This window comes from Monodelphis domestica, chromosome 1 (genome assembly GCF_027887165.1).
Source record: "Monodelphis domestica isolate mMonDom1 chromosome 1, mMonDom1.pri, whole genome shotgun sequence".
Taxonomy (NCBI): Eukaryota; Metazoa; Chordata; class Mammalia; order Didelphimorphia; family Didelphidae; genus Monodelphis; species Monodelphis domestica.
The window spans coordinates 350,337,717-350,479,706 of NC_077227.1; the positions used below are offsets into that span (position 1 = coordinate 350,337,717).

The window sequence follows — 141,990 nt, forward strand, 5'->3', positions numbered from 1 at the left end:
TAATGAATGCTGGAGGGGATGTGGCAAAGTAGAGACATTAATTCATTGCTGGTGGAGTTGTGAACTGATCCAGCCATTCTAGAGGGCAATTTGGAACTATGCACAAAGGGCGATAAAAGAATGTCTACCCTTTGATCCAGCCATAGCACTGCTGGGTCTGTACCCCAAAGAGATAATGGACAAAAAGACTTGTACAAAAATATTCATAGCTGCGCTCTTTGTGGTGGCCAAAAATTGGAAAACGAGGGGATGCCCATCAATTGGGGAATGGCTGAACAAATTGTGGTATATGTTGGTGATGGAATATTATTGTGCGCAAAGGAATAATAAAGTGGAGGAATTCCATGGAGACTAGAACGACCTCCAGGAAGTGATGCAGAGCGAGAGGAGCAGAACCAGGAGAACATTGTACACAGAGACAAACACACTGTAGTATAATCGAACATAATGGACTTCTCCATTAGTGGCGGTGCAATGTCCCTGAACAATCTGCAGGGATCTAGGAAAAAAAACACTATCCATAAGCAGAGGACAAACTGAGGGAGTAGAAACACTGAGGAAAAGCAACTGCCTGACTACAGCGGTTGAGGGGACATGACAGAGGAGAGACTCTAAACGAACACTCTAATGCAAATACTAACAACATGGCAATGGGTTCAAATCAAAAACACATGTGATACCCAGTGGAATCACGCGTTGGCTATGGGGGGGTGGGAGGGAGGAAAAGAAAATGATCTTTGTCTTTAATGAATAATGCATGGAAATGATCAAATAAAATACTATAAAATTAAAAAAAAAAGAAAGGAAAAGAAAAAAGAAAAGAAAGAAAGAAAGAAAGAAAGAAAGAAAGAAAGAAAGAAAGAAAGAAAGAAAGAAAGAAAGAAAGAAAGAAAGAAAGAAAGAAAGAAAGAAAGAAAGAAAGAAAGAAAGAAAGAAAGGAAGGAAGGAAGGAAGGAAGGAAGGAAGGAAGGAAGAAAGAAAGAAAGAAAGAAAGAAAGAAAGAAAGAAAGAAAGAAAGAAAGAAAGAAAGAAAGAAAGAAAGAAAGAAAGAAAGAAAGAAAGAAAGAAAAAGAGAGAGAGGGAGGGAGGGAGGAAGGGAGGGAAGGGAGGAAGGGAGGAAGGGAGGAAGAAGGGAAGGAAGGAAATCGGCCAACCAGAAGGTTTTTAAAAAATTATAATAATTGCTAGAATTTGTTTAAGGCAACTGGGTGGAGCAATGGATAGAGTGCCAAACCTGGAATCAGGAAGACTCATTTTTCTGATTTCAAATTCTGCCTTAGATAACTACTAATTATGTGACCCTGGGCAAGTCACTTAACCCTGTGTACCTAGGTTTTCTCATCTGTAAAATGATCTGGAGAAGGAAAAAGCAAACTATTCCTGTATCTTTGTCATGAAAATCCCAAATAGGGTCACAAAGTTGGACACAACTCAACAACAACAAAAAGTATTTGTATAGCACTTTAAGGTTTGCAAAGTATTTTCAATATATTTTCTCATTTAATCTTTACAAAAACCCTGTGAAATAGGTGCTATTATTATCATTCTCATTTTACTGATGAAAAAACTGAAGATGAAAAAACTTTAAGTGATTTGCCCAGGGTCATGCAGATAAATGAGGCAGGATTTGAACTTATGTCCTCTCTCCAAGGCTAGCAATTCAGCTACTGCAACACCTTAAAAAGTTTACAGAAACTTGAAATCATCTGATCCAATCTCCTCATTTTACAGTTGAGGAAACTGAGGTCCATTCAATGTAAGTGAATTCACAGTCACTAAAAATATGATCAAGTAGAAGCTAGATGACCATTTGTCAGGACTATAGAAGAAGGGGTTTTTGTTCAGATGAAGATTGGGCAGCTAGGTGGCACAGTGGATAGAACCAGTGGGTCTGGAGTCAGGAAGACCTAGGATAAATTCCAGTCTCACTTACCAGCTGTGTGACCCTGGAAAGATCACTTAACCCTGTTTGCTTCAGTTTCCTCATCTGCAAAATGAGTTGATGAAGGAAATAGCAAACTACTCCAGTTCTCTGCCATGAAAACCCTAGAAGGGATCTTATAGAATTGGCTTCAACTAAACAATATATTGAAATAGATGACCCCTGAGATCCTTTCTAATTCTGAGATCCTAGAAAGTGATTTGACCCAAATCATACTAATGAGTTGAAAAATGAACCAAGAAGTTTGGGGTTTTAGTTTAGTAATATTTTTTTCCATGAGTCAAACTAGAGCTGAAAGGCCAGATTTTTGTGATATCATGAATGGCCTTTGTGATAGTTTTCTCCTCTGAAAAATGAGAGAATTGGATTAGATGCCTTCTTAGGTCCTTTTCTAGTTCTAACCTTCTATCTTCTTCAACATCTTGAGTATTTTTATATTTATATATTTATTTATATTTTAATAATTATAATATAATCAATATATTATAAATATAAGTATTTGTATATTTATAGAGTACTTTAGGGTTTCTAATGCACATCACATAAATTATCTAATTTGATTCCCACAAGTTAGTTAGGTATAAAGTGCTATCCTCATTTTATATATAGATAGATCGAGATAGATATCAATTAACAATTATTTATTATAATTAATTAACAATCATTTATTATCAGTTAACTATAAAAGCTAATAGTTATCATGTCTATAGCACCTACTACTACCATGTTGCAGGCACTGAGCTAAAGTTTTACAATCATTATCTCATTTGATCTTCACAACCCTGGGAAGTAGGTGCTGACATCCCCATTTTACAGTAAGCATATGAGGCAGGATTTGAACTCAAGTATTCCTGCCTTCAAGACCATTGTTCTATCAATTATACCACCTAGCTGCCTCCAACCACTCTGCTAACAACAAGGGATTAAATTAAAGACAGAATCAGTTCCTGCCCTCAAGGAACTCATGATCTAATGGGGAGACTTGTGTTGCTGTTCAGTTATTTCAATCACATCTGACCCCTTGTGACCCAATTTGGGATTTTCTTGGCAGAGATATTGGAGTAATTTGCCATTACCTTCTCCAGTCCCTTTTAAAGAGGAAAGTGAGGCAAACAGGGCTAAGTGCCATAGCTAGTAAGTGTCTGAGGCTAGACTTGAACCCACAAAGATGAGTCTAACTTTAAGCCAGGTGCTCTATTCCTGGCACTATGTAGATGCCCACAGAGCAGGAAATTCCATGAAGATAAAATAGCAAATGCAAGACACATGCAGGAGAGATGGTATATAACCAGAAAGAAAGGCTCTCACAGGTGATGAGTGGAAAAGGGCTCCTGGTGAATGTGGGATTTGAGATGACTCCTTAAAGAAACCAAGTCAGAAGGGAGCAGGGAGAGCATCCTTGGCAGGGTGGGCAATTTGTGCAAAAGCCAAAAGGTGGGAGAGAGAGGACTGTGAGAGAAACATGAGACAGTCTAGTGTGGCTAGAACATAGAACAAGTGTAGAGGAATACAGGGTAAGGAGGCTGGCCAGGTTATGAAGAGTTTGAAATGCACACAAATGACACTGGTTCCCTGTGGCCTTCAAAATCAAATACTAAATGCTCTGTTTGGCATTCCAAGTTCTCTGTAACCTAATCCCCTCCTTCCTCCCCAGTCTTCTGACCCTTTACTTCCTGGCCCACCATGGACTCTGATCCAGTGACCCCCACCTCCTGACTGCTCTATAAAAAGTTCTCAATGTCTCTGCTCTGACTACTTTCTCTAGCTGTCCTCCATCCTTGGAATGAGCTTCTACCAATTTACTTCCCTGGCTTCTTTAATTTCCAACTAAAAATCCACCTTCTCCAGGATGCCTTTCTGAATCTCTCTGGATTCTGGTGTCTTCCTTTGATTAATAATTTCCTATTTAATTTATAGCTGCTTTTTTTGTGATGGCACAGAATTGAAAACTAAAGGGATGTCCCTTGATTGGGGAATGGCTGAACAAATTGTGGTATATGGTGGTGATAGAATACTATTGTGCTATAAGGAATGATGAACAAGATAATTTCATAAAGAACTGGAAACCTACATGAACTGATGCAGAGAGAAATAAGCAGAATCAGGAGAGCAGTATGCACAGTAACAGCAATACTGTGGAATGATCAAATGTGAGAGACTTAGGTACTCACAGCAATACAATGATCCAGCACAGTTCGGAAGGACTTATAACAAAGAATATCTACCTCCAGAGAAAAAATTATTGGAGAAGGAATGCAGAAGAAAGGATATGATTTATCACTTGTTTATTTAGGTACTGGGGTGTATGGGGTGCTCAGGGAGGGGTAGTATCTCTGGTATGGAGGGCTTGTCATGCCCTCCTAGGGCAGCTCTCCAACCTCTGACCCTCACTTGACACCCAGCTCTCACTTGTGGCTCCCAGTAGCTGCTAGCATGAGGCAGTGGCCACACCCCGGGCAACGGCTTCGACAGGCCGGCTAAACCTTGTGAGGGTAGCCATCGGGTTGTCACTGACCCCTGGTGAACCAGGGCCTTGCTCACGCAGCATGTGAAGACTGCTTTGGCTGAACAGACGGAAGAAACCAACAAGAAGGTTCAACGGCTGAGAGGGCGACGCAGCAAAGCACTGTGGAGTGCTTAGGGCGTGTTGGAGCACAAAAGACAACACAGCCATCCAATGCAGCTGAGGAAGTCTCCAGGTGTAACGACTTTTCGTGCCACTGGACCCAGGCTTCCAACGACTTTTCCACTTAAATTTCCTTCATGCACAAGTGTCTTTGTGCATACTCATCTATCATAGATGAAAATGCACAAAGACAATCATCATCCTCAGTTACCAAGAGACTACTACTAGATTTGGGGACTGTATGATTTGAGGTTTTGTTTTTAAAAGATTATTCTCTTACAAAAATTCATCAGGTATACAGCTAGTTTGTACATATTTGTTTCCATGTTTTCTCCTTCATTGGACTCTAAGCTCCTTGAGTATAGGAACTGATTTTTTTTGCTACCTTTTTAATTACCAGAATTTAATCTAGTGCCTGGTACATAGTAAGCTTCTTTTTTTCTTTTAAACTCTTATCTTCTGTCTTAGAATGGATACTAAGTATTGGTTCTAAAGCAAAGAGGTAAAGACTAGGTAATTGGGGTTAAATGATTTGTCCAGAATCACCCAGCTAAGATGTATCTGAGACTAGATTTGATCCCAGGACCTCTCATCTCCATGTCTGGTTCTTTATCTTTTGGGCCACTTAGCTACTACTGGTAAGAACTGGAGAAGAAATATAATGCCTAGCATAAGGTCAAAAGAAGCTTTTTAAATTTTTTTTAATTTTTTAAACATTATTTTATTTGGTCATTTTCATACATTATTCATTGGAAACAGAGATCATTTTCTTCCCCACACACACACACGCCACCCCTCACCCTTCCCTAGCCGACACACGATTCCACTGGGTATCACGTGTCCTTGCTCTGAACCCATTTCCTTGTTGTTGGTATTTGCATGAGAGTGCTTATTTAGCATCTCTCCTCAATCATATCCTCTCTACCCCTGTAGTCAAACAGTTGCTTTTCCTCGGTGTTTTTACTCCAACAGTTTGTCCTCTGCTTGAGGATAGTTGTTTTGTTTTGTTTTTTTCTCATAGATCCCTGCAGATTGTTCAGGGACATTGTACTGCCATTAATGAAGAAGTCTATTACATTCAATTGAACCACAGTGTATCAGTCTCTATGTACAATGTTCTCCTGGTTCTGCTCCTTTCACTCTGCATCACTTCCTGGAGGTCATTCCAGTCTCCATGGAATTCATCCACTTTATTATTCCTTTTAGCACAATAGTATTCCATCACCAACATATACCACAATTTGTTCAAACATTCCCCAATGGATGGACACCTCCTCCTTTTCCAGTTTTTTTTTTTTTTTTGCCATCACAAAGAGTGCATCTATGAATATTCTTGAACAAGTCTTTTTCCTTATTATCTCTTTGGGGTACAAACCCAGCAGTGCTATGGCTGGATCAAAGGGAAGACAGTCTTTTATCGCCCTTTGGGCATAGTTCCAGATTGCCCTCCAGAATGGTTGGATCAATTCACAACTCCACCAGCAATGAATTAGTGTTCCCACTTTGCCACATCCCCTCCAGCATTCATTTCTTTCCTTTGCTGTCATGTTAGCCAATCTGCTAGGTGTGAGGTGATACCTCAGAGTTGTTTTGATTTGCATCTCTCTGATTATAAGAGATTTAGAACATTTTTTCATGTGCTTATTAATAGTTTTGATTTATTTAACTGAAAACTGCCTATTCATGTCCCTTGCCCATTTATCAATTGGAGAATGGCTTGATTTTTTGTACAATTGGTTTAACTCTTTATAAATTTGAGTAATTAGACCTTTGTCAGAGGTTTTGGTTATGAAGATTGTTTCCCAATTTGTTGCCCCCCTTCTAGTTTTAGTTACATTGGATTTGATTGTACAGAAACTTTTTCATTTGATATAGTCAAAAATTATTTTACATTTTGTGACTCTTTCTAAGTCTTGCTTGGTTTTAAAATCTTTCCCTTCCCAAAGGTCTGACATGTACTATTCTGTGTTCACCTAATTTACTTATTGTTTCCTTCTTTATGTTCAGGTCATTCACCCATTCTGAGTTTATCTTGGTGTAGGATGTGAGGTGTTGATCCAAACCTAATCTCTCCCACACTGTCTTCCAATTTTCCCAGCAGTTTTTATCAAATAGTGGATTTTTGTCCCAAAAGCTGGGGTCTTTGGGTTTGTCATAGACTGTCTTGCTGAGGTCATTTACCCCAAATCTATTCCACTGATCCTCCTTTCTGTCTCTTAGCCAGGACCAAATTGTTTTGATGACCACTGCTTTGTAATATAGTTTGAGATCTGGGACTGCAAGGCCACCTTCTTTTGTATTTTTTTTTTCATTATTTCCCTGGATATCCTTGATCCTTTGTTCTTCCAAATGAACTTTGTTATGGTTTTCTCTAATTCAGTAAAAAAAGTTTTTTGGAAGTTCAATGGGTATGGCACTAAATAGATAGATAAGTTTGGGTAGGATGGTCATTTTTATTATGTTAGCTCGTCCCACCCATGAGCAATCAATGTTTTTCCAATTGTTTAGATCTAGTTTTAATTGTGTGGAGAGTGTTTTGTAGTTGTGTTCATATAGTTCCTGTGTTTGTCTCAGCAGATAGATTCCTAAGTATTTTATATGGTCTTGGGTGACTTTAAATGGAATTTCTCTTTCTAATTCTTGCTGCTGAACTGGGTTGGAGATATATAGAAATGCTGATGACTTATGCGGGCTTATTTTGTATCCTGCAACTTTGCTAAAGTTGTTGATTATTTCAACTAGCTTTTTGGTTGATTCTCTAGGATTCTTTAAGTGAATCATCATATCATCTGCAAAGAGTGACAGCTTGGTCTCCTCATTGCCAATTTTAATACCTTCAATTTCTTTTTCTTCTCTAATTGCTACTGCTAGTGTTTCTAGTATAATATTAAATAGTAAAAGTGATATTGGGCATCCTTGTTTTACTCCTGATCTCATTGGGAAGGCTTCAAGTTTATCCCCATTGCAGATGATGTTTGCTGATGGTTTTAGATATATACTGTTTATTATTTTTAGGAAAGGCCCTTCTATTCCTATACTTTCTAGTGTTTTCAATAGGAATGGGTGTTGTATTTTATCAAAGGCTTTTTTTGCATCTATTGAGATAATCATGTGATTTTTGTCGGTTTGCTTGTTAATATGGTCAATTCTGTGGATGGTTTTCCTAATATTGAACCATCCTTGCATTCCTGGTATGAACCCTACCTGATCATAGTGGATAACCCTTGGGATGACTTGCTGGAGTCTTTTTGCTAGTATCCTATTTAAGATTTTTGCTTCTATATTCATTAGGGACATTGGCCTATAGTTTTCTTTCTCTGTTTTTAATCTGCCTGGCTTTGGGATCAGTACCTTGTGTCGTAAAAAGAATTTGGTAGCACCCCTTCTTGGCTTATTCTGTCAAATAGTTTGTATAATGGGATTAGTTGTTCTTTGAATGTTTGATAGAATTCATTTGTGAATCCATCTGGACCTGGGGATTTTTTCTTGGGGAGTTCTTTGATGGCTTGTTCAATTTCTTTTTCTGATATGGGGTTGTTTAGGTAATTTATTTCTTCCTCTTGTATTCTAGGCAATTTATATTTTTGTAAGTATTCATCCATATCACCTAGATTGCCATATTTGTTGCCATATAATTGGGCATAGTAGTTTTTAATGATTGCCTTAATTTCCTATTCATTAGAGGTAAGGTCTCCCTTTTCATCTTGGATACTGTCAATTTGGTTTTTTTCTTTCCTTTTTTTAATTAGACTATTTTATTTGTTTTTTCAAAGTACCAGCTTCTAATCTAATTTATTAAATCAATAGTTCCTTGATTTTCAATTTTATTGATTTCTCCTTTGATTTTTAGGATCTCTAATTTAGTCTTCATCTGAGGATTTTTAATTTGTTCACTTTCTAGTTTTTTAATCTCCATGCCCAATTCATTGACCTCTACCCTTCTTAATTTGTTTATATATGAACTCAAGGATATAAATTTCCCCCTGAGTACTGCTTTGGCTGCATCCAATAGATTTTGAAAGGATGTCTCACCATTGTCGTTTTCTTCAATGAAGGTATTGATTGTTTCTAAGATTTGTTCTTTAGCCAATTTTGGAGAATCATATTGTTTAATTTCCAATTAATTTTTTATTTATCTCTCCATGTACCCTTACTAATTATTATTTTCATTGCATTGTGGTCTGAGAAGGTTGCATTTATTATTTCTGCCCTTTTGCACTTGTTTGCAATGTTTTTGTGCCCTAATACTTGGTCAATTTTGGTGAGTGTACCATGTGCTGCTGAAAAGAAGGTGTATTCCTTTTTGTCCCTATTTATTTCTCCACGTGTCTACTAACTCTAATTTTTCTAAGATTTCATTTGCTTCTCTCACCTCTTTCTTATTTATTTTTTTATTTGATTTATCTAGTTCAGATAGAGGAAAGTTCAGATCTCCCACTAGTATAGTTTTTCTGTCCATTTCATCCTTCAGCTCCTCTAGTTTCTCCTTTAGAAATTTGGATGCTATGCCATTTGGTGCATACATATTGATTTACAGATATTTCCTCATTGTCTATACTGCCTTTTATCAGGATGTAGTTACCTTCCCTATCTCTTTTAACTAGATTTATTTTTACTTTGGCTTTTTCAGATATCATGATTGCGACTCCTGCCTTCTTTTTATCAGTTGATGCCCATCCAAATCCAAATCCAAGAGGATCTGTGTGGGGTTTTTCCTTAATGGACTTCCCTGACCAGCAGGGTCCCACAAGGGAAGGGGCTCACCTTTGTGATGGGACCCGAGGAGAGGTAGGAACCGAGAACCAGGGTGGAAATGAAAGACAAGGACAAGTCAGTGTTTGAATAGGGCAGGCAATCCCTATGATACCCCCTTTGATAGGAGAGTATGAGTACAAAGAGGTGGATGAGGAGATTAAGATAGGAAATGCAGGCTGAGATGGTTACAGCCTCAGGGAAGGAGGTCAAGAGGAGAGAGAGACATAGTCATTGAGGAGCCCAGTGGAGCTCCATGGAAGGGAAAGGCCAAGAGGCAAGAGGAAGTTCATGGGTTTGCCTCTGAATTTAATCCTGTCCTGCTTGGGCGGTACTCCCAAGGACGTAGTAACCACATCACAAAGTACAGACAATTAAGATTGGGTGGCAAGGTAGAGGGAACACCTTTGGGCGTGTAGATTGCAAACCGGGCTTTCCTGGGGAATTGAGTCCGAGCATGTTAATGAGTTTGTCTTAGCCAAGGGCCGCATGGCCAGTTCAAGGTTACATTCACAAGCCTCATTGGTATAACCTTATGCTTGGAGACATAGTAGTCATACAGTCATTTATATTTCATAGATGTGAATATGCTTGGGATGCTACATATCCCCCATTTTTTTTAAAAGGTGATTGATATAGAAATGTGACTAAAATTAAAAATATAAAAATCATGTAGCATCATCAATTGATGCTTCAAGTGATTAAAAATAGATATTCATCATATATTGCCAAAGCCTTGGCTGTAAAAAGTAAGTGTGATTATCAACAATAATAAAATCTTCCTCTTTGCTCATAAAGATTATTGCAAGGATAAAATGTGTTCTTAATACTAAACAATCAAAATCAAGGATGAAAATTTTCATAAATTATAAAAATAATGACAAAAGTAATGAGAAAATAGTTTTCACTCTGATTGTCCTGAATTATTGAGGTAGCAGTCCCATAGAACATAGAACAGGTGCATTAGATTATCACCCACACACAGTTAGGATTATAAGAAGTTGCCAGAGCTTTTGTAGCAAGATAAAAGATGACTGTATCTGGATATGAATGGGGAATTTCCTTTTTCTCCCTTGTACTGATTATGCATTTTAGGGATACCCGCCTAGATGCCTGCCACATGGCAATATGGTTGGACTTTGATACCCGAGCCACCTGTGAATGAGGGTGTCAAGCACCATGTCCCAGGACCTCCAACCTCAGCAGCCCACATATATCCATCTCTTATGGAATATATGCCTGTATGTGTGGCTTTGGCTATCCGGCCCATTGAGGTGTCCTCTGCATTCCCTTTTTATGCAATCAGTGATGGTCTCCCAGGATAGTCACCTGCAACTTTAACAATTGCTGTCATGTTCTTGTAATCTGATGCTGTTGGGTACATATTAAGAGAAAAATTTGCACCTTCATTGCTCAGGATTAGAGTGTTAAAAGTACTTGAAATATTTTTCAAAATATAAGAGAAAAATGAAAACAACATAGTATAATCAAAATATTCAGAGAAAATAAAGTGAGAGCATCAAATCAAAATTGCTCAATAGGATTAAAATGATATAAAAATGGTATAAAAATGTTCTTAAAAATACTTTGTCTTATCCCCCTTTTTTTTGAATAGCATACCAAATATATTAGCATCTTTTACATTTTTCAAACAGTAGTGCAAACATTAATACAAATATCAATTTTGCCATAAATATAATATTTTGATTTGTTGAAGACATAACAAGAATGAAGCTAATGAAATGATTTTGTACCTTCTGGCTGCATATTTCTTATATGAGCCTTATTTAAATCTCTGCTATAAATGAATTAATCAATATAATAACCAAGAATAACATAACCGATGTTTGCCAAATTCATTCCACCAAACCAATGTTTGGACTGATAGAAGCTTGAGTTGCTTTCTATGTAAAAGCAATTTCTACAGTTACTTGATCATACAGAGTTTGATGTAACTTATTTTTCCTAGTTGTAAATGAATAATATTCAATGTGCTTTTTCTACAAGCTTATTAGTGCCAAAATTTTTCCTATTTTCAATACATACTCCAAAAAAGAGAAACTTAGTGTATACTTTGCCCTTGCTCCATGTCCATCTAGGAGGTTCAACAACTGCGCGTCCACAGAGATTGTCCAACCTAGGCTTTACTTTCATGTACCAGAACGTCTTCCAGTACTTGAAGTGGAAGTTAATATCCCCCGAATCCAGCGGCCGTCTGAATTCTGGGACTGGTGTTAGAGAGCAAGAAAGAGTTTCCATAGAGATGGGGTTTCAGGAGTAGTGATCAACAATGATGTTATCATTTAACCACAGCAATGGCAGTTGGCACATGTCTACATAGTTATTGTCAGGAATATAATCTACACATAGATGTAGATGATCAATTTTCAATAACATTGGTTCCTAATTAAAAATTTCTAAAGTGCATTTTGCCTGATATCTCATCCCTTTTTTTAAGAGTGATATCGGTACCATCTGTGCATTGAACATTCCTGTTCAACATCTCCTGCATTGAACATAATTTTTGTGGTCAGGGTTGCTATGTTTGTGCTATGAATGAAAAATTTCTATCTCCTTTCCTTTGGAGAGTCATACCAGTGTCTATTCCCTTGTTGATAGACCAATTTTTTACAATACAAGGAGTTTTACAATGCATACAAAATAAATTTCCTTTTGACATATATAACAGATATCCAAAATGAAAGATATACATTAGTGTTTGAACAATTATAGCTGTTTCGATTTTGATCCCATGATAAAGTCTTTGGAGTGTGGGATCCATCTGACGTCATAAATATATACGAGTGGGGTTTAGTCCATACAAGTTGACATGCTTGATATTGGTTTAGGTATAAAAGACCGATGGATGTCAGCATGACAATTGTCCTTCAGTAGAATAGTAAATGTCATTAAAAGTAGTGTAATGTCAGTGTTTGGTTTTTATAGTCACCAATAATGATTTCTTCCTGCTTGCTTGGTATGCAATCAGCTGGCATCATTGATGGTACTCGTCTGCTTCTCTTCCTGTTCCCGTGCCACATGGCATGACGTGCTTGGTGGGTGACCAGGTGTTTTCATTCTCTGTAAACATACAAACAAAACCTCAACCCAAAATTATCATCCTGTTGGGTCCCTGACAGTCTTAATCTCCTGGTAATATTCAGCCCAATCCATGTACAACATACAATGCAACGTTTATCATTACATGGGAATTGTGATTTAATAATATTAGCTTATATTCCTTCTAGGGTGTAGGAGAGATAGATGGTTAGTAATACCATTTCCACCCCGTTTTTCTTTTTAAAAGCTTCAATGCTTTTCCAAAAACTTATTGAATAAGATTGATTCTAATGAAGACCTAATTCATTCTTACAAATTTAAAATGAACCCTATAATATAAATATTATACATACATTTTGGATGATAGCAACAATTTGTGTTACAATTGGACAGTATTCACTATACTGTTTCAACATTTCAATAGTATGATTTTCATTTGATCAAATTTGGGTAACATGGAACAATTCCACTAAAATAATTGCAGGTTACATATTGTACAAATACCCTTTGAAGTTTTCAGGTACATGATGAACTTAGATCTTACAACAAATACCCATATACTGGCATAATAGAATGCTAGTGAGTAACAATGATATTTTTTTCTAGGTATTGTCTTTCATACAAGTACATTTGTGTGGATATTGCATTAGACCTGCCTATAGCGCAGTGATGGTTTTTCCCGCTCATTGGCTGCTTTTCCTGTTGTCTGGTATCAGTGCCATGTTGTGGATGGTGCCAGGCACATCTGCATTGACTTTCTGGGTAGACTTTCTTTCAGCTGGATCATTTCAGTTTTCTTCCATGGACTTCTGGTATCTGAGAAAATAAACAGAAATCTCAACCCCAAAAGAAAGCCTTATTGGGTCTTGTTAAACTAGAAAGTGGCTGAAAATATCTCCTTGTGTTTGGAGTTTGGGGCTTATCAATTCCTTTGAGCCCTTTTGAAATTGCTTGCATTTAGGCCATGGATTATCCCATTCAGCCCATGTATTGCTGTTACAAGCACTGTTACTCCACAATTGTTTTGGAATAGTTAGATATGCCCAATTATTTAAAAGATCTGTAATAACTTTTCATACTTTATCATTTTGAGATTAATCCTATACATCAGGAGAGTGATTATCTCCCATCACATGTTAGCTTTTAGATTTTTATACCACAGGGGCATGTAGTAATGCCTCCCTTAGTCCACAATGTTTAGTTCGGACACATGTTTGAAGTGCATGAGTGACATGATAACATTCACAAGATTTTGCACTGGTAGGTAATTTCACTTGTGTGCATAAAATATTGAGGAATACTGGACTTGGCACTCTGATGTGTCAGAGAGTGTAAGTGATCTGCGTCTGCTAAAAGCAGTGTCCTCAAGGCCATTTGCCTTTGATAATGATTTCACCTTGGCTTTGCAATAAGGCCTGCATAGATGTTTCATATTCACGTTTTGAACCAATACTCATAAAAGCATTATACCATAAATCACATTTGATTTTACCAGCTTGTGCTGTGATCTTAAGCAGTAGCCTATCTGCATGTAACTTTTGCTTTTGTATAAACTTATGCTGTGCATTTAACAATATCTGCTGTACCCTAAATAGATGCAGTAAATGTAAGCATAGCAATTGCCGTGATATTTTTATTTTTAAACTGTCAAATTTAAATTTATGACTGAAAGGATTTTGATAATATGAATGGAATTATCAATTTTACCTAAGAGTTTTACAAGATTCTGTTGCCAAAATGGACCACCTAGTGCAAGTAACATTTGAGCTTGTACACTAGTAATTGGTTTTAGACTGCAATAATGATTAGGATTGATATATGCAATTTGAATGAGTGGTAGTGTTGCCCATTCTAAACCACACATAGGTCACTGTTACTGGTTAATCAAATTAATTAATAACCTTAATAATTTATTACTGATTAACAATTTGAATCCTATCAGCATTGTTTTTACTCTGATGCCTTGCAATGCTGAGAATGTGTCTCATATTTAGAATTGATGCTATATTATTTTGATATTGAGTAATTCTAATTAATTTGCTTTTTGGATAAAGTAGCAGTAATGTGCTTTACATACAATTTTTTAACTTTATACAGGTTTTTAAATAATGGCTGCTAATTTTTATCCTTGTTGACCTTATGTCCTGTTTAAAAATTTTATGATTCCTACATCTTTAAAATGTGAATATATTTGAAAGTTTTCTAAAGCATATGCCAATTGATGCTAGTCAATTAAAAATTTTGCACTGATTTTTAATTTTGCTTTTGATAATATTCAATACTTGCCATAAAAACTTGTAACCTGAGGTGTAAATGCATTGCCTTCTATATGGCAGGATCAATTTATGAAACTTCTGAATTAAGTTTCCTTTCCAGATCCAAATAATTTTGGTAGTGAGTCACATGGTTGCAAGAGTCCATGAGGATTTACCTCTGAAAACCTTGATAAATTTGTGTTTATACCTTGGTTTTTGGCCTACAGTTATACAATAATTCATTTTAAAATATTATTACAGATAAAATATCTCCTGTAGCATATGACAAAAGTCAGAGAAAGATTTTTAACTTTAAAACTTTGCCTTATAAGAAATACAATTGGACCTTCTTATGTAATTTTGCCATGTCCAATCCAAATTAAGACAATTCAATTTTTAAATTTTGCTTCATAATAATACCATCTTTTAGCAAAGATCAGTTTGAAAGACATAACAGGTTTATACCTTTACATTTAAATCATAGTCCTCCTGCATTCTCTGGTGCTGCTTCAAAAGGCCTGTTCCTTTTAGAAATGCTAAACTGGTGGAGGGGTTTGCTGATAAGAAAGTCTTTTTGCTCCGTTTGTCCTCTTGAGAGCAAAATGTCTGTTTGCTTCCTAGTTAGGGCAAACACGTGCTCTGCTTTTTTTTTTTTTTTAAACTGGTCTTCCTTTAGGTGCTTAAGGAATAGTTTTCATGCTTTGATACGATCTTATGGTCCTTATGTGAGGGATTGTCTCCTCACAGCACTTTAACCTTATGCTAGTAGCCCAAAGTGATGAAAGGTTTGCTCTAAGTTTAAGCGTTGCTCATTAAGCTTTCACCATTTACCTGTGCCGGGTAACTTCTGGTAGATAACATTGTTATGGCACAGAGTTACGATTTTTGGCTTTTTTCTTGCCTCACTTTTGCAATAAGCAATATTTAAGTAAAGAAATTTCTTGCCATGAACTTATATTTAATTGATGAGAATGGTTTGGTTCTAGGACTTGTCTGTTCTGGTCTTATCTAGCCCCGTATGCTTTAGCTAGAAGCTTGATACTCTGCTTTGGATTTCTAGAAGAGTCAGGATTTCAATGGCCAGAGGCTGAATTAAACTTCCATCTGTACTATTGGAATCATTTCTAAGTTTTGTAGGAGAAACATTTCTACCTGCTTATTTCTATAAATTTAAATGGTCTTAATACTACATTAAGCATGGGTGGAGGCAGAGGTTGACATAGAATATTTCTGTCTGTTTCTGCAGCAACAGACGGGGAGAGATAGCAAGGATAGATCAGTCAGTTCAAGGAAGTGATTTAAGTATATTGTTAGTAGTATCTTTAGGGAAAGGAAGGGCAAAAGACTGAAAGATAAGTCAATCCTCCTTGTTTAATGTAGCACTTTAATCAGAATCCATGTGCTCTTAGCAAGTAATATTTTCCTTAATTTCCAATCATCTGGTGTAAAATTTGTTGCTAAAGAGTTTTGATCAGCTTTGTAATGCTGAGAGCTTCCCATATTTTTGCATGCTATGGCACAATCTAGAAATCCTGCTTCTCCTTTGCAGGGGGCTATCTGTAGCTTCCTTATTGCCCTTTTGGCTTGCAGAGTTCTGCGGGGGAGGGCCGGGCTGCACAAGACAAGAAGCCTTAAAGGATGAAGGTGGCTGGAGAAAGCTGAAAGCTTCCGAGGAAGGGACTTCCTCTTGCATTTGGAAAGATTCTTCTACCTTATGATCGGGATGCTGAAATGGCATTGCGTTTAACGCCCTTTGCCTCATTTCCCACGTTTTAAAAGGTAGAGGAGGGAGCAGTGAGCCAAACGCATTGAACGTTATGGCTTCTGCACTTTTTAGAATGGAATCCTCCATAGTGAAAAGATTAGGAGAAAGTGTTAGACTTGCCCATGGCGCTCTCTCGGCCATCTGCCCTAAGAGATAGGTTCGAGCAGAGGCTTCTTCCTCCATAGGTGGAGGGACCTTCCTCATTTTGAGAATTCGAGTTAGACTGAGGCTTGGCTTTCCAGCACCTGTGATGCCTAAGATCTGCACAGGTTGTGCCATCAAGGCCATCCTTGTAGTTTCCCAAGTGTTCCAACTAACTTGCGATACTTTCTGTCTTTCTTTCTGACACTGCCTCGTATTTTCTTTCACCAATGAGATCTCATAGCTGCACTTTGGGAACTCCCCTTGCCGGGAATTCAGGCTTTGCTTCAGTGCCCGCTTAAGCAATGCTTCAGAGATCTCAATACCTTTCTGTTCAATCAGAAACATTAACCGTCTAAGGTGACTAGTATATGATGAGGCTATTGACCCGTGGTTCTAAATAATTTTTTAAATGAGAAATTGAAATAAAAGACGTCTCTCACCTTCAGAGGCCACCTGCAAGGTCACGCCTTTGTGATTCCGTACCTCGATGATTGCTCCTCAAGTTGCAAGTGCTTGAATGCCTGTGACAAAGGAATTTCGCTCCCAAATCCGGGGTGCCAAGTGTGGGGTTTTTCCTTAATGGACTTCCCTGACCAGCAGGGTCCCACAAGGGAAGGGGCTCACCTTTGTGATGGGACCCGAGGAGAGGTAGGAACCGAGAACCAGGGTGGATATGAAAGACAAGGACAAGTCAGTGTTTGAATAGGGCAGGCAATCCCTATGATACTCCCTTTGATAGGAGAGTATGAGTACAAAGGAACACGAGGTGGATGAGGAGATTAAGATAGGAAATGCAGGCCGAGATGGTTACAGCCTCAGGGAAGGAGAAAGTCAAGAGGAGAGAGACATAGTCATTGAGGAGCCCAGTGGAGCTCCATGGAAGGGAAAGGCCAAGAGGCAAGAGGAAGTTCATGGGTTTGCCTCTGAATTTAATCCTGTCCTGCTTGCGGTACTCCCAAGGACGTAGTAACCACATCACAAAGTACAGACAATTAAGATTGGGTGGCAAGGTAGAGGGAACACCTTTGGGCGTGTAGATTGCAAACCGGGCTTTCCTGGGGAATTGAGTCCGAGCATGTTAATGAGTTTGTCTTAGCCAAGGGCCGCATGGCCAGTTCAAGGTTACATTCACAAGCCTCATTGGTATAACCTTATGCTTGGAGATACAGTAATCATACAGTCATTTATATTTCATAGATGTGAATATGCTTGGGATGCTACAATTTGGCTCCATCCTCTTACTTTCACCCTATGCGTATCTACCTTCCTCATGTGTGTTTCCTGCACACAGCATATGGTAGGGTTTGGGGTTCTAATCCACTCTGCTATTCGCTTGCGTTTTATGGGTGAGTTCATTCCATTCACGTTCAGAGTTATGATTATTAGCTCCGTATTTCCCAGCATTTTGATTTCTACTCCTGGTCCTGCCTTTTCTTCTTCCACTATTTCCTTCTACACCAGTGTTTGTTTATAATCAGTCCCCCTAGTTCCCATCCTTATTTTACTTCCCTTTCTACCCCCTCCCTTCTTATTCCCCCCCTTATTTTCCCCTGTAGTCTTTTTAAAATTCTCCCCCACCCTCTCCCTCCCTTGTACTGCTTCCCTCCCCACCAGACCGTTTTTTACCCTTCTACTCCCCTATAGGGTGCAAATCTATTCTCTGCCCCAATGGATTGGATTGTTCTTCCCTCTTTGGGTCAGTTTCAAAGCACATAAGAGTTGAGTATTTCCTATCTCCAACCTCTTTACCCTTCCAGTGTATCAATGTTCTCCCCCCTCCCACCATGAGCTACTTTGTGACATATCAATTTACCCCCATTTGTTTCTTTTCCTATTTCTTTTAGTATTAGACTCTTTTTTTTTAGTTCTGGTTGTATATATATATATATATATATACACATGTATGTGTATTTATGCATGCATATATCTATATACCTATTTATGTCTTGTCCTTTCATCCTATACAGTTTGTCACTGTTCCCTCTAAGTGTAATTCTTCTAGCTGCCCAGGTGATAGCAACAGTTTTTAAGAGTTACCAATACCTATTTTCTTATAGGGATACATATTTTAACTTATTGAGTCTCTTAAAAATTTTTTGTTGTTGTTTTGTTTTTCTTTTTCCCCTCTTTTTTAATTACCTTTTGATGATTCTCTTGAGTTCTGTGCTTGGACATCAAATTTTCTGTTCAGGTCTGGTCTTTTCTTTATGAATGCTTGGAATTCTTCTATTGTGTTGAATGACCATACTTTCCCCTGTAAGAATATAGTCAGTTTTGATGGGTATTTGATTTTTGGTTGTAGACCTAGTTCCCTTGCTTTCCAGAATATCATATTCCATGCCTTTCGGGCCTTCAATGTGTATACAGCCAGATCGTGAGTTATCCTCACTGTGTTTCCATGGTATCTGAATAGCTTCTTCTTGGCAGCTTGTAATATCTTTTCTTTGGTCTGATAGTTTTTGAGTTTGGCTATAACATTCCTGGGTGTTGTCAGTTGGGGATTAAATACAGGAGGTGATCTGTGGATTCTTTCAATCTCCACTTTCCCCTCTTTTTCTAGGATATCGAGACAGTTTTCCTGAATAATTTCCTGTAGTATTATGTCCAGGCTTTTTCTTTTGTCATGGTCTTCTGGTAGACCTATGATTCTTAAATTGTCTCTTCTCGAAGGATTTTCTAAATCATCTGTTTTTGTGAATGAGATGCTTCATATTGTCCTCAATTTTTTCATTCTTTTAATTTTGTTTTATAGTGTCCTGCTGCCTTGTGAGGTCACTTAATTCCAGTTGTTGTATTCTGGTTCTTAAAGACTAGATTTCATCCCTGAGTTTTTGGTCATCCCTCTCCTTCTGGTCTGATTTTCTTTGGAGGTCATCTTTCATCTTCTTTACCTCGTCTTTCATCTCCTTTTTCTCATCTTTCATCTTCTTCACCTCATCTTTCATCTCCTTTGCCTCATTTTCCAGCTGGTTGATTTTGGCTTTCAAGACACTATTTTCTTGTTTTAGTTCAAGTGCTTCTGTTTCCAGATGAGTTATCTTAATTTTTAAGTTCTTTCCCCAATTGTCTTCAGCCTCTCTTAATTATGTTTTGAGTTCTTCCATAGCCTGTATCCAATTCGCTGGGATTTCTGATTTATTGTTTGCTGATCTCCCCTGTTCCACTTGCTGAGTAGAAGCTGTCTATTGTAGTTTCTTTCTTCTTTTTCTGTTGTTTGCTCAAATTCACCCCTTCTTTACTCCCTGTATTTGTCTGTTCTCTTGCTCCTCTCTTTTTTGGGGGGGGGGGTTTGGGGGCTTCTGTCAGTCTCCCCTCTTGGAGCTTTAACAGGAGATCTCTTAGTATAGTCTCTGGTGGAGGTTTATTGGGGTTTGAGCTTCATTGTCCTCTGGAGGCTTTTGATTGGATTAAAGTCCAGCAGTCAATGAGGATGGGTGTGGAGCCTGGGCTTCCCTGAGTTCTGGAGACTTTTGATGGGATTAAGTTCATCTTAGTTGGGCTGGGTGTGCTCTGAGTCCAAAACTTCCTGGAAGGCTGGAGCAAATATAGAGGATCTCCACAGCTCTGACCAGGCTGCCAGGTCTATGCTCCCTCTCTAGCTCCTTCCCCGAAGTCTGTGTTGGACACTCTGAACTTATCACAGCCCTGGTTGCAATATACGCCCTCCAGACCAGCACCGTTGCCCGCCCAGAAGTTCCCGCTGCTGCTGGAGTCTGGGCCTCTCAGCACTCTGGGTGGGAGGGGGGATGGGTCCTGGGACCTTCCTTCTGTCTTCTCCTTAAACCCCAGTATTTTGGGGGGGTGTACCTTTTGAATTAAGTCCAGCAGAAGGGTTCCTTGGCTCTGTCTTATTGTTAAGTTTGTTTTTCAGTCCTCTAGGAACATTCAGTTTATGATCTGTTAGGAAGGGTATTCAGAGGTCTGAACTTCTGCTCCTTCTAGGCCGCCATCTTGACTCTGCCTCCAGAAGCTTTTTTTAAAGATGAGAAAACAGAGGCCCAGAGTAGCTAAATTATTTGCCCATGATCACACAGATACTAAATGCCTGAGATAGAATCTAACCACTTTTCCCTGATTCCAGGTTCCTTCCTCTATAAGAGGGATGCTAAACTTCTGTAGTTTGTGTACTAGCACCAGGGGTATGCTGAGAAACGTTTAACAACCAGTTTAGCAGGGGAGAAAATGCACCTAAGAATGCACTTTTAAGTTTTATCTGCATCATTAACATTTTATCCACCTCTTTCTTAAGCCCAGATAATCAATAAAACAATAAATCAAGCCCTGATCAGAAGCATTTGTAGACTTGTGAGGTATAAATGAAAATTGATCAATCTGCCCCTTAAATGGAGGTGGGACAGTGGTACTTAACACAGGTGTTAAGCATTGCTCATATTTTTTGGACTTTGACAATGTATTGATCGGCTGTGAGGTTTTGTTCTGGTTTTCTCTAAAAAATATTATTTATTATAGAATGGGGGGGGAGGGGGGCTAAGTGTTGAAGTGGATAGAGCTCCGAACTTTGAATTTTCTAAGTTCAAATCTGCCCTCAGACACTTCCTAGCTGTGGGACCCTGACCAAGTCATTGAACCCTTTTTCCTCATCTGTAAACCAATCTGGAGAAGGAAATAACCAACTACTCCAGTGTATTTGCCAAGAAAACCCCAAATGGCACCACAGAGAGTCAGACACTAGAAACAGCAGAACAATTCAGGGTGGTTCTCTTGAAGGAGGAAGGATAATTGGGATAACTACGATGATGAATGAAGAGATAGCAATAAAAAAAAATTCAGTCAATAAACATTTATTGAATACCTTCTAAGAGCCAATCAATAAACATTTAGTAAGCACCTTAAAGTACCAATCGCTGTGGCTAAGCACTGGGGATGCAGAAAAAAGCAAAAGAGAGCGCCCCAGCCTTCAAAGAGCTTACACTCTACTCATTCTACGATTCTAGATAGAGCGCCACGGCCACAAGACCCCTGCCTCTGCAGAGACGTACCCCATCTTCTATCTTGCCTGGTGGAGCGCTCCCAGCCGCCGCGTGAAGGGACTCGAGAAAAACTACATTTCCCAGAACAACCTGAGGCCAAAATGGGGCCTAAGACTCTCAGGAAGTCGGAAGTGGTGGAGCGAGGGCTAAGGGCGTAGGGGCGTGGACGGGGAGGAAAAGTTGTGCGCGCGAGCCTCCGGAGCCGGCCTGCGCAGATCTTTCTGTCCGCGTGCGTTCCTGGCCCCGACGGCAGCCGCTGCTGTTCAACCTCTGGAGACATGACTGAAGCCAAAAAGCGGAGGGAACTACTCCCTCTTATCCATCATCATCTGGTGCAAGCGGGCTACGTGAGGGCGGCGCGGGAGGTGAAGCTGCAGAGCGGCCAGGTGAGGGAGGGAGAGGAAAACGGAGAGAGGGAGGGAGTGCCCCCAGCGAGTCCTTTCCAGCCCCCGACCCCTGCGGTGCCCAATGGAGCTTCCAGGAGAGGCTGGTAATCATGAGGGAGCTGGAACGTGAGAGCTTTGTCCATCATGCTGACCTGAGGGTTTGTCCATCTATCGCTCTCTCTGTCTTACACATACACAGACACATACCTAGACACATTAACACACACCTCCCTAGCCATGTTGCACGCCTGTACACGCTTGAAGGACCTGAAGTCCTCTTTGCCGGGTTCTTTCTGCCCCAGAAAACTTAAGATTAGCGCTAGGCTCAGCCCTAGAACAAATGCTGATGCCTGGATGTCTTCAGATGCTTGCTAAGCAGAAGATGGCAGAGGGATAGCCTGTGAGGAGACAGTTGGATAGCCTAGGTGAAGAGGAAGAGGGAAATCTTGAAGGATTGGCTGGTAATTGCAGCTAAGCAAGGGATGGTAACCCTGCCCAATATATATGGGATAAGCTCCAATCTGAACTCTTTCATTTATAGCATCAGATAGTGGTGGCCTCACTCTGATATGCTGGGGGAAGGCAGGAAGGTTGTAACCTGGGGATATATGTGTGTAGGGTGTGGGGGTGGGGGAGAGATTGGACATGTGCTGCTAGATGGATAGCAGATCTCCATTGTCACTGAAGGTTGATGGAGGGAGAGGAAGGGGGGGGGGGAAGGCCACCTCAGGAGCTGGGAAAAGCTGGATCCTAGCCCCTGAAGAGAAAAGGAAGTATGTGTGTGTTGGGCCTGGGTAATGGACTAGATTTTTCATGTGGTTTTTGGCTAACACTAAGGATCCCCTTGTCCCAAAACCCCAAACCTGTCTGCTTTCTCCTACTCTATCCCTTGCCGCCCATAAATCAATACACTAGACTTTTCTATCAAAAAAAATTTTTTTTTGGCTCTTCCTACTTGACTATGTGGATCACTTCCAAGTTTGGACTAAGAGGCAGCATGACATGGACTGAGAACCAGAAGCACCTGGCTTCAAATCTCAACACTGCTACCATACTTAGTGTATGACTATGGGTAAATTACTAAACTTTTTTTAGATCTCAGTTTTATTGTTCAATCATTTCAAGACTCTTGTGACCAGATTTTGGGTTTTCTTGACAAAGATACTGGAGTGGTTTGCCATTTCCTTCTTCAGGTCATTTTACAGATAAGGAAACTGAAGCCAACAGGGTTAAGTGACTTGCCCAGTGTCTCACAACTACTGTCTGAGGCTGAATTTGAATTCTTGACTCCAGGCCTGACACACTGTTAACTTGTAAATAATACTGAACTACCAAAGTAGTCAGAAAAACCACTCTTTAATCAGGAGTAGGGATAGGTCCATATTTGACTGCCACATAGAGCCCTGTGCCAAAATACCACACCGGGCCCACACCCTGGGGACTCTGGGAACCGTATCCCACTAAATGCCAGCTCTGATGCCAACTCCGCCCTGGGAGAAAACACTGAGCTAAGTGCTGACACACTTGGGAGAACCAACCGCTCTAGATGGACAACTCCCCAAAAAGGGATAGAACTTGGGGGTCCTTAAACCCTCTGGATTTAGTACCATAGGTACTAAAACCATGCAGAGACAAACTACAATCAGGTTGCAGCCTCTTGGCAGCCAGCAGCTAAGGTATTGGGAGTGGTCAGCTGTAGCAAATCTAAGGCTAGGGTGGAACTCTAGGAGCTGGGCTCCTAAGAGAACTTTAACATAACAAGGGAAGCTTCTAACACAAGTAAAAGGCACTTAACATTTTACTATGTCCACAGAATCCCACCCAAGCTAGGGTTCCCAAACAGTTTTAGGTCTTTAGTTCAAACTAAAACAAGTATGCCTTGCACTAGCGTTTCTCAAAGGGCAGGGGTAAACTGAGGCATCCAGATTTCCTGTTTACTTGTGTGACTTCCTCTCGGAGGACTTCCTCTCGGGCCTTTTATGTAAAAGGAAGATTTAGACTAGAAAGCCCCAGTAAGTAACCAAGGTCTCATTTCCTTTGTACCTCCAAATTCCTTTTCAGCAGGTTAAGGCTGTAGAATCTTGTTCTTTTAGGATGTTTTAGCCAGAAAGGGCATTTATAGAGATTTTCTAATCTTATCCTAGAGGGGAAAACTAAACCCCAGAGAAAAAGAGCAGATTTAGAACTAGAACCCAGGTCTCCTTTACAAGGCACTTCATATGCACTATCTTACATGGTCTTCACAGCAGCCCTTGAGGTAGGTGTTACAGGTATTAGTTTTATTTCACACCTGCATTGAAGTTGTTACTTGCCCTGGTCACCCAAAATGTCAGATATGGGACTTCACTCAGTTCTTCCTGACTTTTAAGTCCATGAAGCTACCCACTACTCCATGCCATTTGGATTCCTTGTTAGTATTGAACTTCAACCTAAATTCATTCCTAGGGGAAATTTTTCCAGTTAGCCACATCTCACCCTTATTCCCCTCACCATCTCTGCCCATCCCTTTAGAGACTTTCCTCCTCATGCCACCAAGAAAGTAAATGCCTTGAGAGCAGGAACAGTTTCTTTTCTTTCTTTTCTGCCTTGGTATATCCTGGCCCTGGGACAATACCTGATACTTAACAGTTGCTTAATAAATGCTGGTTGTTTGTCCTTCTGGTTTCTAAGAGGACCAGTGACAACATCATCCTTTAAATAAATCCTTACTGAATGATTGAATTGTTCCTGCTTCTGAAACTGCTTACAACCATGCCCCTGTAACTTCCTTTGCTTCAAATCCCTACAGCTCTGTTTGAGTGGGATGTCCTAAGCTTTCTTCTTTTTTCCTTCTTTACCTATTGAGTTCTTACTCAGCTATCAGTGATCTTCCTAATCTCATTATCCCTCCCATTCTATAAACTTCCAGGGGTTCCCTGTAGACTCCAGGATCAAATATAAAATCCCATATTATTGTATTCTGGTTTCTAATCCATTATGCTATTTGCTTCTGCTTATGGGTATTTTTATGGGAGAGCCTCATTCCAATCACAGTTATGATTATTATGTATTTCCTGCTGTCTTATATTCTATATTTATCTTTTCTCTTAATATTCTGACCCTTCTCAAGTCTGTTTTGCTTCTGATCACTGCCTACATTAATCCACCTTTCCTTTTAAACCCCTCCCCCCACCCACACATACACCATATCTCTTATCTCCTTCCCCTCCTATTTCCCTATTAAGTGAGTTATATTTCTGTAATAAAAAATAAAAATTATAATGGCAAGCTACATAAATATAGATAGAAAAACTGTTCAATATAGGTTCAAAACTGTTCTGATACTTTTGATAGATGTAATCAAATGTATCCTCAATGATGAAGTGAAGCTCAAATGTGAACTTCCCTTCAGGGCCAGGCGCAAGGACACTAAAGAGACTCTTATAAAAATAAAATATTTGTTGAAATATATAAGGATAAAGAAGAGATCTAATTCTAAGGGATTCTAAATCCACCCAAATAAACTCCCTGGTTCTGCAAGGAACCACTTCTCCTGTGTTTCACAGGCTATACTATTCCTCCCTGTTCTGACTAACCCAAATTTATGCTATCTAAATAAAAACTACCTCTATTATCTTTATGATTCTTAACTTCGCCTTCAAATTATAAAATAGCAAAGGCTAGTTGGTTGAGTCTCAACAAGAATCAAGTTAGGACTCTGAGCCTTAACAGACTCAAGTCCCAACCAAAGACCAGGTTTTTCTTTGGTCTTCTCAGAGTTTAATCAATCTATATAAACCTCAATAGATGGACAATAGTGTTTCCCACATTGGGAAAGGAAAACACTAACCTCCTCTTTCCCTCAGACAGAGAGAGAGGCAAAGATGTTACCTCCTCCATCCCTGAGAGAGAGTCTCTGAAAGAGTGCCTTTGCCAACTGCCAGAGACTAACTCAATTGCCAGAGAGAGTAGTTGACACAGAAAAATGGTTATAACTATCAACATCTGAAATCAACATGCTCTCTCAGCTCTGCTTCAAACTCCAGTTCTTTCTCAAGCCAGCCACATTACTTCTTATTTCTAAACTAATGAAACAATACTTATTTTCTAATATCATCCTTACAATTTCCCCTTTTCAAGCATATGGAGAGATAAAAAAATCTCTCCCGCATGCTTGCTATTCTATGTAATTCTAAAGCTATAACTCACCTCATTATTATATTTCCTAAAAATAGTCTTAATCTTATGTTTATCTTATTCTTATTGCTATATTTTATCTATGTTAACCTGTACTATGGATATAAATGAAAGAGAAGAAAATTTCAATGAAAACATATTTGCAAAAATTCAAGTACATACAATTACAGAAATTCAAAATGCAAAATACAAAATGCAAACTTTTGAAAAATTTTTGAAACAATAAAATACAGTTGCAAACTAACTTATGTTTTACAAAAAACTAAAGTCTATCTAAAATAACAATGCACAATTCATGCAAACTTCATTTTATAAATCCTATTTGAATAATTGAAATGAAACTTTTTACTATGCTAAGACCTTATTCTGTTATTAATACATAAAACCAAAACTAACTACATTAAAACTCAAAATCAACTCATTATACAAATAAAATAAAATTTTTTAATAATTTAACTATATATACATCTATATGAATATACAGATCTGTACAATTTCTACGTCTACGTATGTGTTGTGTATAAACTATTTACATGTTGCAGGAGGAAAATAAAATTCACCCCTTAAGATAGTCTAAGAAAAACTAAAAGATTTTCTTTAGAAAGATATGTATGCCTTCTTGATTTTATCTCTTAGGAACACATAAAGTCTTTCTGTGAGCTAAGATTTTATTATTTTAATGTGTACAATTATTATTTTCCCAAGGTGATTTATCTGTATTTATTTATTTCTGTGGATACTCATCACCTGGTTATGATGTTGCAGTTTGTGAGAAATGTGTCCTATATGTGTATGTTATTTTGTAGTGAATACTTACTAAATTTTTAAAGTTACCTCCTCTGCTACTGTCTTCTGTCTTTGTGTTGTTACTATGTAGTGTTTGTTTGCAACTATAGTGAAAGTGTGTAGTGTTAGAATGGCACAAAAATCTTACAGTTCATGTCCATAATCAGTCTGTGTTCCTTTTCTCTATGTTGATTTGGTTTTTCAATGTCTTTATTACAGTTCAATTATCCTTTATGCTGTCATTTATGTTTCTTTTATGTTTTCTTCTCCATTGTCTTGATCTTGATTGCTATCTTCATTTCATTCTTCTTTTTCTTCTTCTACTGATATCTTTTTGACTGCAGCCGTGTTGTCTGATGCAATCTCTTCTGCTGCTGCTTTTTTCACATGTGAGCAATGCAGCCACATTTCTTTCTCTAATACACTTAATACTTAAAGTTTTTTTTTTATGTAAACTGAATTCCCAGGTTTTATTGTATGGAGTTCATAATCTAATAGACACCTGTCACACCCACAACTTCTATTGAACCCACTGCTTTGCACTCCTCGGGATTTCTGCAACACAGATTTGGCAGCACCTGTGTCTTAGAGACAATCATACACTTGTGTTCCTATTTTTAGGGTTACATTGGTTTCTGTGCTATTTTCTGGAGAATGGACAGGTATCACAGGAGCTAACACGCTAGGATCAGGAAAACTCAACACTTGTTACTGTTCCTCATTCTCTTACTTCTTCATTGATTCCTCCTGCACTAATTTCCCACATTTTTAAAATGTCTGTCATTTTCATTAGTTTTTATTCCATTGTTCATACTTCCTAGTCCATTTTCTCCATATATTATATTTTTAACTTCACAGGCCTTAGCACACATTCATAATGAAGTTGTACCTTTTTGCATATCAAGTTCTTGGGGATTCCCACCAGCTACTTAGGAATATTTTGGATGCATACCTGCTTTGATATATTCTTGCATGGTATTCAGGTCTGCAGCTTATTATGAATTATGGTAGCATCCAGTATCAAAATAATATGGATAGTTTGGTCTCCCATACTGGAATGCATTATTAAACCCATAATTTCTATGTCCATTTTGCCTGAATCCATTAAAGCAATTAAATCTATTGCCTCAGTTTCCCCTGAAGCTTTGTCCAAAGAATTGTCCCCTAAATCTGCACACTCTCATGAGATGACCAGGTCTCTTACAAAGAAAACATCTTAGGGTTTGTCTGCATTGTCTGGGGTTGTAGTTACTTCTGGGTTGTCTATAAGTCCTTAGTTCAGCTACAGTTTTTTCCTGCATTTTATTGGATTTCAGTTTTTGTTTAAGCTCTCTGATTTCTTTGGTTAAGTTATTAATTATATTGGTTTTCTCTTCTGATTGCCTATTTTTCTCATCTTGGAAAACATAGTTAGCAATTCTCCTAATTTCATCAAGACCCATTCCAAACCAATTTGGACAGTTACCTTGAAAATAATTTTGAACCACAGGGCATACATTTTTTACAAACTGCCTGCAAATGTGATTTACGTTTTCATCTGTTAAAGTTGCTAACCCAATCCATTTTTCTGCACAGTCAATAATTCTATGGAGGAAAGTGGAGGGAGTCTTTCCCACTTTCTGCTTTAGGCGCTCGAATTTAGACCAGATTCCTGGGTGTCTGGAATTTTGCCTCATAGTTTCAGTTATTGCTTCCCTGGCTGTAGTTAAATCTCTGTACCCCGAAAAAGAGTTATATTCCCAATCAGGATCCTGAGTTGGCCAGTCAGCAATTTGGGGGTTATTATTAATGTCCTGTATAATCTACTGTTTCTCCCTTTTTGTTAATAACTCATCCATAAGGATGTCAAAGTCCAAATAAGAAGGATTGTAAAGCTTAACTAAGCACTTGAACTGTTTTACAACTGCCATAGGTTCTTCTTCATATGATGGAATATTTTTCTTAAAACTGTCTATATCAACTTGTGTAAACTTTTTGTGGCACATGAGAGTCACTATACCATGTTCTAAGGACACTATAGGTACCTCCCTTTAAGGGAGCATATGAGCTGGTTTCCTTTCTAATGCTTCAGTTTCCATTTCTAATTTAGTTGGATTATCTGATTTAGTTGTACCTTCTAGTTTAGTTGCTTTGTGTTCTTTAGTTTCTGCCATTGTCCCATTAGCTTTAAGTAATTCCTCATATTGAGTTTGCATTCTATGTAGTTTAGTCATGTGAATGTTAAAAACTATAAATGCCAAAACTGTAAAGGTTTTGGGCAAACTATAAAGATAATTTTAGTATTTTGACTTAAAATCTAAAATAAGTGGTTGCCATGGGAAATTCCCAAATATGAAAATACCCAAGTCAGTTGGGATTTATGGAGATTTTAATTAATATAAATGAAGGAATTAAGGGAAGGAGAGACAGACAGACAGACAGACAGACAGGCCTGAGCCTAAGGGAGAGCAAGTCTGTCTTTATCACTCACTACAAGATCATCTCCAAGAAGGGTTCTTTCGCTCTGAACTGAAATCCTCTCCAAACTGAATTCAATTGCAAAGTCAATTCAAAAAAGTCCCTCACTTCAACTCTGAACCCCAACTACTAAATTACCTTTTTACCCCTTCCTTTTAAAGAAATTTTCTCTCATGTCACCTCCCCTAAATTTTCATGTCTATTAATCACAGTAGACGCTTTTCCCCAGGACTGCCCATTCTTAGTTCTCATCTTCTTTGGTTCTCATCTTCTCTGGTTAGATTAAATCCTCTGAGTACTTCACACCTCTTTTGTTAAGCTTGCCTTTTATAAGTTGCCTGACCTTTTAGGTACTAATTTAACCTTTATAGGTACTTAGCACCCTTTTGTATTAGATCTAAAAATAGACCTAGCTTAAGGTTTTGGCTTTACTATAAGTATGAGTTGGGGACTTTCATTGTTCAATCAGGAGTTTTCTCTTTATCTTCCTCTAAGGCACTGTCTTGAGTAGGGTGGAGTAATTTCAAAAGTTCCCAATACTTTCCTGATTAAGTATCTTCATTGTTAAAAATGGAGAATAGCGTAATCAAATCTTCTAAAGTAGAGTCTGAGTAGTTTTAAGATTCACAGTCTCTAGAGAGTTCACTTTTAACATTAGACCACTCTTTGCAGTAGCTTGCTTGATACTTGCTTTTAAATGTTTAAACACAACTGCCAAAGATTTGATCATCATGTAAAAGCACATGATAAACAATAGTAGCACAGGGACATAAGAGATTAGTTGTATGCATGTCAATGAGAATAATGGCATTAGAAAGTCATAGGCAAGTACATTTTCTATATATTCTGGTACAATAGTGAAAATGAGAGAAGTCATATCTAACAAAGAAAATCCCATGGTGATTTTATATGGCTAATTCACCAGGTTTTCTGAGAGTATAGATTCTTTATATCAAGTTGACTGGGAGATGGATTTTGTAGCCCCCTAGAGTTCAACTCACTGTTACCACAGCTCACAGTAAAACTGTCAGCTCCAGCTGCTTCCCCAGACCCCCTGCTGAGATAACAGTTCCAACTGCCCAAACTGATGATTGGACCCTTAAAATCAGACACTTAGTTCTTTGTCCTATTTAGCTCATCAAACTGTAAAAATAAATGATGATGATGAGCTACATAAAATAACATATTTAGATGGAAAAACTGTTCAATGTAGGTTCAAAACTGTTCTGATACTTTTGATAGATGTAATCAAATGTATCCTCAATGATGAAGTGAAGCTCAAATGTGAACTTCCCTTCAGGGCCAGGCGCAAGGACACTAAAGAGACTCTTATAAAAATAAATTATTTGTTGAAATATATAAGGATAAAGAAGAGATCTAATTCTAAGGGATTCTAAATCCACCCAAATAAACTCCCTGGTTCTGCAAGGAACCACTTCTCCTGTGTTTCACAGGCTATACTATTCCTCCCTGTTCTGACTAACCCAAATTTATGCTATCTAAATAAAAACTACCTCTATTATCTTTATGATTCTTAACTTCGCCTTCAAATTATAAAATAGCAAAGGCTAGTTGGTTGAGTCTCAACAAGAATCAAGTTAGGACTCTGAGCCTTAACAGACTCAAGTCCCAACCAAAGACCAGGTTTTTCTTTGGTCTTCTCAGAGTTTAATCAATCTATATAAACCTCAATAGATGGACAATAGTGTTTCCCACATTGGGAAAGGAAAACACTAACCTCCTTCAGGTCTTTCCCTCAGACAGAGAGAGAGGCAAAGATGTTACCTCCTCCATCCCTGAGAGAGAGTCTCTGAAAGAGTGCCTCTGCCAACTGCCAGAGACTAACTCAATTGCCAGAGAGAGTAGTTGACACAGAAAAATGGTTATAACTATCAACATCTGAAATCAACATGCTCTCTCAGCTCTGCTTCAAACTCCAGTTCCTTCTCAAGCCAGCCACATTACTTCTTATTTCTAAACTAATGAAACAATACTTATTTTCTAATATCATCCTTACAGTACCCAAGTGAGTATATAGAAATATTTTTCCCTCTGAGTCAATTCCCATGGGGGTGAGGTTCAAGCATTGCCTGCCAACCACCATTTGCCCCTTCACTGTAGAAATTCTTCCTTGCATGCCTCTTTTATGTGAGAAAATTTTCCCCATTCTACCTTTCCCTTTCCATTTCTCCCAATGCATTCATTTTTCTCACTTCTTAATTTTTTGAAGGGAGAAATCATCCCAGGGTAATCAACTCATACTCATGCCTTCTGTCTATGTAGACTTCTAACTGCTCTAATAATAACAAAGTTTTTAGGAATTACATGTTTCATCTTCCTGTATAATAAAATAAGCAGTTTAACTCCCTTATGATTACTCTTTCGTGTTTGCTTTTTTTTGTCTTTTTCCAGTCTTCTGCTTGAATGTCAAGTTTTCTTTTCAAGCTGGTCTTTTCGTCAGGAATATTTGAAAGTCTTTTGTTTCACTAAATACTCAATTTTTTCTCCTAAAGAATTATACTCAGTTTTGCTGGGTAGGTAATCTTGGTTGTTATCTTAGCTCCTTTGCCTTCCAGAATATTATACTCCAAATCTTATACTCCTTTAAGGTGGAAGCTGCTAAATCTTGTGTGATCCTGCCTGTGGTTCCACAGTGTTTGAATTGTTTCTTTCTGGCTACTTGTAATCTTTTATTGTTGGCCTGGGAGCTCTGAAATTTGGATATAATATTCCTAGGAGTTTTCACTTTGGGATCTCATTCCGGTAGTGATTGGTGGGTTCTTTCAGTTTCTATTTGACCCTCTGGATATAAAATAATCAGAGCAGTCTTCCTTTATAATTTCTTGAAATATGATGTCTAAGCTCTTTTTTTGATCATGGCTTTCAGGTAATCCAGTAATTCTTTAATTATCTCTCCTCGATCTGTTTTACAGGTCAGTTGTTTTCTCTGACAAGATATTTCACATTTTCTCTCTTTCTTCTTTCTTTCTTTCTTTCTTTCTTTCTTTCTTTCTTTCTTTCTTTCTTTCTTTCTTTCTTTCTTTCTTTCTTTCTTTCTTTCTTTCTTTCTTTCTTTCTTTCTTTCTTTCTTTCTTCCTTCCTTCCTTCCTTCCTTCCTTCCTTCCTTCCTTCCTTCCTTTCTTTCTTCCTTCCTTTTTCATTCTTTTGGCTTTGTTTTATTGTTTCTTGATGTCTCGTGGAACCATTAGTTTTCACTTGCTCAATTCTAATTTTGAAAGAATTAGTTTTTTTTTTTTAAATATATTTTATTTGATCATTTCCAAGCATTATTCGTTAAAGACATAGATCATTTTCTTTTCCTCCCCCCCACCCCCCATAGCCGACGCGTAAGTCCACTGGGCATTAGATGTTTTCTTGATTTGAACCCATTGCTTTGTTGATAGTATTTGCATTAGAGTGTTCATTTAGAGTCTATCCTCTGTCATGTCCCCTCAACCTCTGTATTCAGGCAGTTGCTTTTTCTCGGTGTTTCCACTCCCATAGTTTATCCTTTGCTTATGAATGGTGTTTTTTTCTCCTGGATCCCTGCAAGTTGTTCAGGGACATTACACCACTACTAATGGAGAAGTCCATTACGTTCGATTATACCACAGTGTATTAGTCTCTGTGTACAATGTTCTTCTGGTTCTGCTCCTCTCGCTCTGCATCACTTCCTGGAGGTTGTTCCAGTGTCCATGGAACTTCTCCACTTTATTATTCCTTTTAGCACAATAGTACTCCATCACCAACATATACCACAGTTTGTTCAGCCATTCCCCAATTGATGGGCATCCCCTCGTTTTCCAGTTTTGGGCCACCACAAAGAGCGCAGCTATGAATATTTTTGTACAAGTCTTTGTGTCCATTATCTCTTTGGGGTACAGACCCAGCAGTGCTATGGCTGGGTCAAAGGGTAGATATTCTTTTGTCGCCCTTAGGGCATAGTTCCAAATTGCCCTCCAGAATGGTTGGATCAGTTCACAACTCCACCAGCAATGAATTAATGTCCCTACTTTGCCACATCCCCTCCAGCATTCATTACTTTCCTTTGCTGTTATGTTAGCCAATCTGCTAGGTGTGAGGTGATACCTCAGAGTTGTTTTGATTTGCATCTCTCTGATTATAAGAGATTTAGAACACTTCTTCATGTGCTTGTTAATAGTTTTGATTTCTTTATCTGAGAACTGCCTATCCATTTCCCTTGCCCATTTATCAATTGGAGAATGGCTTGATTTTTTGTACAATTGTTTTAGCTCATTATAAATATGAGTAATTAAACCTTTGTCAGAGGTTTCTATGAAGATTTTTTCCCAATTTGTTGTTTCCCTTCTGATTTTAGTTATATTGGTTTTGTTTGTACAAAAGCTTTTTAGTTTGATGTAGTCAAAATTATTTATTTTACATTTTGTGATTCTTTCTATATCTTGCTTGGTTTTAAAGCCTTTCCCCTCCCAAAGGTCTGACATGTATACTATTCTGTGTTTACCCAATTTACTTATGGTTTCCTTCTTTATGTTTAAGTCACTCACCCATTTTGAATTTATCTTGGTGTAGGGTGTGAGGTGTTGATCTATTCCTAGTCTCTCCCACACTGTCTTCCAATTTTCCCAGCAGTTTTTATCGAATAGTGGATTTTTGTCCCAAAAGCTGGGATCTTTGGGTTTATCGTATACTGTCTTGCTGAGGTCGCTTTCCCCCAGTCTATTCCACTGATCTTCCTTTCTGTTTCTAAGCCAGTACCAAATTGTTTTGATGACTGCTGCTTTGTAATATAGTTTTAGGTCAGGGACTGCAAGGCCCCCATCATATGTGTTTTTTTTTCATTATTTCCCTGGATATCCTTGATCTTTTGTTCTTCCAAATGAACTTTGTTATGGTTTTTTCTAAATCAGTGAAGAAGTATTTTGGTAGTTCAATGGGTATGGCACTAAATAGATAAATAAGTTTGGGTAGGATGGTCATTTTTATTATATTGGCTCGTCCTATCCATGAGCAGTTAATGTTTTTCCATTTGTTCAAGTCTAGTTTTAGTTGTGTGGCGAGTGTTTTGTAGTTGTGTTCATATAGTTCCTGTGTTTGTCTTGGGAGGTAGATTCCTAGGTATTTTATTTTGTCTAAGGTGATTTTGAATGGGATTTCTCTTTCTAGTTCTTGCTGCTGAGCTGTGTTGGAGATATATAGAAAAGCTGATGATTTATGTGGGTTTATTTTGTATCCTGCAACTTTGCTAAAGTTGTTGATTATTTCAATTAGCTTTTTGGTTGAATCTCTAGGATTCTTTAAGTAGACCATCATGTCATCCGCAAAGAGTGATAACTTGGTCTCCTCCTTGCCTATTTTGATGCCTTCAATTCCTTTATCTTCTCTAATTGCTACTGCTAGTGTTTCTAGTACAATGTCAAATAGTAGAGGTGATAATGGGCATCCTTGTTTCACTCCTGATCTTATTGGGAATGCATCTAGTTTTTTTTTTTTGTTTTGTTTTTTGTTTTTTTTTTAATATATTTTATTTGATCATTTCCAAGCATTATTCGTTAAAGACATAAATCATTTTCTTTTCCTCCCCCCCACCCCCCATAGCCGACGCGTAAGTCCACTGGGCATTAGATGTTTTCTTGATTTGAACCCATTGCTTTGTTGATAGTATTTGCATTAGAGTGTTCATTTAAAGTCTATCCTCTGTCATGTCCCCTCAACCTCTGTATTCAGGCAGTTGCTTTTTCTCGGTGTTTCCACTCCCATAGTTTATCCTTTGCTTATGAATGGTGTTTTTTTTTCTCCTGGATCCCTGAAAGTTGTTCAGGGACATTACACCGCCCCTAATGGAGAAGTCCATTACGTTCGATTATACCACAGTGTATTAGTCTCTGTGTACAATGTTCTCCTGGTTCTGCTCCTCTCGCTCTGCATCACTTCCTGGAGGTTGTTCCAGTCTCCATGGAACTTCTCCACTTTATTATTCCTTTGAGCACAATAGTATTCCATCACCAACATATACCACAGTTTGTTCAGCCATTCCCCAATTGATGGGCATCCCCTCGTTTTCCAGTTTTGGGCCACCACAAAGAGCGCAGCTATGAATATTTTTGTACAAGTCTTTGTGTCCATTATCTCTTTGGGGTACAGACCCAGCAGTGCTATGGCTGGGTCAAAGGGTAGATATTCTTTTGTCGCCCTTTGGGCATAGTTCCAAATTGCCCTCCAAAATGGTTGGATCAGTTCACAACTCCACCAGCAATGAATTAATGTCCCTACTTTGCCACATCCCCTCCAGCATTCATTACTTTCCTTTGCTGTTATGTTAGCCAATCTGCTAGGTGTGAGGTGATACCTCAGAGTTGTTTTGATTTGCATCTCTCTGATTATAAGAGATGTAGAACATTTCTTCATGTGCTTGTTAATAGTTTTGATTTCTTTATCTGAGAACTGCCTATCCATGTCCCTTGCCCATTTATCAATTGGAGAATGGCTTGATTTTTTGTACAATTGATTTAGCTCATTATAAATATGAGTAATTAAACCTTTGTCAGAGGTTTCTATGAAGATTTTTTCCCAATTTGTTGTTTCCCTTCTGATTTTAGTTATATTGGTTTTGTTTGTACAAAAGCTTTTTAGTTTGATGTAGTCAAAATTATTTATTTTACATTTTGTGATTCTTTCTATATCTTGCTTGGTTTTAAAGCCTTTCCCCTCCCAAAGGTCTGACATGTATACTATTCTGTATTTACCCAATTTACTTATGGTTTCCTTCTTTATGTTTAAGTCACTCACCCATTTTGAATTTATCTTGGTGTAGGGTGTGAGGTGTTGATCTATTCCTAGTCTCTCCCACACTGTCCTCCAATTTTCCCAGCAGTTTTTATCGAATAGTGGATTTTTGTCCCAAAAGCTGGGATCTTTGGGTTTATCGTATACTGTCTTGCTGAGGTCGTTTTCCCCCAGTCTATTCCACTGATCTTCCTTTCTGTTTCTTAGCCAGTACCAAATTGTTTTGATGACTGCTGCTTTGTAATATAGTTTTAGGTCAGGGACTGCAAGGCCCCCATCATATGTGTTTTTTTTCATTAATTCCCTGGATATCCTTGATCTTTTGTTCTTCCAAATGAACTTTGTTATGGTTTTTTCTAAATCAGTGAAGAAGTATTTTGGTAGTTCAATGGGTATGGCACTAAATAGATAAATAAGTTTGGGTAGGATGGTCATTTTTATTATATTGGCTCGTCCTATCCATGAGCAGTTAATGTTTTTCCATTTGTTCAAGTCTAGTTTTAGTTGTGTGGCGAGTGTTTTGTAGTTGTGTTCATATAGTTCCTGTGTTTGTCTTGGGAGGTAGATTCCTAGGTATTTTATTTTGTCTAAGGTGATTTTGAATGGGATTTCTCTTTCTAGTTCTTGCTGCTGAGCTGTGTTGGAGATATATAGAAAAGCTGATGATTTATGTGGGTTTATTTTGTATCCTGCAACTTTGCTAAAGTTGTTGATTATTTCAATTAGCTTTTTGGTTGAATCTCTAGGATTCTTTAAGTAGACCATCATGTCATCCGCAAAGAGTGATAACTTGGTCTCCTCCTTGCCTATTTTGATGCCTTCAATTCCTTTATCTTCTCTAATTGCTACTGCTAGTGTTTCTAGTACAATGTCAAATAGTAGAGGTGATAATGGGCATCCTTGTTTCACTCCTGATCTTATTGGGAATGCATCTAGTTTATCCCCATTGCAGATGATATTAGCTGTTGGTTTTAGATATATACTGTTTATTATTTTTAGGAATGACCCTTCTATTCCTATGCTTTCTAGTGTTTTTAATAGGAATGGGTGTTGTATTTTATCAAAGGCTTTTTCTGCATCTATTGAGATAATCATGTGGTTCTTGCTAGTTTGCTTGTTGATGTGGTCAATTATGTGGATGGTTTTCCTAATGTTGAACCAGCCCTGCATCCCTGGTATGAATCCTACTTGATCATGGTGAATGATCCTTCTGATCACTTGCTGGAGTCTTTTTGCTAGTATCCTATTTAAGATTTTTGCATCTATATTCATTAGGGAGATTGGCCTATAGTTTTCTTTCTCTGTTTTTGACCTGCCTGGTTTTGGAATCAGTACCATGTTTGTGTCGTAAAAGGAGTTTGGTAGAACTCCCTCTTTGCTTATTATGTCAAATAGTTTGTATAGTATTGGGATTAACTGTTCTCTGAATGTTTGATAGAATTCACAGGTGAATCCATCAGGCCCTGGGGATTTTTTCTTAGGAAGTTCTTTGATGGCTTGATGGATTTCAATTTCTGATATGGGATTATTTAAGAATTCTATTTCCTCTTCTGTTAGTCTAGGCAGTTTGTATTTTTGTATATATTCATCCATTTCTCCTAAATTGGTGTATTTATTGCCATATAATTGGGCAAAGTAATTTCTAATGATTGCCTTAATTTCCTCCTCATTGGAGGTGCTGTCCCCCTTTTCAGCTTTAATGCTGTGAATTTGCTTTTCTTCCTTCCTTTTTTTAATTAGATTGACCAGTACTTTGTCTATTTTGTTTGTTTTTTCAAAGTACCAGCTTCTTGTCTTATTTATTAAATCAATAGTTCTATCACTTTCGATTTTATTAATTTCTCCCTTAATTTTTAGGATTTCTAATTTGGTTTTCTGCTGGGGGTTTTTAATTTGATCTCTTTCGAGTTTTTTCAATTGCGTTTCCAATTGATTGATCTCTGCTCTCCCTTGTTTGTTAATATAAGCATTCAGGGATATGAATTTGCCTCTGATTACCGCTTTGGCTGCATCCCAAAAGGTTTGAAAGGATGTTTCGCCATTGTCATAAGAATTAGTTTTTTCAATGAGCTTTTGTACCTCTTTTTTCCATTTAACCAGTTCTGCTTCTTAGGAAGTTCTTTTTTTTTTTTCAGTAAATTTTTGTGGCTCTTTTACCATTAGACCAATTCTGGTTTTTAAGGTGTTATTTTTTTCAATCTATATTTTTGTGCCTCTTTTACCAAGCTGTTAATTTTCTTTTCATAATTTTTCTTGCATCTTTCTCATTTCCCTTTCCCAAATTTTCTGCTACTACTATTATATCTTTAGCTTTTCTGAGAATTCTTGTTAGGGTTGGGTCCATTTAGCAATTTTCTTTGAAATGTTGCTTATGCTGTTTCCACATTTCTGTCTTCATATTTTATGACTTACACAGGATTTCTGTGAAATCCAAATTAAATCAGATGTATCATTTTAGAGCACTATATAAATTTCAGATTTTGTCTGAGTTGTCTTAAAATATTTTTACTTGGATTTTTCCTTTTGAATTGGTTTCAAGAAAATGATGGGGAATGTCCATTGACCCTGTATTCTTTTTTGCTTACCTTTTATGCAACAGGACCTGCTTTTATATTTGCATAGTTTGTCTTTCCTACTTAAATTCTTAAAGGCTAATTTCCATCCAAACCTAGCTATTATATCCAATTCTTACTCCCTTTCAATGTCTATCTTTCAGGGTAGCCTCAAGTTGGAAGAATCATAGATTAGAAGGAACCATAAAGGTCATCAGGTGATATCCTGGCTGATACATGAGTTGTAAGAGTGTGGATATGTAAGGAAAGAAAAAGGTCTGGGAACAAATCTTCTGAGAACAATGGCTTGAATATGTTTGCAGGGGATACAAAATCAGTGGATCTGCAGACATTCCCAGTTTGGTCTGAGACTCTAAGCATCAGTATCAACTTGGTTTAATAGGCAAAACAAAGAACATAGCTACTTGTTTACAGTTTTCATCCAAAGAGGAACCTAATTACTTGTTTATAGTTTTCATTCCAAAGATGGTGATTACCAAAACTAAGAATTACATCAAAAACAAAGGAAAAAATATCCCCAAAAGTGGTGCCCCTGTTCCTATGGTAGTTTTGCAGTCTGCAGTTGGTTTCTTAATAGTTGCTATGATTGTCTTACAACAGAAGACTGATTACTATATAATCACACTGATATGCTTCTTTATAATAAATGATTAACATAATACTCTACTTATATGATTCTATTTGATCTAAATTCAAATGGCTAGCTTATCATTATTCTTAAATGCTATAGTTTGCTCAGCTATTCAATTTACTAATAGCTGTGACTATTTCTCACTATTAAATTAGCATTTTCAGCTTAGCAAGCATAAATATTAAAATTAATATTCAATACTCCAAGTATCATATTTAATAGTATTTATTAAACATTTAATTTGAAGCATAGGAAAAGTAAAAAAGCTAGAGCAACCATAAAAGTTCCAAGCCTCCACATGGAACAGCCAGAGAGCCCAGCCACGCAAACCAGAACTCAAAACTCCAACCATGTCATGACACATATACATGAAAAGGAAAAGGGAATTGTGGGAAATGTAGTCTGAGGGTTCAAGATTCTAATTAATACGTATCTCCCTGTGATCCTTTGGGAGACCAATCTCCCTAATGGATCATGAAAACATAACTAACTTATAACTTTAACTAGAGGTATATACAAATATTACAGTTTTTAAAGGGAAATTACAATAATTTGGGGATAAGAGAAAAATAAAAGTTAAAAAAAAACAATATTAGGTGCATTGACAAAAACCAATTAGGGAGCAGTCCCCTTTGGCATAAGAGTGTACATTCAAAACAAAAGCATGTCAACCCTCCATAGTTCAAATTCACATCACAAAGTTCACTCTGGATCTTCTGGTGCAGCATGTGGTCTCTGCAGGCATCTTCATGGTGCCTTTTCCAAAAAGTTCGACTTCTGGATTATGGGAGGTAGTCTATTGTTCTAAATTAGGCTCAAATTCAAATCAAAGTTCACAACAATAACATGGATTCCCCCTCCCAGGTGAATAATTAATACATTCCCCCGAGGGGGATATAGGGGTACTACTTAATACACAAGTCTTACTCATGAATTAATAACAATTCCATATCAATGATCAATCTTATTTAAGATGTTTTTCTTAAAGATCCGGTTCCTTTCACTTATATTTTTCCATAATACCCAAGCCATTATTTTTAGCTCAGATCTCAGTATAAAAGAGTGGTTACTTTTCTCTTTCCCCTCTATAGGTACATGTAAATAGAATTTTGTACCCTTGAACTACATTTCCCAGAATCCCTTTCCTCTTTCTTCCCCACGTTAAATCCTTATGTATTATACATAAAAGTTTCGGTAACTGCCCCCTTTCTCTCTTACTCTTCATGATCAGGGCAGACTACTCTTTACTCAGGGTATCACTTTCCTCTACTTCAAGTTATTATTAATAAATCTTATAAAAATGTAATACTTGGAGTTATTATATATTAGTTTTAAATATTACAGGTGCTATAGTACTAATGAATTCTAGGAAGCATCCATTCCTTTTTTTTTTCCTGGTTCTGTTCTGCCCTTTCTCATTACAATAAGACCTTGTTTTACATAAACTCAGCACACACAAATACAGGTGTACACAACTGACCATTGAAAAAAATAAGGGTACAAATACATAAAATGAAAAATTTTAATACACTAAATCTATACCATTTTCCCAGGCAGCATAAAATCCTACCACAGTTCACCCAATCACCCTGCTCATTCTCCCTCTGAGGGGCATTAGTGAGTCATTACATTGTTTTTCACCAAGCATCAGTTCCCACATTGGCTTTGCCCAGAGTTCTCACTTATAACAAGTTGTGTCTAAGTCAAAGTAGTGCTTCTTTTGTTTAATGCTATTTAATTATTAATAATGACCCCAAAGTAAAAAAAAGTACTAATACTGCTGATAAGCCTATGAAAAATCATAAAGTACCTAGGTATGTTTATGTAAGAAATATTTATTAAATAATGGAGTTCACTATTATACATGATTTTCAACTTATATATGAAGGGTCTTGGAAGATATTGGGTTGTATAAAATGAGGTCCTGCTGTATATGCAGTTAGAGTAAACCTTTTTCTTCAATTCCTCCACAGAAAACTTTCCCAGCACAACCAGTAACCCTTCTGGACATCTATACACACTGGCAACAGTAAGTCTACACACTGGAACTCCCAACTTGGACAAGGTTGAAGATAATAGGATTTCAGATCTGGAACGTACTGGGGTCCTCCTCAGGAAACTGTAAGATGTACATACACCCAAGTAGGACAGATTAGACTTGGTAGGTAGTGGGGTCTCTTCCCCACTCCCCCCCATGGAAAAGCAAATATGCTTACTTCTGGAAGGGTAGGGTAGATGTGGAGACAGGCAGAGGATGACTATAAACCAAGGGGTTATCAATCAGCCCAGACTTAACTTAACCTTCACAGGAAAGAGTTGGACTATTAAGAATGAGGAAGGAACATTGGCTTTTAAATGATTAAAGAAGGGCTATCTTTACAAAATTTTGACTGTATGGCCTTTCTTGGTTCTGGTAAGATAAAGAGTCTTAAATTAGGTTAGTTGTGTTCTCTTTGAATAATCAGAAGGAACCATTGACCCTAGATTATATGATCCATCTGTCAATCAAGCATCATTTATTAAGTGCTTTCTATCTGCTAGTGCTTACTTCTGGAAGGGTAAGTACCCTGGAGGTACAAAAAGAGTCAAGGAGCTTATATGTTGGTTTAAAAACACTAAGATGTATTAACCTTGGATTTTTTTTTCTGTTTTGTAGTATGTTAAAAGAATAAATAAAAACAAAAAAGATGCCAATAATAATGTTTTTTAAAATATATATCATTGATTTGGGAGAATATAGAGTTAAGAAGAAAGAAGAGGAACACTGAAGGCAAGGGTATATAGATAACTTTTTCTAGGAACTTGACTAAGCATAGCTTGTGGGGTCAGCAGGGGAAAGTGAGAGTTTTTAGGATGGGAGAAATCTAGTTATGCTTAAAGGCAGAAGGAAGAAAGAAATTAAAGATCAGGGAGGAAGAGATTTGGGAGCCAAGCTTTTAGTAGAGAAAGGAAAGGATAGGATAGAGGACATAAGTAGAAACGGTGGCCTTGGTAGAGAGGAAGGTCACTTCATACTTTCATTCACCGGATACTTCAGGCAAAGGAGGAGAAGGGGGATAAATTATGTCAAGGAATTTTGAGATGTAGAATGGGAATGAGTAAATTGCTTCAGGGTTGGGGGTTTTTTAAAAATAAGTATAAATATGTGTAATAATAAATATAAAAATGTTTTAGTGGCATTTTTTATTTTTATATCACCTATATTTTCCAGGATAACCTTACTCTACCTCCTACTAATAGACAACCATTCTTTATGATAAAGACCAGAAAAAAAGAAGGGGGGGGGAGTCTCATAAAACTAACCAGTATATTGGAGAGAAAAAAAAAGATTGATGTTATATGTAATAATTACTACTATGGGCCCCTCTTCTGTAAAGGGGGTGGAAAGTTGTTTTATCTTTTCTTTGGGGGCCAAATTTGATCATTATGATTTTATTCACTTTCATTTTTTTGGTTGTTATTCTTATTGTTTCCTTTCATAGTCATAGTATAAATTGAGAATTTAGGTCCTTTACTTAGGGGGTTAGTGCAAAAGTCTTGAGAAGAGCTTTGTGACAGTTACCTACCCATGAAATGTCATTTAGGGAAGAGGCAAAGGATTGCCTTGGGGCATTGAGGGCTCAGTTAAGATTAGATAATAGAAATTTATAGTGGCATATTCATGTGACTTCCAGCATCAATGAGAAACATTTGACAAAGAGTAGAGAAGGTGGACAGTTGGGCATGAACCAAGACTAAGGTTGACAAGGAATGATAGGACAAGAATACATATAGAATTCAGGGGTGGGTAGAAGTTAGCATCTAGTTGAACTCATTATGGGATCAAGATTGGGAAGGGAGAACAGTGAAGTTAGAAAAAGAATGATAGTCCAGAAAGAACACTAAGAGATAGGGTGAACTAGAGGTCACAGTAAGACTGAAGATAATAATGATAAATAATAATAAATTATGTATAATTAAATTATTTAAATGATCACATATTAATATATTATATTTATATAGATATTTAACTATAAAACATAGCTAATATTTATATAATACTATGTATATCAGGTACTATGCTGTGCTTTATAATTATCTTATTTGACCCTCATAAAAATCCTGGGAGATGGATGCTATTATTATCACAATTTTATAAATGAAGAAACAAAGGCAAACAGAAGTTAAATAGTTTGCCCAGGATCACCCAACTAGAAAGGGTCTGAGGTGGGATTTTTGAACTCAGGTCTTTCTGTCTCCAGGCTCAGCCCTTTTATTCACTAGGCTTAGTTATATCTCTTGAGCAAGACACAAGGAAAGATGGGAGGATAAATGGAGGAATTTCAGAGTTCTTGATCATGGAAATAGAATGCTATGAGTTACCTTCCATGTGTCTGGTATGTACCTGGTTATTTATCTGATATCTTCCCTGATAGAATGTGAGCTCCTTGGTAGTGGTGCTTTTGTCTTTCTTTGTATCCACCTTGTTTAGCACAATGCCTGACAGATAGTAGTGAGCCTTTAATAAATGCTTGCTAACCAACTGATGATAAGATCAAGTATGGAACTATCTCTATTTGTGGCTAAGTTAGAGTGAAAGTGAAGGTCCTGGGAACAAGCAGGTTGGTAAACTGGGAGGTCAGTGTATTTGAATGATCATCAACATGTATAACACATTATACTGAAGCCCTTAAAAGTAAAGGCAGGAGTTTGGTTAGGAAAGAAACCTAGGGTCAAGTTTGAGATGAGAGAATGACCTAAGGCCATCAGGTAAACTGTCCAGTAAAGGGACTTAGTCACAAATGTGGACTAGATACAAGGTACAAGGGACCTTGGGTGTCTTTTATTACAAGGTTAGCAGTGGGTTCACCTCTGTTCCCTGTACCCCAGGGGCTGATAATAATCATACTTGTTTTTTATTTTATAAATTTCAAAGTGCTTTCCATTCATATTATTTCCTTTGATCTGCACAACAGCCTATAGAATAGATCATATAGATATCGTTTTTCCCTAATTCATTAATGAGGAAACGCTAGTTGAGAGAGGTAAACCCACCCAGCTAGTGAGTGGAAGAGCCAGGATTAGAATTCAAGCCTTTAATAATAAGGTCATAGATTCAGAGCTGGAAGGCATCTAGTCCAATTTCTACTGTTACAGAGGAGGAAACTGCTGAGAAAGGTTAAATGCCTTGTCCAGCTTTATGTAGAGAGTAAGTGTCAGAGGAGAATTTGAATCCAAGTTTTTATTTCACTGTACCAGCCTGACTTCCCTACTAATTATATTTCCTCCATGGATCTAGGGCCAGGGAGCAGGGATGGCAGGCACTAAAACAGGTTTGATCTATACATCCTGACTCCCTCTCTTAAATGTTTGTGCCAAGGTGGAGAATTCTCTACCCTCCAAGATTATTCATTCATTAGCTTTCTTCAAGGCACCAACTCTTAAGACCAACATTTCCTGATTCCTTTTCCCCTTTCATCTCCCCCAAATTACTTTCTAATTCTTTGTATATATATTGTATTTTCTTTTTATTTGTGTAAATGATGTTTTTTTCCAGTAGAATATAAGCTCAATGAGAACAAGGACTATTTTTGTTTTTCCATTATTGTTTCAATGCTTTGCATAAGTCTTGGCTTTTGGCACTTAGTAGGTGCTTAATAAATGTTTGTTGAATCAATCATTGTGTTAGACACTTTTTTTTTTTTAAAGACAAGGGCCCAGACTTGCCTTCCTAGGTGTCTACGAGCAGTAAAGTTCCTGTGTTTGTCTTTCTGTTGTATGGTGAGTCTTCAGTCAGAGAGTAAAGTAGAAGAAGGAGACAGTGTAGACATGCTAAGCTCCTCCCACCTCCTGGAAAAAGGACTTTGACATTGGGGTCAGTTTAGTCCTTGCCAAATCACTGGTCTGACCCAACTGGTCCTAACTGAAATGAGGAGATACTAAAGGAAGTCAGGAAACCTGGTTTCTCTTCTTTCCTCTCTTAGACAGAACAGTTGGCACTTCACTGGATGTTCTTTCCTTTGCCCCATTTGAAAAATTGTGCTAGAGTTAATTAATTGGTTTCTAAGGCCCCTCAGAAGAAGGTGCCATATAAACACAGGATTCCGGCATTAAAATTCTCTCTTCCACCTCGGCAACCGACTCCATTCCAGGTAACACTTTTCTTTGCTGTCAGTGAGAGGAAGAGTGGTGTAGTGGGTAGAGGGGTGGCCTTAGATTCAGGAAAACCTGGGTTTAACTTATATCTCAGTCAACTACTAAGCATGTGATTATAGGCAAGTCATCAGACCTCACAGTACCTCAGGCAGCTCTTTTAAAACTCTTAAGTTATATACCAGTTGCTGTATCTCTTGAGGGAGATTCCACACGGGAAGTTCCCTACACTGATGAAATCACAAGTCTGGCTCAAAAAATCAAAAAGGTAGGATGGTGGGGTTTTTGGCCACATATTTTCTCGGGGGAAGAGCTGGAATTGCCTTTAATGATTACTTACTGTCCTCCTTGAATGAGGCTGGGTACTGGAAGTGGCAAAGTGGAGCTTAAGACTTGGTCCTCACTAAAGACTGGCTTAATTGGGAAGACCATCTAATAAGAAGAAAATTCAGTTTTACTGACAGTTAAACTGTAGGTTGATGCTGGTACCCTGTTTCATTAGTCCCATATATTACAAGATATTTTGAGGGAAGAGTAAATTTCCCAACTCAGAAACATTGATCCTCTCATCTTCATTCCTCTGCTTTCAGCAGGTTGAAATTTATGTGAAACTGGTTAAATGAATTTACAGATTATGACTTTTAACTAAATTAAGCCTCATAAAATGGACAATTAGCTTAGAAAGATTCCTGCAAGAAACTGCAGGGTGAAGATAATACATGTAATTATGAGCACAAGGGAAAAACTAAAAAATAACAAAACTCTTAATTCTGCTACCCCTGGTTGTAAGCACAGCCATATCAAGGTAAAAATCATGATGAACTAATCAGATCTGACAGAAGTAAGCCAAAATAATTTGAAAATATCAGGCATATTTGAAATAGGAATTTATATCCACTGTCATTACCAGTGAACCTATGCCTATGTGTACAATGTACCTCAAGATATTAATTAATGATGGAATGAAAGCATTATGATTAGAGACATATCAAAACTAAGCTTTTGTTGGGGGGGGTGTGATATGTGCCATTTATGTAAAAATTCTCAGATCTGTCTGTGCATTTTTAAAACGTGGAAGAAGAATTTTCTAACTTTTCAAAGAAATATTCCAAACAATGAGTTTCATTGGGTTTTTGAAACCCATTTTTATAGATGAGCTAAATTTTAGCAAAAACCTTTGCATAATTGGTAGATGAAATTGAAAAGTGAGTGTCATGATTTAGCAATTGCAGCCAACCATGTACTTCAGTTTGGATCCACGAATCTTTGTGAGGAATCTTTTTTTAGCTATACAGCTCGTTAAAGCCAAGTATTAAAATAAACAGTACTTTAACAGACCTTTGAATTGCTTTATCAAAATGTGCTAAACCAAGATTTTAAAAAATAAGGAAGCATATTCAGTCACATAGTGATTGCTTAATAAATACTTTACATTGTTCTCACTCCAATGTGATTACTAATATAACCTGAATATTTGGTGTCAGAAGATTTTGTACTCTGGATGAAACAGAATATTTCAAACTACTGTATGTTTCATCTTTAACTTTATTCTTTTTTAAATTTATGTTTGTGTACTTTCCAATATATATTAATATAATAGTTGAAGATAAAATTTATGAATAAATATTCATATATTAAAGGTTCTTGGCCAAAAATGTTTATTGATGGGATACAACAAAAGATTGGAGACCACAGCTTTAGACTGTAAAGTCAGAGAAGATAGGGATCATTGTAGGCCTGAGTAGTTGGGAGGAGACTTCCTGAAAGCAATGAACTTGATCTTAACCCACACAAAAGGTTGGCTAGAATTTGGATTGGTAAGATTCTCAGCTCTGAACATTTTAAAAACCTGGAAGCAGGATTTTCTTCCTTATTAAAGAAATCTTCCAAACAATAAGTTTTTGAAACCCAGTGTACATTCTATAGGACTCGGTGGCAATGTTACTTTAATTAAAGTTCTTTTGAGATTTATATTCTAAAAGCTCATATTCAAATATGAGTTATTATGACATAATAAAGACATGAACTATAATGAGATGAATGAGCTATTATAAATGTAATGACATAATATAATAACATATATTTAAGATTTCTGAAACACTGTCCTCAGAACCATGTAGTCAGGTAGGATGGGATATCCCAGCTTTATAGATGACAACTATGAAGAGTGGAAAAATAATCTGTTCAGAATTATGCAGCTGGTAAGTTCTGGAGCAATTACCTACATGTCCAGAAACTGAGGTTTATTCTGCTTGGTCTCAGTAAGTAGAACTAGAATTACTTTAGTAAAAGAAAGGAGTTTTCCAATTTCCAAAGTTCAGAGCTATCTAAAGATAGAATGAAATGGTCATAAAAGGTAACTAGATGCTTTTAATTGGAAGTGTTGAAGAGAAGGCTGGAGGACCATATGTTGGGATGTTGTAGAAGAGGAGAATGGGAGATCACTTATTGAGATTTGATAGCAGGGTTTCCTACATTAAGTAGAGATTGGACTAGGGGACCTCTGAGATTAGACTCTTAAGATTCTATGATCTTAATATAAAAGGTCATACCATGGGCAGGGAAATTCAATATATGTTCAGGCCCTGACCTAATTGTAAATGGAACTGGGTGGTAAATTAAAACATGACCCAAATATTAACTTAGCTGATAATTAGACATTATTATTGTTTTTGGATTCAGCTTACCAATTTGAAACAGATGAAACCTGGCTTTTCTTAATTCAAATCTCTGTTCCTCTCATTTCATCTTTAAAATTAATCTGGAGTGCTAAAGGAAAAAGGGCAATTTTGTTACTACTTTATTAAATTTAATATACTTAAAAAGAAACCCTTACCTTTACCTTCCATCTTAGAGTCCATACTAAATATCAGTTCCAAGACAGAAAAGTGGCAAAGGTTAGGTAGTTGGTATTAAATGACTTGCCCAGGGTCACACAACTAGAAAGTATCTGAGGCCACATTTGAACCCAGGACCTCCATCTCTCGGCCTGACTCTATCCACCAAACCACTTTGCTGCCTGATGTCTCTCAGTGTCCCTCATATGTGAGGTTCCACTTGCCTTTGCACTGGCCAACCCCCCAACCGTGGCATGTACTCTCTCCTCTCCTCTACCTCTTAGAATATCTAACCTTAGGGGGCAGCTGGGTAGCTCAGTGGATTGAGAGCTAGCCCTAGAGACAGGAGGTCCTAGGTTCAAATCTGGCCTCAGACACTTTCCAGCTGTGTGACCCTGGGCAAGTCACTTGACCCCCATTGCCTAGTCCTTACCACTCTTCTGCCTTGGAGCCAATACACAGTATTGACTCCAAGTTGGAAGGTAAGGGTTTAAAAAAAAAAAAAAAGAATATCTAACCTTCTTTCAAGTTCAGTTCAAGTGTGTTTTTTTCCTCATCTCAGCTACCAGTGCTGCTCCCTTCCAAATGGGATTGGACAGAAGGGGAAAGGAACAAGAATTTATTAAGCACTCACTAGGTGCCAGCCACTATGCCAACAGCTTTACACCTATTATCTCATTTGATTCTTATCCAGCCTCAAACCCCTCCTAGCTGTGTACCTGAGTGAGTCACTTCATCTCTAGTTTACCTCAGTTTCTTCAACTATAAAATAGGAATAATAATAACATCTACCACTAGGGTTATTAAAAGGATCAAATGAAATCATGATTGTAAAGCACTTAACTTGGTGCTGGGCACATAGTAGCCACCATATGTTTGTTTCTTCCCTCCTTCCCTACTATATTCCTGGGAGGTAGGTGCTATTATTATCCCCATATCATAGTTGAGAAACTGTTCAGTGTCACACAGCTAGGAAGTTTTTGAGGATGGATTTGAATTCAGAGTCCTGACTCCAAGTCCAGCACTTTAGCCACTCTGCTATCTCATTCCTTACTCCAATCCATCTTCCATTCATCCACTGTGGTGATCTTCCTAAAATACAAGTCCTATTATGTCATCCTTCTACTCAATAAACTCTAGTAACTCCCTGTTGCCTCCAGGACCAAATACAGAATCCTTTGTTTGTCATTCAAAGCCCGTCATAACCCAGCCCCCTCCTCCCTTTCTAGCCTTCTCACACTCCCTGACATGACACATGCTGGTTTTCTGGCCATTCCATGAACACATGAACAAGGACTGCCATCTCTCAGCTCTGAGCATTTTCTCTGGCTGTCCCCAGTGCCTAGAATGTTCTCCTTGATCTCCACCTCCCAGCTTCCCTGACTTCCTGTAGGTCTCCTCTAAAATCCCACCTTCTCTCAGAAACCTTTCCCAATCCCTCTTAATTCTAGGACCTTCCCTCTGTTGTTTCCCATTTATCTTGTATAAAACTTGTTGGTACATGTGTGTTTGCTTATTGTCTTCCCCATTAGAGCATGAGCTCCTAGAGGGCAGGAACTATTTTTGCCTTTCTGTACCCAGCACTTGGCACAGTGCCTGGTACATAATAGGTGCTGAATTAATGCTTATTGATTGATACACAAAGTATATACACAGTGCTTTAAAAAAAAATTTTTTTTAATAAATACCTGATAAATATTTGTTGAATTGAATTAACCATAAGACTCAATAAGATAGACTCTGAGATGGTTAAGAGAAAGGCAAAGTTAATGAGGAAGATGAGAAGGAAGGGCCTAAATGGAGAGGGAAAACATGGAGACAACTTGTGGTATAGTAAAACAAACAAGAAAAAAACTAAACACTGAAATAAAAAAGACTTGATACTGTTATAAATTATGAGACTGAACATGCAAGCCTCACTTTTCTTTGTTCATAAAATGTAAATAACAGTCCATCTAACCCTTTCTAATGGGGGTGCAAATGCTTCTTCACAGATGTAAGGTAGGAAGGAAATGAGAGGACATCAGCACTTAGGTCTTTGTGACAGTGCTAAACACCAGGTCTAGATCTCTGTGCTGATACTGTTTGTTCCCTTCCACCTTAATTCTTCAAAGAATCTTAAATGAGTCAGTTCTTCAGAACATGGTACAAAGTATTCTTATTGACCAGGGGAACATGATCTTGAGGAATGGGATGTTGAGTGGCATGTCATGTCATGTCCCTGCATTTAATTGCATTTGCTGTACCATTTCTGTTTTCCCTTGCAAAATCTGTCCTTCAGAACTTCAGGAGTCGCTAAGAAACGCAAGGCAGAAGAAGCAGATGGAGAGATTCCCTTTAAGGTCAGAGTGTCTGATCCTACAAGCAGCTCTGAGAGCTCAGAGGAGGAGAAAGAACAGCAAGAGAGAGTGGGGAAAACAGTAAAAAGTAAGTCTAATTTGTAGGTATGAGGAAGAACAGGAACCACATGAAATCTTTAGTTCCCTGGCTCTTAATTTGCCAACCTATTTCTCTCCTTTTCTCACCCCAGAACTCTGGCAGGCTGCCCACATTTCCCAGTGGTGGTGGTTGATGTTCATTGAATCTATAGCAAATGAAAATTGTGCCTTTGAGCTAAGGCCTCTGCGGCAAGTGGACTGAGCCTCTCCCCACAATCTCTCTTCTTAATTTGCTCTAATAATACTTTGGTGGATTTTGGCTATCCCAAGCATTCTGGGCTGGGAATTTCCAGCCAGAAAGGAAGCCAGAAGAGGTGTTACCATGAGAATGGATGAGAGCTGCATTGCTTCTGAACACTAGCAAGCTTTTTGTGTGCTCCCCCCATGATGGCATCCTTCTGAAAGCCTAAGGAAAATTCATCTGGAACCTAGTTAGGATTTTCTTGGAGTTAAAGATAAAACTTGCCCTAATACAGAGTTCATTATTATTAATGGGAAAACATCCTGAGTCTTGATTAACTCCAGTAAGCTGGACTATGGACAGCATTTCTCTTCTCCCTTGAGCCCTATGTCTAGACTGCTCCCCAGATAATAAATATGCACTTTTATTCCTGCATGCCTGCCCTAGCAAAATGGGGTGAGTTTTTACTTAATCAAGCTACAGTTGATTCTGGCTTTCTTCCTCATGCTTCAGCTACCAAAGTGTTGTACTCTAACTCTGTATCTGTGATAAAGGACAACCAATGCAAGAATTCACTGTCAAAACCTAAAGAGAATGTTAAGGTAAGCAAGAAGACTGCTTCTCATTAATTGATATGTTTGGGTGCTGAAATCTGTCCCATAAAAGCCTGGAATTAGGATAGGTGCCTGGGGCCTGGAGAAGAAGGCATGGGAAGTGTCACTTCCCTGGTGGTCCCTTCATTGCTCCATCTCGTCTTCACTCTGTTTTTCTATTCTGTACACTTAGAAATCATAAGCTCTTAGAGCAGTGAAGAATCTTAGAACAGAGTGGTTCTCAAACTTTTTGGTCTTGGGTCCCCTTTACACTCTTTAAAATTGTTGCTCAGGCATTTCAGTTGTGTCCAACTCTTTGTGATCCCATTTGGGCTTTTCTTGGCAAAAGATTGTGTAGAAGTTTGCCATTTCCTTTTTCAACTCATTTTTATAGATGAGGAAACTGAAACAGACATGGTTAAGTGTCTTGTCCAGGGTCACATAGCTAGTAAGTGCATGAAGCCAGATTTTAACTTGGGTCTTCCTGACTCCTGGCCTAGTTCTGTATCTGCTGTGTCACCTAGATGCCCATGTTAAAATTATTGAGGACCTTCCAAAGAGTTTTTGTTTATATGGATTATATCTATCAATAGTTACTGAATTAGACATTAGTATGATTTTTTTTAAATCCTTACCTTCTGTCTTAGAATCAATATTAAGTATTGTTCCAAGGCAGAAGAATAGTAAGGGCTAGGCAGCTTGCACAGATTCACACAGCTAGGAAGTATTTGAGGCTAGATTTGAATCCAGGACCTCCGGTCTCTAGGCCTAACTCATCAAACCACCTAGCTACCCCTTTGTAGTATGGTTTTTAAAACAGTTTTGACCACCAAGGCCCCCTGAAAGTATCTCAGGGACTCCCCAAGGGTTCCTATACCAACCACACTTTCAGAACCTTTGTCTTAGACATTAGTTCGAATGCCTTAGTTTGTAGATTTCCCCTCCTTCTAAGGGCTCCCATAGACACTTAGTGGTATAACCACTAGAACCTAAATCTCAACTTTCAGATTAGTTCTCTTTCCTCTATATTTTACTGCCTTTTAGCTATCTAGCTCCTATATTTTCTTATCAAGGACATTTATAAAATGTCACCAAAGGAGCAGCTAGGTGGCTCAGTAGATTGAGAGCCAAGCCTAGAGACAGAAGGTCCTGGGATCAAATCTTACTATCTGTATGACCCTGGACAAGTCACTTAACCCCCATTGCCTAGCCCTTACTGCTTTTCTGCCTTGGAACCAGTACTCAGTATTGATTCTATGATGGGGAAGGTAAGGGTTTTTTAAAAATAAATAAAATGTCATTGAGGGGAAAGGAAGAGATCTGGATACGGGCCTTCCAGAGACCTTTTCTTGTAAAGCTTCCATTATCAAAATCCATTGTCTTCATTCCCTCATTTAATGATCATTAAATACCTGCTGTATACATAACATGGCCATGTATTGTTGGAGAGAGATAACTTAAGTCTTGGTCCTTACTCTTATGGAGTATTATAGTTTAACCAAGGATATGACACATGCACAGATATTTAGTATTATATAATGTATGATGACTAATGCAGCATAGAGTGCTGTAAAAGATATGCAAAGTCGGGGACAGGTAAGGTGTCTCAGTGGATTGAGAACCAGACTTAGAAACGGGAGGTCCTGGGTTCAAATCAAACACTTCCTAGCAGTGTGACTCTGGACAAGTCATTTAACCCCCAATACCTAGCCTTTATGCTCTTTTGCCTTGGAACCAATACATGGAACTGTTTTTAAGACAGGGAGTAAGGATTTAAAAAAGGGAGAACGTGAGAGATGTACAAAGTACATTGAGGTCTAACAAAGGAAGGGATGTTTCAAACTGGGAATAGCAGAGAAGGCTTTAGTGTAGGGGGTGGCATTTTGAAGGAATGGGTAAGATTTTAAATGCAGAGATTATGAGGGAGGACATCTTAGCTTTATGGAACAATTTGAGTAGAAACCAAAGAAAGTGGGATAGATCTATATTAAGGGAAGCAAATACTCCAGTTCTTTGAAATAGCTTAATGTGGAAAGGAATAATATTAAATAAGACTAGAAAGATAGAGAGGCACCAAACTTGAGAAATATGAACTTTGCCTAATAAGTAATAGGATTTTTAGCAGAGCCATGACAATAGATTATAGGATCATAGATTTATACCTTGGAAGGGACCCTTGAAACTTAGCCTCATTTTTATTGAAGATAAAACTGAGATCCAAAGAATTTCAGGTTCAGGGCCATCCAGAGAAGTGGCAGAGCCGAGATTCAGACCCAGGTCCTCTATTGCCAAATCTAGTGCTCTTTCTGTTGTATCGTACTGTCCATATCTATGAATAAGGAAGGCAACTAGGGCAGTCATGTGGCAGATCTCAGTTTTAGGACTGAGAAACTAATTAGAAACTATTTACTTTGTTGCAGTAGTTGTACCCTGGGCTAGTGGCAGGAGGCATCCAGATGAGAATTTCAGGAGGCCCTGTCCTGGCTAATGTTGTCCAGGCATGCCATTAGCATCAGATTTACAAAACCTTAGAATAGAAAAGTGCTTTAGGGGGCAGTAAATCTAGCTCTTGCCTAAAGTTTGGGTCCTCTGTCTTGAATACCCCCCACTGACAGAGAATTTGGGTGAATTGGGAGTGTAAGAAAGTAGTTCAGTAAAAACCTTCTGGCATAGTATTTGAACCGAGGGATGCCTAAATTTGTCATTTTATCACTTTTCTACCGAGCCCCCCAGCACTTTGCTATTGAGGCAGAAAGATATGGGTATCCTGGGCATGGCCCCTTTGTTATTCCTAGTCCTTTCCCAGAGTAACTAGCTCTCCTCACCAAACCCTGAACATCCTCATGTGTTACATGGTACTAACAGACCTTCATTAAGCCCCTAGAAGCATGAGGGGCTTATTATGAGGGAGATCTGAGTTGAAAATTGCCCAAGCCTTGAGAAATTCAGCCAGGAAAAATGCCAAGGCCTCAGCTACAGACAGATAAACTTTGGGACCTATCCAAGGCTACAGACAGATAAACTTTGGGACCTGTCCAAAGTCCCAACTACAGACAGATAAACTTCGATCCCAGGTGCAAAAAGACCAGGCAACTTTCAACAAGGGCATGCAACAGATAACGGACTGGAAGGAGGAAGGGAGGGGGGCTATCCATGCTGAAAAGTATTTAAGACTGAATCTTCAGGAGGAAACTCGGAACTCTTTTGGCTGAGTTCCCACTAATGCTCATTAGTTCAATAAACGGCCCTTTCTTTGCCTGATTACATTGTCCCCGGTCTTCCTTGGTGGTGGGTGAAATCCCGGACCTTAACAATTTCAAAGGGCCTGAGATTTGTGGGAGCTTGGCCTTAAGAACCCTGAGGTCCTCTTTGCTGGGAACCTCTGGCATTAGAAGCCCCAAGGCTGGAGGTTGCCAGTGGAGAGAGAAAGGTCATGTTCAGAGTTTCCCCTAGAACTATGCAGATACCAATACCTCAGCTTCATTCACCCTCTATAAATGTCATTGAGTGATTTGAGACTCAGGATCATAGACTTAGAGTCAACCTTAGAGGCCATCTAGGCTAACTCCCCTCATTTTACAAATAAGGAAACTGAGGCTGAAAGTTTTAAGTGACTTTCCCAAGGTCACTGAAGTAGTTAATAACAGCAGAGAACTGAGCTCAGTACAGAAGATGGACAAGGAGGACAAACGTGTGAGGAGGCATAGTTGCACATCCTACATGGGGGAGGAAGGAAAATGCCCTCTTGAAAAATTGGCTGGTGGTTGTAGCTATGCAGGGGACGTAATCCAGCCACCACATGAGGGAGGAGCTCCAATCAGAACTCTTTTCATTACTGTACCAGATAGTGGTACTCTCACTCTGTGTCCAGGGGAAGACAAGAAGCTTGTATCCACCTAAGATGGAAAGGGTTATCCATGTTCCTAGGGTGACATGTGTTGCTAGATCTCAAGCAAATCTTGGCAGGAAGGTTGGATTCTTGCTATGTAACTATGGACAAGCCACTTAGCCTCTTTCTGCTTTGGTTTACTCATCTGTAAAATGGAAGGGGTTCGACTAGTTGACCGGAAGGGCCTTTTAAGTCTAAAACTGATCCTGTTGTTCAGACTTCTGGGACCAAATAGAATGTAGCACTTTAACAGTGTGACTCCTTCACCACAACCCTATGAAGGAGGTAGTATATATATCACCATCCCTATTTTATAGATGAAAAAAATGAAAGTCAGGCAAGGATCTTTTAAAAAGATTTATTTAGTCATAAAACGAATTAGAGGTAGAACTTAACCTACTATAGGTCCCCTGGCTCCCACGTTTGGCATTCTTCTCATAACATCATCAGGTTCAAACATTAAACAGTAGCTGTGCTGTCATTTTCTCTATCCTTCCTCCCATTCCTCAGTGTCCACAAGTCCCTGCTTCTCCAGGCCAAACATTCCTTCATCCTGGTAATCAGTATGAATGTTGCAGAAAAACCCAGGATACTTCCTGGGTTTTTCTTCCTCCTGTGTATTATCTGCGATTATGGTTGTTTCTCTTTCTTATGTAGACGAAGAATAAGAAAGGAACCAGTAAGGCCGTGGTGACCTCTGCATCACACTCTGACCCCCTCGAAGCACAGACCACCTCTGGAAAGCCAGGCCCAACTGTGTCAGTGCAGTCCCAGTCCAAAAAATCCCCAGCAGCCCCCAGAAAGCAGGCAGCACAGTCCCCCAGCAATAGCTTGGCCACAAACAGTGAGAAAAAGTTCGCCTCCCCTGTTGTTAAGCTGGTTCCCAAAACTGGTAAGAGGATTTTTTCCTTGTCACCTCTTGAGTTGCTGAGACATTCCTGGGTTCAGGGGGAGGCTGGCTTGTGCCCTCATTCTTGAAGTGAAGGGACCAGAAAGAATCATCTTTTCTGTGTCCATTACATCTTTTCCTTGGCAGGGTAGAAGGAGTTGTCTTTCTTTTTCTCCCACATACTTTCCACAAGCATCTTGTTCCTTCTTTTGGGTTTATAATGTGCTTAGTAGCGAGAGTCCTTGAGGAAATCATGTACCCAATGGAATAAGGATTAGTTAAGCACCTTAACCATACTAGGGTTGGGGGCAGTAGAGGAAGAGGTAGTGCCCGTCAGAGATGCTGGAGAAGGAATTCCTGCATAGGGTTCAAGGTTGGACTAAGTGACCTCAGAGGTTAGAAGGGAACTCTGAGATTAAACCCTGCTCCATCCTGTTTTCCCTATTTGCTTCAGTTTCCTTTTCTGTTGAATGGGGTAGTACTGTCTAACACCTTACCACCCCTGAAGGAGTAGGGATATTGCTGGCTAAGGAAAGTGACAGCTTGTTCTGGGTCCCTTCCTTCAGTCATTAAGCATTTCCTGTATGCAAGACCATATAAGGAAGACAGGCACAGAAATGAATAAGAGGAATAAGCATTTATATAGCACAGACTGCGTGCCAAGCACTGTGCTAAGTGCTATACAAATATCTCATTTGACCTTAACAACCTTGGGAAGTAGATGCTGTTATCCCCATTTTACAGTTGAGGAATCTGGGACAAACAGAAGTGAAGTGACTTGCCCAGAGTCATACCCATAGGAAGCGCCTAAGGCCATATTTGAACTCAGTTCTTCTTGACTCCATGCCTGACACAGCCAGATGCCTGGTAGACTGAGGCACAGCCTCTATCCTGTTCATAGAATTAAGACTTAGTTCAATCAGTTGAACTCTTGCATATGAAGAAACAGCTCTGGGCAAATACTATGGTGTGTAAAGAATAGAGCAGCTGAATAGTCATTCATATTTAGCCCCTTCCCCCTCCCCAAGCCCCCCCCCCCCCCCCCCCATGCCTCTCCAGGGCTTCTGTGATAGTTTCTCTGGGGGAACAGGGTCTGCTCTGATGAGGGGGGAGGGGCAGGCATCTGTCTCATATCTTCCTCATGTCCCAGCCCCAGTGCCTCCAGACAAGAAAACAGAGAGCGACAGCAGCAATGACGAGGACTCTTCAACTGATGAAACAGATATGGAGGTGATTTCCACATTCCCCTTCCTCTCCTTGAGTCCCTCTTCTTGCCTCAGCAGTCTGGTATTGATAATAGCCAGTCCCCTCAACTACCTACGGAATCAGGGTTTTATATGTTTATTCAATAAATATTAAGTACCCATTCTGTGCTCAGCCTTCTGGGGTATACACAGCCACTTGCCCTCTTTGGGGTTATAGTCTAGAAGGGTAGATAAGACATGTAAGCAGGGATCTGGCCTCCTCCTTTTATCTATGATAAGATCACATAAAGCTCCCTTGGAAATGTTAAAGCTATATTATGACCTTTATTTTTTTATTTAATGTTTGGTTTTTTGGAAGGGGAAAATATCCAGATGGAGCATACAGATGTTTGACTGTTGACTATTGGAGTACGTGTCTTTTATTATCTCCCCCAGCCATATAAACTCCTAAGCAGCTGGGCCATATCTTACTTGTTTTTAATATTCCCCTTTCCTAGCATCTAGGATGATAGTCTGTATAGACACTTAACAAAAACTTTTGTTAAATTTGTTGCTAGTGGATCTACAATAAAAGCATAAGTCAATTTAAATAGTCTTCAAAATGGCAAATAATCCAAAGCAGTTGGTATATTCATTTGCTAACTATATGATCTTTTGCTTTATAATAAAAACATTGGATACTATAAACCTATCTAATTCTAAGTGACTTCTAGTCCCTTACATTTTAAATTAATAAGGTCATTGTGTATCAAATGATCACAATGAGAAATTGTTTGATTTTTTTTTTTATGCCCTAGTCTTCTATAGGCAGGCTATAGTGGAGCTCTGTTGTTGGATTCTGAGAGATTTCTATGGAATTTCAGTGAGCCCAATGTAGATAATTAGAACAGTGGCAGGAGGGTTTGTTTAGATGTAGATAATGTAGTACTATACATGGCTGGTCTCTACTTTTGCATATTTTCCCTGCCCCAATTAGATCATTGCACTGGACCACTAACATGCTATTCTTTCTTTTTGTATCTCCTTTGATCAGATGGAGCAGGCATTGAGAACTCCCCAGGGAAACTCTGCCCTAGTGAGAGGGAACTCTGTTGCCTCAATTCCCACCAAAGTGTCCCAGGAGAAAGTGGTCACCCCATCTCCTGGGAGATTAGTGACTAAACCTCTGACCACAAAAGACAAGAATCCAGAAGAGACTTCTGAGAGCAGTGACGAGTCTGAGAGTGATGAAGATGCCCCACAATCCCAGGGACAGGTGAGGCTTTCTGGGGGGTAGGACTAGTGTAGATGTAGCTTGATTATCAAATAAGACTTTGGTCAAGGAGGATACACTTCCAAATCGACAAAAGCTGAGTTCTGGGGCGTCCTCTTTCCTTTTAATGTTGCAGATAGGAGGTTGAAGGATAGCCCTTTGAGTTTGAGATAGCAGCTTTTTTAATATCTTCTGTCATAAAAAAATGAAAGTAATGAAAATGAAAAAGTAATAATGAACTTCAGGTGGAACTGGAGTGGAAACTTCTATTGAAAAGCTACCATGAGGTCCATGGGGAAAAGGAATAGCTTTAGGTTCTCAGAGATTAGAAAATATACCCAGGAAGTCATTCAAAGCTGGACAGCTCCCTGAAAAGCCCTGAGAGCAAGGCAAGTGTGGAAAACCCCAGCATGCCAATAAGTTTCTCTCCTCCTCATTCCACATTAACCCCAAGGGAAGCATTTTTAAGTTTTGTTACCTGGTGAGTTTTCATTCCAAGGGTTCTGGTAAAATGACTGTTTATTTCTCCTACTATCATTTTCATAGCTTAGGAGAAAATGAAGTGGAATTTAAATCAAAGGACTGAGTTCATGTCCCAAAGGTGCTCCCACTAATTAGCTGTGTGAGCTTGAACAGGTCACTTAATTTCTCAAGGGCCTCAGTTTTCGCATCTGTAAAAATGCATAGGTGGTCCCAAAAGTCCCTTCTGGTTCTCGAACCTATGGGTTCCCCCTTATGGTTCTAGGCACAAGAAGTGAAGATGCCTCATCATCTCAGTGAAGTACCAGGGAGGGTGGGCAAGACCACCCCAACCACAGGGAAAGCCGTCACTCCATCCTCCAAACCAAATTTAGGGGTGCCTGCAAAGGCAGCTATGACCCAGAAACCAGAGGAGACTTCTGAGAGCAGTGAAGAGTCAGAAAGTGAAGAGGAGAATGCAAAGCTTCAGAGACAGGTGAGGCCTGGGATATGGCTTAAGTATGAACCATGCCCATCCCCAGGTAGTGTGACCTATTCTAGGTCTATGACAGTCTTCAGGCTTGCAAATCAACCAATTCTGTTTTCCAGCAGAGCTGCTTGACTGGGGGTAGGAGTGGAGTTTGACTCACTTATCTCCTTGGTCCCAATATCCATCTCTAAATGTGCTTTCTAACAGAAGGGGTAACTTTGGCCCCCTGTTCTCTTAGATTCCTGATCTCCCTTTTATCCTGTCCCCTCCTTGTCACTGATCTTCAGAAAAAGCCAACAGTGATAGCTCCCTAGGTCAACTTCTCTTGAGGAGAAGAGGCCCTTGTCACCCCCAAATGTCACCATCAAGACCCCCTTGCCTCCCAGGAGAGTGACTGGCTTACTCCTGCTCTCTAGAAATCAATGGTACAGCTATCAAGGCCAAACTAAGAGCGCCCAGGCCAGGCAACAAGTCCTGGGAAGCCAGAGACCAGAGTAAAAACTTCCTTCCTCTGAATTCTTAAAGTACTTGGGATTTTTTGTTTTGTTTTAAGCTATATCTTCTTTTCTTAGAACCAATACTAAGTATTAGTTCAAGGCAAAAGAGTGATAAGGGCTAGGCAGTGGGGGTTAAGTGACTTGCCCAAGGTCACACAGCTAGGAAATGCCTGGATCCAGATTTGAACCCGGGATCTCCTGTCTCCAGGTCTGGCTCTCAATCTGCTGAGCCACCTAGCTTCCCCTCTAAAAGTATATGTTACCTCTCTTATTTGTTTCTCATATTCCTTCCTGAAGCCCAGTATAACTTTTCCCACTTTGCTTCCTTCTTTATTTATAAGATTGAAGTCCTAATGTGAGCTCCTAAAGCTCCCTTCCTCCCCAACTTAAAACTATTGCCTTCACCTGCCTTTCATTCCCTTTCCTACTGCTTTAGATAAGGTAACCCTTGTAAAAATTAAACATATCTCTAATAATAAAAATATTATATTTTATGAGGTTTATTAAGAACCATTAGAAATCAAGGAATAAAGAGGATACTACCAGTTAAATACCAATCATGCTCTCACCAACGTGGAGACGCAGGAGAGATTATAGGGAATTCTGGGAAATATCAAGGACTTCTGGGGAATGTAGTCTAAGGTTCAAAATTTCCATTTATACATTTCCCCCTGAGACCCATGGAAGACTAGTCTCTCCAGTGGGTCTTGTAAACATACCAGCTATGAAATTACAATAATTTGAGGATAAGAGGAAAAGAGAACAAAACCAATAATTGCTAGGCACATTGACAAAAAGTCAGTTAGGGGGCAGTCCCCTTCGGCGTAAGAGTATACATACAAAACAAATGCATTCAACCCCACACAGTTCAAATCACCACATCCCAAAGTTCACTCTGGATCTTCTGTTGCAGCATGTGGTCTGTGTAGACATCTTCATGGTGCCTTCTCCAAACAATTCACTTTCTGGATTCAGAGAGGTACCATGTTTCTTAACCTAAAATTACTCTCAAAAGGAATTTAAACTTTGCACTTTAAAATAATAATAATTATACATACCCCCTCTCCCCCCAAAGAGGGTGATTGAAAAACACAGGGATCACTTAGGGATGCATGGCTGAATTATGAGGTGTATGAATCAATTGTCAAGAGAAATAAAAAATATTTTAAAAATCCAAATAAAAAAGATAATTTCTGGATGAAATATAGACTATTAAAATCTTATGAGTAAAAATTCTAAGTAAAGGAAAAATAAATCTACAATAGGTCCTTGGATCAGGGCCCAATTAAAATGATTGAAGCAATTATGCATTTACCCAGTCAGTAGCCAGGACTATAGAAAGTTTGCCACACTATGAAAGACAGAAAAGGGACTAGATTATAGGAGCCAAATTTGAGATACTTGGTAGAATGTGGGACAAGGAAGACCTGCCTTTAACACATGTTAAATAGCTGCAACCTTGAACCCCAAACAAGTTCAGTTCCTCTTGTCATGGCTCAAAATTTTCATAAAATCCATCGGGATTAGTTGGTCTCTTTGACCTTATGCTGGATTGGCATTATGCAGTTTAGTTTTGTGCTTCTTTGGCACTGTGCAATGGCTCTTTTGTATCCTCTTGTCCTGGAATCAGACAGAATCATTAAGCAAAGTCCCATAATTATTTTAAACAATCAATGGCATCATTTTTATAGTCTCAAGCTTTTTGGGTATGCATTGATATTATAGTAAATATATTTTAAACTTATATTACTGCAAAATCAAAAAAGTTAAAAGAAAAATATTTTAACCAAAAAAATGAGATCCATTTCCTTTTTAACTTAACCACTGTGAGTACAAGCCAATGATTTTCACAAAGTAACAGTTTTTTCTTTTTTTTTTTTTTAATATATTTTATTTGATCATTTCCAAGCATTATTCGTTAAAGACATAGATCATTTTCTTTTCCTCCCCCCCACCCCCCATAGCCGACGCGTAAGTCCACTGGGCATTAGATGTTTTCTTGATTTGAACCCATTGCTTTGTTGATAGTATTTGCATTAGAGTGTTCATTTAAAGTCTATCCTCTGTCATGTCCCCTCAACCTCTGTATTCAGGCAGTTGCTTTTTCTCGGTGTTTCCACTCCCATAGTTTATCCTTTGCTTATGAATGGTGTTTTTTTTCTCCTGGATCCCTGAAAGTTGTTCAGGGACATTACACCGCCCCTAATGGAGAAGTCCATTACGTTCGATTATACCACAGTGTATTAGTCTCTGTGTACAATGTTCTCCTGGTTCTGCTCCTCTCGCTCTGCATCACTTCCTGGAGGTTGTTCCAGTCTCCATGGAACTTCTCCACTTTATTATTCCTTTTAGCACAATAGTATTCCATCACCAACATATACCACAGTTTGTTCAGCCATTCCCCAATTGATGGGCATCCCCTCGTTTTCCAGTTTTGGGCCACCACAAAGAGCGCAGCTATGAATATTTTTGTACAAGTCTTTGTGTCCATTATCTCTTTGGGGTACAGACCCAGCAGTGCTATGGCTGGGTCAAAGGGTAGATATTCTTTTGTCGCCCTTTGGGCATAGTTCCAAATTGCCCTCCAGAATGGTTGGATCAGTTCACAACTCCACCAGCAATGAATTAATGTCCCTACTTTGCCACATCCCCTCCAGCATTCATTACTTTCCTTTGCTGTTATGTTAGCCAATCTGCTAGGTGTGAGGTGATACCTCAGAGTTGTTTTGATTTGCATCTCTCTGATTATAAGAGATTTAGAACACTTCTTCATGTGCTTGTTAATAGTTTTGATTTCTTTATCTGAGAACTGCCTATCCATTTCCCTTGCCCATTTATCAATTGGAGAATGGCTTGATTTTTTGTACAATTGATTTAGCTCATTATAAATATGAGTAATTAAACCTTTGTCAGAGGTTTCTATGAAGATTTTTTCCCAATTTGTTGTTTCCCTTCTGATTTTAGTTATATTGGTTTTGTTTGTACAGAAGCTTTTTAGTTTGATGTAGTCAAAATTATTTATTTTACATTTTGTGATTCTTTCTATATCTTGCTTGGTTTTAAAGCCTTTCCCCTCCCAAAGGTCTGACATGTATACTATTCTGTGTTTACCCAATTTACTTATGGTTTCCTTCTTTATGTTTAAGTCACTCACCCATTTTGAATTTATCTTGGTGTAGGGTGTGAGGTGTTGATCTATTCCTAGTCTCTCCCACACTGTCTTCCAATTTTCCCAGCAGTTTTTATCGAATAGTGGATTTTTGTCCCAAAAGCTGGGATCTTTGGGTTTATCGTATACTGTCTTGCTGAGGTCGTTTTCCCCCAGTCTATTCCACTGATCTTCCTTTCTGTTTCTTAGCCAGTACCAAATTGTTTTGATGACTGCTGCTTTGTAATATAGTTTGAGGTCTGGGACTGCAAGGCCCCCATCATATGTGTTTTTTTTCATTATTTCCCTGGATATCCTTGATCTTTTGTTCTTCCAAATGAACTTTGTTATGTTTTTTTCTAAATCAGTGAAGAAGTATTTTGGTAGTTCAATGGGTATGGCACTAAATAGATAAATAAGTTTGGGTAGGATGGTCATTTTTATTATATTGGCTCGTCCTATCCATGAGCAGTTAATGTTTTTCCATTTGTTCAAGTCTAGTTTTAGTTGTGTGGCAAGTGTTTTGTAGTTGTGTTCATATAGTTCCTGTGTTTGTCTTGGGAGGTAGATTCCTAGGTATTTTATTTTGTCTAAGGTGATTTTGAATGGGATTTCTCTTTCTAGTTCTTGCTGCTGAGCTGTGTTGGAGATATATAGAAAAGCTGATGATTTATGTGGGTTTATTTTGTATCCTGCAACTTTGCTAAAGTTGTTGATTATTTCAATTAGCTTTTTGGTTGAATCTCTAGGATTCTTTAAGTAGACCATCGTAACAGTTTTTTCTAAAGAACAATAGTACAACATGTAATGCACATTCAAAAAGTGTAAAAATCCCCAAAGTTATAATAGCCCATTTAATGACAATAGCAAACAAACCCACTACCATATTTTACATGAGTCTGCTGTATGGCATTTAAATAAAATGGATACTTATCACAAGTTTTTCAGGTGTAGCAATGTTTCAACCTTGGCTGAGATATTTTTTTTTAATTCTATTAGTGCCATCATTACAAAAATGTGGCAGAGTAGTCTAGAAAACACCAAACCTCTGTACTGTTGATGTTGGTTCTAAAAATGTCACCAAGAATCTAGAGATCATTCTGGTAGAAGGGTATAGTAAGCTGAGGGGTTATAAATAAGAGATGCTCCCTTGTTTGGGAGCCATCCAGGGACACCATGCCCAGGGATCAACTTCTCAACTCCTTTGGTATGAGACTGTGATGTCCCATCCATTCACATTTTTATAAATGCAGGAGGTGGGGATTATAATTGTACTTCACTTCAGCTACTAAAATGGACCTTACATCCTGTTAGAGGCAGGCAAAATGATCAGTTGTTGGGGGAAAAAAATCTAAAATTCATGTTTGAAGATCCCTTAAAATCAATTTGAGATATTTAGCTCATTAAATTTTCCAAAGGTTGTTATACAATTGTATAACCAGTTTTTTTGTTTTTTGTTTTTTGTTAAACCCTTACCTTCCGTCTTGGAATCAATACTGTGTATTGGTTCTAAGGCAGAAGAGCGGTAAGGGCTAGGCAATGGGGTTAAGTGACTTGCCCAGGATCACACAGCTGGGAAGTGTCTGAGGCCAGTTTTGAACCTGAGACCTCCCATCTCTAGGCCTGGCTCTCAATCCACTGAGCTACCCAGCTTCCCCCTATAACCAGTTTTGATGAAGTCCATCCATCCTTTATGTGACAATTTACAAAGCTAAAATAGAAAAAAAATGTATTTTTATATGGGCTTATTTGATAATATTTGTTCAGTATAGTTATAGGGGAAAAGCATCAAAATATAACAGTAGTTAAAACTCAGTACATTAAAATGATTCAATGTAACAGAATAGTATTGGATACATTAATATAATATATAAACTTAAAATCACAAAATTAAATCTTAAGCAAAGCAATCAGCAAAATACAGTAAGATACAGAGGCTTTTATAAAGCTTTAGAGTCTGAAAAGTCTTAAAAATATAACCTCCAGTCTCTTTAAAGTTTGTTTTTTATCTGTTAAGATTCCTTTTGTCAGTACTGTGAAATTTCCCATAGCGAGGGAGAACATGGGTTTTAGGAATCCCAAACTGGGCACGCCCAAATGGCAAAGACTTGTTGCAGGGAGATGAAATTCTCCCCTGAATCTCAGGCAAGATAAGTAAAAAGAATCAGTGCACTCATGAAAAAACATCCTAAAGCTGGAAGCTGTTGGAAATAGGTAATATACTGCTCTCTCATAGAATAGGCCATGATTATAATCAACTTCCTGTTTGGAAGAGTCTTCCTTCTCCTTATTCCCTTCCCTTTAGGTCCCCAGCCATGTGGAGGCTAATTGTTGCCTAAGGAAAGAACACCCCAGTTTTTACCAGTTGGTTTGTGATTCTGAAGACACAGTGGCAGCTACCAGCAACCTGGGGGGGCGGGGGTCCTGGGGGTGGGCATGGGGTTGATTGAGCGATCTGGTTTAGAGGCCAGAGATCAGGAGTAGAGTTGCTGGGGCCTGAGGCTGGGACCGGGACCGGGACCAGGACTGGGGCAGAGTGAACAATCTGGGTCAAGAAGGTCAGGAGTGGATGGCTGGATGCAAGAGTGGGCAGCAGGAGTGAGCTGAATCAGGAGAAGCGACTTTGCGAGGGTGGGTGGGTGAAAAGCCTTGGCAGGAGAAAAGTGGCTTAAAAAAAATTTATCTAGGCTATCTTAAAAATAATTTTTTTAAAAGTAATTCTCGTCCCTTCTGGTCGCCAAAAACTGTAAAAATTAAATTATATCTCTAATAATAAAAATATATTTTATGAGGTTTATTAAAGATCATTAGAAATCAAGGAATAAAGAGGATAAAAAATAAAACCCACATGCCCGTGGCTGGTTAGCCATTTTCAAATTTTCCCCACCTTACCACCATTACTGCTAATACATCATGCAAGAAGAGAGAGAGAGAGCGTAGGAAGCGTTACTGCCAGTTAAATACCAATAAATGTCTTGCCAAAGTGGAGACGCAGGAGAGATTATAGGAAATTTTGGGAAATACCAAGGACTTCTGAGGAATGAAGTCTAAGGTTCAAAATTTCCATTTATACACCCTCTTCACAGCCAAAACTGAATGCTCTGCCTCTGACTGAATCCTCTGCCTTCTCTCAGGACTTGATCCTAGCCATTGTCCCTTCTTTCTCCTGTAGCTTGGGTCTTCTTGGCTTTTCTCCTCTACTAAGAAACATGCTTGGCTCTTCTAGTCCTTTGGAAATATCCCCCAAACTATGCTTTCCTTTTTAACTTCCTGCATGTCTTTACCTTTCACTTCCAAGGATATGAATCCATTCCTAATAGGGAACTCCCAGGTGAGGAAACACCCTCTTGCTACTTCAGGTCAGCCCCTTCTTTGCAAGTTATAGTCTTAGGGAGATGCCCAGAGCATGGAGAAATGGGATGATTTGTCCAATATGTGCCAGAGGGACAACCTGAACATGAACTCAGATCTTCCTAGTTTTGAAGCTGGTCCTCTACACCTTGCAGCCTCCAACAGTAGCATTAATGTGGCTAAATCAGTTTGGTATAATAGAAAGAGCAGAAGACTTGTATTCACTCCCGGACTTCTTTAAAAAGTACACTTTAATAGCCCCTCATTCCTCATTCTTCCACTCACTTCTGGATTCTGCCTTTTAGATGCTCCCACTACTCACAAAATATGAAGATTAATACAGACCTCTGGTTGAAACCATACACAAAAGTGCATATTCACTCAATTAAAACTCTTCAAAGCCACTACTAACTTCCTGATCATCAATTCTTGACTCCTTTGCTCAGTCCTTTACCCTCCATGACCCTTTTGACATGTTTTTAAAACCTGGGTGAGTCAGGCCCAGAGATGGGAGGACCTGGATTCAAATCTGGCCTAAGAAACTTCCTAGCTGTGTGACCCTGGTCAAGTTGCTTAACCCCCATTGCCTAGCCCTTACTGCTCTTCTGCCTTAGAACCAATACCCCATATTAATTCTAAGATGGAAGGTAAGGGTTAAAAAAAAAAAAGCCTGGATGTCTGTATCCTGTGCTGAAGTCCAGGGGCTACTCAGCTGGCCACAATACTGATTGCAAGAGGGAAGCTTTGACTTCCATTTCCAGCCTGAGTAGGTTTACCCTTCCTTAGGCAACCTAGAGACCCAGGGATCCCAGGGTCCCCCCCCCCCCCTATTAATACTAAAGCCAGTGCTGACACCAAATACAGCCACTTAGAACTCCTAGCTTAGCTCCAATGGCTAGCAGGTGCCACTACATCTGGCAACATGCTTTCTAACATCCTATCCTCCTTTGACTTCCCTCACCCAGGACTCTCATAATATTACTGTCTTCGATCTTTTTTATCTAGCTCACTGCTCCTTCTTTCAGTTTCTGCCCACTTAGTAGAGATAATGTCCTGTAATTGACCCTGTTCTGTCTTGGAAATATCATCCACTTGCTTATTTTCCAAGTTTTGTTTCAATATATAGACTCTCTGGTCTGTCTGGAATTTGAGGCTTATATTTCCAAATATTACAGACCATCCAGTATGTGTTCCACATGCCCCTCAAAACTCAGTGTGTCCAAAACTAAATTACTCCTATTTCTGTCCAGTTTCTTCTTTCAATTGCTGTTTTCTGTTAAAGTGCCCAAGCTCTAGTCATTCTCCCACCACAATGACTACCATGTCCCTGTTTTTGTTCGTATTTGGTCATCACACTACCTAATCCAAGAGTTAGTTCTTAACCTTCTTTGTGGCATTCTAGAGAACTATGGCCCCTTTCTCATTGTATACAGCTACAGAATTAATATTTGAAGGATAATTTGTCCATCTCCAAACAAAGAACTGAAAAACACAAAAGATTTAGTTTATATATACATTTTTTCCCCCGTCAGTGATGCCTTCTTTAGTGGAGGGGGTGGAAAGGAAGGAAGGGAGATAGCTGAGAATTTTGATGTGATTAACAAACAACTTTTTTTTTTTTAATCCAGAGAGCCACCCTAGGGTTAGAATTCCTGCCTCACCAAATATTGGTTCCTGGTTTCTATTCCCATAATCCATTTTTCACACCAGAAGTTTAAGTCACCTGCCTGTCATTACATAGTAAATGTCAAAGGTGGGATTTATGCCCAGATCTTCCTAACTCCACAAATCCAGCCTTGATCCATTATTCTGTAATGGAGAAGTGTCCTAGAGGGATGTTAGATGTTACAACCCGCTTAGGAACTCCTCAGGGCCAATTAAGCACCAAACCCTTTGATTATGGAAACAAAGTTTATTTTAATAAAAGGAATAAGGGAAACTAATAGGTATGACCCTAACATTCTTCAAACTACCTCCACCCAAAGTTATCAATGGAAAGCTTTGGATTACCTTAGCCCAAGAGGAATTCTGATAGATGGACCACTGGCAGATGAAGACTGGAATCAAGGAAACTGGTTTTCTCCAAGTAAATCCTCTACCTGGATGCCAAAGATTTCTCCACAAAATCCTGACTTTCCAGGGAGAATCACTTAGAGCAAAACCCCTCCTTCAGCTTGAAATCATAGGCAGAGAGACAAAACCCACTTCCAGCTCAGATGAAATCCAAGAAGGAAGAGTTGGGTTATTTTCAGTTTTAGACTCCCACAATTCCTTTTTTACCCAGAATCCTTTCCCAGGGCTTATCTCAAAATAACCTTCTTTCAACTAACCCTAGAAAACCAGACCATCCCTAACTTATTCCTATAATACCTTCATTTTCTAAGTCTAGTTTAGTAGAAAACTTTAAATCATCATAGCTGGATTTGCATTCCCAGTTCTCCTTATGTCCATGAATGAGGTATTTAACTTGCATAAGCCTGTCAGATGAGGTCTTTGAAAGACTTATTGTCTCAAAGTGATGGTATCAAAATGAAACATCTATGTGTGTAATACTTTGTAACCACAAAGTACTATACAGCTGTAAGCCATAAGTTACATAAAACAGTCTCACACACAACACCCAAGCTTAATTTAAAACAGCCTTGTGTTTTAGGATGCTTGAAAATTGGAACAGTCTTTTCACACTGCTTCCTCTTGTTTTAGGCCAATGGATTCCTCACACTTTTATCAGTATAAAATTTATGCTCCTTTTATTCATCCCTTAATTTGGCCTCATCCCTAACTGTTAAATGCTGCCCATTTTTTTAGTTACCATTTAAAATATATATAATATAACATATAACTTAATGATATAATACATATAATTTGTTTTTGATATGTAATAAATTCAAATAAATATGCTTATCCAAGAGAAATAAATTCTCACAATAGTTATATCCCAAAATCTATATCTCATTCTTTCCTCTCCAAAAAGGCAGATAGTATGATATAGGTTGTGTATATATTATGATATAACACACGTTCATCATGTTGTGAAACAAGACACATATTGTTTTCACTAAAGAAAAATTCATGGAGAAAAGGAAATGAAGAAAGGCATGTTTCAATCTGCATTCAGACTCCATCTATTCCTTCTATGGCAGTAACTATCCTTTTTTGTCATGAGTTCCTTGGAGTTGTCCTGGATCTTTGCTTTGATGATAATAGTTAAGACTATCACAGTTGATGATTGTGCTTTATTGCTGTTACTGTATACAAGATTCTCCTGGCTCTGCTCACTTCATTTTGCATTCATATAAGTTCTTCAAGGCTTTTTTGTGATTATTTTGTTTGTTGTTTCTTATGGCACAATAAAGATCCTGATTCAAATGCTGCCTCTCCCAGGAAGTCTTTCCTGATCTTTGCAATAGGAAATCTTTGCCCATTTGCAAATGTATTAATCTCTCACACATTTCTTAGGCAGTTTATAGTTATTTATATTTATCTATAAGTTTCCATATAATTATTCACACTTCCATATAGTTAATTACATTTATCTCTTAAGTTTCCATACCAGACTACAATAAGCCTCATGGACCCAGAGGACATGCCTTTTATTGGTCTTTGTATCTTCCTCAGTGCCCAAACACATTACTCTGTACATAAGTGTAGTTCTTTTAAAGAGTTAAATTTAGTGTTATTTGATATATTCTTTAACCATTTATCTACTGGAAAATGCAGTTTGAATCAATCCCTTAACTGAATATGAAACCTTTATCAGTAAACCTTATTTCAGAGATTTTTTTTCATATTACCTGTTTTCCTTCTAATTTTAACCACATTAGTCTCATATGTACAAAACCTTTTTGATTTTATACAACCAAAATTGTTCATATTAGATCCTCTCTATCCCCTTACCTGGTCATGAACACTTCTTCAGTCTATCAATGTGACAGATAACATCTTCCTTTTTTCCCTAATTTGTTTAAAAAGTAGCACCTTTTTAAGTTGTATCCACGAAAAACTTATCTTGGTATGAGATATCTTAGTATGAGATGTTGCTCTCTACCTAATTTCTGCCAGACTCCTTCCCAGTTTTCCCAACAGTTTTTAATCAAATAGTGAATCCTTATCCCAGTTCCTGAGGTTTTGCAGTTTATTGAATACCATGCCCTGTGTTAATTTATGTCTCTTTAGTCTGTTCCACTTTATCTAGCATATATTGATCAGCCTCTCTAGCAGTTGGTTAATGTTCATTTGAATGGAAGTTCCATTATTCCAAGCAAAGGTGAGGACTGAAAAGAAAAGACCTTTCTATCACACTTTTGCTGCTAGGTCTAACTGCAAAGTGGAAAGAGTGTTTCCATAAGGGCAAGATCCAGGTTCACTTCAAAGTAGGTCAGATTCCCCATTGTCACATTTTCTTTCCAATCAGAAATTCTAGGAGTTCCTATGTGTGGACCCTTTGATTTCAGACTATGAACTACCTAATTCTTTGCTCATCTCATTTCTTTTTCTTTGAATAAAGCCATCTGTGAAGATAGCTCAAGTGCATCCTTCACATAGTTAAAAAAAAAAAAGACAATTTAAGTCACAGATCTGACTTTGTCATTCCCCTCTCAAGAACAATCAGTGACTCCCTGTTGCCTTGGGAATAAAAGAGTTCTCCTTAGTCTGGCATTTAAGGCTTCACAATCTTGTTCCAAATTGCCTGTCTCATCCTTACTTACATATTTCTTCTTCTTACACCCTGCATTCCAGCCAAACTGCATTGTTAGGCTATTTTCTTCACTCAAAGTTTTCAGTGGTATAGACAAAGCACCAAACTTACACTTAGGAAGACCTGAGTTCAAATCTAGCCTCCAACACTTAATAACTGTGTGATCCTGGGCAAATCCCTTCACTTCTGTTTGCCTCCATTTGTCCCATTTATAAAATGGGAATTTAATAGCACCTGCCCTATTATAAGAATCAAATGAGATATTTATAAAAAGTACTTAGCACCGTGCCTGGCACATAGTAGGCTGTACAAAAATGTTAACTATGATGATGACCATTACTTGATTTATTTTTCTTCAAGGCTCAACTCATGCACCACCTCCCTCTCAAAATCTTCCCTGAGTTTCCTACATACCTTCTACTCCTCATTCCCAGCCAAAAGTATTCTCTTCCTCCTTCCTTACCTCATATTAGCTTCCTCCTTTTTTCTTGAATACCATTTGACTTACAGTGATTTGTACACAAGGGGTGATTAATATTTGTTATCTTCAGGTTAAAAGTGTCCCAGCCTCTGGTACCATAGCATCCCCAGGGAAAGGGGCTCTTCCTGTTCCTGGTAAGTCAGTGACTTCAAACCTCCAGGCCAAGGCACCACAACATGAAAGTCCAGAGACTAGTTCTGAGAGCAGCGAGGAGTCAGAGAGTGATGAAGATGCCTCTGCACCACAGGGACAGGTGATGCCTCCCACCAATCCCCTGGTACCGGGGTCTAAGCTGCCACTGCCTAGTCAGCCCTGCAGGTGTGCAGCTCTACAGTACAATTTATGTCTCCATTGGGGCTGGTTGTTTGCTGCTTAAGGAAGGCTACAGATGTTAAGGGAGTACTCAACATGAATCTCAGATTTCTTTCCCTTTTGTCTTCTTTCCTTATGATCTTAGGAAAAATCATCCATGAAGACTCCTCAGGCCAGTGCCACACCAGCAACTAGAACTCCTACCCCATCAACCCTCACTAAGGTGTCCCCAAGGAAAGGGACACTCCAGGCCAAGACTGGTCCTCCATCCAAGACATCTGAAGTCAATTTGCCAGAGACTGGTTCTGATACTAGTGAGGAGTCAGAGAGTGAAGACAATGTCATAGTGCCTCAGAGACAGGTGATACCTCATACTTTACTCTAGTTCTCTTGGTATCTTGGCCTACACATCTCTGGGATTTTACAACTGACAAGCAATTTATGTCTCAATTTAGACTTGTTTGCTGGTCAAGGAAGGCCATGGAACCTTCCTAAGGAATAGTTCTGAATCTTATTTCTTTTTCCTTGTGATCTTAGGGGAAATCATCAGGAAAGGCTTCCCAAGGCAATGCTACACCATCAAAAGGGAGGTCTCTTGCTCCTGGGAAACCAATGACTTTAGTCCCTCCACCTAGGATGGGACCTTCAACCCCCTCACCTAGAGCAGGAACTTCAGCCATGGCATCTAAACCTGGAAGTTCAGAAACTAGTTCTGAGAGTAGTGAAGAGTCAGAAAGTGAAGAAGAGATCTTAGTACCGCAGGAAAAGGTGATGATTCAGGCCTATGGCTCCTTAGTGGAATGAGTGTTTCAACTGGGTCTTATTGGGTAAGAGAGTCCCTTGGGTTTGAGGGAATTGTCCTGAACCTCCAATTTTTTTCCCTCCTTTTTTTTTTTCTCTTTGCTCATCATCTTAGAAAAAATCACCAGTGAAAGTTCTCCAAGTTAATGCCATTGTGACAAAAGTTGCTCCTGTCCCCCCTCAAGGGCCCCTGGGGAAAGAGGCCCTTTCTACAACTGGGAAATCAGGGACTCTAGCTTCTGGAGTCGAGATATCATCATCCACTGAGACATCTGGATCAGAGAGCTCTGAGGGCAGTGATGAGTCAGAAAGTGAAGAGGAAAAAACTCCAGCACCGAAGACCCAGGTGAGACTAGAGAAAAATAAAATGACCATGTGGGAACATGAGCCTGGGAAACATTGGCTAATACCAGCTCTGTCTTCCCCTCTCTGAATCTGATTTCTCATCAGCCAAATAGAAGAATTGGAATAGAGGATCTCTTAAGATCCCTTCTAGCTGTAAGTCCCATGTGATAGACCATGGCCCTCACTAACAGTTCTGGCTCTCTTATTAGTTGATTTGATTTTGTATCATTCCGTACCTCTGACTACCTTATCTCCTTGTCCATGTCTACCCTGTACTCCCTTGTTTCCCTCTTGTACTCCCAAGCTCCTGAATGTTGGTAAGGGAAGTCACACTGCTGGGTCACAAATTCCCAATCTTCATTCTGCCTGAGCCCTCAATAATGTACAGAAGCACTCTTGTTCCTCTTTGATTGACAATCTACCCCATTCCCCTCATTGATTGTCTTTCTCTCTTTAAGCCCCAAATGCTTCCCCTCTCTTTTGACAGATGTCTCTTCTATATAACAGAGATTGAGGCCAACCTTTATTCCCCCTTCTCCATAGCTAAGAACCCTTCTATGTCTTCAGCTATCTCTCCTGTTTTACTTTGAGCCCTTCATAGCTTCCCATTTCCCCAAGGAGCCTGCCTCATTGGTCATTCTCTCATTTTCAGTCCCACTGTATGTACTGTCTCTTTCCTTCTTACCTACAAATGTATTCAGGTCTCCCCCAGCTTTAAAAACACCAGTCGTAGGGCAGCTAGGTGCTCAGTGGTTATATAGCCAGGTTTAGAGATGGGAGGTCCTGGTTTCAAATCTGGATTCAGATACTTCCTAGTTGTGTGACTCTGGGCAAGCCACTTAACCCCCTTTGCCTAACTCTCACCACTCTTCTGTCTTGGAACCAATACTTAGTATTGATTCTAAGATGAGGTAAGTATTTTTTTTTAAATACCTGTGCTTGATCTTCCTGTCTCCTCAGTCAATTGTTTTATGTTCCCCTTTCCCTGCCAAAATCCTAGAATTTTCTGTACTTGCTGCCTTTATTTTTTCCTTACCCACTCACCCCTCCACTCTGTATTCTGTAGTTTCTGATTCTTTCATCTTTGTATGTTTAATTTTTTTTAATGAATAAAAATATTCTCTCTCTCCCTCCCCCTCCCCTTATGAGTGAGGGGTAGGGGGAGAATCCATTCAACAAATGCCTAGTCAAGCATAACATCCACTGTGTCTGAAAAGTATCCATCTCCATCTTCAACCTGAATCCTTCATCTTTTTGTCAGGAGGTGGGTGACCTGCTTCCTCCAGAGTCCTCTGAGATTATGGTTGGTCATCACTTTGGTGGAAGCTCTTAAATCTTTCAGAGTTGTTCTAGTCTTTGTAGTATATTCTCAATCTGTTTGTTTCACTGTTTGAATTAAAACTTGCTTTTCCAGGTTTCTCTAAAACTGTCCCCTTCTTCATTTCTTGTAAGAAATAACATTCTGCTGGATTCATACTCAACTGTTCCCTAATTGATGGATACTCCTTTAGTTCACAGTTATTTGCCATTACACACAAAAAAATGGTTTGTACTATGAGTATTTTTCCTGTTCTTCCCTTTTGGAGCATAGACCTAGTAGTGGCAAACCAATGGCACACATGCCAAAGATGGCATGCAGAGTGCTCTCTGTGGGCACATGTGCCATCCTCAGCAGAGTTAGTTACTGGAAAAGCAGAGGGACTCCAGCAGGGCTGCTCCCTTCCCCCTCTCCCTCATGACTCCCTGACCTCTATGATTCCCCTGAGCAGAGTGCTCAGGCCACTCCCCTCCCCTTCTCCTGTCTGGGGTAAGGGGAGGGTCTCCTCTCCCACCACCAGACCCAGTACCACCCCCTAAAAGTTCTCTACTTTCTTCCTTCCCCACCAGCTGCCAGTCTGGTGTGTGACCCCACACACACACACAAAGGCCTACTGGGCTCCCTCTGCCCCCTGCTCCCACCCCCATGCCAGTTGCAGCCTCATTCCTAGCATCACAGGTGTGTGTTTATGCAAATCTAAGCAGCCAAAAAGGCACAGAGGCTGCCTAGGACTGCATTTGATTTGGACTCAACAAGAACATGCAACCCTCCTTATTATAATAAGCTGCCTCCTCTCTCCCTCTCCCCAACCCCCTCCCCCTTCTCAACCCTACTAGTCTTCTACCACTGAGCAAAGCCTGGCAGCAATGGGTCCCCATGGCACTAGGAGGTGGCTTCCCCTGGTCATGAGCCAACTGGGAGCCCAGCCCCCAAAAGCAGGGAGGGGTGATGCCATGTGATGTCTAAAAGGTTCACCATCACTGGTATAGCTGGGTCTAAGGATACACCCCTAGTTTATTAGCTTTTTGTATCTCTACTTTCTTATTGAAAGTAGCACTTCAAGGTTCTCAGGAACCTCTTACTTGCTTGATTTAATGACTTTTCCTCAATTCTTATCCACCTTGGATTGCTCTGAAGCTTTTCATATTATTTTGTTATCTTCCCTTGGTTTCCATGACTGGTTTCTTGCACAGTTCTCTTAGTTGTATGGCTGTTACTTCTCTTTTCTAATCATTAATGTCCTTCCCTCTGACTAGGGCTCTATTATGTCCCCAGACACACACCCACACTCACTCACTTGTTCTCATATATACATATACATGAGAGAGTGCTGGGCCTAAAGTCAAGAAAAATCATCCTGGTTGCTTTTTTTTCCCCTTTCTTTCTCCCCCTTCTCACCCCCCAGTTACATGTAAAAATAATTTTTGACAATTGTTTTCTGACATTTTGCAAATCAGATTCTCTCTTCCCTTCCTCCAGGCCATAAATAGTCTAATTTAGGTTATGCCAGTGCTTTCATGCAATACATATTTCCATTTTCATGCTGAGACAGAAGCCCCATGTTACACATATAATAAAAAAATTCCTGAAGGAAGTAAAGTGGAAGATGGCATGCTTTGATCTGTAATCAGACTCCAACAGTTTCTTCTTTGACTGAGATAGCATTTTCATCATTTGTGCCTTATGGATATCTCAGAAACTTGCTTTGCTAATAAGTTTAGTCCTTCACTGGTGATCATTATGCAATATTTGTTACTGTAAACACTGTTCTCTTGGTTCTACTCACTTCACTTTGTATCAGTTCATAAAAGTCTTTCCAGGTTTTTCTGAACTCATCTTGTCTGTCATTTTTCATGGCATCTTCCTGATTTTAAATCTGGCTTCAGACACTTAGTAGCTGTATCACTCAGGGAAAGTCACTTAACCCTGTTTACCTCAGTTTCCTTATCAGTAAAATGAGTTGAAGAAGGAAACAGCAAAGCACTCCAGTATTTTTGCCAAGGAATGGGATCATGTAGTTGGATACAACTAAAATGATTCAACAAGAGTAGAGATAGAATTAGAGATGTATAGATCCAGCCTTAATCTCTCTCCCAAACCCTTCTCCCCTCACCAGTCTAACTGCCCTCTAGACATCTTCACCCGAATGTGCCTTTACCATCTTTTAAAAAAAAACCCTTACCTTCCATCTTAGAATTAATACTATGTATTGGTTCCAAGCAGAAGAGTGGTAAGAGCTAAGCAATGGGGATTAAGTGACTTGCCCAGGGTCACATTGCTAGGAAGTGTCTGAGGTCAGATTTGAACCTGGGACCTCCCATCTCTGGGCGTGGCTCTCAATCTACTGAGTCACCCAGCTGATCCCCTCCCCACAATGATTCTTCATCAATGTCCCTTCCTTAAAAACCTCAGTTTTGGAGAGTTCCTGTTTCTGTGGGGAGCACTGGCATCCTCCCCTTTCTCAGGTTTGTAAACTTATAGTTGTCCTTTTCTCTCTCCTCAACCTTCCCTATCCAGTTAGTCCCCAAGTCTTTCCCCTTCACAACATCTCTCTTCCTCCACCTTTTTTCCATCTTTTCAGTGATCATGCCTTCCTCACCTCTCCCAGGATTACTAGCTAGTGATATTGTGCATACAGTGCTGGACCTGAAGTCAGAAAGACCTGTGTTCAAATCCTGCCTCATACACCTCCTAGCTGAGTGACTGGCTAGGCAAATTATTTTAATATCTTTATGCCTCAGTTTCCTCATCTGCACAATGGAGATAAGTACCTCCCTTCCAGGGTTGTGAGTTAATAAAATTAAAAAGGATTTCATGAACCTTAGAGTACTATATAAATGTCAAGTGATATTTTATTTACTAAAGTACCTTCCTATGTGCAAGGTGGCACAGAAGATAGAGCAGACAAGCCTGGAGTCAAGAGGATCTGGGTTCAAATGGGGCCTCTGGCACTTGCTAGCTGTGTCACCTTAACAAGGCACTTAACCCCAATTGCCTAGTACTTACCTCATCCTTAGCCTTGTAAATCTTAAAGGTGTTACTAATACAAAAGTAAAAACTACCCTCCTAATTGAATCATTTGATCTTCTGTGACTCCTAATTCCTTCTCTGATCCTATTCTCTATAGGTGAAGCCTTCAGAGAAAGCCCAGGCCCAGGTCTCTCCAGCCCCACTCCCCAAGAGCCCATTAGAGAAAGGGGTTCTCAACTCCCCTGAGAAAGCAGCGATGGTCACTCCCAGTGCTAAGATGGCACCTCAAGCCAAAGGAGTGGGGCCTGGGAGGTCACAGGCGAGTTCTGGTTGCAGTGGAGAATCTGACAGTGAAGGGGAAACTCCCACATCCCAGGGACAGGTGAGAAGTCTGAAAGGGAGCACACAGCAGAGTTGGGGTAGGTAAAGGAGCATGGAGCTAGAACAAAGTTCTCAGACATCTCCTTCAGCACTAAAGCCAGAGACCCTTCCTGAACCTGTCTCCTCATGTGTCAGAGGGGAATAGTAAATAATGGTGCTCACTGCCTCAGAGGAATGGTTGTAAGGATCAAATGAAATAGCCATATATGCATGATATACACATAAGCAATGATGCACTCAAACATGGACCTACCCCATGTCTGACCCCAGCCATGAGTGAGTGAGAGCATGTGTAAGTAAATAAATCTTACTCTGGGTATTTCTTAGATGGTTTTGCCTCTATTGGCATCAAAACTGACCCAAAATTGGCCATTTGGTTCTAATATCTTCTCTGGCTCTGCTTTCTTCTCACTAGCCAATACCATCAGTGAAAACTCTTCAGGTCAAAGCTTCTCCAACTAGTGTTACCAAGGGACCTGTGGGGAAGGGAGTTGTTCCCACTTCAGGGAAGTTAGGGCCTGTAGCTTCCAGCGCCAAAGGGATGTCTCCAGCCAAGGCATTGGGGCCCAGGAAGCCAGAGGTGAGTTCTGAGAGCTCTGAAGAGGACACAGAGAGTGAGGCTGAGGTACCTGCAACCCAAGGACAGGTAAGTGATAGCCTGGGGCTGGCTTTGCTTCAGATCTGTTCCCATGGAGAATAGGAACTGCTTCTAAATGGAACATTGGTCTCTAAAGTCAGTCAACTAGCATCTATTAAATGCCTACTATGTGCCAGGTATTGTGCAAAGACTATTTCTGCTGTCAAAGAGTTCATACAATCTAATAGAAAAGGCAACAATGCAAGTAATTATGTAAAAATGAGATACAGAAAGAGGATAACATGGGGACAGTCTTTGAGGGAAAACACTAAGATTAAGGAAGACTTGAGGACAGCTTAAGTGACTCAGTGGGTTGAGAGCCAGAGCTGGAAACAGAAGGTCTTGGGATCAAATTTAGCCTTAGACACTTCCTAGCTGGGTGATCCTAGGTAAGTCATTTAATTCCTATATGTAAGATTAAAATTAATATCCAATAACTCCAAGTATTATATTTTATAAGATTTGTTAATAATCACTTGAAGTAGAAGAAAATGAACTAAAAGAAATAGAATCTCAAATCAAATTATCTAACAAAAAGTAAAACCCCAAGTCTAGATTCTCTTGCTTGGCATAAAGCTAGATTTCCCAGCCATGATCAGGGGATGACAGATCAAGGGGCTGGGGGGGGGGGGGTCACATCAAAATATATCTTCCCAATGTTAGTATGATACGTATGTAAATGGGATGCTGGGAGAGCAGTTTTGGGGAGCAAAATTCTAATTATACACATTACTTAGCCCTTACCACTCTTCTGCCTTAGAATCAATACATAAATTGATTCTAAGACAGGAAGTAAGGGATTTTTAAAAGGGGTGGGGGGCCTGAGGGGCTTTAGTTGAGGCTTGAAGGAAGCTAGGAGGCAGAGAGGAGAATATTCCAGGTGTGGGGAACAGGCCATTGAAATTGCTTGCAATCAGGAGATGAGGTGCTTCACATGAACAGCAAGGAGGATAATGTCACTGGATCAGAGAATGTGGGAGTGCATGAGGTATATGAAGCCTGAATAGATCAGGGACCAGGTTAGGAAGAAGAGCTTTACGAAACAGGATTTTATATTTGATCCTTGCGTTGATAGGAAACTATTAAAGTGTTTTGAATAGAAGGGGTGAAGGGTGTAGTGTGATGTGCCCAGATCTGAAATTTAGGCTTATCGGTTTGACAGTTGAGTGGAGGATAGGGAGAAACTATGGGCTGGTGAGGCAGAAGGCCAGGCAGGAGTTGATAAGGCTCTGTACTAGAGTGGTAGCAGCATCAGAGAAGAGACTTCCTAGTTGGGAAGGTAGAAACAAAAGGAGTCGGGGAGAAGTAGTAAGATATAGTGACTGGGAGTTAGTGATGCTCCCTAGTAACAAGGAAATTTGATGTTAAGATTAAAATTCTTTGGTGACTTATACATACAAACATGCACATAGACATTTAGACATAGAATTTATACAGTTATTAAATAATATACATATTGTATCCTTAGACCTAATAGAATTTATGCATATTTATTAAATAACATATACTTATGTGTACTTAGACGTATATAATTTATACATCTTTATTAAATAATAAAAAAAACCGGGCCAGAGAAAGAAAAAGATATCTAGTGACACATGGCTGGCTATTCCTTTAGCAAGCTAGGCCAAAATAACAAGAGCCAAGGTCTATACACTCCTTCTGTTAACTGGGAAAAAAACACAGATAATCAGAAAACACAGATAAATAGTCAGAAAATCCACTCTTTAATTAAGAAAAGGAGTTTAGCATTAAAATTTAGGCCTCCTCACTGAGCTATTCGCTATCAATTCACACAGAGTCCCAGACTCTAGAAGTCACCAAACTCTTGGGAGTGCCACTGTCTAGATGACAATTCCCAAGAGCCATTAAAGTGGAAAGCTTAAATATCTTTCTAGGGGAACATGTGGACTGAGGATGAGAGGGATAGTTGATTGACTTTATAATGGTAACAAAAGAAAATTAGGAGTTCTAGACAGGAATAATAGTAAGGGGCTGAAGCTTCACAGTGGACACAAAAGGGAAAGACCCAGCTTGACACGAAGGGAAAGATCCAACCAAGGGCTGGGCCACCTTGGTAAAGGACTTTGGCCTAAAGGGAGAAACCATTGGGACAAAAAAGATACTTAACACCTGATGGGATTAGCCCTCCCCACCTAAACTCCTTTAAGGTCTCTACTTAGTCTGAGACTCCTGAAGTTGAACTTTCCCTCAGAGAGGAACTCTCAAGAGACAAGGTCAAACTTGAGGTTTTCACCTTCTAGCTAACTAAACTGGGGGTCATCAAATCTCACTACAAGTTTACTACAAGTTTGGGGGCTTCTAGATTCCATGTTGATATCCCTCTGGATTCCCAGCCAAAAAGCTGTTCTGAACTCAAATTTAATGTTCTTTATGAAGTCCCTTTCCAAAGCCCCTCCAATTGGAAGATTTGCACCTCATTCTGGGCAAGAGACTGCTGCCTTGACACCTTTTGACCTTTGGAATGGCTTCAGAGTTTGCGTGTGTACTTCTCTATCCACTATCTTAATTCAATCAGAGGGGGAGGCAAGTTGCAACTTACCCAGCCTCTGAATGAAGTTGCAACTTAATTCAATCAGAGTGGGGCATTTCAAACTTAATATCAAGTCTGTCCCTTTTTAAAATCCAAATTAATCTTGGAGTGCCAAAGTAAAGACTGTAGGCTAGTATTGATTTTCACATTGGAAAGGAGGATGGTCTAAAGAAGAAATAATTTAGTTTTGGACATGGTAAATTTAAGATATCTACTGGAGGGCAGCAAGGTGGCTCAGTGGGTAGAGTGCCAAGGTCTGAACTCAGGACGACCTGGGTGCAAATGTGGCCCAGACACTTGCTAACTGTGTGACCCTGGGCAAGCCACTGAAGCCCAGTTGTTTAGCCCTTACCAAACAACTCTGTCTTAGAATTGATACGAAGTTAGAAGGTGTAAGAGTTTGGTGTTTTGTTTTGTTTTTTAATTTGTCTATTTAAGAATGATTGAACAAACTGTGATATTACTATAATGGAATAATATTATATCATAAGAAACTATGAAGAGTTTGGATAAGGAAAATATTTTTATGAATTGGTGGTGAGTGAAATAAATAGGACCAGGAAAACAATATGACATTGTGACTATAATATTACACTTTAAAAAAATAAAAGGAAGGGGAATTCTAAAAAAAATTTTGTTTAAAAAGATATCTACCAGGCATTTGAAGATGGGAGACTCTAATCATCTAGTCTGAATCCCTAGGTCAGAAAGTCATCAGCATAAGTCATCAGTTATTGAATCGATGGGATCCCATAAGATGACCTAGTGAAATAGTGGAGAGAGAAGAGGACCCAGAACAGAGCCTTAGGGAACCCCTACATTTAATTGGCATGACATGGATGAATATTCAGTAAAGGAGACAGAGAATGATCAGTAGGAAGAGAACCGGGAGAGAGCACTACCTTGAGGTTTCAGGGTGGCAATTATTCAAATGCATTTCATCCTTACCTTTTCTTTCATTCCATACTTCAGTCCCAGGGGGAAAAAAAAAAAAGCAGGGAAGGGGTCACTCCCAGCTTGTTTCATAGGGCATTGGCCTGAGGGTCAGGGGTCAGCTGTCCTGGAAGCAATGAGGTGAACGAACATCTACCCAGATCTGGATTTTTTCTGATACGGCTATTACAAGAGATCCTCAGATAAGGATCTCTTCTTCACCAGGACAAGAATCTGCCTGTCTTGTAGATGGTGATCACAAAATTATCTTCTAGGAAACAAGCAAATATACCTTCATATTTACTGCTGAAAACCAAAGCTTTTGTTAAGTTCTTGAACTTTTAATATGGCAGGGAGGGGACATTGTAACCATAGCAGTTTGTTTCTATTCTCTCATTCCTAAGAGCTTTTAGAAACTAAATACACTTGCCCAGTTTAGTTGTCTGCATTTAGAATTAATTTTCTTTTCCTTTTCCTCCCTGGTTTGTAATCCAGGTAATTAACTCTTTCCTCTTTTTCCCTTCTCCACCCCTTTTTTAAACCCTTACCTTTCATCTTAGAATCAATACTGTATATTAGTTTCAAAGCAGAATGGTAAGGGCTAGGCAATTGAGTTAAGAGACTTACCCAAGGTCATACAGCTAGGAAATGTCTGAGGTCAGATTTGAATCCAGGTCCTCCTATATCCAGACCTGTCTCTGTTCACTAAGCCACCTAACTACCCCCTCCCCACCTTCTTTTCTACCAGGGTAATGCTTTTTTTTTTCTTCCCTGGGAAAATACAATAAATCAATAATGACACTGGATTGAAAGTGGGGGGAAGCACAAAAGTGAAATGATTTCATCTTTGGATAGGAATCCCCTAACATTTGTTTGTTCTGTTTTCTCTTTCTGATCTCAGGCAAAGCCAGTGGTAAAAGCTCTCCAAATCAATGCCTCCCCACGGAAATTGACCCCTCTCACCCCCATATCCACTAAGGGTATTCAGGGGAGAGTGTCTACTCCAGCTCCCTGGAAATCAGGGATACTGCCCCTCCAGGCCAAAGCACCAGGGCCTGAGAGGCCAGCAGAGACTTCTGGAAGCAGTGAGGAATCAGAGAGTGAGGAGATCCCAGCATCCCAGGGACAGGTGAGACCTGGAAAGGATCATGGGTTATGTTTAGAACTGGAAAGAGTATTTTGCTCCAATCCCTGGTTCAACCCAGGCAGGGATAATTAGTCCTTAGCCAGAGGGGCCTCAGCCTTGAGTTGAGGACCTGGGTATGCACAAAGCCTCTCTCAAAAGGGGAGGCCTCTCCTGAGGCTAGTCCTTTCAGAAAATACAGGAAAGGAGTCAGCCTTTTTCACTTACTCAAGTGGTAGTTCTAAGAGAAAATTCCAAGAGCAGTCTGAGGTCTCAAGCTGGAACTCCTTCAAGATCAAGTTCAAAGCGAAAGACCCCCCTCACAGAAGTTCTTGGCATTTTTAAAGACCATTCCTTTTCATCACTTCCTGTGATTTCCTTCCGTTTTACATATTCCAATTACAGCTAAAGCTTTGCTTAGTCAGTTGATTCTGATTCATCACCCACTATCACACATGTGGGTCACAGACCTCCACTCAAGTATAAGTGGAGTGTATACTTCTGGTGATTAAATCTAAAAATGAGCAGGGGAAAATGAATTCCATCTTCACAATCTCCCCCCCCCCCATTTGGGAGACTAGACTCCCCAATTGATCATTCGACATAATCATCTTGTACCCCTAAAAATTTTCTAACTACAGGTGTATACAATATTGCACCTTCTAAAAGGGAACTACAATAGTTAGAGATAAGAAGGCAATAAGAGAGCAAAACCAATGTTAGGTGCATTGACAAAGAGCCAGTTAGGGGGCAGTCCCCTTTGGCATAAGAGTGTACATTCAAAATAAATGTTCAACCCCCTTCAGTTCAAGCAGTTGCACCCCAAAGTTCATTCTGGATCTTCTTGAGTGAGGGGAAAGCATGAGGGAGAGAACCAGGCTGCCTAAGGGAGAGCTAACAGACCCAATTCTCTTTTTTTATGACTTTTTCAACCTTTATAATTTAATTGCTTATTATTTAAATTTTCATTTACAAGTACTCTCCCTCCCTCCTACTACCCTTCCCCCATCCACTGAGAAGGCAAGAAATGATATACCTTATACAAATGAAATTATACAAAATATTTCCACCTTGCCTGTATGTGTGTGTGTGTGTATATATATATATATATATATATATATATATATATGCTTCAGCATCCACTCAGAGTCCATCAGTTCTCTCTCAGAAGATAGAAGCAAGTCAAATCTTCCATGGGCACCACAAATGGGATATGGCCCATGAATCCTACTATACTTCCAGCCTGGGTAAGATAGGAAAACCCATCATCCCCAAAAAAAGAAAAAAAAATCAATCTGACAGCTATATGAAGAATGGATAATTCAAGGCTCATAGACTAATTAATTAGGAGGTATAGTCAAGGGAAGAATTGATGAGCACTTGAACTAAGGTGGTAATCCTATAAGTAAGAGAAGTGAGTAGTTGCACAAAAAAAGTTATATAAATATTATAGGACTTGACAACTAATTGTATTTGTCTGGTGAGAGAGAGTGATGGGTCAAGGATGACTGAGGTCTTGAACCTGGGTAACTGGAAGGGTAGAGTGGTACCCTGGACAGTAATAGGGAAATTTGGAAGAGGGGTAGATTTTGAGAAAGGTAATGAGTTTATTTTTAGACCTGTTGAGCTTGAAATACCTATAAGACATACACTTGAAATTTTCAAATAGGCAGTTTGGTGATGCAGTACTGACCTAGAGCTGAGGAGAGAAATTCAACTGAATATTCAGATGTGGCAGACTACATTGAGATTCATATTAAAGCCATAGATGCAGATACATTATAAAGAGAGAAAAGGACTGACCTTGAGTATAACCATAGTCTTGGGGTATATCCATAGAAGGGGGTATAACATGAATGATAATCTAGTAAAGGAAATGGTGAGTGATTCTGACCAGTAGATGGAGAACCAAGAAAGAACAGTATCACCTGAACACCAAAAGGAAGGAGTGTCAAATGTTACTAAGAGGTCAAGAAAGATGAAGATTGAGGTATGACCATGAGATTGGACAATTAAGAGATCTTGAGTGATTGGTTTCATTTGAATGACAAGGTTGGAAAAGCAGATTGGTTGGGGTTGAGGAGTGAGTGAGAAGGGAGAGGTCCTAGACTTCTGCTTCCTTTTCACTTAGGCTCTGCATTTGTGGTTCCTGATAAGTTCTCATCAATTTGCTTTCCAGAAACATAGGCAGCTTTGATTCTTGGATCAGAGTTCTTTATTTTTGTTTTTCATTTATCTTATTTTCTTTGTGTGATTTTAGGCAAAGCCCACATTGAAAGCCCCCCAAATTGATACCCCTCCAGGGAAAGGGACCCCTGTTACTCCTGTTCCCACTAAATGTTCTCAGGGAAGAGTGTCCACTCCAGCTCCCTGGAAATCAGGGACTGTGACCCCCCAGCCCAAAGTACCAGGGCCTGGGAGACCAGCAGAGACTTCTGGAAGCAGTGACGAATCAGAGAGTGAGGAGGAGATCCCAGCAATCCAGGTAAAGGTGAAACTGAGAGGATCATTGGGTCATGTTTAGATCAGGAAAGGATTTCGAAGATGAACCAGTGAAATTCCCTGATTTACAGATGAGGAAATAGCAGTTGATCATACTCCAAACCCAGGTCCAGATAGATTCTGGACTTCTGAAATCTGAGGCATGAAAGAGATGAACCAATAGTCTTAGGAACAGAAGCTTTTTTACTTCAATGGGTTATGCTTTCGTTTGTGTTTGATCCAAATTCTTTTGGCCCTAAGAACTTTTTATCAGTTTGATTTTTGACCAACATGGGACTGGGATAACATTAGTTCTTGGATTAGAATCCTTGATTTATTTTTTCTGTGGTCTTAGGCAAAGCCAGCAGTGAAAATTCCCCAAGCTAACACTCCCTCCAGAAAAGGAGTCTCCACCTCCACAGTCTCTACCCAGGACTCACAAGGGAAAGCACCATCCCCCTTGAAATCAGGGACTTCATCCCTCCAGAGCAAAGGAGAGGTTCCAGTCAAGAAAGCATGGCTTGGGAGACAAGAAGAGAATCTAGAGAGCAGTGAGGACTCAGAATCAGATGACAGCATCCTAGGACCTCAGGGCCAGGTGTGTCACTTGTGTATACTTGTCCTCAGTCTCTGGAAGGCAAACTTCTCTTCCTCTTACAGTGCTTCCTCTTGGTTTTAGGCAAAGCCTGCAGTCAAGACTTCTCCAGGTTTGGGGGGAGAGAAAGGGACCACTGCATCAACTCCTGAGAAGTCAGCGACTACAATTCAGACCACGAAAGTAGATTCTGGCAGCTCAGAAGAGAGTTCCTGCAGCAGTGATGAGTCAGAAAGTGACGTGGTAATCCCTGTGTCCCAGAAACAGGTGAGGACAGAGGAAGGGAAGTAGCAGTCATGCTCCAACCTGTACTTGGTTGCAGAGGCCATGGCAAATTGGCCTTGTCCTGCACATCAGTCTTTAAGCAAAGCATCCATATGGCAGTTAGTATGATGCTGACCCTCCATTCTCAACTTCCCTCCTTGTCTCTATATCCATTTTCTCAGTGGCTAGGCTCTTAAATCTTCAGAATAAATCACTTGGTGCACTGGAAGAACACTGGTTTGGGGGGCAATGGTTTCAATCTCAGTACTACTGCCTATATGACATTGGGCAAGTCACTTAACCAAGAGAGGGCCATGGCCTCCTCATCTATAAAATGAAGAGGTTGTACTAGAGAGCTTCTGAGGTTTCTTCCAACTGTAGACCTGTGATCCTATGTTCTCACCTCATCTGCCCATATCCCTTGGGCATGTTCCTTTTGGCAAAGGAGACCAGATTCTTGGTAATTTCAAATTTGGTAATTCCAAAAGATCTTTTCAAGTCTTCCAAGCCAGCAAGCCTACTCCTCCAGTGATTACTCTGGATGAAGATGACTTCTCTGGGATTGGGGACAATCACAGACTTCATCAATTTGCTATACATGCTGCTCAAATTGCATTGAGGATGCCAACCCCTCAGCTATCTGTAATTGGTGATTAGAAGAGGGTTAAGAACATGTCCCCATGCACTCAGAACTCCATCCCTCCCAGGTTGTATTTGATCCATTAACAACCACTTTGGAATGTGGTATATAAGTGAGGCATATAATAATAATGATGATGATAATGAAGCATTCTAGCATACTTGAGAAATTACAAAATATTATCCTTAAAACAAACTTATGAGGTAGGAAGCAGAGATCTTATTCTCATTTTATTATTGATGAAACAGTCTTAAAGAAGTGGTTAATCTATTCAGGAACAAAAAAGTAACAGTATTATTGATTAAAGATTAACCTGGGGGTAGTTGGGTGGCTCAGTGGATTGAGAGCCAGGCCTAGAGAGAGGAGGTCCTGAGTTCAAATCTGGCCTCAGCCAATTCCTAGCTGTGTGGCCCTGGGCAAGTCACTCAACCCCCATTGCCTAGCCCTTCCTTAAAACTCTTCTGCCTTGGAACCTATACACAGTATTGATTCCATGATGGAAGGTAAGGTAAAAAAAAATTAACCTATAAAGCAGTGCAAGGGTTAAAAATGAAAGGTTGTACTAAATGTATAAAAATGTGATTGCCAAAAATATATCTGCTAAATAATTCTAAAAGTCATTGAGAATGAAGAAAAAACAAATACTTATCCATTTTAAGTAGCTCTTGGGTGTTTTGTTGAAGCCTCTCCTCTGCTGCTGTGAGATTCCTTGAAGTGATGCCTTGCTGTTAGCTTCCCCTCTTCCAGATCTGGGCTGCAGAAATCTTGCCTAAGATCTGTCTCCTTGTGCAGCCTAGGAACTCCACTTGAGAAGTGCCTTAGGGTCAGATTTAGTTAATTCCTGCTGCCTATCTAAAAGCATCCAGTTTGTTCTTTGAAAACCTATATCCTCAACAGTCCCAATACCCTGGACCAGCTTCGTGGCATCATGGCAGCCCTGACCTTTTTTCCTAGCAGTTCCCGTAAGGGAACTCTCGGCTGGCACCGTATCACCATGGATGCCCTTGTGCCTTTTTTTCCCCTTGATTTTAAAAGGAAATTGAGGAGTGGGGGCCTTGGGTGAGCCTGGCGGCTTGATCAGGTTGCCTGTTTGAGATGCTGGGTTACCAGAGCCCTTTAAAAGCTCTTTAAGGTCCTCTACCTCCTTTTGTAATTTCCTTATTTGCTATTCAGCTGTTTCCTTACTCCATTTCTTAAACTGCTCCCCTCACTTGACTGTGTTCTACTTCATTACCCTTCTCTTTATCTGTTTACTTTAACTTACCCATGACTCCAAAATTGCCTCTCTCTGCTGTGCCTTCACCTCTCCTTTGCCTGATGCAAAAACGTCTTTGGTAGAGGAAGTTTGTTGGCCCATTTAAAAACACTCCAGCTTTTTACTATTAGTACAAAGTCTTTTAAGTATTTCTTGTTCCATTACAGTAATGCAATGAACAGGTAGGTCTGCAGTTCACCAACCAAAAATTAACTTTCTTTACTTCAGAACACACACACCAAATCAAAAACATAGCATAGCCAAGCATGGAACTTGCAGTCAGGTTGAACTAGACTATTTCGGCCAAAAAGAAAAAAAATGCTCAGGGTCTGAGTTAGCCCACTTTAGCCAACTATGTGCACATTTATAGTCCAAAAAAATTCCTAGGTACCTGATCCTTTCCACTGTCAAGGGCCTGGAGTCTCCACAGCAACCCCCAAGAGGCCTTGGGCCTCCCGATTATAGAGTAGGTTATTTCCAAAATTACAAATTTGGGTTGTTTTTTTTTTTCCCAAGAGTAGTAGCTTACCTCAGCCAGCCTAACAACCAAAAAAATCCCTTTTTACAGGCAGCTTGGGCAGTTTCCATTTTTAATTCCACTCTTGACACCATTTGTTAATTCAGAAATAACCAGAATTACCAAAGTAGTCAGAAAAACCACTCTTTAATCAGGAATAGGGATAAAGTTCAAATATTTAGACATCACACAGAGTCAAGCTTCAAATACCATACAAAACCAAAGATCCTGGTACTCTGGAAACCACATCGCTAGGAGAAGGCACCATGCTAAATGCTCTCTCGAAGAGGAGAGGAATCTGGGAGTTCTTATATCTTCTAGATAATTAGGCACAGGAAGCCTACAGAAACTAATTACAAACTGGTTTGTAAACGTCTTTGCAACACCCCCTCCCCCCAAATAGCATTCAGCTGCCACAAATCAAAGCAAGGGTCAAACTCTGGAGCTGGGCTACTAAGAGAACTTTAACATAAACAAAGAAACTTCTAAAATAAATAAAAGGTACTTAACATTTTACATAGTTCAAAACAAAACTGGTGGGCCTGGCACTGTGTTTCTCAAAGGACAGGGATAAATTTAGGCATTCAAAAATTCACATCTACAGGCTTAACAATTAAGAGAGAAAGAACATAAGGAGAGAAGAAAGACACAGAGACCATGGGTTCTACCACATGACATTCAGTCTGTGTTACTCTGATGGAATTGAGAAAGTAAGCTATAGGCAAACCCAGTTTTTATTGCAGATTCAAGGTTTGGGGAATGGGAAGTAGTTAATCAAACATGTGACATGGTAGAGAATTTAGCATTGGCACAGTTAACTATCACAAAATCAAAGAGGTGGAGGCTAAGACAATGTAGAGGTCAGCCTCCCCCCCCCCCCCCCCATTCCCCCCAGAGGTTCATTTGACCTTTGGACTACAGGTGTGGGGAGGGGTCAGAATACCATAAGATGAGAAAGGATCAAGAAGTCAATCATGTGAAATATAAGAATTATATCCTGTCAATGTGGAATCTAGAAGTCCCCAAACTTGTAGCTTAGAGGGATTTAGTGATCCCCAGTTTATTTAGTTTGGAGGTAGAAACCCCAGGTTTGACCTTGTCACAATAGACTTCAAGATGTCAAATGACTCTCCTTGTCTGCAGAAGCTTCTCCCCATATATCATATCCTCCTTCCGAGGATCAAACTAGGGACCTTCAGCTTTCGAGACTGACTACTTACTGTGTCAAATCTTAAAGTCTATTGTTAGCCTGAGATCAGTGAAGTTGGGGTTCCTCAGGGAGGAAACTCTCCTGTGGCAAGGTCAAACCTGGGGTTTCTACCTCTAAACTACAAGTTTGGGGACTTCTAGATTCCATGTTGATATCCATAAGTCTGGTGCATGAGTATATCGCTCATAAGAGTCAGCTTTCATATACATCTTTAATACTTTCTTGATTAGTTCATACCTGGAACCTGACATTACTAGAACAAATAGAGTTTAAAAACACATCTTAAAGCCATCAGACAAAGCAGTATTTATATCCAAAGTTAAGTAGATTTCTTCACATCGTCCTTAGTCCATTTTATTTTATTTTTAAATTATAGGTGAAACCATCTGTCATAGACAAAGGTGCTGATAAGGCAGTGATGGTCCCCGTCACCATGGTAGAGGAGACATCATCAGAGAGCAGCGAGGACACAGAGAGTGAAGAAACTGAAATCCTAACTTCTATGGGGCAGGTGTGTATAGTACCTGTACTCCTAGCCATGAAGAAATAGATGACAAAATATGTATTAAGTGTGTCTACTATATGCCAGGTTTCAAGTGCCAAAACAAAAATAAAATCTTCTCAACCCTTGAGGAATTTATATTCCACAGACAGAGAAATATGCATATATTCAAGATAAGTATGAGGTATTAGTTTTTCTGGGAAGAAAAAAGCACCAGCAAGAACATAAAAAGTATCATAGAGAAGTGATATTTGATAATTTTTTTGTTGTTTTTTTTTAACATGGCTCATATGGAAATATATTTTGCATGATTTCACTTGTATAATTAATGTCATATTGCTTGCCTTCTCAGTGGGTGAAGGAGGAGAAAGAGGAAGATAATTCAGAACTCAGATTTCTTTTGAAAAGAATATGCTAGAAAAATAAAATTTTGTTTAAAAGAAAGTTCTTGAGTAGAGCTTTGGAGGAGGCTAGGAAGACTAAGGAATGGAAGTGAGAAGGGAGTGCATTCCAACCTTGGAAACAGGCATGGAGCTGGGCACAAGGATCATCAAGAAGCTAGTTTGGCTGGAGGGAAGGGCACATGAAGGGCAGTACTGTGTAATAAGTTGAGAAGTAGGTTGTGGAGCAAGGTTGCAAAGGGCTTTAATATGATACAGGTTTTTATATTGATCCTAGAGATAACAGGGAGCCATCAAGGTTTATTGACCTCCTACATTCACATTCCAGATGGATCACATACTCTAAGGAATCCTTTTTTGTTTGTTTCTTTGTTTTTGCCATATTTAAGGTGAAAACTGTAATGAGAACTCCCCAGGTCAGTGCAGCCTCAGGACAATCTGCATCTTCCTCGATGGAACCTGAGAGGCCTACAAGGCCAGAAGAGTGTTCTGAAAGCAGTGAGGAGGAATCTGACAGTGAAGATGAGATTATAGTGTGTCAGGGACAGGTGCGTCACCTGTCCTATCCTTACTCTCCTTAAGTCCTTTTCCTAGCAGGTCTTCTAATTCACAGGGGGCTCCTCACATTACATTCCTTTCCTTTTAATTGTTTTCTTGTGGTTTCAGGTAAAACCTACAGTGAAAACTTCTGAGATCCCTGCAGCCTCAGCAGAAAAGAAAGGGTCCATACCAGCCTCTGGGAAGTCTGCAACTCCATCCCCCCAAAACCAAGCAACGCCTCAAGCCAAGGATACTAGGACTGAAATATCAGAGGAGAGTTCTGACAGGAGTGATGAGTCTGAGAGCGAAGTGGAGATACCTGTGTCCCAGCAACAGGTGAAGCTTAAGTTAAGTTAAGGCTAGCCATAGCTATGCCTCTCTAGAAGCAGGTTCTAAATGCATAGCACTCTACCCTCCAGAATCTGAGGCTTTGAGGGCTAACATAGACCTGAGAGCCAAACTATACTAAGCCCCCCTTTTTATAATTAACAATTATTATAGGAACTGACATTTATACTACACTTTAAAATTTGTAGGATGCTTCACACACAAATACCTCATTTGAGCTTTTTTTATTGTTGTTGTTCATTTGTTTCAGTTGTGTCCGACTCTATGACTCTTTACTGGGTTTTCTTGGCAAAGATACTTGAGCAGTTTGCCATTTCCTTCTCCACTCATTTGACAAATGAAGAAACTGAGGCAAACAGGGTTAAGTGACTTTTCCAGGTCACACAGCTACTATGTGGCTGAAGCCAAATTTGAGCTCATATAAAGATGAGTCTTTCCAACTTCAGGCCCAGCTTGCCACCTAGCTTCCCCTCATTTGAGCCCCAGAGGTTAAATACCATTCCCAGGATCACACAGCTAGTGAGTGTCAGAGGCTAGATTGACCCTAGGTCCTCTGACCCCAGAGCATTTATTCTTTCTACTTTACCTCCTGTCTGGAAAGAAGGAAAGGGTTTGTCCAAGATTTCACAGCTGGTCGGTAGCATTGTTAATATCAATATAATGGAACTTTGAACCCAGTATTCTTGATCCTTAGACTCCTGGTACCACTTCCCTCTAGTCCTCCATAAAATGAGCTGCCCCCTCTACAGCTGGAGGTTTGAACCTGAGTCAGGTAAGAGAGGAAAGGAAATAGGATTTGTTATTACTTAAAACAGATAAATTTTTAAAAATAGTTTACACATATATACACTTCTAGTTGTGCTTTTTTTTTTTTAAAAAAAACCCTTACCTTCCGTCTTGGAGTCAATACTGTGTATTGGCTCCAAGGCAGAAGAGTGGTAAGGGCTAGGCAATGGGGGTCAAGTGACTTGCCCAGGGTCACACAGCTGGGAAGTGTCTGAGGCCAGATTTGAACCTAGGACCTCCCATCTCTAGGCCTGGCTCTCAATCCACTGAGCTACCCAGCTGCCCCCTAGTTGTGTTTTTTTATAATAGGTTTGCTTTGGAGGGGATGTCTATTCATATATAGAAGGGGATTGTATAGAATTGTACACAGATCTATAGCTTGCTTATTTGTTGACCATTAACCCCATTCCAAAGAGAGAAAGACTTGTTCTTTTTTCCCCTCATCTCTTGACTTTCCTATAAATTACATTGCAGTTCTTGTCATTCTAATCTTTAACTACAGGGTTTTAGTTAACCTCTCTCTCCTCTGGTTCTGCTTGCTTAACTCCAAAGGCTTTTCAAAACCCTGCATTTGCAGCCTGTTCAACAAAGGCAGGATTGAACCTGCTACTAACACTTGTTTCTTCCTGGGCTACGGAGTAATGATCCTTGGCTTCATCTGACTCTGTTTCTACAGCTTTCACCCAAACACACTCTTGGCTCATGGTTATTCCTCTCCAACCCTGTTATCTTATCTGCATCTTGCCTCTTTCTGTAAAGAGGAATGTATATCCAGTTAATCCTTTCTGACTGCTTTGGAGTCTCTGACAGAACTTTTCAGCCTGGAAAGTCTTTGCACATGGACAGTTTATGGGGGAGGGGGGGTTAGTTTGTTTCTTTTTCATATTTAAAAATATACTGGAGGACTAGCTAGGTGGCTCTCTGTGTGTATGTTTCAGACCTAGAGACTGGGTTCAAATCCAGCCTCAGATACTTCCCAGCTGTGTGACCATGGGATAGTCACTTAAGCCCCATGGCCTAGTCCTTACTGCTCTTCTACCTTAGAACTGATACTTAGTATTGACTCTAAGACAGAAGGTAAGGGTTTTTTGCAAAGCAGAGAAAAGGCCTCTAGCATGTTATGTGATTGGAAGATTTTGGACCCTCATGTGCAAGAATTACCCTACTTAAAGCCTAGATGGACTGTGAAATGCTACACTGGTACAAGTCCAATCAACCCTAGTGAAATCCTCAAGCTACAAAATGTTCAATGGAACATGTGGGAGAGGCAGTTGTTTCTGTCTACACAGGATCTGGGTTGCTATGGGATGTCCACGGATTTCTGTGGTTTCTCTCCACAAGGAGAATTGAATCTCCTTCCCTTTCTGTCTTCTTTCATGAATATCAGCTTGGAAATAGGAAAAGAATTCTGCCCTGGAAATCAGAAAAAGACTTGAGCGTCTAGTCCAGGATTTGCCACTGATTCCCTGGTATGGAATCCTGGCAGAGGTCTTTCTTTCTCCTATGCTTTATTCAGAAGAGGGATAGTCTAGACCAGTGGTAGCAAACCTTTTACAGGGGCAAGTGATGTCCTCAGGCACATGTGGAGAGAGGGAGAGGAGCAACTGTCCTAATGGCTTTCTAGTAACAAACTCTGTGCTGGGGTGACAGTGCACATGCCCACAGACAAGGCTCTAAGTGCCCCCTCTGGCACACATGCCATAGGTTCACCACCACGGGTCTGGCCCTATAATTTCACTCTTGTGCTATAGGAAACTCCTCTACCAATGCAGATCATTGTCTTCTTGGCATCTTACCTAGCCTAAATATGATTGTATTAAGAAGCGAAGTTTTCAACCTTGAAGGAAGCCCAATCAAGAGATGATTTGTATAAAAATATTCTGAAAAGGCACTCATATGAAATCATCATTATTCATTTTCATTGAGCTCTCTGAGCAGATGCCACTTTACTGACGGTAACTTCTCTGTCCTTGCCTCATTCTCATTGTCCCAGGTTTCATCAAGGAAGAAGGATGAGAAAGCTGTTGCTTCTAAGAACAACATGGGGAAAGTCTCTCCCATATCTCCAGTCAAGCAATTGGCTTCACCTTGTACTATCAGGGGCCAGAAATCAGAGAGCAACAGTGAGCAACTGTCCCCTGCCCAGGTAGGGTCCTGGGGCCCTATGGATTTCCTCTTTCCCTCTGTCCAAAGTCACATGATGGTGCTTGTGGCTGGGCTGCAAGGGGACATGCAACTTTACAAACATTGATTAAGTGCCTATTATGTGCAGTGCATCCTACTAAGAGTGTAGGAAGATACAGTTTTTACTTTATTTTATTTTTTAAGACAGTTTTTAAAAAGGCATGATCCTTATTCTCATGGATCTTATAGTCTAGCATTGGAATAAAACACAAATAGAAATTATAATTATCAGCCTAGACTACTTGGGTAGTTTTCCCTTACATTAGAAATATCCCTTTGCTTTTAGGTAGCGCATAAATAGAACACCAGGCCCAGAGTCTGGAGGACCTAGGTTCAATTTTGGCCTCCCTAGCTGTGTGACCCTGGGCAAGTCACTTAAATCCAATTGCCTAGCCTTTACAGCTATTCTGTTTTAGAATCAATTACTTAGTATTGATTCTAAGACAAAAGATAAGAATTTTTAAAAGAAAGAAAGAAAATAAGTATCCCTTTGGCATTAAGAGGTATGCACCCACACTAGGAATATAAATTTTTGACTTCTTAATCTTGCCACCCCTCTCTCCTTCCTCCCCTACTCTTTGTCCTTCCAACTTGTCCAAATTCATTCTTCTTAGAGAGCCCCTCCTCATTTTGGAGGCACATTTGGGAGGAGAATTTAGGGCAGGTGGGAGGAGGAGGATTCAAAGGGAAAGACTCATGGCTAAGGTTCATAACCTTTCGTGTGGTATGGACCCCTTCTCAGAATAATTCAGAATAATTGAAGGTAATACTAAACTTCAGCTAGAGGTGAAAGAAAATAAATATGTAATTTTTTACCTATCCAAGTTCATAGACTCCCTGAAATCTTTCTGTAGATCCCGTGGGAATTTATGTATGCCAGGTTAAGAACCCCTTATCTAAGGAAAATCCCATCCCACTTACCTAGATGACATGGAATTCAGTTCTCTATCAGGTACTTCTTCAACATTTTTATGCCCTAACCCTGAGGGAAGCAACTTAATAGGAACCCCTGAGGTATATGCTACTTAGCCCAGCCTGGCATCATTCTGTCATCATAACCTGTTTTCTTTCAGTGCTGGCACTTGGGGAAGGTTCATCACCCCCAAACACTTTCCTCAATCCATAAGAGAAAGTTAGTGGGAACTCTCCAGATACTCAACCTGCCCCTGTCCTTTCCGTTTATCAAGAAAAACGGATGAGATTTCACTCTCTTTGACAATGGTCTAAGCTCACCCAAAGACGTCTTCAAGCAGTGGAACCTGCTAGATAAACCATAGTCACGAAGCTGAGTCCTAGACCTAATCCTGAGTTACCGTATCTGTGTGTCACTGAATTGATGCTTCTGTGATATGTCACAACTATAGGGGCCAGTATCACAGTTACTCATACTGGAGGACTCTCAACACTGCTTTATGGACAGTGTATGTAATTGCTTCCTGGAGGGTTCTGGCAGCTAGGCTGGTGGAGTGGATGTGATTTGGCCTAGCCCGTACATGGATATATTTGTTTTTTCAATCTCTATGCTATCTCAAGCCATTCAGTCACCCAGTAAGTATTTATTATGCTCCTACTCTGTGCCAGGCACTTTGCTAGGCATTAAGGATAGAAATTCAGCGAAAGGAACAATTCCTACTTGCAAAGAGCTCACCATTCTAAGAGAAGAGATAAGGGGAGATGCATGTATGTGTGTGTGTGTGTGTGTGTGTGTGTGTGTGTGTGCACACATATGTGCACACGTAAGAATATCCAGGACAAATACCAAGTATTTTTGCATGATAGTTTAAGAGGGAGGACACTAACAGTTAAAGAATTCAGGAAAGACTTCATGTAGGAAGAGGTATTTTCACACTCATGGTTATTTATATTGGTTATCTCTAAGACTTCTATTTTTGTACTCTTGGTTATCTTCTTTATTTTTTTAAACCATTACCTTCCATCTTAGAATCAATATCATGTATTGGTTCCAAGGCAGAAGAGTGGTAAGGGCTAGGCAATGGAGGTTAAGTGACTTGCCCAGGGTCACACAGCTAGGAAGTATCTAAGGTCAAATTTGAACCTAGGACCTATCTCTACGCCTGGCTCTCAACCCATGAGCCATCCCTGCCCCCTAGTTATCTTCTTTAGTGAAATGGAATCGTAACTACAGTGATTGAATTTAGCAGATCATCCAGGCTTGAGGCCACATTTCTAACATTTTGAGACCAAGGATCCTTGCCACATGGGTTAGTGTTTCTCACTAGATAAATAACTAACATTTTAGTGGTTTGCAGGCTAGTTTGAGCTAGAGAACACCAATGTGATTTGCTTTATATAGAAATGGAAAGTGAGGTACAAAGAAAGAAATGACTAGCCTAAAGCCACACAGCTAGTCAGTGATGGAGCTGAAAATAGAAACTCAGTCTCCTGTTCCCCTTGAGGATTTGTTTGGTTGGTTTTTTCCTCCATTGCACCAGCTGCCTTTTTTTTAGCTTTCAGCTCTTTAGCTGAAGAAGTTTTTAAGAAACTCCCTCTTCAGAACAGTATCTGAACAGATAATAAATGGGAGCTTGTTCTCATCATGGGGACTTAAAGGAGCACCCTATTTAAATTAGAACTGCTTAACAGCAGGTGGGTGGTGCCATGATGCATGGTGTCAGGCCTAGAGTCATGAAGACTTGTCTTCTTTAGTTCAAATTCGGCCTCACTTACTAACTATGTGACCCTGGGCAAGTCACTTGACTTTGGTTGCCTTGGTTCTTCATTTGTTTAAAAAAAATTATACCTGATTAGTGCAGTAGAAAAAGGCTGGTTTTGGAGTCTGGTTTCAGGCTGGGGCTTCCATTTAATAATTTGCATAACCTTTGGCAGGTGGTGGAACCACTCAGGTCTCTATTTCCTAAAATGGGAACTTCATGACTTTTAAATACCTCTTCCAGATCTAAGACTTTCATTCTATAAATTAATAGATTTGGAACAAATTTAATAATATTATCTATGGAGTCAATTGAATTAAAATGTAGACATTAGAGCATTCTGTAAACTGAGATACTGAGAGAGAGCACTGGACCTGGAGTTGAGGAAAACCTGAGTTCAGCTGTCCTCAAATATTTGCTAGTTGTGTGTGATCCTAGGCAAGCCACTTAAATTGCTCTGTGCCTCAGTTTCCTCATTTATAAAATGATGGAAACAATATCATTTACCTTCAGGGTGGTTGTGAAAATCAAATGAGATTATGTTTGCAAAGCATTTTGCAAATCTTAAAGCGTTGTGTAAATGATGGTCCTTTTTATTATGTCTGAAGATTCTAATCTGTCAAAAAAATGTTTTAGTCTTTAAAATTAGACATCTAAACATTCCCTCTGAGGTTATTGCACTAGAATTAGACAATGGATTCAGGAAAACTTCAGCTGCTTCATTAGGGTTTTAATATCATCAGGTTCCAGCCCATTATTTACACATAATGACAACAGCTAATAGTGACAGTGCCATAGTGTTATCACCTATTTCCATCACTTTATAGTGGCATGGTTCTTTGCATTTTTTAATAACTAATTCAGTAGTCTTAGGAAAGAGATTCATCTCTGGCTTGTAGAATGCTAACATGGATGCCTCAAGAGCTGGGTTTTTTCTCATCTCCTTCATTGGGTTACCAGGAAACTTGGCACAGTGGAAAGATTGATGCATTGCAATACAGAAGATTTGGGTCTTGGTCCTGAGTCCTGCTGCTAATGAGGTCTCTGACCCTTTTTAGTTCTTTGGGCTATTTTTCCTCATGTGTAAATGCTCAAACAAGATAATATTTGTGAAGTGCTCAAAAAATCTTAAAGTCGCTATGTCAATATTAGCTGTTATCATTATGTGTAAATAATGGGCCAGAACCTGTTGCTATCCCATTAAGTGGCAATATGTCTTGATTTTTGTGATTTCTTCTTACTTGACCTCAGTCCTCCTATTTGTATTGTTAATCATTATGCTTAGCCAGCTCTTGCATGCCATAATTGCCCTTTCCTAAGTTGCTAGGTCTGTTCATTGCTTGCCTGCTCAGGGATGGCACCATGGCCCATAGGGCCTTGGAGAAGGACAACCCAGTTGTTCATGCCAGATGGAAGGAAAACCAAGCCCTTTTCACAACTAAAGCAGCAACCCTGTCTCAGGAATCCATTTCCACTTCCTAAGTGAATCCACCTGACATTCTGGTCATTGCCCCTCATCAGCCATTAGGTCCTGCCTGCATTCCTTCTCTTGACCATGCCCAAGCCTAAAGCCAACTTCTCCTCTCCTTCCTCCCCCAATGTCCTTTAGCCCCCCTGCAAGGAGGATGCTTTCTGACCAAGGTGCTTAGTGTCCTGTCCCTTTGGTTTTTGTCCATCTGTCAGTGTTCCCTATGACCCAGACTCCCCACTGCTCTAAACCCCAACTCTTCCACAATGCTCAAGGTCTAAAAGAGGCCAGATCCACGGGGGCAGACATCCATGCTCTGCCTCTTGGGCCTCTTTAACCCTGTTGTATAAGCTTGTTTCAGGAGGGTGGGGCTTGCCGCTGCCATGGGTCCCTGTCCTTACAGCCTGTGACCACAGGGGGGTGCCAGAGAGACACAGAAAGGGAAGAGGTTCCCCCACCCCCCCAGGCCAAGCTCAGATTTCCTTCTTCACTATCTCTGGTTCCTCTTTGCAGCTTGGTTTTGTAACTAGATGCTCAGGATTCACAGAGGGCTGGAATTTCCTGTGGCCAGGTCTAGGACCAGTCTTGTCCAACGCTTCTCTGGCTTTTGGCTGGCCCAAGCACATCCCTTTGCGGAGTTCAGGGTGGATGGGGATGGAAAGCCTCATTAGGGAAATACCTGGCTTTGAGCTTCCCTGGATTCGAGCCAGCCAGCCGGGGGGAGACTGAATGATTTCCTTCTCTGAACATTTCAAGACCCTGTGGTTCTTTAAAAGGGTCTTTGTAACCTTAGCAAACCCTTAACATAGATTGGCTCCTCTCATTGATTACACAACACTCCTGCTGCTTTAATGCTGCTGTCATCCCCATTTTTTGGAGGAGGAGCCCGACTCAGGAAGGGTGAGTGGGTCCCCCTGCTAGTAAGTGGATGAATGAGTCCACTAGGTTCTGTTTGACTTATAAGTACAGAGGCAGTTCTGTAAAATGCTGCCCTGTCTGGAAATTAGGACTACTGTGTTATCTTTAATTATTCTCAGGCATCGCTACTTCTCTTTATTCCCAATAAATAAACTATGTCTCCATCTTCACATAGAGGAATTTTTTTTGAGCCAGCATTTGAAAGAACTGTTACCTTTCTTTTAACTTTATATCTTTATTTCTTTTCAAAGACCCATGACTTTTCGGGGGTACATAGATATGAGACAACAGCATAGGTAGGTCATTAGCATCACTGGCAAGAACTCCCAAATTGATGAGATCATATTAGAGTGAGACTTTTAGCTATATAGAATGCCAGAAGGAACCTCAGAGTTCAGGTCCAACTTATACCTAAAAGGGAAGCCCCACTCCAAATAATATCCTTGATAAATAGTCATTTATTCTCTCAAAATTTTCCGTTCATAAAGAGCTCATTATTTCACCTTCCACACTTCTTTTAGACAGTCCTGTTGTTAGGACACGGCTGTTTTTGCCTTTTTAAAAATCTATAGCCTTTGGCATGGTGCTTGGCACATAATAGGCATTCAGGAAGTCCTTGTTAACTTAGGAAGTTTTTCCTTTTTTTTTTCAGTCATTTTCAGTTGTGTCTGACTCTTCATGACCCCATTTCTCTCTTTTTTTAATTTGGAAATGTTTATTTAATAAATTATTTTAGAATATGTTTCCATGGTTACGTAATTCCTGTTCTTTCCCTCCCCTGCCCCCACCCCCTCCCATAGCCGATGTGTAATTCCACTGGGTTTTATATGTGTCATTGATCAAGACCTATTTCCATATTATTAATATTTGTAAGAATGATTGTTTAGGCTGAGTCTACATCCCCAATCATGTCCCCATCAAACCATGTGATCAAACAGTTGGTTTTCTTCTCTGTTTCTACTCCCACAGTTCTTTCTCTGAATGTGAATAGCATTCTTTCTCATAAGTCATTTGGGGTTTTCTTGGCAAAGATACTAGAAAGGCTTTCCATTTCCTTCTCCAGCTTATTTTACAGAGGAGGAAACTGAGACCAACAAGGTCACACAGCTCCAAAGTGTTAGAGGCCAGATTTGAACTTGAGACTTCCTGACTCCAAGGCAGGCCCTCTATCCATTGCACCATCTAGCTTCCTTATTTACATTAACCCAAAATCTGCCTCTCTGCTACTTTCACCCACTTTGGGTCTAATCCCTTTTCTACTAGATAGCCCTTCAGATATTTGAAAATTGTGGGCATGTCCATACTTTGATTTCCTGTAAGTACTTTATCAGATATAGTTTCTAGTTTTCCTTACTGTTCTGGTGACCCTTTTCTGGGCATGATTCAGCTGTTGAAAGTCCTTTTAAAAATTTGGCGCTAAGAACTAGATATATCACTTCTATGGAAGAATGAATAGACAGACAGACAGACAGACAGACACATAGAAATAAAGGTAAATTCTGAGTAAGGTTCAACTAGAGCAGGGCACAATAGGATGGAGAACTATCCCCTCCTTCATTCTGGACACCTGCCTTCTCCTAAAGTTGCCCAAGATAGAATTAGGTATTTGTGACTGCCAAGTGACAGCATTAGTCTCTAGACTCCCTCATAGCCATATTCTAGCCATACCTCTCTTGTCATTGTAAGCCACTGACCCCTCTCACCATCAAAAATCTTTAACCATTGAGGTGAAGGGGACTTTTTTGTTTTTGTTTTTAAAGGTGATTAAAACCCCTCTGATTTTTGTCGACCCCAACCGTAGTCCAGCTGGCCAGGCTGCTATCCCCATGAAAGCCAAGACAGACTCAAGGAACAGACAAGTATCAGAGAGCAGAGAGCAAAGCTCCTCCGAGAGTGGGGATGAGGATGTGATCCCTGACACTCAGTACCCGAATCTTCCCAGTAAGACTCCCATCTCCTATATATGCCAGGGGCCACTGAGGTCAAAAATTAGGCTCCCTCTTGACGGTAGGTGGGGGTTGCAGGATCCTAAAAGCTACACTTTAGTTGGGGGATGGGTACCCTGCCCTTGGCTTTAGGGTGCCCCTATCTCTTGAAAGAACATTGGCTAGGAACCTGTCATTATTAAGGACATGAAGAGACTCACTGGGGCAGTTGCCTAGGGTATCTTTGGGTAAATGCTTCTGATGGCATGAACAAGCAGCATTTTTGAAACAAGGATACTTTTGGCACATTTGCAAGAGTCCCCCTTCTTATATTCTTATGCATATGGATGAATGGTGAAGAGGGGACACAAGAACTTTGTTCTCCTTGCAGACCAGATGGGGACATGGCATAGACCTTGCTCATTCTGTTTCACATTTAACCCAGTCTTGCTCGCTGTTCCCTATTCCAGCAGTAAAGAATGCCGTGATGAAAGCATCCCCACTCTACCAAAGGGCAGGCTCTACACCCAGCACCAGCAAGCCTGAGGAGTCTAGTAGTGACTCTGCCTCTGAGCATCAGGGAACAGGAACCTCCCAGGTACCTGGAAAATGGCCCAGGGGGAGCAAATTTCAAGCAAGTTTCTTGGCTTTCGTATGAACCATCCTTTGAGTGACAGAGTGATATAGTAGATTGAGAGTATAGGCTTAAGGAGCTGCTGGGTGGCCTGGAGTCAGAAGGGCCTGTGTCCAAATCTGGCCTCAGATACGTCCTAGCTGTGTGACTCTGGACAAATCACTTAACCCCCACTGCCGAGCCCTTAAGGCTATTAAAAAAAAATGCCACTCTTCTTTCCCTCCTAAACTGCATCTTAAAGAACCAATTCTGGTATAGGTGTGATCTGACCAGGGCAAAGAACAGCAAAACTATCCCCTTTCTCATTCTGGAAACAGCATGGGGGGGGGGGGGGGGGAGTAACTTGCCTAGGGTCACACACCTAAGAAGTGTCTGAAGTTACATTTGAACCTAGGACCTCCCGTGTCTTGGCCTGGCACTCTATCCAAGGGGCCACCCAGCTGCCCCTGCTCATTTTTCTTAATGAGGTCTAAAATCACCTTAGCATTTTGGATTGCAGTTGATTCCTATTGAGTTTACAGGCCCTAACAGCCTCCTACCCCAGCCCTGGCTCCCCTCTGTATCATTGTGTGCTCCTATCTATTCCCACTGCTCTCCTGGCCATCCATCCCCAGTGCTGTACTGCTTGAGCAACTGTTCCTGTCCTTTGAGCTTCTCTTGTAGCCTTGTTCTGACACAAGCAGGCTCTCTGCCCCAACCCATTCCAGCATTAGTTTTCTTCCTCATCCACCCCCAGAGTTCATTGCCCTGTACCCTCCTCCATTCTGAAAACCTGCTGCAGTGGCACTTCAGGGAGTATACTCACAATGCTTGTTTTGTGTTTATTTTTCTATGCTTCCTACTAATAATTAGCCCTTATCTTGATAAAGAGCTTTCCAAAAGGGTTTTTCCCTATCATTTTCTTTCTTTCTTGTGCTAGGTAATGGAGGTCAAGTGACTTGCCCAGGGTCACACACCCGGGAAGTTTCTGAGGCCAGATTTTAACTCAGGACCTTCCGTCTCCAGGCCTGGCTCTCAATCCACTGAGCTACCCAGCTGCCCCCTCCCTAGCCTTTTCTTTAAAAAAAAAGGGGGGGGGGACCCTTACCTTCCATTTTAGAATCAATACTGTATATCAGTTCCAAGGAAGAAGAGTGGATAAGGGCTAGACCATTCTTATTTCACATAAATACAGAAAGCACTTGGAACAAACCACACATAGCAGATCATTGGAGAAAAATAGATGAGCTGCTAAGAAGCAGGAAGGCTTCTCAGAGCTCTGAAATCACCATTAGTTCATGTCTTAGTCACAGTCTATTCAATCTTTTATACTCCCTTGGTCATTGTGTATATTGTCCTCCTGGTTTTGCTTTCTTTCCAGGGCTTAGCGGCAGTTTATACAAGTATTTCCAAGATTCTTGGAATTCTTTCTAGTTGTCATTTCTTATAACACAAAGAATATTTCATCCATTTGAGGAGATGAGATGTTCAGTTATTTTTCAGTCATATCTGACTCTTTATAACTCCATTTGAAGTTTTCTTGGCAAAGATACTGGAGTGGCTTGCCATTTCCTTCTCCAACTCAGTTTTCCAGATGAGGAAACAAAACAGATTTGAGTGACTTGCTCAGGGTCACACAGCTAGTAAGTGTCTAGGGCCCTATTCAAACTGGGGGTGATCCTAGGTCCAGCATTGTAGTTACTGTGCTACCTAGCTGCCCCTGCCACCTTGCTACCCCCAATCAACAGCTATTCACTTTCTCTTTATTCTTTTGCTATGACAAAAAGTATAGATATAGAATGATGCAGGTATACCTCAGAGATAGATATATACATGTAAATTAATACAGATAGATTAAAAAGTCTTTGACCTCCTTGAGCTTAGCAGTACTATTTTTGGGTCATAAGAAATAGCATTTTTTAACTCATTGTCTAGAATTCAGTTCCGCCAATTCACAGTTGCACCGGTCTAATCCTAGCCTTGCCAATATTTACTATTGCTGACTTTTTTCTTTGTCAGTATGATTGCTATGAGGAGAAACTCTTGATTCTTTTCATTTGCATTTCTCTTATTATTCGTGATTGGAGCATTCTTTCAAAAGCATGTTGATAGTCAATGACTCTTATTCTTATATTTGGATATCTTGGATATCCACCTTATCAAAGATATCTGCTACATAGTTTTCCTCCCGTTTAATTGCTTCTCTTCAACCTAGCTGTCTTGATTTTGTTCATACAAAAGTTTTTAAATTTGATACAGCCATTACGTGGTTCTCCAGATTTGTCTTGTTCCTTATTCCTTATGATGTACTAATATGTGCAATTAATGTGCTACAATTAGTACAGCAATTCCTCAGACATTGGATCCATACTTTGGTTCTAGCAGAGTTAAGTTAAGCCAGGTCTCAAAAAAAGCAGCAAACATTGTTTGAAAAGAGGATGTGGGAGGATAGGCCTTGAGGCATGAACAGAGGCTATACTAGACTGGAATTTGAATGCTGAATTTGGACAGGTACTGAGTATCAATTGGGAGACAGGATATAAAGTTACTATTTCTCCTTCCTTCTCCCTCTCCCTCCACTATTCCTTTTCTCTTGTTGGATTAGGGTGCCATTATCTCTGAAAGACTCCCCTTGTTGTCCCACAGACCACTTGTGTCAAGAGCAAAACGGCTAGGCGGGACAAAAAATCTAAGCTTACTGGCGGAATCCAAGCCATAGCTGTCCAGGACAAGTCTTCAACAACCACCAGCAACAGTACGAGGAATGAGAAAGAAAACCCAGAGGCAGTGAGAGCAAAGCAGACACAAAATCTGGGTAAGGATACCAAAAGAAAAATGACTCTGTGCCTAAATCACTTTGCCTTGATAGCATGAGAAAAGCAGCCACCTCTGGAAGGAGATTGACTGTTCTAAGGTGAAAAGAATTACAATATAGAAGGAAGAATAGGATCTACTCTGGCTCTGTTTCATGTCAAGTGAAGGGTTGAGCAGTCGTCGTTGGTTCCTCATAGGATTCAAAGCTAGACAGGATCTTGGAAGTAAAAGTCCAACTCCTTCATTTTGCAGATGAGGAAACTTGAGGCCTAAAAGAAATTAAATTCCATGCCCAAAGTAACCCAGTAGATTACTGGTAAAACCTGGGCTCATGTCTTCTGACTCTGTAGTCGGCATTCTTTTCCCTATGCCACGACATGTTGCCTTTTAAGGGCCTTTCCATCTTAATAGTCTGTAGTTCTTTTTGTGTATGTAGTCTGTGCTGCACATAGATCTCTTAATGCAGGGGTCCCCAAACTATGGCCCATGGGCCACATGCAGCCCCCTGAGGCCATTTATCTGCCCCCACCGCACTTCCGGAAGGGGCACATCTTTCATTGGTGGTCAATGAGAGGAGCATTGTGAGTGGTACAGTACTACTTCCGGTGACATAATCCTTTGCGTGGTGCCTTGTTCTGAGAGTAACTGAACAAGAACGAGGCACCTCACAAAGGATTAAGTGGCTGCACAATGGAAGACGTCAGCATGGTGAGCGGTGATCTGGAGGAGGGGATTCCACCCCGTGTATACTGCTGCCTGGTAGAGTGGTGGCGGTGTTGGGCCTGTGCAAGGTGTGACAGGCCCATCATAGCCAGCGCTGCAGCCTCCGCTCTCCCAGACAGCAGCATACAGATTTAGATTTGTTCATAGTTCTTTTTTATAGTCCGGCCTTCCAACAGTCTGAGGGACAGTGAAATGGCCCCCTGTGTAAAAAGTTTGGGGACCCCTGATCTAATGAATAATCAGTATGGTTATTCTAAGCACAAGCATAAGAGAGCCCAGACCCAACCTTCTCTACAGATGAAGGCAGTGATAGCCCTAGATAACTGGGGAGGTCAAGGCAAGCCACAGAGGACTGAAAGTCTGCTGATACAAAGCGGCATTTGGTTATTTCTGGGCTCTGAAAGTTTAAGGAAATCTACCTGGAATGAAAACATTGAGAGATATGAAGACAAGCAGGGGAAAGTAAGCTACTGGCTTGGTCCCACTGACTAGAGAATCCAGTGAGGGGGTAGGGGGGGAATGAAAGGTAGACAGAGAAAATGAGCAAGGAATTTCAGGAGAATTGTTCAAGAAAACCATGTATGATAAGGAAAGGTCACATCCTTTAAGCCACTGAGAGAATTCTTCTGTGCCAAATCTTTCATGACCTACAGGTTTCATAGACTCATCTGCTTCTCCTGCAGGTCTGTCCCCCAAGGACAAAATTCCAGTGAAGACAGAAAACCCGGAGGATTCTAGCGAAGAAGAAATAATAGAACCTTCCCAGGTAAATTTGGGGGGACAGGAAGTTGTTCTAAGCCTCTGGATAATATTATTAACTTTTATTATTATTTTAAGCCCTACTTTCTGTTTCAATAACAACTCAGACAAGAAGACAGAAGGGCAAGGGCCAGGCAAATAGGGCTAAATGACTTGCCCAGGATCACACAGAAATATTTGGGCCCAGTTCTCCTAACCCCAGATTTGGTCCTGTATCCACTAGGCCACTTAACTGCCTCCTATTAACTCTTATCATTAAAGATAGAACATGTAGAATGTCTAAGGAGAGAGAGCTCTCCTTAGAATCAACAAGACTCAAATTCCAATCTACCTCTGATACATACTGGCTGTGTAACCCTGGACAAGGCAATTAACCTCTCAGGCATCTCAGATGACTCTAGGATCATGGAGTTCATGGAGGTGCTGAGGCAGAGTGGTACTAAAGAGGCAGAGGACATGGGTTCAAATTCCACCTCTGAAGTTTATTACCTGGATGATCTTGGGAAATTGGCTTTGTTTCCCTGGACCTGTTTCTTCATCCATAAAATGAAGGCATTGGACTAGGTCACTTCTGAGGCCCCTTCCAGCCCTAGATCTGTGGTTCTGTCATCTGTATTGATAAAGGAAGTTTCCTTGGAAATTCCCTCTGGTAATGACAGCATGGTTGCAGGTCACTCAGCAATGAACCAGGCTTTATCAAACACTGCTTACAATTTCAGTCTTCATTTCATTTCATTTATTTAATTGGAGAGATTTTACTGATCAGTAAACCCTGTAGCACTACAGCCAAGATTTGAAACAGTATCCCAACCCTTTTCAGACCCACTAGACTTTATTACTATATTACCCAGAGGTATAATTGACAAAAGAGTGACTTTTTTTTAAACCCTTACATTCTGTCTTAGAATCAATGTTGTGTATTGATTCCAAGACAAAAGAACAGTAAGAAAGTACTTGTCCAGTAAGCTAGACAACTGAGGTCATGTGACTTGTGTGAAGATGAGATTAACTCTCCCCTGCCCATTTTTAGATTTAATCACCAGAAGGGTATACACCCCACTTACACTTGAGTGGGGGAGGTCTGTGACCCACCTGTGCAATAGTGGGTGACAAATCAGCAAAACTTTAGCTATAATTGGTACATGTAAAATGGAAGGAAGTCACAGGAAGTGATGAAAAGGAATGGTCTTTAAAAATGCCAAGAACTTCCTGTGATGGGGGATCTTTCACCTTGAACTTGATCTTGAAGGAGTTCCAGCTTGGGACCTCAGACTGCTTTCAGATTTTTCCTTTAGAACTACCCCATGGGTGAGGGAAAAGGCTGACTTCTTCCTTGATTTTCTGGAAGGACTAGCCTCAGGAGACACCTCCTCTTGAGAGAGGCTTTGTGATTGAAGCCCTTGCTTTATTCATTCCAGGTCCCTTGGCTCAAGGCTGAGGCCCCTCCAGCTGAGGACTAATTAGCCCTGCCTGGCAGGTTGAGCCAGAGGTCGGAGCAAAATACTTAGTGTGTAGGTTAGATATCTTACCCTATCCTCTCTCTGATTTTCTTACTTTCACTCTTTCTGTATTTTATAAATAAATTTGGAATATAACTAAATTCCTGGAAACCACACTCTGATAAATTTAGTCCAATCATTTATAAATTTACCCCTTACATTCTGGCCCTTAGAATTATAGATTCTGGATATTGGTTCTAAGGCAGAAGAGCAGTAAGGACTAGGCAATGGGGGTTAAGTGACATATCCAGGGTCAAAGTTTATTAAAATTAGTTGTTCATAATGATTGTGACTGATAATATCTACAGATTTTTACACTTGTAGTTTGCCATTTCTTAATGAGAAGGAATGAAGGAAATATGCTGTCAGTTATGTATGTGGAACCAACATTAGCCATTGTTTTCTACCTAAAATTATTTGTATTGGTAGTATTGTCTTTCTACCATTGACATCGTGGTAGCCATTGTGATTATTGTTCTTTTGGTTCTGCTTCCCTTGCTCTACATCTTTTCAAAAGATCTTTGTGGTTTTCCAAAATTTCTCTGAATTCTTCACATTCATTCAATCCATTTATCATCATCATTATTGTTATTATTTATTCTTATAGTTTTGTTCCTTTACTTTAATATTCTACCATGTTCAGTCTTCTGCCATTCAGTAATCACATTTGCTTCTAGTTTTTTGCTTTTATTTTCAAATAGTGCTGCTACAAATATTTCAAAACATATTGACCCTTGCTGTTTTGACTTCCTTGAGGTATTAAGTATTAAGCCCATGAGTGAGATTGTTGAATTAAAGGTTGTGATCTTTTTAGTAACTTTTCTTACATAATTCCAAATTGCTTTTGCAGAACTGTTGGACTGAATCCACATGCTTTTTTCCCCATAACCCCTCCAAGATTAACTCTTTCTCTGTTCTACCTTTTTTCCTGTTTTACTTCAGAGGAAGTAATACCTCAGTGTTGTTTATTTTATTGCATTTTTCTTATTATTAGTGATTTGAAATTTTTTTCATATGGCTGTTAAGAGTTTGAATATTATCTTTTGAAAATTATACTTTGTATACTTTGTAGGGGATGGGTGTTGTTTTTTCTGCTGGGCCTCCCCATCTCACTCAGGCCAGAAGTGTAGGCGCCATCACACCTCTGATCCACCCAGCTTTACCTGGCTCCATGTTTGACCTGGGTCTGATGGCTCCTCTGCTCCTAGGGACTTAGCAAATGGATGCAGAGCCCAAATTGGCTTTAGTTCTACCACAGCTCAAAATGTCTGAGTTCATTCGATAGGCCAGCCTCAACCTATCTCAGTAGCAGATGTTACAGGGCATCTAGCACCATGCCTGACTGTTCATATATCTAGGACAAACAAGGACTTTTCAGCTTGAGCAACAGATGTGTCCTCTGTATGTTCTCGTTAGCTCAATAGTAATTGTGAACAGCTAAGACTAAAGCAAGTGGATCGTGGCATTTGGTCAGTGCCCTAGGCATCTAATAGCAAAATACTAGAGTATAGAGTAGCTGTGGAACAGTCCCGGGGTCTTCATCAGCTCCGCCTCCCCTACACTCATCTCCAGTCATAATGACCAATGCTTTGAAAGGCTTACAAAGCACATTTCCTACAGAGCCCCTCTTCCCCACTAACAAAGATGGGAATGGAGAGGCACCATGTACTTGGATCTTCCCTCCGTGGAAATCATGAAAACTAGAGAGAGACAGCTGGCTCTGGGTGAGTGCATTGTACCTCACGATGCTCAGAGCCTTCTAATTGTGGTTGGGTGACAGAGTGTACTCAGCTGGCAAGATTGGGAGCCATGACTAGTATAGAAATATGTTTTTTGTGACTTCACATGTTTCATGTTAAATTGCTTGTCTTCATAATGTGTAGGGGAAAGAGTAGGAGGGAGAGTATTTGGAACTCAATTTTTTTTTTAATTAATGTTAGAGGGTGTTTTTACCTGTAATTTGGAAATATTTAAATAACTAAAGTTTTTTTTGTTTTTCTTTTTTTAAATATTAGGGGGCTGCTAGACCTCATATACTCCATTGCTGTGTGATCCTGGACAAGTCGCTTACTATGTAGTATTGATTCTAAGACAGAAGTTAATGGTTAGAAAAAAAAAAAGATTGGGAGCCACAAGACTTGGATTTAAATCCAGGCATTTACTAACTAGTGTGACCTTGAACAAGAACTCACTTTTTTAATGAGGCTTAATATTCTCATATATGAAATAGACGAACAACTACTTTATTACCCGAAAGGGTATTTGTGAGCAAAACACTTTGAACACTAAAATCTATGAGTGCATATGTATTATTCCTCTATTAAAATCCTGCTTTGATGCCTCATGGTAGAATAGGGATAACCATGGATTTTCTTTTTTTATTCTTTTTTTTTTAATCTCTATCTTAGAATCAATACTGTGTATTAGTTCCAAGGCAAAAGAGTGCTAGGGGCTAAACAATGGAGATCAAATGACTTGCCCATGGTCACCCAGCTAGGAAGTGTCTGAGGCCAGATTTGAACCCCAAACCTCCCCATCTCTAGGCCTGGCTTTCAATCCACCGAGCCACCCAACTGCCCCCAACCCTAGATTTTCAAAGGCTATGTTAACCCTGCCACAAGGGGGATGGAATTGGTGTCCTTCACCTGTAGGACAGTTTGGAGATGCTATCATTAGAAGATGGGCCCCAGGTTTTTTCATCTAACATCTTGCAAAGATGATATACAAAGGTGTTATAGTAAAATCAAGGAAGGAGTATCTACACCAGTGAAAAACTGAGAATTATTATCACAATTATCTTTTTATTTATCGGAGTTTATGTAAACTGTTCTGAAACTATACTTTCTTGACCACACTATATTTCTGATATCTTTATTGTAAGAGGAAGCACTTGATTTTTAATTATCAAGCTTTGCTATGTAAGGGATAAATTTAGGGGGTTTGACTAATATATTATCCTTATGGTCATCAGGAATTAATTCAAATCCCAATAAAAATACTCAAGTCAGTTTGGGAATTTTTATGGTGGTTTAATTAATATAGAGGGAAGGAATTAAGAAGAAGAGAGAGGGAAAGGGGTATAAGACTTCTCCAGCCTAGCCTGAGCCAAGGGGAGTTCAGAGACCTTCCAGCCACAAGGCCTCCTCCAAGATGAGGGGCCTCCTAGAAGGATGGCGATTTAGGAAAGGTAAAGGAAAAAAAGGAATCATCCTAAACTCTGAGAGAGCTCAGGGAAGATGCCTCACCTGACCCAGCCAAGATGCCAAAAACACTGCAATGAGCCACACCAATATTCGAACCCAGCGACTCCGAGAGACCCCAAGCTCACCAAAGAGAGTCCAGTAAGAGGAAGTGATGTGAAATCTAAAATTCATAGCTACTGAGGTGTATAAACATAAGAGAAAAAGTCCAGAGATTGATTGGACTTGAAGTCAGGAAAAAATCATCTTTCTGAGCTCAAATCCAGCTTTTTTTTTTGTATGACCCTTGCTAAGTCACTTTACCCTGTGGGCCTCAACTTCTTCATCTGTCAAATAAGCTAGAGGAGGAAATAACAGATCGCTCCATATCTCTGCCAAGAAATCCCACCCCATAGGGTCATGAAGAATTGAACACAACTGAAAAAATGACTAAGAGCAACAAAGGGAAATCACAGGAGATGGCCCTGCCCTTTCTCTTCCAAAAACTGGACGCAAGAGGCAGCTTTCATAGAATGGATTTGGAGTCAGAGGATGTGGATTAGATCCTGGCTCTGCTACTCCCTACCTGTGTAAACTTGAACAAGTCACTCCCCTTCTCTGAGAAACAATTTCCTGATCCTTGGGATGAAGGGATGGAACTATACAGCCTTGGGGGGCCAGCTCTGTGCCCTCTAAGCCTCTCTCTGAGCTTGGCACCAGGGGATAGGCGGGACACAAACTCTGTGACTTCTGCTACAACCCTGACCCCACTCTGATCCCTGTGTAACATGATATATTTTTTCAGTCTATACTTTCAGGCTACGAATTTCCCAGGCCATCTCTCCCCACATCCATCAATGCTCAGCTCGAGAAGATGCCTGCCAAGCAAGGAATTACGAGAGTTGTCTCTGCAGACCCAGCTCTGCAAGCATCTTCCAAAGGAAGACCCCAGGAGGGGAGTGGGGACTCTGAGAAGGAGAAACAGAAAGTGGAACAGCCTCACGAAACTGGTAAGTATAGGGTCTATGCTGGAAGAGAGATTAATCAAAGCCATTAGCCTGGAACCCCCTTTCCTGCAATTACTAGCAACTATAGCAAGGGGCTTAATAGTTCCTATAGCAGATAGCAGGGGGGTGCTACCGTGGCATATGCTATGTGGCATAGGGATTGAGAGCCAGGCCTAGAGACGGGAGGTCCTGGGTTCATATCTAGCCTTAGACATTTCCTAGCTGTGTGACCCTGGGCAAGTCACTTAACCCCCATTGCCTAGCCCTTATGGCTCTTCTGCCTTGGAACCAAAACACAGTATTGATTCTAAGATGGAAGGTAAAGGTTTAAAATGAAATAAAATGATAGAACTCCCTCATCCGAGAGTTGCCTATAAAATTACCATCAATCAGGGAGAATTTATGTGTTAAGCCCCTGTTCTGTGCCAGGCATTATTGCTGGGGATAAAACTACAAAGAATGAAAGAGTCCATTTTCACAAGGAACTTACTTCCTTTAGTAAGCTAGCTAGCTAGCAAGCTATTTGTTTAATTAATTATTTTTTACGTTTTCAAATTTTAAATTTAGAGTTCCAAGTTCTCTCCCTCCCTAACACTCTTTCCCTATCCAAGCAATATAATATCAATTATACATGTGAAGACATGCAAAATAGATTTTCATATCAGCCTTGTTGCCTCCCCCCCCCCAAAAAAAAAATCACAAAGTGAAAAAAGTATGCTTTGTTCTGTACCCAGTTCATCATCAGTTCTCTCTCTGGAGATAGCATGTTTCTTCATAAATCCTTAGGAATTGTCTCCAATTATTGTCTTGATCAGAGGAACTAAATCTTTCACAACTGACCATCCTTACAGTACTGCTATTAGTGTACAATGGTCTCTGGTTCTGCTCACTTCACTTTGCATCAAATTTCTTTTCCATCACAAAAATATTCATACATATAGTTCCTTTTACTTTTTCTCAGATCCCTTTGGGAAATAGACCTACTAGTGGTACTTCAGAGTCAAAGGACCAGCACAATTTTATGGCCCTTTGGGTATCATTCTAAATTTTTCTCGAATAGACCAGTTTACTCTACTGATAACATATTAGTGTCCTTATTTTTCTACATCCCTTCCAGCACTGGTCATCTTACTTTTCTGTCATACTAGCCAATCTGATGGCTATTATCTTTTGACTACTTATAAATTATGGAATGCCTCTTAGTTTTATAAATTTGGTTCAGCTCCCTATATAGTTGAGAAATATTTATCAGAGAAACTTGATGTCCTTTTATTATTTTTAAACCCTCACCTTCTGTTTTAGAATTAGTACTTGGTATCAATTCTAAGCAGAAGAATGGTAAGGGCTGGGTAATTGGGGTTATATGACTTGCTCAGGGTCACACAGCTAGGAAATGTCTGAGTCCCCATTTGAACCCAAGACCCTCTGTCCCCAGGTCTGGCCCTTTCTTTATCCACTGTGCTACCTAGCTGCCCCTAACTTCCTGAGTCTTGGCCTGGGTATCGTGTATAAATTGACCTTCAAAGCAAATCAGATGAAAAGCCTAACATACGCTGGCTCATTACAGAGTCTGTGACGCTAATTTTTTTATCTTTTTTTCTGATCTCCAGGGAGAGATTCAAAGACCTCAGTTTCCAAACTTCAGGCAACTAAAAAAGGGTCCAAGCCAGAAGCAGTCGATTATAAACCTTCCTCCCCCAAAGAGGTGGACATCTGTGAGAGTCTCCTAAGAACAAAGCCTCCTTCCAACCTCCCTTCTCTAGTTCAGCTCCAGAGCTCAGGCTGTATTGAGAACTTAGGGTTTGAGGATGCATTCTTTAAGTCCAAGGCCTTTAGACTAAGAATGCTTACTGACCTACCAGAGAAGAAGAAGAAGAATACTGAATCCCCAAAGTTAGCCAAGGGAAAGAAGTCCAAATCAAAACGAAAGCTAACTGAGGAAGGTCCTGTTGCTAAGGCCCCCAAGAACAAGAAGAAGAAACTGATGGGCGAAGAGCCCAAGGAAGGAGAGGCTTTACAAGAAAAGACCCCTGCTTCCCCCAAGGAGGAGAAAAGGGAGAAAGCAAGTGGTGATGCTAAAGAAAAGAAGCCAAAGGAGGTTCAGAGCTCCAAGAAGAAGAAAGAAAAGCCAGAAGGAAACGTGATCTCAGTGAAGGAATATGGAGATGCCCCAGATACCAAGCCCAAAAAAGAGAAGAAGCACAAGAAGAAATCTGACAAGAGTAAGTCCCTAGATTCAACATGTAAAGTATATACTCTGGGATCCTGCAGGAACATGGAGCAAACCTGGTGTTCCTGACTGCTAGCTTCCAAATGGTGGGACTCACCAAGGAGTCTTTGCTGCCAGATTGTCCTTTCCCATTTCTTATAGTAGATCGAAGCCAGGTCGTGGCCACTCATTCTATGTGGACTCTTGTGAAAATCCTGGGCAAAGGGAACAACTAGGTGGCTTAGTGGATAGCCAGGTGTGGGATTGGAAAGACCTGGTTTCAGATCTGGTTTCATTCACGTCCTGGCTGTGTGACCCTGGATAAGTCATTTAACCTCTATAGCTCAGTTCTTACTTCTTAGAACCAAAACACAGTATTGATTCTAAGATAGAAGGGATGGATTTTGTTGGGTTTTTTTTAATCCTCTGCAGAATCAAAATGATCCACATAATAGATCCTTGAACTTCACTGATTTTGGCAAATCCTGGGGGAGAGGGCAGTGCTTGAGACCTGCACCTGTGCAGGATGTCAGAACTGGGGATGCCTTGTTTGCCATATATGTAGCTGCATTCTTTTCCCAGCCTAGAGAAAGATATGAATTGCCCAAAGTTGTGTATATCAGGGCACACCGTCCAGTGTCTCTTTATACAATACAGTCCTGGAAGCCTTCCCCTGTACCTCGTCAGATTTCTAAGCAGCCATAGAATGTGGTGAGACGTGGATTCCAGGTTGAATCTAAAACTACCTCTTACCCTTCTGGCCCAGGGTCTTACCTTGTCCTTCTCACATTCTAGCAGTTCTAATACCCATTATTTATAGAATCCCCCTTCTCTTATTTCCAGAGAAAAAGGACAAAGACAAAAAGGATGAGAAGAAGAAGAAGAAAAAGAAATCCATTTCCAAAGATCCTGACTCTGCCTCAGTATCCCTTAAGAAAGAAAAGAAAAAGGTAGGCTCTGGGATTGAGCAGTAACACATAAATGGGCATAATAGGATCCATTTTTTAAACTGGAATCATGTCAAAGAAGTCATGAGACTCACCCTTGGTAATTTACAGAAAGGGGAACTGAGGCAATTTAGAGGGAGTGATTTGACCAGGGTCCTCACACAGGTAGTAAATAAGAAAACTGGGATGTGAGCCAGGATCCTCAGACTCCAATTCTGTCCACACCTCCTCACACCATCCTCACCACACTCCTTTGGCTGATTCACTTTTTAGCTCTGTTAGTGGGAAAACACAGGTGTGGTGTGTAGCTCTACCCTGCTGGTAATTATAGGCAACCTTTCTTTATACCTACTCTCTCATTTAGCTCTCACAATATCCGCATGCAATCTGTAGTATGAGTATCATTATCCCTGGTTTATTTTATTTTTTAGACTAGACCCATGAATTCATTGGTTTAGGGAATTCCAAGAGAGGAAACTCTTTCAAATGCTACTTGTATTTTAATCACAATAACTCACATGCACATAGAGCTCTTTCTTTATCATAGCCCTATGAGGTGTAGAGAGTGTCAGCAGTAGCATTCCCATTTCACAGATTAGGAAACAACTCCTGAGAGAGGGGAAGTGACTTAGGTCACCCATAGAGTGAATGTTTGAGGCAGGTCTCTCATTTAGGTCTCTTGGCTGCAGATCCCAGTATACTTTCCACTGGACCAAAACTCCCTAACCTCCTTTTTGTTCCAGAGCCCTTTGGCAATCTGGTGATACCTATGGACCTCTTCTCACAATAAAGTTGTTTTCGGTATTTTTAAACCTTTACCTTCTTAGAATCAATACTATGCATTGGTTCCAAGGTAGAAGAGCAGTATGGGCTAGGCAATGGGGGCAAGTGACTTGCCCAGGGTCACACATCTAGGAAGTAACTGAGGCCATGTTTGATCTCAGAAGGTATCTTCCTGACTCCTACCCTGGCATTCTTTCCAAGGTACCACCTAGCTGCCATATTAAAGTGTAATTGGGAGGGACAGCTAGGTAGCAGAGTGGATAGAGTGACAGGCCTAGATATTGGAAGACCTGGGTGCCACACTTCACTCAGACACTTCCTAGCTGAGTGACCCTGGATAAGTCACTTAATCCCATTGCCTAGCCCTTGCCACTCTTCTGCTTTAGAACCTATACATAGTATTGATTCTAAAATGGAAGGTAAAATATAATAGAACCAAATGGTGTTAATAGTTTTCTAAGTCATCTAGCCAGCAGGAATCCCTGTATTTAATGAGTTTGATTCCATGGCTCTCGGGAAGGCTAAAGATGTAGATGAGGCGCCTCCTCTGAGAGTGCTCTGGATCAGTCAGAGCTGAAGCTCCAAGCCATGCCCCGCATGTAATACAGAGCCTTCTGCACCAGCGATGCCGACCCCCCTTCATTCCTCTCTGCTTCTGCTGCCTTTCTGAGGGTCCTGAGTTTGCCTGAGGGTGCAGCCTTTCGCCTCATCCTCCAAAGACATGATCCTTCTGCCCGTCGTCCTGGCCCTGGCCTGTGGGCTCTGCATGCTCCCGCTGTCGACATCAGCCACCCAGAAGGCCTGCCCCTCCGTCTTTCCACCATTCATGTGCTTCTCTTTTTCTTCCTCTACAGAAAAAGAAAGTTAAACAAGTAGATGGAGAGGAACTAAATAACAGGTAACGAGCAGTCCTCCCATCCTGTGTACGTCTCACGAGCTCAAGCGTACAGGCTCTGGCTCACTTCTCCGGGCCCTGGGGGACACTGCTGGCAAAGAGTGTCCTCGGGTCCTGGGTCTCTCTCCCCCCTCCCCGTCCCCTGGTTAGATGCTGGGGCCTGTGGAGACAGTGAGAGAGGCCAGAGAGGTGCAGGAGGGCGCCCAGGCGTTTACTCTGCCTTCTTGTGTGTTTAAACCTTAAACCTACTCTTTGCCCCCTGAATCCATGCAGTTGGGCATATTATGGGCATTAGGCAACTCCTGGGGTCACTTCCTCTGGGGTCCCTGAACTTCCTCGTCCATCAGCGTGGGTGTCCTTGGAGCTAGCATGAGCTCCACCCCCCCCCACCCCCCCTCCTTAGGCTTACATCCTAACCAAGCTGATTGTCACATTCCATCATATTAACTTAACCCAAATCATACCATAATTTTTATTTAGCCCTTACTCAATTTCTGAGCATTCAAGTTCTTTCCAATTTATTTTTTCAGTTATAAATTGGTGTCATATATCTTTTTTTAACTCGTAGCTTCCATCTTAGAATCAATATTATGCATTAGCTCCAAGGCAGAAGAATGGTAAAAACAAAGCAATGGGGGTTAAGTGACTTGCCCAGGGTCATACAGCTAGGAAGTATCCGGGGTCAGATCTGAACCCAAGATCTCCCATCTCTAGGCCACCTAGATATTCCCTCACATATATATTTCACCTCTTTTTTCCTTACTAAGAACTCAGGATATAGTTCCAGTATTTGGATCAAAGGATATGATTGTTTTTGTAATTTTTATAATTTGTTATCAGGGCCCTTTAAAGAAAGTTTTTGGCAATTTAACATTTGCCACTGTATGTGACCATAAGCTGTTTTTCCAGGGCCATGCCAACATGGAGATTTTAAAATTAATTGTGTCAACTAGTGTTACATTGCTGCTGCATAGTACTTCAAGGTTGTTTTTGTTTTATTTTGTTGTTTACAACCCTTACCTTCCATCTTAGAATCAATACTGTGTATTGGTTCTAAGGCAGAAGAGGCTAGGAAATGGAGGTTAAGTGACTTGCCCAGGATCATACAGCTAGGAAGTATCTGAGGCCAAATTTAAACTCAGGACCTCCCATCTCTAGGCCTGGCTCCAATCCACTGAGCCACCCAGCTGCCCCCTTCAAGGTTGTTTTAATTCACTTTTTTCCCTTTGATTTTTTTTTATGCTTGTTTAGCATTTGTGTTTCCTCTTTTGTAAATTGTAACTCTTTTGACTATTTGTCTATTGGAGGTGCGTTTTTATTCTTTTTGAATTCCTGTCTTCATTGACAATTAATGATGTTTGATTTCCCCTAAAAGGAAGGTAGTAGGTAGGTAGGTAGGTAGGTAGGTAGGTAGGTAGGTAGGTAGGTAGGTAGGTGGGTGGGTGGGGCAGCTAGGTAGTACAGTGGATAAAGCACCAGACCTAGAGTCCAGAGGGTTCAAAGTGTCTTCAAATACTTCCTAGCTGTGTGACCTTGGGCAAGTCATTTAACCCTTATTGCCTAGTCCTTGCTCATCTTCTGTCTTAGAAATGATACTAAGAAGATAAGAGCTAAAAAAAATAAGAACAAGAAAAAGGAGGACCAAATTCAGACCACAAAGGAGAGGAGCTTGGATCATTCCTAGATAATGTCATTTTCCTTTGCATCAAGAATCATTTTAGCCATTTGGGTTCTTATTCTCTGTTGGGTTGTTTTTCCCAGCAAGAACTTCCTTATGAACGAGGGTTGGGAAAGGCAAGGGGAGAGGTCCAGGTCAGGGTTTGTGGATCAGGACTTAAGGGTAAGAAATAAAAACAGAAAGTTAGTTAAGCTGTCCTTTTCCCTTTGTTTTTTATAGCTCCGGTGGGATAAATTCAGTCTCTTCCTTTTTTTTTTTTGTTAAGACTACAAATGCCAGAAAATCTTGTATTTTCTCTCCTAGGATTTTTCTAACCACATCATGACATGTCTATGCCAGCCTCCCACCCTGGGAAAAAAAGCAACCAAATCCCAGCATGACCTATGAGCCAATGGATCCAGCAGGAGCACACTAGGGTAACGAGAGAGAGCTTCTGGCTCTTGCACGTATCCCTAATGAATTGAGTGATCTCCATAGAGATTATACCTAATATATATATATATATATGTATAGTATTTTTTTTAAAGAGAGAACTTCCCCTTTTCCCACTGACATGCCTGTTTCTAAAGGCCTTCGGTACTCCTTGGCTTCAGAACCTTTCCTTCCCCACTTTGCATAGAAGACATGGGGAGGGCTGCCACCAAAACATCGCCACCGCCACCACCATCGATGCTGGAGCCAGACAGAGCGTGTTCTGATGGAGTCCTGGCTCAATCAGGTGGCTTCACTTGAGTGACTTCCCCCTCCATGTTATATTTTTAACTAACTTGTTTTTAAAACTCTGCAAATAAAAGATTGGTGTGGAAGAGTCCCTGACTACTGTGTGGAGGTTGGGGGGGAGAGGGGGCAGACTGGTTGTATTTGCTGGCAGGGTCTGTTAGTGCATTTAGGTAGTGGACAAAAACACCCATGTCCCAGCCAGAAGAAAGGGCTTATTTGCATTTGAGGTGGCACCACCTTATTTTTTTTTTTGGCATAAGAATATAATAATGGCCAATATTTACATAGATCTTTAAAGTTTGCAAAGCACTTTACCTAAATTTATAATCATTTGAGTCTCCTGGTCCCTTGAAGCAGGTACTGTAGAGTTTCTTATTTACTGTAAAGAATCAACCTCAGGGAGGTCCAGTGATTTGCCTTCAGCTGCTGAATTTGCCTGCAAGCTAGGTGGTGCAATGGAGAAAGCACCAGGTCTGGACTCAGAGAGACTTGACTTCCTTGGGATTAAATCTAGCCTCCACCCTTACCCACGGGGCAAGTCACTTTACCCTGTTTGCCTCAGTTTCCCCATCTGTAAAGTGAGCTGGAGAAGGAAATGGCCAACTACTCTAGTATCTCTACCAAGAAAATCCCAAAATAGAGTCACAAAGAATTGAACTAAAAAAGTGAGTAATAACTGAATTTGAACCCAGGTCTTCCTGATCCCAGACCCACCTCTATCTACCATGCCAAGTTGTCTTTTGGCAGTTCATATGAGAAACAACTGATTCTGTGGCAGCTCAAGTCACTAATGGCAACATAGTTCCCATAGCAAAAGATAATGATCTTTTTTGTTTTTTAAACCTTTTACTTTCTGTCCTAGTATAACTAACTCTAGGACAAGAATAAGGGCCAAGCAATTGGAGTTAAGTGATTTGCCCAGGGTCCCATAGCTAGGAAGTGTCAGAGGTCAGATTGGAACCCAGGACCTTCTGTCTCCAAATCTGATGCTCTAGTCTCTGAGCTACCCAACTGCCCCCAGGAGACAATCATCTTCACACTCACTACCTCAACACTGACTTTCACAGAACTCATTGAGTGGATCCTGGCCAGTTCTGGGGACCACTTTTGAAGGAGGATGCTGGCAAGAGAACAACCTGACTGGGAAGGAGGTTAGAGTCCATGTAATGAAAATTAATTGAAGAAGTATGGTTTAACAAGTGTTTAACCTAAAAGAGAAGCTTTGGGCAAAGCATCATGGCTGCTTTTAGAGAATGGAAGAGTTTTCATCTACAAGAGGAGTTAGATGTATTTTGAGTGAGCCTAGAGTAGAAAACTGGGACCAGTGGAAAAACATTCTAGTGATGCAGGTTTATTTTTTTACCTTAGGAAGAAAAGTTAGTATGTATTTGTTCAAAAGTACATTGAGTGGGGCAGCTGGGTGGCTCAGTGGTTTGAGAGCCAGCCCTAGAGATGGGAGTTGTTGGGTTCAAATCTATCCTCAGACACTTCTTAGCTGTGTGACCCTGGGCATGTCACTTAACCCCCATTGCCTAGCCCTTGCCCTTATGTCTTAGAGTTGCTATTAAGGGGGCAGCTAGGTGGTTCAGTGGATAGAGAGCCAGACCTGGAAATGGGAGGGTCTAAATTCAAATCTGGCTTCAGGTACTTCCTAGCTGTGTGACTGGGCAACTGCGTTCACTCCATTTGTCCAGCCCTTACTGCCTTTCTGCCTTGGACCAATACTTAGTATAAGTTCTAAAACAAAATGTAAGGGTTTAAAAAAAATAAAAAGACTTCATATAGAAGACAGTGCTTGCAACAAGCCCAAGCATATATCCAGAGATTCTAAAAGGTGGAGATGAGGACTAAAATGTGTTTGTAACAGGTTTTGTTTTCCTTGCTTTCTCGGTGGAGGTGTGGAAGGAGGGGATGACAGAGGTGAGGAGGAAAATAATGTGAACTTGAAAATGAAATTAAACTGAGGGGTAAAAATAATTCCTACTCAGACTATGTGATCCGAGGCAAGACATCTAACCTCTGAGCCTCTGTTTCCTCATCTGTAGTACCTACTTTACCAAGATTGTCTTGAGGCTCAAATTGAGTAATATGCGTAAATCACATTGAAAAATTTGAAGTGCTAAAACCAACAGCAACTTTTTAGTAAGCATATTTCCCTCCATCATGGAAAAAAGAACACCAAGGGACCCAGAGTCAGCTTTCTTCTTTCCCACTTCCCTAATTATCTATGGCCAGAGCTAGATAGATCATCTCCCCTCTTTGGACCTTGATCCCCATCTGTAAGAGGCTGGACTACAGCCAGCAATTCTTAATAATAGCTAGCATTTATATAGTGCTTCATTTTAGCTTCACAACAACCCTGGGAGGTAGTTGCTATTATTATCTCCATTTTACAGATAAGGAAACTGAGGCAGGCAGAGGTGAAGTGACTTGCCCAGAGTCACACAGCTTGTATATGTCTGATTTTACTTTGGCAACATCACCCAAATATGCTCCCTTCACTGCCACTACCCTAGTGCAGGCTCTCATCCCTCAGACCTGGAGCATTGCAATAGCCTGCTGGTGGGTCTGTTTGCCTCAAGGCCTCTCTGCATTCCAATCCATCCTCCATTCAGCCACTAAAATGATTTTCCTGAAGACAGCTAGGTAGCCCAGTGGATAGAGAGCCAGGTCTGCAGATGGGAAAGTCCTGGGTTCAAACATGACCTCAGATGCTTCCCAGCTGTGTGACCCTGGGCAAGTCACTTAACCCCCATTGCCTAGCCCTTACCACTCTTCTGCCTTAGGACCAATACACGCTATTGATTCTGAGATGGATGGCAAAGGCGTTTTTTTTTTTGTTTTTTTTTAAATTTTCCCAAAATTACAGGTTTGACTCTGGCACCTCCCTACTCAGTAAATTCCAGTAGCCAATACCCCAAATTCAGTGGCCCTTCGTGCCCATGCTTCCTCCTGCCTTTTCAGTCTATACCTTACTCCCCACCTTGTTCTTTCCAGTCCGGTGACCCAGACCTCAAATAAGACCCTCCGGCTCTCAATTTGGAGTGTTTTCTCTGGAACGTTCTCCCTTCTCTGCTCTGACTGCTGACTTCCCTGGCCTAACAAAAATCCCACTTCCTATGGGAAGCTTTCCCCAGCCCCCCCTTACTCTTTGCCTCCTCGTTAGCCTGGGAGCTCCTGAAAAGTAGATTCTGTCTTTTGCTTCTTCTACAACGTGCTCCTTGGCGTATACTAGCTGCTTACTCATCATTTGTTCATTGGTCGAGGTCCGATTTGACCTGAAATCTTCCGGGTCCAGCATTCTATATCTACTTAACCTCCCTGCTTTTCTCGTCAAGGATCCCCGTGGCAGTCTAGTGAAGTCTGAGGGACCTCTTTTCAGAATATTTTTTAAATTTATAAAATATATAAGATTATAAAGGGAACCACTTAGATTGAAATAGTTGTCAAAATATTTTAGGAAGCAAGTTCATGAACCCCTACCTCGCAGCTCCTCTCCAACTCTTGTTTTAGAGTGAATCTAAGAGAAGCATGACACTTTCCATTTCCTTCCTTATTTCATTTTAATGTGAAACTTCAGTTTCTTACAAGCAGATGAGATGGCAAATGGGAAGCGCTCTCTTACTTGGAGGATGCTGGGGTGGGAGAGGAGCTAGCTGTTGCTGTGCACTGTTATAGAGAAATAGGACTAGGTTGTGGAACTAGGGGCAGGTTTTCAGATTGGGAAAGGGAAGTTGATCTGTTAAACGTTATTGTCTCCCCCTGATCTCCTGGGGCGGGGGGGGGGGGGGATTCATTTCTCCATCATGGATGGGAGAGTAAGTTGGTCCCAACTCTGCCCTGTACTAGCGGTTCAATCTTGAGAGCGAGCTGGGCCCCAGAGAAAGTGGGGTGTGGGTTTCTGATTGTGAGAGGGTCAGGGGAAGAGGATAAGGAAGGGACAGAAAGATGGACGATTCCTGGGGGGTGGATAAGTAAGACAGAGCATCTAAGCAGCAGTCATGTGGTTTGCAGGTCTGGGTCAGTCTCATTAGCTCTTGCTGTTCTTGCCGTCTCTTAGATCATTGCTGGAGAGCAAAAGGAGAGGGAAAAGGTTAAGGCCTCACAACTCGGGAGCCTCACATCCATCCTATCCAGAAGAGCTCCATCCCCCACCCCATTGAGTACCCTCTACTTTCTCCCCTTCCTAGATCAGTTTGGCTGGTTGGGGATAGAGAAGGGCCTGAGGACTCCGGCCGTGCTCCCCTAACCTACCTTGAGAAATGCCCAGTCCGGAGGATGTGGGCTCCTCAGTATCCAGGGCAGAGGGTGTTGGCTCCGTGTTATCCGGGGGAACTGAAAATGAAGTGAGCAACTTGTTCTCTACTGACCCAACACAAGACTAGACCTTCACCCAACCCTAAAGTAGGTCCAGGGAGCCCAGGGGACAAAAAGCGATTCTTAAACCTGTGCTGTTACCATGTCGTGAGTCCGTCAGGACTGGACACAGTAATGAGTGCCAGATAGATGGATGGGCAGGTGAGGGAATGAGTGCTTGAATTGAAAGGCTACATGCATCAGGGTTCCTGGAGAGACAAGACTGATACACATTGACCATACAACAATGGCCTGTGTAGAAGAGGACCTCCTACCCCCCTACTGTCTGCTTACCACTGCAATCATGGCGACCACGGCTCTTGGTGTGGGGGACCTCGGTGCCATTGGGGTAGACACACCAGCAAAGGCCAGTGCTGCCATGGCACTGAAGAGGCTCATAGTTGCCATTCTCGTCGCACTTGGGGCAGAACATGCCCGGGTGGACGTGAGGAACACGGCTCGCCTCAAGCTGGCACTTGGTCAGAACTGAAGCAATAGGTTTGGGAGACACAGGGTGAGCTGGCTCAAGTCCCCACATGGGTTCCCTCCCTCAAGCGCCAAAGACTGGGGATTCTGGTTCTCAATAGGGCCAGGTGACCCAGGCTCCAAGCAGAGGTTTTGATTAGCCCAGAACCTTCCATATGAGGATCTATTGCATGGATGAGGAAGCCCCGTGACTACAGAAAGAGTTGGTTGAACCCTGACTCTTCTCTGAAAACAACAGGGATGTAGATCTTAAAGGAACCCCAAGAGTGCCTCCAGTCTGATCATCTCTACAAAATGGTCCCTCTACATATCTAGAGTATACCCAAGGCAAATCTGAAGGGTAGAAGTTCAGGATTCTCCAGAGCAGACCCCATCTTAAGCTACACAACCAGCTGAGCAGCACAGAGATTGTAAGAGCCCACTGTGGTGAATGCTTGATGATTTTTTAAAGCTAGCTTACTCATGAAAGCAAAAGGCTTTCTTCAAGGCTCATCTCCCAAAATGGCGGCATGTCCTAAGATCATTCCATGACTACAAATATCAAGTGAAGCATATAATAGAGATATACAAACTCGGGTGGCTAAAGGCCATACACCTGCTTTCTCATCTCTGGGTAATATTTTGAGACTCAATTATGTCCCTATCAGAGATAGCTTTCATGGATAGTTGTGACATGAAAGAAAAATTAGATTCTGCGTAGTTCCAAAGAGCATCAGAGTAAAGATGAAAGTTTCCAAGAGACAAGTGTTGGAAAAAATTATCTTTCCAAAAGTAGAATGGTCTTTCTGGTGAGAGTGGGTTTTCCCTTACTAGAGGTCTTTTAAGAAAAGAATGGATGGGGGTAGCTGGGTGACTCAGTGGATTGACAGCCAGTTCTAGAGAGATCCTGGATTCAAATCTTGCCTCAAAGACTTCCTAGCTGGGTGACCCTGGGCAAGTCACTTATTCCTTATTGCCTAGCCCTTACCACTCTTCTGCCTTGGAACCAATACACAGTATTGATTCGAAGATGGAAGGTCAGGGTTTTTTAAGAATGGATGATCATTGAGGGTAAGATATTTGTAGAGGGGATTCTTATACTATTTTACAGAATAGAACCTGAGACCCAGAAAGGAAAAGGCCACCATAGAACAGACCTAGCCATACAGTCTTCTCAGACACTCAGTCAACTGAAGAGTTAATAGGTTTGTGGAAATACCTTGAACTCCTACCCCCACTCCCACCCACCATTTGCTGTTTGGGAAGCCCCCTTTATCTCTCAGCCCTCCCACTGTCTTACCAACTGAGCCCACAGGGCAGAGAATTCACTTGCTGTATATGTGTGTACAGGGAATGCAATGGGGAATGAGAATGTGGGAGAAGCTCCCAGAGGTTTCTTGCTAGAATCTTCTTTACCTTCTACCCTCAGCCTCCTTCCCCAGTACCTTTCTGATAAGTCTCAGTCTTCTCCTCCTTGGGTTTCTTGCTCATTTCAAACAGAAGCCACTGGTGCATCCAGTTTTCAAAAGTCTGGGATGTGGAGAGGGAGACAGAACCACCTTTCAGTTCCATTCAGGGATTCACCAGTCTCTTATAGCAGGTAATCCTACCCCAAGGAGACGGAGAAAGGGGAGGTGGCGAGGGTGCTGCCTGGGACTCAGGGCAGGGATTTGCTCATAGAACAAGGAAATAATTTCTTTCTGATGGATTGAAAGAGATCCTCCATGGTCTGGTTTAACCTTGTCTAAAGACGTCTTTGTCCCCGGTACCCTCCCTCCGTTTCCCAGCTCTAGTTCTAGAGCCTAGTGTGGCAGGATGAGGGAATCCCTGACCTTCCAGTTCTTAGGATCCATGTTGCTCTTGAGGTGCTTCAGGTTCTCCTGAAAGCTCTTGGTCAGGTCAGGGAAAGATCTCCTGGGGTCAGACCGCTGCAAGAAGCCATGGGATCAAAGGGAAGGTTAATAAAAGGCCAGAGGGGATAGTGACCCTCCTCTTTTCCTCACTTCATGTCTAGACTATTACAACAGCCTTCTGGCTGGTCTCCCCATTCCAGTCCATCCTCCACTCAACTGCCAAAGTGATCGTCCAAAAGTGAAGATCATTGAGGGCAGCCAGTTGGCTTAGTGGATAAAGCACCAAGCCTAGAGATAGGAAGTCCTGAATTCAAATTTGACCTCAGACACTTCCTAGCTGTGTGACCTGGGGCAAGTCACTTAACCCCAACACCTAGCAGTCATTGCTTGTCTTGGACTCTAAAACATAAAAGAAGAGGTTTTTTTCATTGAAGATCATGTTACTCCCCTCCTCCATAAACTCTACTAGCTCCGTATTGCCTCCAGGATCAAATACAAAACCTGGTAGCTTTACAACCTGACCCCTTCCTATCTTTTCAATCTTCTCAGACTTTACTCTCCTCCAGTGATGCTGGCCTTCCTGCCGTTTATTTCTCAAGGACAAGCCTCTGATCCCCTGATTCCATGAAGTTGCATTAGTTGTCCCTCATGCTTAGAACTTTCTCCCTGCCTTCACCTCCTGCCTTTCCTGCTTCCTTCAACACTGAGCTAACATCCTACCTACAAGTAGCCTTTCAGAGTCCCCCTCAGGGCTAATGCCTTCCTTCCCTCCTTCACTTGAGTATTGTACCGGGCCAGTAGGGGCTTTTTTTTGCCTTTCTCCATATTCCCAGCACTCAGCACAGTGCCTGACACATAGCAGCACTCAGAATCTACTTGATTTTTCTCTTCCACTGTAGAAAGACCTGATCCACACTGGAGTCAAGTATAAACCCTTGATACTCTGCTTCTCCGAAGCAATGGGATTTAGGGGCGCTCAGACTTTGTAGGGAAGAATGGAACTCAGCCCCCAGGCTGCATGCTGTACTTTTCTAGGGGGGCTGAAAGACTGGGGCTGATAATGAAACCTCTTACCTGTAATAGGTATTTCACTTGGTCCGTGGTACTATTTCCAATCTTGGTCAAGTCCTGTAATAGAAAAAGGAAAATAGAAAGTCTAAAAATAGAGAGGAACCAAGCAACAGCCCAGAGACTGTTCTGACTCCTAAGGGTCCTCAAAAGTTGGAAGAAGAAAGAGTAGCCTCTCCCTCCTTGCAGTAGGGCCATGGAGTCTGTTAGTGTCCTCTGGGACTATCCTTTCCCTTAGGTACAAGGTCTCGGTCTCCTTGGACCCTCTTCCCACCCCCACTCAAGAATTCCTTCCCACTCAGAATCTAAATCAACTAATCTAATCAAATAGTGTTTGGAACCTCCCTAACTTTTCCCCAGCCCACCCTTGTTAACTTAGCTTTTTTTTTTTTTTAACTATCAATTCATTTGATCCAATCTTTCCTGGAAGAGGAGTGGGTAGGGGTGGGGGGCAGTGGGAGCAATGTAATGTCCTTACCATAGAGGGGAGGCTCTCAGGCTCCAGCTCCCTCATGAGCAGGGGAGTAGCCAATCGAAGTTTGCTCACTGGCATGGCATCTGCAAGAGGAAGAAAGAGGCTTAGGTCCAAGGAAGGGGCTCCGAGTTCTAGATTAGATCAAGGGAGATGGCGTTTGACCATCCCAGAAAATACTGGACCCCAGCGTTGAGCTGGTGACTTGGCACTCTTTTCCTTAAGCTATTTACTCTAGAGATATGGGGAAAAGAGAAGGAGGAGGCAAAGCACACTCACTCTTGGGAAGCTTCATCTTCAGAGCCTCGAGCTGTAAATCCCGGGAAGTGACGGTGAGCTTGTCCAGTCTCCCCTGCTGCTGGTATACAAAGTAGATGGTCGCAGCTTGGCCAGCAATGAGCAGGGCCATCAGCACGGAGAAGCCAGTGTAAAAGGCTCCCTGGTTACAGGAGCTGCAAGGACAGAGAGGATGCTCAGGCAGGTGGGAGAAAATTAGGGAAGAAGGAATGTACAGGGGTGGAGCCCTGAAGATGCGAGATCACAGCCCTAAATTCAAGTCCTAACGGCTACTTGGTAGGTGATCTTGGGCAAGTCCCTTCACCTCCAGGCTTCAGTTTCATCCTCTGCAGTGCGATGAGGGTAACCTCAAAGGCCCCTTCCCACCCAGACATGTTGCTTTTCTTTGATCTTATCTTAGAATGTGGATGGAGTTCTCTTCTCTTGTGGGCCATTCTCTTCTGTGTCACTCAGCCAGGTGAAGAAAGAGTAAATCCTATACAGCAGAATGTGAAGAGGAGGGGACAAGGCAGGGTACAGAGATGAAAGAGGAACTTCCAGTCTCTTCAAAAGAAAGGGGAGGGGTAACCAAATTAATGAGAAAAGGGAAGGAAATGGAAAGGGGAGGGCTGGAGAAGAGCCTGGGGAGGGGGGAGTCAGCTCTGTGAAGAACTGAAGTCCTCAAAGAAGCAGGGAAAGGAAGCTTGTCATAACTATATAGTCTGGGGGAAATGGAGTAGCAATCAATCAGTAAACATTTATTAAGCATCTACTATGTGCCAGGCAGTGTGCTAAGTGCTAGAGATACAAAAAGAGGCAAAAATGGGTACCTTCCTTGAGGAGCTTATAATCTAAGGAGAAAGACAGCATGTAAACAAATATATACAAAGTAAACTTTATTCAAGATAAATAGAAAATAAGTAACAGAGGTAAGGCCCTGGAATTGAGAGGTTAGGGAAGACAGGATTACCTCTAAGTCCCTAACCTTTTTCGACATCATGGACCTCTTTGACAAGTCTTGTAAAGCCTTCTCAGAACTTTATCTTGTGTCTTAGAATCAATAAGAAGTATTGGTTCCAAGGCAGAAGAGTGATGAGGGCTAGGCAATGGGGGTTAAGGGAATTGATCTGTCTGGAACAGGTAGGAAGTCTCTGATGGCTCTCAGTCCATTGAGCCATCTACCTGCCCCCAGAATAATACTCTTAAATTCATAAAATATGTAGGATTGCAAAGGAAATCAATGCTATTGAAAGACAGTTACCCATCTAGATCATCTCTCTCTGTCTCTGTCTCTGTCTCTGTCTGTCTAATTTTTTTAAGACAAGCTTATGGACACCAGGCTTTGGACTCCTGGACTTAATGCTCTCTGAGGTCTCTTCCAACTCTGACATTCCATGACTGGATTAGAGAGACCACTTGGGTTTGGAGATAAGTGGCCGACCTAAGCTGTTTTCTTTTCCCTCCACAGGAGTAATCATAGACAAACCAAGGCCATAAAAACTGAAGGTGTGTACAGTACCAAAGACTGAGGCAAGGAATTGGACCCACCAAAGAGCTGGAAGCACCTCAGCTAGAACAAAGCAAACATCACTGTAGGAAATTCAGCCAAGAACCCAAGTACTGGAACAAGGGCTTGACAGGTGATGGGAACAGAGACAGAGAACCTTCCTTCCTCTGTCAGCAGCACAGAATTCTGAAATCTCAGAGCTGAAAGGGATTTTAGAGGCAAAAAAGGTTTTGTTTAGTGCCTACCACAGGGAGAGGCTGTGCTACGCCCTGGGATAGGAAGAAAGACAAACACCAATGCTTGCTCCTAAAGAGCTCATAGATCATCTAGTCCAACCTTCCAACCAGTGCTGGAGCCATCTCCCCTCATTAAAGGCCTTCAGACAAAGGCTGAGTGGCCTCCTTGGGGTGTCTTGTTTTTAAGGATGGCTCAAAATCATGGTGGACTTCCACAGATTGTGATTTCAACCATGTATTTGGTTACTTCATGGATTAACTCAACCTTCTGAACATCTCAAACACATCAACTTTTTTGGCTTCTTCAAAACCGCCATCTGCCTAGCTATAGCTGACGTCATACCTCTCTGACTCTGTTTAACTAGCTCAGAAACACTCAGATTCTTTTGTGGTTACTGTCTAGTTGGGGAGGGGGGAGGCAGAAAATACTTCCCCTTTGTCTACCTTCTAGAAGGAAAAACAAGGACAAAATCTCTCAGGGGTTGAAAAAACAAAAGCCAGAAACAGAATCTCCTCTCTTATCCATCAACCAAGCCTATTAGTGAAAGTCAATTGTTGGCTGGTCAGCAAGTGCCTCACTAAAACATCTAGAACTTTTGTGGAGGGGCCCGAGCCTGCACATGTGCAAGTTCTATGTGAATGCATCTTTGTGGGTATTCGTGTGTACGATCCACCCTTCTCTAACTCCTCTGTTTTCACTAATAAGAGCTACGCTAACTGTGCTCCCCAGACCATAGGGCTTAGGAGTCCTTCCTCTCCACTTCAAAAGTATTTGTGGGGATTATCTTAGATAGGTGTCCCGTCCGTACTGCCACCTAATCAGTCCTTGGAGGGGAGTGAGTCATTGCCTAACCTTGACTAGATTAGGCATCTTCAATGTGCCTTGAGACAGTCCAGGATTTTGAATCAGAGGACTTGAATTCAAACCTTTACTTTGCCAATCAATCCCTGCATGATTGTAGACACTCAGCCTTCTCCATTTGCAAAATAAGTTTGGACCAGATGGCCTCAGAGGTCTCTCCTGTTTCTAAATCTATGACCCTATGATGTCTAATTCCTAACTCCAAATCTCATAAGCCTAGACTCCCTCAAACCAGCACTGGAGTGCAGGAGTTGATCTTGGCTTGGTCTTTTGACAGACTAACCCCATCCTGGTCCTTTGCTTGACCAGCTTCCTAGGTTTTTAGGCATCCAGGCTCCCCCTGGAGGACAAGGTACAAAATTTATTCTGGCAGCATCCCTAGTTAGGAACTCAGAAAACTTTTTTACCTAGTAATCTATGACATCATGAGTCAAATCTTGTTCTGATTTGTCTACTTGACTAATTTCTGGGCACTTGTCCAAAGGGAGAGTGGAAGGCCTCCAAATGTTCATTTAGAAAGGGGATATGAAGGGGAAAAACAAAACTCTGTAATGGGGGAAGGGGAAGAAAGGAACTAAAGAAAACCCAATCATTTTCCATTCAGTGAATTTGGGGAAATTGGGGAGAAGTGCTTTATTTCTTTGCCTTCTCTCTGTCTGTCTGTCTGTCTGTCTGTTTCTCTCTCTGTCTGTCTGTCTCTGTCTCTGTGCTCCCTCTCCCCCGTTCTCCCTCTCCCTCTCCCTCTCTCTCTCTCTCTCTCTCTCTCTCTCTCTCTCTCTCTCTCTCTCTCTCTCTCTCTCTCTCTCCTTTCTCTCTCTCTCTCTGTGGCTCTCTCTCTCTCTCTCTCTCTCTCTCTCTCTCTCTCTCTCTCTCTCTCTCTCTCTCTCTCTCTCTCTCTCTCTGGCTCTGTCTCTCTCTCTCTCTCTCTCTGTGTGTGTCTCTCTGTGTGTCTGTCTGTCTGTCTCTGTCTCTCTCTCTCTCTCTCTACAAGGTGGTCACCAATCCTATGAGTTTGTTTCTAACAAGATGAGGGGATGTGGTTTGGAAGTGGGAGACAAAAGAGCCAGCATCACAAAACTTGGGTTTGAATTCCTAGTTATAGCAGGTTCTCCCTAATCTCTTAACTTCTCTGGGCCTCAGTATTCTTATCTGCAAAATGAGAGTGTTGTAGATGACCTGTGAGGTTCCTCTCAGCTCTTAAGCTATGATCAAAGCACTCCCCAACCCTCAGAGACCCTTGATATTCTGGCTTCCACTTGTATCTCTCAATAATTAATTCTTTACACACTTCTCCCATTATAGCCAAGCTAACTTCCTCACTAGAACCTGAGTGGAATGCAAGCTACTCTTTCTGTCTCCTAATAAAACATTTTGGGGGGCAAAGGGGAAATGTGTGTTGATAAGGGTGTGCAAACTCATCTAACAACCTCATTTGATCTTCTAGCCATCCACTTGCTTAGGTTCCATTTTGTTTTTTAAACCCTTACCTTCTGTCTTAGAATTGATACTAAGTATTGGTTCCAAGGGCTAAGCAATGGGGGTTAAGTGACTTGCCCAGGGTCACACAGCTAGGAAGTGTCTGAGGCCATATTTGAACTCAAGATGTCCCATCTCTGAGCCTGGCTCTCAATCCACTGAGTCACCCAGCTTCCCCCCTGATTAGATTTTGAACACAATCTCTGGGGAAGTGGGGAAAGTTTTTCTAGCTTGATTCTAATCCAGCTTCCTTCCTTTCCCATCCCCCTTCTCAGAAAAAAAAAAAGCCAGACACAACCCAACAACTAGTAAAAATTGTCTTGGCTTGTGACATCATAAGTTGCTAGGTAGAACCATTTCTGAAAGGCTCTTGGTTTCACAGATGACTTCAGAATAAACTGAGCAGACCTGCATTTTAAGTTTAAGGTGTTTGTTTTTTCTAAAAAAGAACACACATGTTAACTAAACATCAGTACAGAACACAGACAGATAAAATTACAATCTACATATAGGCTATAGACATTCAATTAATTCTTCCGATTCTGAGCCCAGGCTAGGGACTTAGCAGACCTAAATCAAGTCCTTTCCCCACTCTGGGTCTGTTTCCCTTTTGAAAGATGAAATGATGATGTCCAAGGATTCTCACACCTCTAGTTCCATGTAGGTGCGTTTTTTTCTAAATTCTATGTAACATTTTTCTGCGGGCAAATATTTATATGGTAAAAAAAAAATATCTCTAAAATGTCATTTTGCCAATTTTCTTATTTATAGGACATAAATATATGGATAGACCTTTTTCTATCCCTTATCCTGTTAGGAATAGTGAGGCTTTAACTCCACTGGGTTGAGAATCAGGCCTAGAGATAGGAGGCCCTGGGTTCAGATCTAGCCTCAGACATTTCCTAGCTGTGTGACCCTGGGCAAGTCACTTAAACCCCCATTGCCTAGCCTTTACTGCTCCTCTGCCTTGAAACCAATACCCAGTATTGATTCTAAGACAAAAGAGAAGAGAAGGAGGAGGAGTAGGAGGCAGCAGCAATGGCAGCAACAGAGAAAGTGGAGAAGGAGGAGAAGAAGAAGAGGAGGAGAAGGAGGAGGAAAGAAAGAAAGAAAGAAAGAAAGAAAGAAAGAAAGAAAGAAAGAAAGAAAGAAAGAAAGAAAGAAAGAAAGAAAGAAAGAAAGAAAGAAAGAAAGAAAGAAAGAAAGAAAGAAAGAAAGAAAGAAAGAAAGAAAGAAAGAAGGAAAGAAGGAAAAAGAAAGAAAGAAAAAAAGAAAGAAAGAAAGAAAGAAGGAAAGAAGGAAAGAAGGAAAGAAAGAAAGAAAGAAAGAAAGAAAGAAAGAAAGAAAGAAAGAAAGAAAGAAAGAAAGAAAGAAAGAAAGAAAGAAAGAAAGAAAGAAGGAAAGAAGGAAAGAAGGAAAGAAAGAAAGAAAGAAAGAAAGAAAGAAAGAAAGAAAGAAAGAAAGAAAGAAAGAAAGAAAGAAAGAAAGAAAGAAAGAAAGAAAGAAAGAAAGAAAGAAAGAAAGAAAGAAAGAAAGAAAGAAAGAAAGAAGGCTTTAGCTGTTGGTAGATTAAAGATAGGTAAAGATGGTTTGAGGCTAGATACACATAAGAGGAAAGTTGGTCATCTGTTGAGCTGTAATGGACACCAATCTTTACAGCCTCTTCAAACACCCATCTGCCTGGCTACAGCTGACATCATCCCTCTCCGACTCTCTGATTGGCTAGTTCAGAAACACTCAGAGGATTTGTGGTCACTGGCTAAAAGGGGCTCTTTTGCAGGGCTGGGGAGGGGTGGTTTTGTCCCCCTGTCCATCTCCTGACAAGAAACAAAGACAATGCCATTTTTGTGAGGTGGGAAGGATGAAAGAGGCCAGGACCTGAGGATTATAGCCAAAATTGGAGGGGGGAGCCCTAGGGGAGGTTTGCATGAGAATGCAAAAGAAGGCACAGGAGAGGGGAAAGAGGAAGGTGCTGGCTGGGCTTCTACTAGGGATGGAGTTTTGGAATGGACACTGATTCCTCCCTCAGGCAGCCACAACCAAAAGCTATGAGGAAGTCCCCTAGAAAGAAACCCCTAGATAAAGACCAGGTCCCTGGGATTTGAGCCAAAAACTCTGAGGGAATTAGGAGTGGGAGTAGGGAGTGGGGATCCCCAAAACTCCAAATGGAATTAGGCAGATGGAAACAGTGATGGGGAAAAAGGAGAGTCAAAGCTTTCTCAAATAGAAAACCTGTAAAGTAAGAAAGCAATTTACAAACCTGAAATTGCTACAGAAATGTGAGCTATTGGTATTACACCCAGGCACATTCAGTAATGCTGCACTACCTTTTTTTTTTAAGTGTTACCTTCTGTCTTAAAATCAAAACAGTGTATTAATTCCAAGGCAGAAGAGCAATAAGGGCTAGGCAATGGGGGCTTGCTCCACAGGGAGTGTCTAAGATCATATTTGAACCCAGGACTTCCTGATGCCAGATCTGGTGCTCTATCCACTGAGCCACCTAGCTGCCCGTAAGGATGCACTACTAACTAGGGAGGCAGTGACAGGAACAACAAATGTGGCATTGATGTGAGTCCTGGCAAGGCTACTTAATACTTCACCTTTGAATAAAAAGATTAAACTAGCCAATTATCCTGACCCTTTCTAGCCCTAAATCTATTACCCTTATGACCCACCAACCCAAACCGCTCCCTAGAACAGGAGACTGGAAAGAGAAAGGAAAGAAGAAACTCTTAAAAGAAAATCATCTGTTTGACTCCCCGTTGGGAGCACCTCACCTTCTTTTAGATGGCTCTGGTTGCCTTGAACTCCCACTGATTAGGAGAAAAATCTATTTATCTATCTGTCTGTGTCTGTCTGTCTGTCTGTTCATCTACCTGTCTATGTCTCCGTCTATCTATGCCTATGTAGCCAGGAGCTATTTCATATTGGACTAGATTTTCTCTGCCCCTTCCTGCTCTGAGATTCTATAGAGGAAGATTATAGTTTTTTCTCTTTTAAATCTCTGTACCGTTGGGATGCTGTGCTTCCTCCGAGCATGGGCTGCTGCTCATGGTTGGAGATGAGGTCTCGCTGGTCCTCCATGATGTCTGGTTTGCCCCTCAGAGAGTCTTCACCTGCTGCTACTCTGACCTCCTCGGCTGTTCTGGGTATTCTGACCCTGATACGCCCAGCCCAGCCCTTCAAATTGATACTAAAGAGAAATCTGATTCGTTCAGGGGGAAGACCAACCCACCCATTTAGTGGAAGTGAAAGCCCAAGTTGGAAATACCCAACTCAGTTCTTGGCAACCTTCTCCCACTTCAGTGGACAAGGAGGAGGGAAGAGTTCTTGGTTCAGGTGGGGAGTCCTGCCATCCCATTGGCTGAGCAGGCAGCATCACTTGTTTCTAGGCAGACTCTATCACAAGAGAGCTCTTTGAACTATTAGGGGGAAAAATAGAGACAAGGAAAAACTATTCCTACTTCCAGAGATAGCTCTAATGGGTCCCCCCACTCTGAGATTAGTGGGACAAAAAGAGGCTAACGTGACCATGAGCCACTTGTCTCAACACCTCAGTTTCCTCCTTTGAAAATGAAGGATTTAGCCCAAGGCATCTCTAAGGTTCCTTCCATCTCTGATATTTAGCACATTGTAAAGTGCTTAATAAATGTTTATTGAGGGGCTCAGTGGATAGAGAGTCAGGTTTAGGGATGGGAGGTCCTGGGTTCAAATCTGGATTCAGATACTCCCTAGCTACATGATACTGGGCAAGTCACTTAGCCCCCATTGCCTAGCCCTTACTGCTCTTCTACCCTGGAACCAATACATAGTATTGATTCTAAGATAGAAGACAAGAGTTTAAATAAATACTTAAGTGTTTACTGACTGACTAACATTTTCATAGGTTTCTTCTAGTTCTGACATTTTGTTCTGAGGTTCTTTCCAGCTCTGATATTCTGTCTTCCAAAGTTCTTTCCATCTCTATCATTCTATGTTCTATGAATCCTTTCAGCTCTGATAACCAATGCTATATGGTCCCTTCTAGCTCTGGAGTCTAAAAATTCATAGAATTTAGAGTTCAAGCAAGCTTGCAGATAATATAGCCCATCTCTTCATTTTACACAGGAATAATCAGGCCTGGAGAGGGAAAGGGAATTGACTGTGAGCATACAGATAGTACTATGACTCTGGAGCTGAAAGAAATCTTAGAAATCATCTAGATTTCTAGAAACTAAGGTCTAATGAAGTCCAATTATTTTCTTAGGGTCACCCCAATAGTAAGAACACAGCTAGGACTTGAAGTCAGGTGCTGGAACTTGAAATCTACTGTTCTTTCAACTGTGCCACATTAACTTCTGTGTCTTGGTTGGGGAAATTGCCTACTTGGCATTACAAGATGGTAGCCTAGCTCTAAAAGCTCCTCTGGGAAGGAGAGCTACGTTGATTTAGACACCCAAGGTCAGCCTTTCTTCTCTGTCACCCCCTTCCCTCCACCACTTCCATTATCCCCTCCCTTCTCCACCTGTCCTCACTCATCGTCGTGATGGCCACAACCATTATGTTACGTGCATGACCTGGGCCCACCATTTTTCAGAGCTACCAGCTGCTGTACAAGTTTTTGAAATGGGCCCCAACTTTCTAACCGAGGGCAGAAGAAGCCTTCCCTTCCCCTGGTTTTACAGAGCCTTGCTGTTAAGGCCAAGAAGACTTCTGTGAGAGACAAACCCTTTACTAATGTTGGCACAATTGGCCACGTGGATCTTGGCGAGACTACACTGACAGCAGCAATCACCAACATTTTGGCAGAGGGTGGTGGGGCCAAGTTTAAGAAGTCTGAGGAGATCGATAATGCACCAGAAGAACAAGCCAAGGCGGAATCAATGCAGCCCATGTGGAATCTAGTACAGCCACTTGACACAATAGCCATGCTGACTATGTCAAGAACATGATTACTGGCACAGCCCCACTGGATGAATGGCTGCATCCTAGTGGTGGCAACCAATGATGGTCCCATGCCCCAGACAAGGGAGTACCTGCTGCTTGCTAAACAGATTGGTGTGGAGCACTTGGTAGTGTTTGTGAACAAGGCAGATGCTATCTAGGACAATGAGATGGTGGAACTAGTAGAGCTAGAAATAAGGGAGCTGCTTATTGAGTTTGGCTATGATGGGGAGAAGACTCCTGTCATTGTTGGTTCTGCCCTATGTGCCCTGGGGCAACGGCAGCCAGAGATGGGGTGAATGCTGTAAGGAAACTGTTGGACACTCATGATCCTGTGCCTACTCGGGATCTAGAGAAGCCCTTACTGCTGCTGGTGGAGTCTGTTTACTCCATCCCTTGCTGAGGCACAGTGATGGCAGGGACTCTGGAAAGAGGAACTGTGAAGATGGGAGATGAATGTGAATTCCTGTGTCACAGCAAGACTTTTCACTTTCTGGTCAAAGGAATTGAAATGTTTTCACCAGAGTCTGGAATGAATTGAGGCTGGAGATAATCTTGGTGCGTTAATTCGGAGGCTGACAAGGAAGGATGTTCGATGGGGCATATGGTGATGCTTAAAAGGCTCCATTCAGACCCATCAGAAGGTTGAGACTCAGGTTTGCATTCTCAGCAAGGAGTAAGGTGGCTACCACAAGCCATTTGTGACCCACTTCATATCTGTCATGTTCTATCTTATGTGAAATTTGGCCTCTCGGGTCCTTCTACCACCAGAGAAGGAGATGGCCATGCCTGGAGAAGACCTGAAACTAAACTTAATCTTAAAACAACCCATGATCTTGAAGAAAGTTCAGCATTTTACCCTGAGGGATGGTGGTAAAACCATTGGTACTGGCCTGGTCACTAATATATCAGCTATGACTGAAGAGGATAAGGACATTAAGTGGAGCTGAGCTCAGCTCTGGCCTACTTTCTTCCATCATTGGTACCCCACTGGCTTGAGTCAAGAAACTCAAGTGCAGGAAGTGAAAAAATAACCCTCAGGCTTTTCCTGCCATCTCCAGCAATGCTGTCTCTTGGGACTAAGGGGCCTAAAAAGTGTTGTGTGAATGGTGGAGCACAATATGTGTAGTAACTTACAATTGTAGAGATTAAAAGATTAGCCACTGTGGCAAAAAATTGGAAAATGAGGGGATGCCCTACAATTGGGGAATGGCTGAAATTGTGGTATATGTTGGTGATGGAATACTATTGTGCTCAAAGGAATAATGAACTGGAGGAATTCCATGTGAACTGGAACAACCTCCAGGAACTGAGGCAGAATGAGAGGAGCAGAACCAGGAGAACATTGTACACAGAGACTGATATACTGTGGTACAATCAATTGTAATGTTCTTTTCTACTAGCAGCAATGCAATGATTCAGGACAATTCTGAGGGACTTATGAGAAAGAACACTATCCACATTCAGAGAAAGAACTGTGGGAGTAGAAACACAGGAGAAAAACAGCTGCTTGATCACATGGGTCAACGGGGATATGATTGAGGATACAGACTCTAAATGATCACCCTAGTGCAAACATCAACAATATAGAAATAGGTCTTGATCAATGACACATGTAAAACCCAGTGGAATTGCACATTGCCTACAGTAGGGGGGTTGGAGGAGGGGAGGGAAAGAACATGAATCATGTAACCACGGAAAAATTTTCTTAATTAATCAACTAAATAAAATTTTAAAAAAAGATTAGCCACTGGCCTTTGTTGTCTTGGGAAGGGAAAAAAAAAGAAATCTAAGGTCACTAGAACTTGTCTGGTCCTTGGATCTTCAAATTTTCAGATCACTAGAGGCTATGAGCTATTTAGGATAATTCAGCACAAAAGATTCATAAAATAGCCAGGATGCCAGAGAGCTCCAGTAGTTTCATTTTTTAAAAAACCCTTTCTTTCTGCTGGGAACCATTAGGCCACAATGCCTTGACAAAGTCACTCATGGTAGCTAAGGAGACCACAGAGTGGCCCTTGGCAAGAAGTGATTGCCCACTCAGTCCCCCTTGCATAACCCCTCTCATTAACATCTCTTACCTATGGAATTAACATGACTACTATTCACCCCCCCCCCCAATCTCAGAAGGAATAATACAAGAGCAAAATACCTGTACTCTATTTCTCCAAAACATCACCAAAAGATCAGACCCTCAAATCCAATCCCAAAAGACTACCTTGGGTTGACTTTTACTTAGGTACATAATTCCCAGTAAAACCATAGCTACAAGCCAAATCCAGAACTTTCCCACTCACAGAAATTTATTCTCATGAAGCCAGAACACAAATCAATCATAAAGACCCATACAAAATGTGCAGATACACCAAGCTTCATCATGCCTCAGTATCTTGATTCTTCCCCTTGAGAAACTCCCTAGTAGATCCTGAAAAATAATCAGTCTAATATTAAGTCTGAATTGTGTTCTCAGTACCTCTCAACCTCAATGTTATGATTGTTGAATTGTCTTTAAGAATTTCTGATTGAGGGGGCAGCTGGGTAGCTCAGTGGATTGAGAGCCAGGCCTAGAGATGGGAGGTCCTAGGTTCAAATCTGGTCTCAGACACTTCCCAGCTGTGTGACCCTGGGCAAGTCACTTGACCCCCATTGCCTAGCCCTTACCACTCTTCTGCCTTGGAGCCAATACACAGTATTGACTCCAAGACGGAAGGTAAGAGTTTTTAAAAAAAAAAATTTCTGATTGATTATTTCTTTTTATTAAAAGTAATAAGTAAATTTCCTTTATTGTAAGCTCAAATTTCTCACAGGGTAATGAGAAAATTAAGTCACCTGTGATGAAATCATTGTGTGAAACCTTTATTCTGTAAAGAATCTATAATCCCAATACAAGAATATAGAATGTTAATCAAGTGATTTGTTAAAAGCTAATGTATCACTTTTCCAATTATCTCTATTTAAACATGTGTGTTAGGTAATGTATCTGTGTGCCAAAAAAACGGATATAAGAATAAACACCAGACTTTGGGATGGCAGAGCAGCTATCGAGTGCAAAGCATGCCCATGGCCAAAAAATATACAGCTGCCTTCCATTGTTATTTTCTTGACTGACCATTCACCACCTATTGGGAATCCCTGGAGTTGTGAGTGTGGCAACTTTCCATCTTGGAATCAATACTGTATATTGGTTCTGAGGTAGAAGAGCAGTAAGAGCTAGGCAATGGGGGTTAAGTGACTTGTCCAGGGTCACACAGCTAGGAAGTGTCTTGAGGCCACATTTGAACCCAGGTCTTCTCATCTCCAGGCCTGGCTCTCTAACCACTGACCCACATAGCTGCCCCCCTCCATGTAGTTTTTAAGTACTGGGGCCCCTTGCTGCCTTTTCCTCCAATAGGAGAGGCCTCTGTTGGCTCATTGGAAGAGCCTCTTTACAAGGTAGTGAGGGAAATAGAGAGAAAGTAAACAGAAGAGAGAAGTTCAGGGCATCTAGGATATTGTCAACCCCTCAGTCACTTAGATCTGACTGAATTTGTGTTGAGGACTTGCTCCTTTCCAGGTTGATAGGAGCTCCTAAAGAACCAAAATGGGTTCTTTCCACCTCTCCAATATCCTGCTGGTTTTAAGTTACTAATTTAGATTTTTTTTTCATTCTTTTGGTTCTGGAAGATCTATGAGCAATAGGAGTCTAAATTAGTTCCTAGGTAACCCTTACCTAGGGGCAGCTAGGTGGCCGAGTGGATAGAGCCCAAGGCCTGAAGTCAGAGAAATTCATCTTCTTAAGTTCAGAACCAACCTCAAACATTTAATAGCTGTGTGACCATGGGTAAGTCACTTAGCCCTATTTGCCTCAGTTTCCTCATCTGCAAAATGAGCTGGAGAAGGAAATGGCAAACCCCTCTAGTATATTTGTCAAGAAAACCCCAAATGGGGTCACTTAGAGTCAGACATGACTGAACAACTCTAACCTGGACAGGTTGCTGCCAAGGGGCAAAAAGTGGCTCCTTGATGTCCATCCATTGGGGAATGGCTGAACAAATTATAGTACACATTGGTGATGGAATACTATTTGCTATAAGAAATGATAAGCAAGATGATTTCAGAAATAGCTGGAAAGATCTGCAGGAAGTGATGCAGAGTGAAATAAGCAGAACTGGGAGAACATTACAATATGCTGTTATAACAGCAATATTAGATGATGTTATCTAAAAACTTGTCTACTCTCAGCAATGCAATGATCTGGGCAAAGCTGAAAGGCATGCTCTCCACCTCCAGAGAAAGATCCTCAAAGTCATCTTTCACACCAGTGTAGCTTTGGTTTTATTTGGGGTTCTGGTCTTGTCTGAGTGTGCTCTTACAATGACCATTATGAAAGTGGGTTTTGCATGACAATAAAAAGGGGGGGAGAGAAAGGCCCCTTGCTTCCCTTCAGCCTTCTGTTAACTATGTGTCCAAGATCCATTGTAATCTTCTGGAGGACACAGATCCTCCCATTTTTGTCTTTGGGGCACTAGTGCTTTGCTCATATTGGGAGCTTAATAAATGTTTGCGAAGTTCAATGGAGGAACGATGCTCTGCTGCTCGGTGAAAGCCTGGCACCACCTCTCCAAACTTAAGTGTGGCTCATGTCCCATGTCCTGGCTGGCCGCTTCCACTGTACACATTCAGATCTTTAAACATTACCATGTATATGGGATGGGGAAAGGTCTTTCTCTAACCCTATGCCCCACCCTCCCAAGTCCT

General features: G+C 40.7%; 2 protein-coding genes and 1 pseudogene across 17 annotated transcripts; 2 read left to right on the top strand and 1 right to left on the bottom strand.

The window, feature by feature from the left end:
* The first annotated feature begins 21,671 nt into the window (after positions 1 to 21,671).
* TCOF1 (treacle ribosome biogenesis factor 1) lies at positions 21,672 to 119,847 on the top strand. 16 transcript variants are annotated; one of them, XM_056811460.1, is made up of 31 exons: positions 21,677 to 21,921; positions 41,286 to 41,341; positions 50,563 to 50,708; positions 51,414 to 51,502; positions 56,040 to 56,274; positions 57,422 to 57,501; positions 58,510 to 58,731; positions 59,474 to 59,683; positions 71,924 to 72,106; positions 72,311 to 72,526; positions 72,703 to 72,933; positions 73,082 to 73,312; positions 77,757 to 77,981; positions 78,396 to 78,626; positions 83,006 to 83,233; positions 85,488 to 85,712; positions 86,064 to 86,306; positions 86,388 to 86,570; positions 90,566 to 90,700; positions 91,482 to 91,640; positions 91,759 to 91,968; positions 94,760 to 94,912; positions 101,769 to 101,949; positions 102,404 to 102,531; positions 105,193 to 105,361; positions 106,767 to 106,849; positions 112,326 to 112,530; positions 114,138 to 114,749; positions 115,580 to 115,686; positions 117,321 to 117,364; positions 119,343 to 119,847. In XM_056811460.1, the coding sequence occupies exons 1-31, from the start codon at positions 21,814 to 21,816 to the stop codon at positions 119,362 to 119,364; spliced, it is 5,550 nt and encodes a 1,849-aa protein (XP_056667438.1). In that variant the 5' UTR covers positions 21,677 to 21,813; the 3' UTR covers positions 119,365 to 119,847. The 16 variants fall into 16 exon arrangements, with proteins under 16 accessions (XP_056667450.1, XP_056667438.1, XP_056667442.1 ...); XM_056811461.1 differs by having other exon boundaries at positions 21,689 to 21,921; positions 102,407 to 102,531; XM_056811462.1 differs by having other exon boundaries at positions 21,689 to 21,921; positions 78,396 to 78,560.
* Positions 119,848 to 123,303: 3,456 nt separating this feature from the next.
* Positions 123,304 to 135,504, bottom strand: CD74 (CD74 molecule). The gene is made up of 9 exons (XM_007473877.3): positions 135,341 to 135,504; positions 128,253 to 128,425; positions 127,980 to 128,059; positions 127,508 to 127,561; positions 126,413 to 126,508; positions 126,026 to 126,110; positions 124,410 to 124,601; positions 124,014 to 124,094; positions 123,304 to 123,826 (listed from the first exon to the last, which is right to left on the bottom strand). Exons 1-9 carry the CDS (start codon positions 135,412 to 135,414, stop codon positions 123,816 to 123,818), a joined length of 846 nt encoding a protein of 281 aa, XP_007473939.1. The 5' UTR covers positions 135,415 to 135,504; the 3' UTR covers positions 123,304 to 123,815.
* A 1,430-nt stretch (positions 135,505 to 136,934) lies between these two features.
* Positions 136,935 to 139,186, top strand: LOC100029197 (elongation factor Tu, mitochondrial-like; annotated as a pseudogene).
* Positions 139,187 to 141,990: the final 2,804 nt, after the last annotated feature.

What these genes read in the sequence shown, in the direction of transcription:
- CD74 (XM_007473877.3), bottom strand. Translation starts at nt 135,414, where the DNA reads ATGGAGGACCAGCGAGACCTCATCTCCAACCATGAGCAGCAGCCCATG. An exon ending in TGGATCCTAAGAACTGGAAG is followed by an intron (nt 126,111 to 126,412) that starts GTCAGGGATTCC and finishes TCCACATCCCAG; the next exon opens with ACTTTTGAAAACTGGATGCA. An exon ending in GACTGAGACTTATCAGAAAG is followed by an intron (nt 124,602 to 126,025) that starts GTACTGGGGAAG and finishes CTATTGCTTCAG; the next exon opens with TTCTGACCAAGTGCCAGCTT.
- TCOF1 (XM_056811460.1), top strand. Translation starts at nt 21,814, where the DNA reads ATGACTGAAGCCAAAAAGCGGAGGGAACTACTCCCTCTTATCCATCAT. An exon ending in AACCTAAAGAGAATGTTAAG is followed by an intron (nt 51,503 to 56,039) that starts GTAAGCAAGAAG and finishes TTTCTTATGTAG; the next exon opens with ACGAAGAATAAGAAAGGAAC. An exon ending in GGAACAGCCTCACGAAACTG is followed by an intron (nt 112,531 to 114,137) that starts GTAAGTATAGGG and finishes TCTGATCTCCAG; the next exon opens with GGAGAGATTCAAAGACCTCA.